Below are 144,179 nucleotides of genomic sequence, written 5' to 3'. Positions count from 1 at the left end.
GTTGTTTATCAATATTTGTGTAATTTTATTTACTCCTAGAATTTCCGCATGTGTTAGAATTATTTATTTGGTTATGGTCTGTAATATTATTATCATGTTGGACCATTAAACGTATAATGATATGCATGTTTGATGGATTGGATGAGGGAGCTGAGCTCCCATTTATTTTTTTATGAGGATATGAGTATGTGGAGGGTGAGCTGAGCTCCCCAATTGAGTATTTATTGTGTTTACAGGTCGGGTGAGTCAAAAACTCCCCGTTGGAAAGTCCATTTTATGGCCGGACTCTGTCCGTTTGTTTTCTTGAATTTGGGCCCAAATGGGCCTTAGAGTTGGGTTAATGAACAGTTAGGCTTACTACGGGCCTCGGGGGCTTTAGGTCGCCTGTGTCCTAGTTAAGTCCGGCCCATAGGTTGGGTTGTGACAAATGTGGTATCAGAGCTTAGGCTCCAGATTCTTAGGGAAAAATTGTCTAAGTGTTGGGAAGAGTCTACTAGGAGTCACATGCGGAAAAAATAGGGTCCATATTCGTCTTGCATTGTCATCTTTGCTTCTAGTTTCTGCTTTATATATTGTGTGTAAACATGAGTCTATAGAGCTATGTAATGCGCAGTTTTGAATTTTGTGGGCTAATGCTGCTGAATTTCAGGAAAATGCGTAGAAGCAGGAGAGCTGCCACTGCACCAGAGCCAGATGTGCCTAACGAGGTGTCAGCACAGGATGATGCGCCTGCCCCGAGGAGGCGGGGTAGGAGGCCTAAAGCTGCTCAAGTAGAGGAGCAGCCACCCCCAGTACAGGATCAGTCCTTTATGGCACAGGGTCCCATGGACCCTATGGCAGCTACTCTAGCTGGTTTGCAGAGGACCATTGATATGATGGCGCAGTATATGGTCCACCCTCCACAGCAGCAGTAGTCCACCGCACCAAGAGAGGAATCTTACAAACAGATCATAAATTTCAAGAAGTTGGTTCCTGGTACTTATGATGTGTCAGACGATGCATATCGGTTTTTGGATTCCTGCAGACAGGCAGGAACAAAATTACAGTTGACTGATAGAAGACTAATAGAGTGTATGCAGCATGTCATGGGGCCTATGCCTAGACAATGGATGAATGACTACATGTTACCCGGGATGGAGGGTTTGACATGGGCTCAGTTTGTGGAACTTTTTATCAATCGGTTTGTGCCAGAAAGCTTCAGAGATCAGAAGCAGTGGGCCTTTGAGGCCTTAAGACAGAATGGCGTGCAGTAGATGAATATGCTACAGAATTTTTGGAATTGAGCAGATATGCCCCTGCAGCAGTAGCTACAGAAACTATGAAGGTGAAGAGATTCTTAAAGGGGCTTGACAGGAGGTATGCGAACCTGGCCATGATGTCTAATCAGTCTTTTGATGTGGTGGTTGATCGAGCCAGACAGATTGAGATTAGCTATGCTGCGGATGACAGCGGAAGAGCAAAGAAAAACAGAGCAGAGGGTTCCTCAGGTGTCCCTTCCATGGGTACTCCGGACAGTGGTGGCCAGAGTAATTACAGAGGAAAAAGTAGGAACAAGAAGAGTGGTTTTAGACACAAACCTCGAGGATTCGCACAGTGCGGATCCAGCGGTGGTCACGATTCAGTCTGCAATTACTGGTGCAGTTCAGGATCCTCCTTGGCACCTTGTGCACAGTGTGGAAGAGGACATTCAGGACCTTGTTTGATGGGTTCAGGAGTATGTTTCAGGTGTGGCCAACCAGGTCACTTTGCTAGGGAATGCCCCGTGTTCAGTGAGCCACAGATGGGGTCACAGGGTTCTGTTGCAAATGTTCCTCGCCAGTTGTATCCGGGTGCTTCCAACATGATGTAGTCGATTCAATGGCCAACAGGCCGAGGACAAGGGGACATGGATTTGGAGGCGGTCAGAGGTAGAAGTCGATCGTGGTTACGCCACTCGGGTAGGGGTCAAGCTCGGGTTTTCACCACGACCCACCGGGATGCTCGAGCTTCCAATGCGATTGTGGCGAGTATTCTTCCAGTCCATTCTTATGAGGCTCGTGTTTTGATAGATCCGGGTGCTACGCACTCATTTGTCTCCCCTGTGTTTGCCATGAGGTTGGGTAGAAACCCTACAACTCTAGAATGCCCTTTGTCAGTAGCTACCCCACTTAGCGACAACATAGATGTAGATATGGTTTTTCCGGGTAGCCCAGTGGTAGTGGATGGAAAGATCCTCCCAGCAGACTTGGTTCCTCTACCGGCAATGGATTTTGATGCAATCTTGGGGATGGATTGGTTGTCAACTCACTATGCCACTTTAGACTGCAGGAACAAAAAGGTGTATTTCCACATACCTGGTGTGGAAGAGTTTAGCTTTGATGGTGACAGGAGCGTGGCTCCATATAATTTGGTGTCAGCAATTAGTGCTAGAAAAATGTTGAGGCGTGGATGCCAAGGGTATTTGGCATTGGTGAGAGATACATCTGTAGAAGGTGTCAGCATGGAAAATGTTCCTGTTGTCAGAGAATTTATGGATGTCTTCCCAGAGGAGCTTCCAGGGTTGCCACCAGGAAGGGAAATAGAGTTTTGTATTGATGTTGTGCAGTACAAACCCCTATCCATGCCACCTTACGGGATGGCACTAGCAGTGAAAGAGCTGAAGGAGCAACTACAGGAGCTTTTGGACAAGGGTTTCATACGTCCGAGCACTTCACCCTGGGGTGCTCCTGTTCTATTTGTTAGAAAGAAGGATGGGTCATTGAGGTTGTGCATTGACTATAGACAACTGAACAAGGTGACTGTGAAGAACAAGTATCCACTTCCTCGGATCGATGACCTGTTTGATCAGCTCCAAGGGGCTAGATTCTTTTCCAAAATAGACCTGCGGTCAGGCTACCATCAATTGAGAATCAGGAATGAGGACGTGTCCAAAACGGCTTTCAGGACAAGATATGGTCATTATGAGTTCATGGTGATGTCTTTTGGACTCACTAATGCACCAGCAGCCTTCATGGACTTGATGAACAGGGTGTTCAAGCCATTTTTGGACCATTTTGTCATCGTATTCATAGATGACATTCTGGTATACTCTCGGACCGAGGAAGAACACGTGTGACACTTGAGGATGGTGTTGCAGACGTTGAGGGAGCACCAGCTATATGCCAAATTTTCAAAATGTGAATTTTGGCTAGAAAGCATCTCATTCTTGGGACACGTGGTTTCTAGTGACGGTATTCAAGTGGATCCCAAGAAAATTGAAGCTGTAACTGATTGGCTTAGGCCTACAACAGTCACTGAGGTGTGAAGTTTTCTGGGTTTAGCTGGCTACTATAGGCGTTTTGTGCAAGATTTCTCCAGGATTGCGGCTCCCCTAACTAAGTTGACTCGGAAGAACGTTCCATTCATTTGGACAGATGACTGTGAGAAGAGTTTCCAGACACTTAAGGAGTGTTTAACCACTGCCCCTGTGTTGACACTACCTGTGAGTGGTGAAGGATACACCGTGTACTGTGACGCCTCCAGAGTTGGCTTAGGGTGTGTTTTGATGTAGAATGGAAAGGTAATGGCTTATGCTTCAAGGCAGCTGAAAAGGCATGAGCAGAACTACCCCACCCATGATTTGGAAATGGCGGCTGTAGTCTTTGAACTTAAAATCTAGAGACACTACCTGTATGGTGATGTGTGCGAGATATACACCGACCACAAGAGTTTGAAGTACATCTTCCAGCAGAGGGATTTAAACTTGAGACAGAGGAGATGGATGGAGCTTCTGAAAGACTATGATTGCACCATCCAGTACCACCCTGGGAAGGCCAATGTTGTAGCAGATGCCTTGAGCAGAAAATCTTCTGGCAGTTTGGCGCACATTTCAGTAGAGAAGAGACCATTGATTCAGGAGGTACATGAGTTGATGGATCAAGGTTTAATCATAGATCTTTCAAATGAGGGGGTATTATTGGCTCACTTTTCAGTGAGGCCAGACTTGAGGGACAGAGTTAGAGTTTCCCAGCACAGAGACCAACAATTGATGAAGATTATAGAAAGAGTACAGCAAGGTGAAGGTGGTGAGTTTGGATTTGCCAATGATGGCACCCTAGTGCAAGGTTCTAGGATATGTGTGCCCGATGTGGACAACCTCAGGAATGAAATCATGCGAGAGGCACACTACACACTGTATAGTGTCCACCCAGGTTCCACCAAGATGTACCACGATGTGAAAGATAGCCATTGGTGGAATGGCATGAAGAGAAACATAGCAGACTTTGTGTCCAAGTGTTTGACTTGTCAGAAGGTGAAGTTTGAACACCAGAGACCGTTAGGGAAGCTGCAAGAGCTCCCTATCCCATAATGGAAGTGGGAAATGATCACTATGGATTTTGTGACTGGGTTGCCTCGTACCACGCGAGGATATGATTCAATATGGGTAATTGTAGACCGTCTAACCAAATCAGCTCACTTCTTGCCTGTAAAGACTACATACTCTGTGGCACAGTATGCCCGGCTCTACATTCGAGAAATAGTCAGATTGCATGGAGTTCCGGCTTCCATAATATCTGACAGAGGGCCCCAGTTCACTTCTCGGTTTTGGAGAAAGTTGCAGGAGGCACTTGGCACACAGTTGAACTTCAGTACGGCTTTCCACCCTCAGACAGACGGACAGTCCGAAAGGACAATCCAAACACTGGAAGACATGCTTCGCATGAGTGTTTTGGATTTTGGAGGTCAATGGGATGAGCAGCTAGCTTTGGTGGAGTTTGCCTACAACAACAGTTATCACTCCAGCATAGGGATGGCACCCTATGAGGCACTATATGGAAGAAAGTGTAGGTCTCCTCTGTGTTGGACAGAAATGGGGGAAGCGAAGGTGCATGATGTAGACCTAGTGCAGTACACTTCAGAGGTAGTTCCTTTAATCGAGAACGAGCGAGGACGGCTTTCGAGATGTAAGAGTTAAGCAGACCCAAGACGGAGGGATGTGGAGTTTGCAGTGGGCGACTATGTATTCCTGAAGGTTTCTCCAATGAAGGGAGTCATGAGATTTGGAAAGAAGGGCAAGTTGGCACCTCGGTATATCGGACCTTTTGAGGTTACTGATAGAGTTGGAGCAGTTGCCTACCGGTTGGAGCTATCACCCAACCTCTCTCACGTTCATCCCGTGTTTCACATCTCCATGCTCAGGAAATACATTCCCGATCCTTCTCATGTACGGCAGCCGGATGTGATAGAGCTAAAGGAGAACTTGACATTTGAGGAGCAGCCTGTAGCCATAGTGGACTACGAAGTGAGACAGCTGAGATCCAAACAGATCCCTATGGTTAAGGTTTTGTGGAGGAGTCAGTCAGTGGAAGAGTGCACTGGAGTCGAGCGGGACATGCGTAGCAAGTACCCTTATCTGTTCAATGTATAATCATGTGCTTTATTCTGCCTTGTGTAAAATTCGAGGACGAATTTTCTGTAAGGGGGAAGAATGTAACACCCCAAAATTTTAAATTTTATGAGCATTTTTGGTATTTTAATTTTATTTAAATTTTAGAAATTTTTTTGAGATTTTTTCCGATTTTAAAAATCGGGTTCGATTTTCCGAAAATATAAACTTTGATGAATTTTAAAAATCAATTTAAAGACCACGTGGCAAAACTAAAAATATATTTGGAGTCTACGTATTTTTCGAAGTTTTGGAATTTTTCAGAATTTTTGGACCTCGTTTTCGGTCCCGAGGCAGAGTAAAAATTTAAAATTTTGTATTCTGAATCGAACCGATCGAATCGAACCGGACCGGATCGGACCGGTCGAAACAGACCGGTCTTCTTCTCTTTTTCTTCTCCCTCCCGTGCGCGTCGACCTTCTCCTCTTCTCTCTCTCTTTTCTCTCTCCTCCCTCCTCCCCTTGCTGCGCCGCCGCCTCCCCTGCGTCCCCACCTCGCCGGCGCCCCACCTTGGCCCTTCCCCACGGCCGGTCGCCGCCTGGAATGCCGGAAAACGGCCTTAGAACGGACGCGCAGCGCGCGCGCGACTGTTGGACTTCCCGGCCAAAATCTGGCCGATCCGGCCACCAATTGGACCAGGTCTTGTGTCTGAAATCATCTACTCGGCGAGAGCTTTCCATAGACACCAAGAACGCCGAAATCCATCGAGCGGTTTGTCCAATTTTTGCTCGGGAAGTTTTTAGCCCATTTCGACTTTTGGGCTAGATTTCTCGAAAACCGTGAATCCCACGAGAAAACCGAGGGTACCAGCACGCTCCACTCGTCGAGAGCTTCGCGGCGATATAATTTCAAATTTTTCCGACACCGTTTTTTGGTGGGTCTCACGGAACTTCGCAGTGTTTTTCCGAGCATTTAATGAGCTTAGAAAATTCTGAAAAATTTATGTACTAACCCCCGTGTTATGGGTTTCGTGTAGGTATCCTCGATTCACTGAAATTCGACAGTTGACCGAGTCTGCGAAATTCCGGCCAGACCGACCCGTTACCGGAAAAGTCTCCGAATTGGATCGAGGTTTTGGCTAGACCCCCATTGTCAGACGTCCCGAGCGCGTTCCCGAAGTCAGAATTGGCAAAGGTAAACCCGAACCTTGCTTTTTCGTAATTTTCTAGTGCTTAAATAGGATTAAAAATCCATAAAATATTCGTGGTAGCTTAGAAAATTATGATTCTTTTTGCAATAGCTTAGTAATATTGCTAAGGACCGCAGGGCAAAGTTTTAGAACTTTTAGAGCTTATTTGGGCAGTTTTTGCAAAAATGGTTAATTATAGGGACTAAATTGAAATTTTACATGTTGTGATGGATGATTGATTTGGTGGGCCCAGGAGGGGCTGTGTGATGTGATTGAGTTGTGGACATATGAATTGTGAATATAGAAGTGTGTTTTGAGCCCTTTTGCAGGTTGGGTAGGTCCTAGGTATAGAGGAGACTCTGCCGGATTTTCGGCACGACTTAGGACGTATTGGTCTTTTACTTTGTTTGTATTGAGTCATTTATATTAAAAATTGTAATGTAATTGTCAGGTGAGCCGGGACAGCCTTCTTCCTCCGCCCAGCCGCCACAGTGACCGTTGTCAAGTCTGTGAGTAAAATATTAATTTTAATTGTAATTTCAATATTATTATATGTTCAGCATGCCCATGCATCACTTATATGCATATATTTATGTAGTTAAACTCTAGGCACGATTTATGATGCATTGATAAGCATAAAGTGCCATGATGTTGTTGTGGTAATTTGGAGCAGTGTGCGTGCGTTGGCGTGCGTGTGATGTGGTGGGGACTATGGATAGGACGGGTAGTCACGGCTTGAGTTCTTCGCTGGGACCCGATCCTTCGAGGGGTTTATTAAGCGAAAGTTCGGCTTGAGTTCTTCGCTGGCACCAGGTTGGATTTAAGAGAGCTGTATAGGGGATCAGCTCCCATATGTTATGATTGATGCTACAGGGTGCGTGAGTGCTCTAAATTACCTTTTTGATGTTATGATGTGAAAATGATGTTGATGTTGCATTTCACTCTACAGGGTGCATTCGTTTTAGATAGTTATAGAGATTATGGTTAAAATTGATATTTTACTCTCTGAGTCGAACGCTCACTCCTGTTCAATATTTTTTTTCAAGCTACAGGAGGATTTTATTTTGGTTAACCTGCTTTTCTCCTTCGCAGGTTGTTTATCAATATTTGTGTAATTTTATTTACTCCTAGAATTTTCGCATGTGTTAGAATTATTTATTTGGTTATGGTTTGTAATATTATTATCATGTTGGACCTGTAAACGTATAATGATATGCATGTTTGATGGATTGGATGAGGGAGCTGAGCTCCCATTTATTTTTTTATGAGGATATGAGTATGTGGAGGGTGAGCTGAGCTCCCCAATTGAGTATTTATTGTGTTTACAGGTCGGGTGAGTCGAAAACTCCCCGTTGGAAAGTCCATTTTATGGCCGGACTCTGTCCGTTTGTTTTCTTGAATTTGGGCCCAAATGGGCCTTAGAGTTGGGTTAATGAACAGTTAGGCTTACTACGGGCCTCGGGGGCTTTAGGCTGGCCCAGGTCCTAGTGCCGGTCCGGCCCATAGGTTGGGTCGTGACATGGGTGATCTCAAAAGATTAGTATTTCATTTTACCTAACTTAAAACTACTCCGAAGCCTAGAATGCTGGCCTATGTCAAAGCCTAGTCTTGTGGCTGAATCAAAAGATGTGTTTGATCAGAAAGCCAGTAATAAATACTGGGCAGATGTACAGCTCAAATGGGGTGAGTATGACTCTCATGATATTGAGCGACGTCATTGTTGATGTCATCGACCAGAACTGAGCTGCAATCGAGACTCTCGAGATGGTAAGGAACCAAGTGGACTTCAAGAGGTGGTCACTAATATTGAAATTGAAATTAGCGGTCCTCTTATCAGAGATCAGCCTACGAGCCATGCCGATGGGCCAATCCGAGATCAGTGTGATAGTTAGTTTCGACCTTGATCGGTTAATTAGTCCAGTTCTCTCACCATCATCGAATGACACCCTCATGAACCTCTGATCACTAGAGTTGCTCATTTTCAGGAAATGAATAAAGTAAGCATTCGAAAAAAGATTAAAGTAGTTATAATGGGAAGGATTCCTGCAGGAAAAGTTAAGATCTGAAGAATGAAACATTGGAGATTCACCGGAGAAAGTTGTGAATATGCAAAGGAAAATCCCTCGACATATATATAGGCCCCCGATATTTATTGCATACAGAACTCGAAGCGGATGCATCAGTAACTTAAGAATTTATTGCTTCGACCAATACAAGTCAGATAGAGAGGAAAGATCAGGAATAAGAGAGATTGAGAAATGAGGAGGGACCCGATGCAAGAGATAGAGATCGGAATAATTACCCTAAAAGGGGTCGGTCATAATGGGAAGATCGGAAAAGCGAGAAACGACCCATTAGATCAGAGAATTAAGGGAGTTGAATAACTTCCGATCATGGCCTTTAATTAACTCCATCCACTGTCAGATCCGAGTTAGTTAAAGCATTGCAGGCATGATCTGATCCTCACCACACATGTAACACCCCTGTTTGCATAGCCTGTATATTTCACTATTCCGGTGACCGGTGTCAGTCCGGACAATTATTGGGATTAGAGCCACACCTAAGACAATTTGAGAAGCCATAAACACAAATAATTAGTAATGTTTAATTAGTTAACTATAAATAAGAAAAACAGAAAATAAGAGGTTAAACGAGCCGAGAGTCACAGCGATGAGTGACCTCCTCGGGAATGACTGCGAAGTCGTTTTAAACTCAAGTTTCGAACCGTAAAAAGTGACGCTGGGGTCCTTAGGACCCTTATAAACACAGTGGAAAAGAGAAAACAACGAAAAAGAACTGTTAAGCTACCAAAAATTAGGTCGAGGAGCGGAAGAAATATTGGATTATTTGCAATTCGTGATGAACTGTCGAGGGGAATTTTGGTCATTTGACCCCGAGAGCTGACTCCTGACCTAACTGTCAAATAAAATCGAAGAAAAGAAAATTTCGGAATCGAGAATAAAATTAAAGAACTAATAGAAAAATAAATAGAAAAAAAAAAGAAAAGGAAAGAGGTTGGAAAAGTCAAAGTTGATGACATCACTAATGATGCCATAAACAAATTTGTTAAATATTTATTAAATTTGATATTTATGGTCTTCCAAAGCAAAAACGTGTAAAGGAAAAACAAAGAAAAAAATTTAGGATTTTCTTCTTCTTCCCTTCTCTCTTTGCCACTCACTTGTTTCCTTAAATTCCCCATGGAAGCTTTCTCTTTAAGCTTACATTAAGCTCAAATTTTCCTTACCCAACCATAATAACTCTCATAAGGACTTCTTTAAAGCTTGTTATTACTACTTAAGAAGGAGATTTCAAGAAGAAAGAAGAGCAAAGGTTAGGGTTTTGAAGCTTTAAGTGAGGTTAGCATATCAAACTCTTTATTTTTCCATTTAAATGCATGTTTAGGTAATTAAGTGAGCTTAGAACTTGATTTAAATGAAACAAATATGGGAGAGGGACCAAACTGAAATTTGGGCAGCTTGATAGGAGTATGAATTACTTGAAATTGATGCATTAGAAGGAGTTTAAAAGCTTTGATTAGTTGAATGGTTAAGGTTAAGTGCACTAGTTATGGTTAAATGCAAGAGTTAGTGAGTTTAGGGTTTCAATGCAAGGGTTTATGAACCAAAAATTGGAGAAATGCATAAATGGCATATTTGACCTATTGTGAAATGAAATAATGATCAATTAGGACCAAATAAATTGTATGGGAATGGTGGAAAATTTAGCTAAATTCGTAGGTCAATGGTCATGCTGCTGGCAGCATGACCAAACCCACTTTGAAGGACCAAAACTCAATTTACAAGTCCAATTGATATGCCACCAATTGGAGATGAAAATAGACATAAAGAGCACAATTTTCATTAAGGAACCATGACCAAAAACTGACCAAAACTTGGTGAAACAATTGACCAAAGTGAATTGATTGCAGGCTGCCCTGCACCAAAACTGACTAAATGAACAGTAACTGTTCATTTGGTCATAACTCGAGCTAGGTAGGTCAAATTGACCTGAAATTTTACCAGCAATTAGATATGATATATACCTAAAACTTTCATGAAGAACACCAACCCAAATTAGGCCATTAACTCATTCAAATCATTGAGCAAAGTTAAATTTACTGTACTGAGATTCTGCAGAATTTTCATTGAGCAGCAATGTTTGGATGGCTATAACTCTCTCTAGAAAACTCGGATTTAGGCGATTCTTGAACCGATGGAAACTTAAGACGTAGTACAACATTTCATATGAAGAAAGTGAGACCAAATTATGAACTTAACTTGATCAAATTATTAACCAAAGTTGGACCAAAAATCTTCCAGCACCAAAATCTCAAGATGAACGATAATGTAAACGAGAAACTTATTTTGGCCATAACTTGAGCTACAAAACTCCGATTGAGGTGATCCAAAAATGAGAATACACTTAAGACAATAAGGAACATTTTCTATGAAGGAAGTTTTGTCAAATTCCAACAGTAGATTGACCAATGGAATAGTGCAACTTTGGAGCACAAAACCGAAAATTGGCAATTTTGCCAAAATGACCTATGCTTTGAAAAAGTGACCAAAACCAACAAGTTTAATGAACAAAATGTGGTATGTGGGTGAAGTTGGAGTTCCCATACCTATTAATCCTTAGAAAGTCAATTATTTGACTTAAATAGTGCAGTGAATAGTAACCCGAAACACAAAATTTCGAGAACGTCGAATTTAACACGTTAGAAATAGGTAAATGCGATGTTAAAATTTATTTTGGGATTTATGTTAAGTTCTAGTATTGAAACATTGTAAAATTTTGTGTTTCAGTTGAAAAGAATATCGGGAAGGAACCCGAGGAAACGAGTCGAGGTTAAGGGACAACTCGCTTTAGGTTTGTGCACAATAAACCCTATTTAAGCATTTTATCTTTGAAAAATTGATTTATTACGCATTATGAATTTATGAACTTTTGTGTTGCCACCTTGTGATCAAATTGTAACTTTGGAAATGGATTTGATTTTTGTATGCAATATTTGAATGAAATGTTTGAAACGAATTTTTTATTCACACTTAGCATGATAGTTACTTATTATTCCTCCTCCATTTATGGAGTTGAGATCGTTTATTTTCCTCTCTCTCTGGCTTGCCAGTTGAGGTTGTAGATCGGATGAGTACTCATTAGCTAGCTAGCCACCTCCCTCATTGGTTTCGATTAATGGGGTTGAGATTGCTTTGTCGTGGTGTACAACACGGCATTGATCGAAAATTTTGTGTCATGGCTTAAGTTGTGTACGACTTTGGCAACACTGTGTTTATGTAATTGTTTGACTAAACTGTTGTTTAATATATTATTTGACCAAATGAGTTGTTATGAGCTTTGATATTTGTGAAATGTGATTGTGAAGTATTCAAATTATGTTTCATCAATAAATGATTTATGTATTGCATTTTAAATCTTTATTGTGCACCACTGAGTATGTTTATACTCAGCGATAGTTTAATTTACTGTCACAGATAAAAGCAAGGAGAAAGCAGCAGAGTGAGCTGCGGGATTGACAAGATCTTTTTGATCCCTTTTTGTACGGGTATTGTTTTATACCCTTATGGTTATTTTGATGTAAATACTGTAATGTCATAAGTATCAATGTAAATTGAGCGTTGTAAATAAACTATAATAATATTATTTTAGTTTTTATTCTGTAAATTTGATATTTGTACATATTGATTTTCTGCATTATGTTTTTTGAATGGAATTATTAAACATACTGAGTTGACAAATTTGACTTGGATTGTGAAACTGTTTTGGAATGGATTTACTTGAGTTGAATTGTGAATTATTGGAGGTTGGGAGTTGTAAAATAGTTTTGGAAGTGCTTTTTACAGGTATTTGAAGAACTTGTTTCTCAAAATACAGAGGAACTCACAAAATTTTTATAAAATTTGCGACAAAATTTGAATGGACAAAAATTTTTACTAGTATTTAAACTTTGAATAAATGGTTTTTAATTCTTACCAAAATGCTCACCACTTCCAAAATGTAAGAAAATTGTTTTAAAATCCCTTGTAGGGTACTTAATGAGTTATCGGTAGGTGAAGTTCGGTAGTTCATTAAGTATTCTACGGGAGCATGTTATGCCTTACGGAGGGGTAAGGTGTGACAACACATCTCATTTGTAAGGACACAATCTTAGCCGCCATATTCCAAACAGTTAAAGTAGCCCAGTACATCTTGATCTACACCGTCGATTGTAATTGTAAGGATGGATTTGGAGCCCTCAGATCAAAAGCAGAATAAAAATTTGGCACCTTTTATTTCCAACCTTTGGATCCATTTCGTAAGGCAAGCCCCTTGAGCGTTTGATCAAGGGGCGAAAGGACAGAAATTTTGAATGAAATCCCAACCCTCAATTTTGATTCTCCTTAATTCCCAGATATCATATTATGTCATTTAGAATCTAGGCCTTCCGTCTCCTCTTGATGTAATCCTAACCCTCCACTTTGAGCACCCATTCCCTATAAATACCTGCATGCAATACCATATAAAAGGGTGGTGATGATCGTGAGAAAACTCTGAACTTTGACATAACCTTATTGCTTGCCTTTCAAAGCTTTCAAAGTTTTTGAGAAACTTCTGAAACCAATTTTCTGGAGTATCTCGCTCAAAAGGAGCTCTAAACCCTGCTGCTCTCATTCTTAGTATTTGTGCATTGTCCTCCGAGCCCAACCCCACTTCACTTCACCTCCATCACCTCAGGTAGGCTCCAGTTTCTTGGCCATCTCAGTCTTTAGCTCCCAAAGATTTATCGATACCGGTGTTGGCTCATCTGTCGTCTCAACTTTCTATAGGTAAGCATCTAACCTATCGTTTGTCGAATATTCTTGGCTCGTTTTCTTAAGTTTTAAGGTATCTAATCACGCCGAATCTTAAGATAGATTTTCTTGAATGATAATTCATATTTTTGTCTCTTTTCATTAGTTCGCAAATTTCATCTTTATCGTCACTTTATTTTATTTTGCTCGAGAATGAATGTTCGAGTCATCAGCGACTCGTAAATATTCTGAAGAGTATAGGTTGGGGTACTGCCCCGATAGCTTTTAGTCCTAACAAATGAAAATAATAAGAGAACGAGTGTGACTCAAGTAATCATAGAAAAGTCACTATAAGTGAGAAAGGTCGGAAGAAAAAAAATAAGTTACGAGATCGGGTCCTGGAGTGAGCCCAGACGAAAAGACAATGGACTGAGAATAGAGACAAAGTTCGGACCTCGGATAGGCGACCCGAAAGAGACGGAGCCAAAAACCAAAGAGTTCAGGTAAAGCAGCCACGCGAAAGATAAGCAAGAAGCTCAGTTCAACGCTCATTGTCTAGTTACAGAATTCCATAGTCCAGGAAAAGCCTTTTAAAGGGGGCTCCGCGCCTTCGATAATTCTTTCCAATACGAAGGGGATCGGGACTGAACCCTTACCCGAATCCCTAGGTTAGAATTTTAATAAAATGCCATTCTTATAAACACTAAGAGATAGGGGAGAGAGTTCTTACCCGAGTTCTCAACTAAAATTCTTAATACACTAAGAAATCGGGAGAGAGTTCTTACCCGAGTTCTCAACTCAAATCCTTAATACACTAAGAAATCGGGGGAGAGTTCTTACCCGAGTTCTCAACTTAAAAGATCGGGGGAGAGTTCTTACCTGAGTTCTCAACTAAAATCCTTAATATGCTAAGAGATCGGGGGAGAGTTCTTATCCGAGTTCTCAACTAAAATCCTTAATACACTAAGAGATCGGGGGAGAGTTCTTACTCGAGTTCTCAACTCAAATCCTTAATACGCTAAGAGATCGGGGGAGAGTTCTTACCCGAGTTCTCAACTCAAATCCTTAATACGCTAAGAGATCGGGGGAGAGTTCTTACCCGAGTTCTCAACTCAAATCCTTAATACGCTAAGAGATCGGGGGAGAGTTTACTCGAGTTCTCAACTCAAATCCTTAATACGCAAAGAGATCGGGGGAGAGTTCTTACCCGAGTTCTCAATTCAAATTCTTAATATGCTAAGAGATCGTGGGAGAGTTCTCAACTTATATCCTTAATACGTTAAGAGATCGGGGGAGAGTTCTTACTCGAGTTCTCAACATAAATCCTTAATTCGCTAAGAGATCGGGGGAGAGTTCTTACTCGAGTTCTCAACTTAAATCTTTAATACGCTAAGAGATCGGGGAAGGATTCTTACCCGAGTTCCCAACTTAAATCTTTAATACGCTAAGAGATCAGGGAAGAATTCTTACCCGAGTTCCCAACTTAAATCTTTAACACACTAAGAGATAAGAATTCTTACCCGAGTTCTCAACTTAAATCTTTAATACACTAAGAGATTGGGGGAGAGTTCTTACCCGAGTCCTCAACTTAAATTCTTAACACTAAGAGATTGGGACAGAGTTCTTACCCGAGTTCTTAACTTAAATTCTTAATACACCAAGGGATCGGCAGGAGAGTTCTTCTAAAGTACCCTGAATATTATGTTAAGGCCCGATAGGGGGTCCTCTTCAAGGCGCTCATACCTGTGAAGCAAAATTCCCATTAAAAACATCATAACTTTAATATTCATATTAATTCTCAAAATACCTATTAAAGAATGCCCATTCACTGAAGGGTCATCTCATGTACTCGTGTTCTTGGGCAACCCATGATAGTGAAATATTAAATATTCCTTTTGTCCATTACAAAGGATTAACATCATCATTCTCCTCCCCCCTAAACTATCAATTTCAATTCATAAAGAACACCTCATTAAATTCGCTTACCTTCGTTGAGGGACAAGGTAGGGTGCCTAACACCTTCCCTACCCATATGCGGACTCCGGACCTAGAATCTCTATTTTTCGAAGTGGTTCTTAATTCATTTTTACAGATGGTTTTCTTTAATTTTCCTGAAAATTACAGTGGTGACTCCTCACTTTTCCTACTTTGATGAGAATCATTTAGCAATCGCAAAGTCCTTGCGACAGCTTGGCGACTCCACTGGGGAGTGGTAATATCAAAGTAACCATGGTTAGAAGTCCAAAGAGCGAACTAAATTTTGTGTTCTTATGAGTCAGCAATTATGGGGGGTAACTTATAAAATCAAAGTTTTTAATATTTGATTATTATTCTCTCTAACCATTTTGTTTGTTTTGATTGTTTTGCAGTAATCTTCGCTTAAATCTCCTTAAATAAGGAAGAGGTAAATATGTCCTTTCACACACAAATCACCTACACAACATCCTCACACACTTTAGTCCTATACCCGGGCTCTTTCACCTTGTAGGAAGTAGGAGGGGGTCATGTAGCGGTGCCCGTGGGTTTTTACCCCGTTAGTATCCATGAAGACTTTTGCTCAGATTGGAACTTATTTCACTTATCATGATAACCGTGGATTTTTTTCGTCATTATCATAATGGTGAAATGGGGCTCTACTGTTTATAATAGGGACAATTTGGAGACCTGTGGCTTTAGAAAATTAGATCTCGAGCTAAACCATTACACTAGTCAGAACCTATGATAAGCCATCCTTAAAGGTAGGACCATCCGACTAGATAGTACCTACCCGATGTCATGGTCACCCTATTTTAGGACAAAAGGGACATACTTGCTTTTACCCCTACTGTGGTTGTATCTTTAAATTTTTCTTAAATAATATGACGGTAATTTTGAATCGTGCTGCCAGGATGAATCTAAACACCTTCCTACTGTTAGTAGTATGCCCTAGAGCATATCATTTAGTATGTATCTTGTACATATTTTATTAATAAAAGGCATTTTCACTTTTCTATTTGCATAATATATTTATGTGTAATAGAAAATGTCCATTGATATTTTATTAGAAACTATATTCTTGAGTTGTTAAGAATATGAGTGACAGTATTTTTAGCACAAAGTATCATAAATTGGTTCACAATCGAGGATACTTCACAATAAGGACATGACTTATTCATAAAAATTGTAATCATGTTTGTTCCCAATATATTTATATGAGATATAAATAAGATGGAATTGTGAGTCTCATGCCATATAACAAACATGATAGGCACTTATACATGATAAGTAGGTCGAACTAGTGACACTTATAACAAGCACATGGAGTTTACTCTTGTCAATGCAGTGTCATAAATCATATCAGTGTATATAATCTTTAGACTTAAGATAGCACAGTTATTTTGTATATAGGTAGTTTGAGTTTGATACTACTTTCATACTTATACTATGTGTGAGTATATGGATATGTGTTGGCTCTTACTAGTTATATATGGAGGTAAGTGTTAATCAAGATGGAATCTGTTACCCTAAGTAAATAGGGATAAAATCCTATGTTCATTTAATTATTCTTTATGTTTCAAGTTCCTGGCCAGGACAGATAGATTTAATCAAAAAAGAGTTTATGATGAGAAAAATCTTTTTAATCAAGAATTGGAATTAAATAGAATATAATATTCATAGCAAATGAAGTTTGACATAAACCATGACTCTAGCTTGAATTGGAATTTGATAACAGAGAGATTCTAGTGCATGGTAACATATGATTAAAGGTTCATTTAAGGTATTCCTTATTACTAATTGGGTGGCCATAGCATGCTATGTTAGGTATTAACTATGGTCTATGAGGTACATAAAATGATTTAGAGAAATCATTTATGGTAAAAAAGAGTTCTGATGATATTAAGAGTTAATATCATATCTCATTGCCAATTAGTGATGAGCCTAGTGAGTCACACACATACACAAGTAATCACCAAGTTAAATGTGATCTAATTAATTAGTTAAAGAGTTTAATTGATTAATTAAATAGGTTTGGTTTGCAATTAGATTGCAAAGGCCCTAGCATGGCTTGAAACCAAATCTAGGTTATTTGATGTATAGTATAAGTTAAATTTATATTTAAAGTGTTTAAATATGAATTTAATTATGAGAAAATTAATTAATAGAGATTAATTAATTAATTTATATTTGATATAAATTGATTAGAAGAGGAGAAATAATTATTTTGGGTTGAGAACTCAAAATTACAATATAAGGGTAATTTGGTCATTTCACATGGTGACATGTGGTACTATGATATGGTGACACAGGGCACCATATAAGATTACCATTTGTTTTTTAATCATATAAGATGATCAAAGTCAAGATTAAATCTAGATTTGACACTTGGCAAAATATGATTGGGTCAATTAAACTAAGAGGCAATCAGAAGATGACATGTGGTAGGGGTTTTAAGTGATGACCTAATTATATAATGTAATGTTATGAAAGAATGAAAAAATCAATCTGATATTCTCTCATATGTGCTGCCACCCAAAGAAGCTCTCTTTTCTCTTCTTCTTCTTCTTTCATCAATTCAAAGAAAATTGCCTATATTCTCTTGAATTAAAATTGCTAGAAATCATTTCTAGTGTCTTGTATACATCTACAACCTCTCTAAAGGCAAATTCCTATTTTCTAATTGGTTGGCAAGGCTTTAGAAGCTGTTCAAGGGGTTTCCATTGGTGATCTTGATGTGGATAATCTAGAGGGACAACATTTGGGGTCCTAAGTGCTTCCCAAAAGTACCAAACACATCTACAGTGCATCAAAAGATTAGTGCACATGTTCTTGAATTAATCTAGGGTTCTAATAAATTAATCTGTTAATTCTAAAATCTTAAATGACAAATATAGACCCAAAAACATATTAGAAGTGTTTTAATATGCTATTGAACATTGAAATCAATTAGTTAAATAATGAATCTTGCATGATGCATGAGACCCTACAAGAAAATTTTTTAATTCAATGTTCTAAACTAATAATTTTCATGCTTCCGCTCCTTCAATTGGTATCAAAGCCACTATATTTGCCATTTTGATTGTTTAATATCTGATTTAATTGTGTGATTTGATCAAAAGTTGATTGATTCATTACTGGTTGCAAAGAAGTGTGTGGCGGCATCATGATTTTGCCCATGGTGGGCATGGTTTTGGCACCACTATGATGCGTAAGGTAGATGGGTATTGAATGTGCAATTGTTGTATGATCTAAGGCCCATTTCATGACTAATTAAAATGTTTAATTAGGATTTTTAATCACACAATTAAATTTTGATTCAAATCTGAATTTTTAAATTTGTTTTAATGTGATTCATATCTGAATTTTTAAATTTGTTTGAATGTGATTCATATCTGAATTTTTAAATTTGTTTGAATGTGATTCATATCTGAATTTTTAAATTTATTTGAATGTGATTCAAATCTGAATTTTTAAATTTGTTTGAATCATATTTAAATCTGAATTTTTAAGTTGAACATGAGATATTCAATTTAATCTTAGTATATATATTTTATTTAATTGTTAAATGGTCATATGCATGATGGGTGATCATGGACAATAAAAGACTAATGTAATTGGATTTATTTTCTTTATGTTTCTTTGGGTTGTAAATTAATTAATTTATTTTAATTTATTTTGGTAGCATGTATTATAAAGGTTGTAATATTTTTGGATTATAATTTCATTTATTTAGTTCTTGTAAATTCGCCTTGGTATACCAAGGATTACTATGTAATTGGATTGCAAGAAGATCAAGGAGGTTAAGAGCAGTGGTGGGACCAGTGGGAGGAATTCAAGATCAAGTGTTGATTATGTACTCCTTCAGCAACTCTTATAATATGAATGAATGAAATGCACCTAGGAATGCCCTGATTCAATTCTTGGTGGCTCAGAATTTAATCCCTTAAAAAGTCCATGATCATACCATATTTATATGTTTATCCATAAATGCATGAGATGTATGGGAATATATGCAAGTATATGATATATGCATGCTAATTAGATAATGTGCAAAGTGAGACCATAATAGTAATTAGGCTGACCACAAAATCTTCCAAATAAATAATTAAGTTGAAAATGGTATAATTAAAGGTAATTATATCATAGGCCCTCCATTGAGGCAATTATTTTAAGAAATTTTAAATACTTACATATGATGCAATTAATTTAAGAGATTTTCTTAAGAATAATTATTAAGCATAAGATGTTGTAAATATTTAAATAGTTTGGTGGCCAATAATGGATGTACATGAGGACATTAAAATTATTTGCATGTTTACTGGCTCAATGGGATCAACTTAACTAATGCAAGATAAGTAAACAATGGATGTGCCTGAGATTTTGAGCATTAGGGGCTAGGTAAAAGGATTGAACCTCACATAAGATGTGATGGGCAAGGAGTTACTCACTTATAGTTTATTGTAATTCCAATAATGGATGTGCCTGAGGATAATCAATAAGATTATAAAAATTCAATCACCCATTAGAAATTCATCCAACTAGGATTTCCGTTTTCTACTTTGGAAGTGTAGGATTCGCTAAGTTAGTGGGAGGACTAATTTGATTAAAAGACCATAATTATTTTGGTTAAATACATGATACATTTACTAATTAATCTGATTATTTTCTACAGTTAATTTTTTGATAATAATGAGCACACCACAACCACCGCCATCCAATATCCTTGCGAGCATACTTGATCAAAATAGGTTGACAGGACCTAATCTTTCTGATTGGCTAAGAAATTTAAAACTTGTCCTGAACCTTGAACATATAGGATATGTTCTAGACTCACAGGTTCCTGGTCCCTTATCTCCAGAGGCCACTCAAAAGGAATATGAAACTTTGAACAAGTAGAAGGAGCATGATATGAGAGCCAAGTGTTACATGCTTGCTTCTATGAGCAATGAGTTACAGAAGTAACATGAGAACATTCAATATGCAAGTGAGATCCTTCTCCACCTACAAGAGTTGTATAGTAAACATAGCAGGAATGCCAAGTATGAGATATCTAGGCAGCTATTTCGCATGAGGATGTCTGAGGGACAAAATGTTGGAGATCATGTCCACATGATGATTCGGCTTATTGAGCAGCTGGAACATCTTGACTTTAACATGGATTTCCAACTGCAGACGAATTTGATTCTTTAGTCCCTTCCTGAGTCATTTGAGAATTTTGTGATAAATTTCCATATGACTAAGTAGGAATACACCTTGGCTGGCTTACTTAACATGCTGGTTATTACCCAAAGAATATGCCGGGCAATAAAGGAAAAGAGGTAACTTTGATTGCATCTTCTTCTGCTGGAAAGTCTAATAAGAAGAAGGGCAATAAGAAAAAGAAACCTCAAATTCTTGGTCCTTCCAAGAAGATAGCCAAACAGAAAGGGAAGACCAAAGCTGATAATAACAAAGAAAAGTGTTTCCACTGTCAGAAGGATGGGTACTGGAATAGAAACTGCCCAGAGTATGGCAAGTAGTAGCAGCTTGCAATAATGAGATATTAGACTCCGGGTTGGCAATGGCTCAACTATTGAAGCTTTAGCCATAGGATCTAAATCTTTATACATGTGTGGACATATTTTGTATTTAAATAAGGTTTTGCATGTACCTGATACTTTTAAGAATATCATTTCTATATTTAGTTTGACTAGAGATAGTTATGAATTTCAATTCATAAATGATGTTTGCAATATTTATTTTGGAAATAAATATGTTGGTTCGGGTTATATGCACGATGGACTTTATTATTTAGATAATAATGTTAAATACAAATGAATGCAAGCAATCTAAAAGAATGCAATGCCATGGTGAAAATCAACTCAAGTTTAAAATATATTTGGCACTTAAGATTAGGTCATGTTGCAGAAGATAGGATTGTAAAACTGGAGAAAATGGGGATTTTATCCTCATTGGGTTCTTAGCCTATTCCAATTTGTGAATCCTGCCTTCAGGGCAAAATGACTAGATCACCCTTTATAGGACAAGAGCTAAGAGCTGAAAATATTTTAGAGCTAATACATAGTGATGTATGTGATCCATTTAAAGAAATGGCTAGAGATGGTTTTCATTACTTTATTACCTTTACTGATGATAAATCAAGGTTTGGGTATTTGTATTTGATGAAATACAAACATGAATCCTTTGAAAAGTTCAAAGAATTTAAATATGAAGTAGAAAATCAAATAGGAAAAGGTATTAAAGATCTTCGATTAGATTGTGGAGGTAAATACTTGAAAGAGCATGACATTGTTTTCCAGCTGACTCCTCCAGGAACACCACAGTTGAATGGTGTATCTGAAATGAGAATCGTACCCTATTGGATATGGTACATAGTATAATGAGCTATACTGATATGCCAATCTCCTTTAGAGGATTTACATTAGAATCAGCTTTGCATATTCTGAATAGGATTCCATCAAAATCAGTATCTTCCACACCTTATGAGATATGGCATGGAAGAAAACCAAGTCTTAAGCATGTTAAGATTTGGGGTTGTCCAGCTTATATCAAAAAGTTGAACACTGATAAATTCGAAACCAAATTAGAAAAGGGTCAATTTGTTGGATATCCAAAAGAGAGTTTTGGATATTATTTTTATTTGCCTACATCACAAAAGGTTGTGGTAAGTAGAGATGCCACATTTCTTGAACAACAGTTTGTTCAAGAAGGAGGCAAAGGAAGGTAAATAGAGTTAAAATTAGAGAATTCTGACCAACCAACAGATCAGATGAATATAGATCCATTTAGCCAACTTACACCTATTGATGAAACATCTACAACTTTTCCTCGCAGATCAACTAGGATATCTCACCCACCAGTGAGATTTGGTTTTCTTCATGAAGAAGAACAAGAGTTGTCTACTCATGAAGAAGTAGATCATGGAGATGATCCACTTATAGACTCTTCAAAATGGATTGATGCTATGAAATCTGAGATTGATTCATGTATAAGAATCAAGTTTGGGATCTTGTTGACCCACCTGAAGGTATTGTATATATAGGGAAAAAATGGGTTTTCAAGAAGAAAATTGGTTCTGATTGAAAGGTAGAGACCTATAAAGCAAGGCTAGTAGCGAAAGGGTTTTGCCAAAGGCAAGGAATCGACTATGAGGAGACTTTCTCGCCTGTTGCCATGCTTAAATCAATTAGGATTCTATTAGCAATAACTGCATACTATGATTATGAGATTTGACAGATGGATGTCAAAACAGCTTTTCTCAATGGATACATTAAAGAAAACATTTTCATGGAATAACCTAGGGGTTTTGAATCCCAAGATGGTTCCAAAGTATGCAAGCTAAAGTGATCCATTTATGGGTTGAAACGAGCTTCGAAGAGTTGGAATATCCATTTTGATGAAGCCATTAAGTTATTTGATTTTATCAAAAATGAGGATGATCCATGTATATATAAGAAGATTAGTGATAGTGCTGTCACTTTCCTTATCTTATATGTGGATGACATTTTGTTGATGGGTAATGACACAGGTATGTTGATAGCTGTAAAGGTATGATTATCAAATACATTCTCCATGAAAGACTTAGGGAAGGCAACCTATATTCTTGGAATTCTCATCTATAGAGATAGAGCAAAAAGAATAATTGGTTTATCCCAAAGTCTATACTTGGAAAAGGTGTTAAAGAGATTTAGCATACTTAATTCCAAGAGAGGATTGTTACCAGTGATACATGGTATCCACCTTTCTAAAGAGATGTCTCCAAAGACACCTGAAGAAAGAGATAAAATAGCCAGGATTCCATATGCTTCTGCTATTGGAAGTTTGATGCATGCAATATTGTGTACTAGGCCGGATATAGCATATGCTGTTAGTTTGACTAGCAGGTATCAATCCAATCCAGGTTTGGAACATTGGATAGCTGTCAAGAATATCCTTAAGTAATTGAGAAGAACTAAGGATTTATTCTTGATATATGGAGGTGGTGACTTGCAATTGGATGGTTATACTGATTATAATTTCCAATCAGATATCGATGATAGAAAGTTTACCTCTAGGTATGTGTTCATTTGTAATGGAGGTGCAGTCAGTTGGAAGAGTTCCAAACATAGTACGACTGCAGATTCCACTACCGAGGCTGAGTATATTGCTGTATCAGATGCTTCAAAAGAAGCTATTTGGATATAAGGAACCCCGGTTTCACCATAAATCCAAACATAGAAAGGCGCTACCACATTATGAGAGAGATAGTTGGATGAGGCGATGTAGCCATGCAAAAAATAGCATCAGCTGAAAATCCAGCTGATCCATCCATTAAGCCTATGTCACAAGCTCAGTTAGACCAAAATCTTGAGAAGATGAGTCTAAGATATTATAATGAATGGCTTTAGTGCTAGTGGGAGATTGTTAGTAGTATGCCCTAGAGCATATCATTTAGTATGTATCTTGTACATGTTTTATTAATAAAAGGCATTTTCACTTTTCTATTTACATAATATATTTATATGTAATAGAAAAGATCCATTGATATTTTGGTAGAAATTCTATTCTTAAGTTGTTAAGAATATGAGTGACACTATTTCTAGCACAAATTATCATAAATTGGTTCACAATCGAGGATACTTCACAATAAGGACATGACTTATCCAGAAAGATTATAATCATGTTTGTTCCCAATGTATTTATATGAGATATAAATAAGATGGAATGGTGAGTCTTATGCTATATAACAAACATGATAGGCACTTATACATGATAAATAGGTCAAACTAGTGACACTTATGATAAGCACATGGAGTTTACTCTTGTAAATGCATTATCATAAATCATATCAGTGCATATAATCTTTAAACCTGAGATAGCATAGTTATCTTGTATATAGGTAGTTTGAGTTTGATACTACTTTCATACTTGTACTATGTATGGGTATATGGGCATGTGTTGGATCCTACTAGTTATATATGGAGGTAGGTGTTGATCAAGATAGAATCTATTACCCTAAGTAAATAGGGATAAAATCCTATGTTCATTTAATTGTTCTTTATGTTTCAAGTTCCTGGCCAGGACAGATAGATTTAATCAGAAAAGAGTTTCTGATGAGAAAAATCTTTTTAATCAAGAATTGGAATTAAAAGAGAACATAATATTCATAGCAAATGGAGTTTGACATAAACCATGACTCCAACTCGAATTGGGATTTTCTAACAGAGAGATTCTAGTGCATGGTAACATATGATTAAATGTTCATTTAAGGTATTCCTTATTACTAATTGGGTGGCCATGGCATGCTATGCTAGGTGTTAACCATGGTTTATAAGGTGCATAAAATGATTTAGAGAAATCATTTATGGTAAGAAAGAGTTTTGATGATATTAAGAGTTAATATCATATCTCATTGTTAATTAATGACGAGCCTAGTGAGTCACACACATATACAAGTAATCACCAAGTTAAATGTGATCTAATTAATTAGTTAAAGAGTTTGATTGATTAATTAAATAGGTTTGGTTTGCAATTAGATTGCAAAGTCCATGGCATGGCTTGAAACTAAATCTAGGTTATTGAATGTATAGTATAAGTAAAATTTATATTTAAAGTGTTTAAATATGAATTTAATTATGAGAAAATTAATTAATAGAGATTAATTAATTAATTTATATTTGATATAAATTGATTAGAAAATGAGAAATAATTATTTTGGGTTGAGAACTCAAAATTACAACACAAGGGTAATTTGGTCATTTCACAGGGTGACATGTGGCACTATAAGATGGTGACACATGGCACCATATAAGCTTGCCATTTGTTTTTTAATCATTTAAGATGATCAAAGTCAAGATTAAATCTATATTTGACACTTGACACAATGTGATTGGGTCAATTAAACTAAGAGGCAATCAAAAGATGACATGTGGCAAGGGTTTTAAGTGATGACCTAATTATATAATGTGATATTATGAAAGAATGAAAAAACCAATCTGATATTCTATCACATGTGCCGCCACCCAAAGAAGCTCTCCTCTCTCTTCTTCTTATTCTCTTTTCATCAATTCAAAGAGAATTGCCTATATTCCCTTGAATTAAAATTGTTAGAAATCGTTTATAGTGTCCTGTATATATCTACAACCTCTCTAAAGGCAAATCCCTATTTTCTAATTGGTTGGCAAGGCTTTAGAAGCTGTTCAAGGGGTTGCCATTAGTGATCTTAGTGTGGACAATCTAGAGGGACAATATTTGGGGTCCCAGTTGCTTCCCAAAGGTACCAAACACATCTACAATGCATCAAAAAGTTAGTGCACATATTCTTGAATTAATCTAGGGTTCTAATAAATTAATCTGTTAATTCTAAAATCTTAAATGGTAAATGTAGATCCAAAAACATATTAAAAGTGTTTTAATATGCTATTAAACATTGAAATCAATTAGGTAAATAATGAATCTTGCATGATGCATGAGACCCTAGAAGAAAATTTTTGAATTCAATGTTCTAAACTAATAATTTTCATGCTTCCGCTCCTTCACCTACTTTGATAGGTGTGTAGATACGGTCACGTAAGTAGCATAATTCAAAATTACCTAAATCTATGCTACTAAACTTTTCTTCTACAGGTATTAAAAGCTGGCGTTTGCCGGGGGTAGGGAAAACTTTAAAATGGCATCTTCGAGTCAGTCAGCCGAAAGGGTTTCAAAACAGAAGTAGGGTGCTCGACAAAGATCCGAACTAGTCCATGGCTCTGGGTCCCTTTCATTGGAAACTAAGGGTTTGACCTGATACTCTGACCAACCCATTATCGAAAAGATAGTCAAATTAGTAATTCAACGGAGGGATGAACTACAATGGTAAGAGCATATTCTGAATTTTAGTAATCACAATTATTGTTGGAGGAAATTGTGGACTACCAGTCAGCACATCTTGATCAGCACGAGGATCATCATTTCATACCGTTGATAGGGCTAATCGGATGCACGAACTACATCCCAGCTATGATAATGAGACAATTCGGCTCGACTCAACTTGTCCCTAATACTGACGAATTCTATCAAACTCACTTCTATCATGAACCATGCAGAGAGGATGAATTGAAGGCTTTACGCGAGTCCTAGGAAGAGGTGACCTTGATGGAACGGTCACCTAAAGGGCCGAGTACAACAGAGGAATATTCCTTATGGAGAAACGAGAGAGGCAAGGAATATCGCATCTTCAAACTAGCAGGGCCTGGGGAAAGTATGTCTCACCAAGAAGTTTGTTTAGAAAGAGGTAATATCGGATCGAATAGCCCTCTTCAAAATTTGATTACTGAGAACCAGCAATTGAAGGAGCATATAAAAAAATTAGAAAGTCAAGAATAAACACAGGAAAGGGAAGCAAAGAGACTTAGAGAGGAGATGATTGTCGCCAAAATGGAATATGAAAAGCAAAAAACCTAGTGGGAGAAGGAGAAGCCTTTCCTCCAAAGCACTATACAGGAGAAGGAAACGCTAAACGACAAATTACAAGAAAAGCTGGAGTATCATGAGATATTGGTGGAAGAGTACCAACAAGAAAACAAAAGGAGGAAGCATGAACTTAAAAATCAGGCACAATTAATCAGTGATATCTCAAAGGAGTGCACCAAAGAAAGAAGGGAAAAAGACAGACAAGCCGCCTTCTACCAAGAATTGCGAGAGAATGTCGACCGGTTAGAAAATATGATAGAACAAGGAAAATAGGAACTGCTGCCTGAATCCGAATATGCTTTGAAGACATTCAACCCGACAAGACAAGAAACGAGATTGTATGAGTATCTCAAAATATGTCATTGTATTTTAATGAGCCTTCCTAAGCCTAGGCAATAGCATGTATGCTTCATAAATAATAAAACGATGTTTCGGGACCTTGAAACTTATGAATGAATAGTGTAATTCTCGTGGGATTTATCCTCGTTAGTGTTATGCGAAAAGACGTATGCACTATGTGAACATGTATCACAATCACGCATTCGCCTCGTCATTCATGGTTGGACTATCTAATGATGTCATTGTAAAGGATAATGTAATCCACCCTCAGCAGACACCATTTCCGGTAATTATTTGCCACAGTATCCTTTGATCAGCCAAAACTTCGGTCACATTAAGTTTTTCTTTTTATAAATAAAACTAATAATGCAACTTTCTACAAGAAACCAATATTGCTCACAAAGCAAATCCGATCCAGCAACCGGTTGTCCCAAGAAAGGTTTACTTGACAAGATCCCGAGCAAATAAGATAATAGAAGAGCAAGAACAAGTGCAGAACCTACAGGGGCAAGTCTCAGAATTAAGGGAATACATCTCATAATTAATGAAGATGATGAGAAAAATGTCCCAGAATAAAGAAACCACCCGGCCAACACCGAAACCAAGTTTACTAGTAATTCCCCCAATAACAGTTGATACTCACGCCCAAAAACTTCATGATCGGCCATCGACTTCTTTTACCTTTCAAACTCTCATCTCTGATCCAACAATCACCTTTAATCCAACATTCCCTATCAGCGAAATTCCTGTCTCTTACCACCAAGCTGTCCCAAATGTGGAGTTTCATCCTTCAACACCAATCCCTTTAGTTTCCCCTACAACCAATTTTCCAACTGGGGGAATGGCTCATGCAGTAGGAGGAAAAAGTAGAGAAAGAGAAAATGAGAAGTTATCTGCTCTGGAAGAAAGGCTAAGAGCTATCGAAGGGTTAAATATGTACGGCTCAGTCGATGTGTCATCACTGAGATTAGTTTCAGCTGTGGTTATCCCACTAAAATTTAAAGTCTCAGAATTTGACATATATAGCAGAAACTCAGACCCACGCATTCACTTAGCCACTTATATAGCTAAGATGTTTGCTCTCAAGGAAGATAACAGGCTCTTGGTGCACTTCTTTCATGAAAGTATCACAGGGGCAGCCTTACGTTGGTGCATCCAATTGGATAGGAGTATATTACGATCCTAGAAAGATTTGGCTGATGCTTTTCTTAAGCAATACAAATTCAATTGTGATGTTGCCCCCACAAGGAGAGGCCTCTAGAACCTGGTGCAAAGGGAAAGGGAAAGCTTTAAGGAGTATGCTCAGAGGTGGAGAGAAAAGGCAGCTGAAGTCTATCCTCCGGTGACAGATAATGAACTTTGCTCTCTGTTTATTGAGACACTGAAGGCCCCATACTTCAACTTAATGATCGGGAATACCTCTAATAGTTTCTCTGATATCATCCAGACTGGAGAAAGGATCGAAGCAAACCTCCGCTTAGGAAGGTTATAAGAAGTGGTCGGGGAGGGTTCCATGAAAAAGCCTAATAGTTTTGGAAAAAGGAAGGAAGGGGATGTCCACTCCATTTCGAGACAAGCTCACCTACCACCAAAAAACAACTTTCGCCCATACACCCCAGCCCAAAATCCATATCCTCCAACCCAAAACCCAATGGTGGCGAATGTTCCTCCCCCATCTTAGAACTATCCTCGCCCCCAATATCCTTTCCAAACCATCTATAATCCCAGGTCATCTGATCAAAATGTTCCTTTCAGACCACCTACTCCTCAACCTAGCCCAAGACCATCAAGGAATTCTGATCCACCATTACCACTCCCCCTCAGTGAAATTTACCGTTATCTGTTGGGTATCAATCAGATAGTGCCCATCTCACTAGACCCTGTCCAACGACCATATCCCAGGTGGTGTGATCCCAATACCAGATGTGAATACCATGGTAGGGCTATAAGGCATTCAACGAATAATTGCGAAGCTCTTCGAGGAAGGGTACAATCCCTAATTAGGAATGGATGGCTAAAGATTGAAGGAAATGGCTCAACTCCTAATGTCACTTTGAACCCATTACCCCACCATGATAACAGTAAAGGAAATGGTGTAAATGTGATAGAATCCAGGATGAAGGTTTGGTTACGGTGTTGGATCTATTAGTCCCTTACTTTGATGAGATTCTCATGACGGCGACGTCGGAAAGGTATTTACATCCTTATAGGCATAAAACTAGAAATGATTTGTCAGGCTCGGGATGCCCTTATCATGGAGAAATTGATCATGAACTGCAGGCCTATGATGAATTTAAGGAAGAAATCCAGAGGATGATATCGCTTAAAATCTTGAGGTGCCAATCAAGATCAAAAGAAGAAGAGGAAGTGAACACTACCATTTATGGTAAAGACACCTCAAGATCTGCTCCAAAAATGTATTTTTCTATTCCTACGCCATCAACATCGCCAACACCACCTCAGACAATCATACGCACCCCACCACAGCTGCCTGTTATCAATACACTTGCTGTGCCTTGGAATTATAATTTCTAAGTTTATACGCAGAGTGCATCCAGTAGTACTTCCGTCCCTACCCTTAATCATGCCTACGCTCAACCCATCCCTCCTCCTAAACCATGTTTCACTCCTCATGCTCACTTCAAAATGACCTATGCAGGTCCCTCCAATGACTTTGCTCCCCAATTCACACCAGAACCTGCCTTAACAAATGACTCTCAAAATCCAAAAGTAGAATTTATTACTAGAAGTGGGAGGTGTTACAGCACTGAGGAAAAGAAAAGTAAAGGAAAAGCAGAAGTAGGAGAGCCAATTGAGACTGAGGAGAAGATGGGAAAAGTAATAGAGAAGGGGGAATCCAGTGGGAGGAAGGAAGAAGATGAACTACAGTTGTAAATCATGAAGTAGAGTGAGTGCGATGTAATTGAATAATTAAAGAAGACACCTACTTGGATCTCCTTGCTGTCATTAATATTGAGCTCAGAAGTGCATCGCCACGCCCTACAGAAGGTTCTGGACCAAGCCTTTGTGACCCCGGACATCACGCCGGGGTAATTTGAAAAGATAGTTGGACAAATTCAGACATCCGATTTCGTCACTTTTTCAGAAGACGAAATAGACCTGGTTGGCTTGAAGCATACTAAGGCTCTGCATGTGACAGTCAAGTGTAAAGGTTGTTTAGTTGCCAAAGTTTTAATTGACAATGGCTCAGCACTTAATGTCTTGCCCAATGTAACCCTGGCAAAGCTCCATGATTGTGAGGGCGTTTGATGGCACCAAGAGAGATGTGTTAGGAGACATTGATTTGCCGCTTCAAATAGGGGCATGTACTTTCAATGTAACATTCCAAGTAATGGATATCGAACTAGCATACACTATGCTGTTGGAAAGGCCCTGGATCCATTAGGCAAATGCAGTGCCTTCAACTCTGCACCAGAGGATCAAATATGTCATGAATGGCAAAATCATTACAGTTAAAGAAGAAGAAGCTATGCTAGTCACCAAGCCACAATCAGTCCCTTATACGGAAACGACTGAACGATCTCTAGAGAGCTCATTCCAAGCCTTAGAGCTACAAGGAACTACAGCCATGGTTGCAAAGGTAATGCTGAAAAATGACTATGAAAAGGGCAAGGGACTGGGTGTCAATGGACACTCAGGATTAGGATATGATGAGGATGCTTTGACTGATGGAAGATTCCGGATAAGAAGCCTACTCAGGGATCAAAGATTCGATAAACCTCTTGAAATGAAGAAAAACATCCCAAAGATCTTAGATGTTGTCACCAGATCGATCATCGAGAACTTAAAAGAAGAGGATGAAGAATCTCCCTCAGAATCATCTATCAATGTCCTGCACCTGGATGCTATGTCCGAAATACTGATTTCACCAGCCACAGAGGAACAAGAGCTTAACAATTGGGAAGCTGAAGATATCCCTTTACTTTATTTCGACCAAAGTATATTTTATTACTAACACTTGATTACGTTGTCCATGGTGTCAAGTGTAATTCTGTAAATGGACCTCTTTTATGATTAAGCAATTAATAAGCAAATAGCGCATTTTCTCAAACTCTGTGTCAATATTTTCTTTTAAACAAAAAGTTCATTGCAAAAATTCAATCTTTAATATAATTCACTTTCACTTCTCCAGAACCATTGACCAACCCTTTCATAATAATCCAATCGACTCCGAAATCCCTTATGTTAACTTTGAGAGTCCCATCATGAAGAAGAGCTTGTGAAAGAGCCAGAAGAGGCAGATGAACCCACTCTAGTACCTTGTAAAAAATGAAATGGATACTGTGAATCTGAGGACAGAAGAAAATAGAAGGGAACTTAGAATCGTGAAATCTGAAGAACTAGAAGACATGATTCAACTGTTAAAGGAATTCATCGACGTATTCACTTGGGGCTATAATGACATGTCGGGACTGGATCCTCAGATAGTCACGCATAAAATTCCCTTGATCCCTGGAACAGTCCCAATTAAACAAAAGTTGAGAAGAATGAACCCCGACACCCTACTCAAAGTTAGGGATGAGGTCAAAAAGCAATATGATGCTGGATTCTTAGAAGTAGTAAAATTCCCAAAATGAGTGGTAACGTTGTCTCCGTAATGAAAAAAGATGGCAGAGTGAGAGTATGCATTAACTATAGGGATCTCAACAAGGTAAGTCTGAAAGATGATTTTCCTCTCCCGCATATAGATGTGCTAGTAGACAATGCTGCAGGATTGGGGAGGTGTTCATGTATTGACAGAGCCTCAGGGTATAACCAGATTTTGATGGACAATGACGACAAAGAAAGACCGCCTTCATTACCCAGTGGGGAGTCTTTTGCTACCGGGTGATGCCATTTGGGCTAAAGAATGCAGAGGCTACGTACCAACACACCATGGTCACGTTGTTTCATGACATGATGCATAAAAAAGTAGAAGTTTATGTGGATGACATGATCATTAAGTCTAGGAGAACTGAAAGCCATGTGCGGGTATTAAGAAAAGTGTTCGAAAGGCTCAGAAAATATCAGCTGAAGTTGAACCCGGATAAATGTGTGTTTGGAGAAAAATCTGGAAAGTTGTTGGGATTTATAGTAAGTGAAAAGGGAATAGAGATAGATCAGGACAAAACTCGAGCCATCCGAGAAATGCCCTCCCCAAAAATGAAAAGATGACATGATCATTAAGTCTAGGAGAACTGAAAGCCATGTGCGGGTATTAAGAAAAGTGTTCGAAAGGCTCAGAAAATATCAGCTGAAGTTGAACCCGGATAAATGTGTGTTTGGAGAAAAATCTGGAAAGTTGTTGGGATTTATAGTAAGTGAAAAGGGAATAGAGATAGATCAGGACAAAACTCGAGCCATCCTAGAAATGCCCTCCCCAAAAATGAAAAGGGATGTGCATAGTTTCTTGGGAAAATTGAACTATATCTCGAGATTCATCTCTAATCTCACCGCCAAGGCTGAACCCATTTTCAAGTTACTTAGAAAGAATAATACGGCCAAATGGGACCAAGTTTGTCAAGAGGCTTTTGAAAGGATTAAGAAATACTTGTCAAATCTGTCGGTGTTGGTTCCTTCAGTGATGGGTAGGCCATTAATTCTATATATGACAGTTCAGCAGAGCTCGATGGGTTGTGTTCTGGGACAGCATGATGATACTGGGAGGAAAGAAAGAGCCATTTACTATTTGAGCAAGAAATTCAACGACTGCGAGTCGAGATACTCATCCCTAGAGAAGACCTATTGTGTGTTGGCTTGGATAGCGAACCGGCTCAAACATTACATGTTGAATCATAAGACATGGCTTATCTCCAGGATGGATCCCATCAAGTATGTATTTGAAAGCCTTTTCATACCTGAAAGAATAGTAAAATGATAGGTCATACTTTCTCAGTACGACATAGTTTATATGACAAGAAAGGCAGTGAAAGGGAGTGTGATAGCTGACCTCCTGGCTGAGAACCCAATCAATGATTATGAAGCTTTGGATTTTGAATTCCCAGACGAATATATTAACACAGTGAGCAATGATGATGAATGCCCAAATGACGTGTGGAAAATGTATTTTGAAGGAGCCGTCAATTTAACTGGTAATGGGATTGGAGCAGTACTTATTGCCTCAGATGGGAGACATTTCCCAATAACCGTTAAACTAAGGTTTGGCTACACAAACAATGTAGCTGAGTATGAAGCCTGTGTGAGCGGTTTACAGGCGGCCATTGAAATGAAGATAAAGAAATTAGAGGTGTATGGGGATTCAACTTTGATCATTTACCAAGTCAAAGGAGAATGGCAGACTAAAGACCCAAAACTAATCCCATATCAGAAATATCTCCTTGAACTAATCAAGGAATTTGAGGAGATCTCATTTACTCACCTGAGTCGGGATAAGAACCAATTTACCGATGCCTTAGCTACCCTAGCAGTGATGACTCAAATGGAGAGGGGCAAGTAATGCAGTTATTGCAAATTAAAGTAAGAAGTGAGCCCGCATACTGCTTTATGATCGAAAAAGAAACAGATGGTAAACCCTGGTATCATGATGTCCAGGTTTACATTAAAAATAGGGAATATCCTCCTGGGGAAAGCAAGAACGAAAAGAGAATGATTAGAAGATTAGCAATAGGATACTTCCCCAGCGGAGAAGTCTTATACAAAAGAAGCTCCAATGGTGAATTGTTGAGGTGTGTGAATGCCAAAGAAGCAAGAAGAACTCTATTCGAAACTCACGAGGGGAACTGTGCTACTCACAGCAATGGGTATATGATGGCAAAGTAGATCTTGAGGCGGGGTTATTTCTAGACCACCTGGAAAAAGGATTGCGTTGAGTACTTTTGAAAGTATCACAAATGCCAAGTTTATGCTAACCAGATAAATATGCCACCTCGTTAGCTTTACAATTTCGCCTCACCATGGCCGTTTGCAATGTGGGGTATCGATGTGATCGATCTGATTATTCTGAAAGCATCCAATGGGCACAGATTCATTTTAGTAGCCATCGACTACATCACTAAATGGGTGGAAGCCACTTCATATGCTCACATCACTCAGAATACCTTTATGAAGTTCTTCAAGAATAATATTATTTGCCGGTATGGTCTTCTGGGGGAGTTTGTCATCGATAATGCCAAAAATTTGAATGGTCCTAAGATTTAGAAGTTGGGCGATCAATACAAGATACGATATCTCAATTCATCACCATATTTACCCCAAATAAATGGAGCTGTGGAAGCAGCCAATAAAAATCTCAAGCGGATAATTGGAAAGATGACAGTCACTTATAAAGATTGGCATTACATACTCCCCATTGCACTTCATGCCTACCGAACTACGATACGAATGTCAACCGGGGCAATTCCATATTCGCTGATCTATGGGATGGAAGCTATTCTGCCAATTGAGGTAGAAATTCCTTCTTTAAGGATTCTAAAAGAGGCAGAACTAGATGAGACAGAATGGGTTCAATCAAGGTTAGACCAACTAAATTTGATGGATGAGAAAAGACTAACGGCAGCATGCCACAGTCAGCTGTACCAAAGGAAGATGGCTAGAGCATTCGATAAGAATGTACGCCCACGTAAATTCCAATTAGGAGATCTAGTCCTAAGAAAAATCCTCCTAAATCAGAGTGATCCCAGGGGTAAATGGTCACCAACTTATGAAGGGCCTTATGTGGTTAAAAAGGCATTTTCCGGTGGTGTACTCATCTTAACTCATATGGATGGGGAAGAATTGCCAAGGCCGGTGAATTCGGATGCCGTGAAAAGATATTATGCATAAAAAAATAATAATAATAAAGGGGGTAAGAGTGAAAACCCGAAATGGCTCTCTTAGCAAAATGAGGGAAAGAAGGCGAAAACATGAAAAAGCGCTTTCTGTAAAATGAGCGAAGGGTGAAAGGACGCACTGAAAAAGGAAGTCAAAAAAAAGGGGGAGGGGGGGGGGGAGGCCATGAGTGAAAACCCGAAAGGGTGCTTCTAGCCAAAGATAACAAATAAGCAAAGAAGATTCTAAGATCTGGGGACAGTAAAATGCACAGCATGCCTTGCAGGAGGTCATTTGAAATGATGGCAATTGTGAGACTTCAAAGTTAACTAAGTGCATTTGTGAGATTTATCCTTGTGTCCTTTTCTATGAAGTTGTACCCTCATACTTTTGACTGTAAAACCACAATATAATTATCTTCTTACACCATGAATAAATTTATGCATGTTTTACCGACTTTGTTAAAAGCTTTTTATATGAAGGATCAAAATACAGGTAACTTTATATACTTTACTCTAAGACTTGCAGGGGGGCAGATAATCATCGGGCAGCTAGTGCGTATAAGAAGCTGAAACCTCCAAAGATGCCACAAAAAAAGGGGATAAGAGTGAAAACCTAAAAGGGCGCTCTTAGCAAAATGAGGAAAAGTAGGCAGAAACCTAAAAAGGCGCTTTCTGCAAAATGAGCGAAGGGTAAAAATCGGAAAGGACACCCTGAAAAAGGGAGTAAAAAAAAAAACTAGGAGTGAAAAACCCAAAAGAGGCACTTTTAGTCAAGAACGGTAAGAAGTAGAAGCCAAAAAGAGATGCTGGAGAAAATCATGGGCCAAGCCTTGTAAATTGTCCTGACCTTTTCCATTAATCGTTTGTCTTCAGGATCTTATTAAGTGAAGTTCATTTGGGATAACACCATGCATCAGATTTGCTTTGCAAGCATTTGAGGTATATACGCAAAATTTATTTATGATAGTTGTTCAAGTTAAAATTTTCAGCATTTATTTTCCTACTATCAATCTCTGGGTTCAATATCCAAGTTAATTTTAACTTTCAGCATTTATTTTCCTGCTATCAACCTCTGGGTTCAATATCCAAGTTGATTTTAACTTTCAGCATTTATTTTCCTGCTATCAACCTCTGGATTCAAGATCCAAGTTGATTTTAACTTTCAGCATTTATTTTTCTGTTATCAACCTCTGGGTTCAAGATCCAAGTTGATTTTATTTTCCTGTTATCAACCTCTGGGTTCAAGATCCAAGTTAATTTTAATTTCCTGTCATCAACCTCTGGGTTCAAGATCCAAGTTAATTTTAATTTCCTGTCATCAACCTCTGGGTTCAAGATCCAAGTTGATTTTATTTTCCTATTATCAACCTCTGGGTTTAAGATCCAAGTTGATTTTAATTTCCTGTCATCAACCTCTGGGTTCAAGATCTAAGTTAATTTTAATTTTCAACATTTATTTTCTTGTTATCAACCTTTGGGTTCAAGATCCAAGTTGATTTTGATTTCCTGTCATCAATCTCTGGATTCAAGATCCAAGTTGATTTTAATTTTTAGCATTTATTTTCCTGTTATCAACCTCTGGGTTCAAGATCCAAGTTGATTTTATTTTCTTGTTATCAACCTCTAGGTTCAAGATTCAAGTTGATTTTAATTTTCTGTCATCAACCTCTGGGTTCAAGATTCAAGTTGATTTTAATTTTCTGTCATCAACCTCTGGGTTCAAGATCCAAGTTGATTTTATTTTTCTGTTGTCAATCTCTAGGTTTAAGATCCAAGTTGATTTTAATTTTCAGCATTTATTTTCCTGTTATCAACCTCTGGGTTCAAGATCCAAGTTGATTTTATTTTCCTAATATCAACCTCTGGGTTCAAGATCCAAGGTGATTTTAATTTTCAGTATTTAATTTTCTATTATGAACCTCTGGGTTCAAAATTCAAGTTAATTTTAATTTTCAGCATTTATTTTTCTGTTATCAACCTCTGGGTTCAAGATCTAAGTTGATTTTAATTTCCTGTTATCAACCTCTGGGTTCAAGATCCAAGTTGATTTTAATTTTCAGCATTTATTTTCCTGTTATCAACCTCTGGGTTCAAGATCCAAGTTGATTTTAATTTCCTGTTATCAACCTCTGGGTTCAAGATCCAAGTTGATTTTAATTTCCTGTTATCAACCTCTGGGTTCAAGATCCAAGTTGATTTTAATTTTCAGCATTTATTTTCCTGTTATCAACCTCTGGGTTCAAGATCCAAGTTGATTTTAATTTTTAGCATTTAATTTCTCGTCATCAACCTCTGGATTCAAGATTCAAGTTAATTTTAATTTTCAGTATTTATTTTCCCGTTATCAACCTCTGGGTTCAAGATTCAAGTTGATTTTAATTTCCTATTATCAACCTCTGGGTTCAAGATCCAAGTTGATTTTAATGTTCAGCATTTATTTTATGATTACCAACCTCTAGGTTCAAGATCCAAGTTGATTTTAATTGTCATCATTTAATTTCTTATCGACCTTTGGTTCTAATATCCCAGCGGCCCAAAATATAGTTTTGAATCTTTACATGATTCCTATACAAGAGAATTTCATTCTCTTTAATAGAAATTATTTAAAGAGGGGCAGCTGTAGACACTATATTTTGGTCGACCTTCGAATACAAGGTTCTTTTAAAATTAAAACTTTATTATCCATTCTTGACCGATGTCCCGATCACAGGTAGCTTTTCCGAACTCATTAATGGCTCGTCTCTGGAATAAATCAATCTCACGCTCAAATTAGATTGTTTTTCGATCCCTTGGTCTTTATCCGATGAGTTTGAGTCAATATTGGATCTCCGGACCATACCAATCTTGCCTGCTGTTATTCTTCGATCTCTCTATGTACAAATACTGTAAAATTCCATTTGACTAATGTTGTGATCGGGTTTCTTGCTTTAATTGCCCAGATATTCCTCAAATGAAGTTAAGGTTTAATCCAGTCTCTAAATAATGGTTTCGACCTTAAAAAGTTCAAGTCATTTTAAAATCTTTGCAATTCTAATATTCTAAAGTTCCATTCGATATTTGGTCATGGCTCCGTCTGATCTCATGTTCACGTGTAATACTTTTCTGATCTCTTGGAGTAGTTTGATATCTTATGATTAATAGTCGCTCTTAGGTTTAATGTTCAACTGCATTCAATCAATTAAGTACTCAGACAATTTGGTTTGGATGCTTTCCTATCTTATCAAGAAATTGAACATGAAAGACTTTAATTCATTTCAAAATACAAATGTACAAGTCATTAGGCAAGAGGGTCTCCCCTAACCTGCTTTCCAGGTACATTATCAATTCTATCATTCTCTCTCTCTCTCTTAGGCTCCTCCTCGCTCTCCTCTTCACCTCTAGGGACAAGATCCACCATCCAGGAGAAGTCTTCTTTAGGATAGCACCTTACAAGCTCGGCCAAAAGATCACCATGAGAATTCACATAAGCACTAGCTTCCCTCACCACGGCCTCTTTTTCTTTCACTTTGATCTCCTTGGTAAGGCGAGTGACATCGATAAACCTGAGCTTCTTCGAGTTCCCCACTCCAGTTCAGCTATCCTATCCTAATAAGATTTCGTTCGACCCTCAATCTCAACGATGTAGTTCTGAGCATACAAAAATTGGGTTTTGGCTGAAGCAACGTCCTGGACCATCTTCAGAATTTCTTGTCTCAAGAGATGAGCATTTTCTCTGATTATATATTGATTCACAAGGCTCTCTATGCTCAAGCTCATCATTTGTGCTAGGCGGTTGTCAATGCTATCCGAAGTCAGTCTATTCCAGTCGTCTTGAAAGCAGATGGTGGCACCCAAGACCTTGGCCAGCCCAGGATTCCCCCGAACCGAGCAATTCTTCTCTAGTGAGTGGATGAGGACCTGGGCACCACGAGAGAGGGCCCTCACAGCAGGTTGGGAAGACCCTCCTTCCACACTTGAAGAAACCGACAGAGGTTGTGGTTCATCTTATCGAGGAGGGGAAGGAGCGATCTCTATCTCTGGGGTCAGTTGTCCTGAAGGGCGGGACGAAGAGCCCAGCACTTCTGCCGAGTTTTGCTCTGGCATTTGGGATACAGCAGTAATATTCATTTCTCGCACTTTCTGAGCGACCTCCCTTTTTCGCTTACGGCTCTCCTTCGCGCTCTCGCCTCCAGCCATACTTGCACAGAAAATAAGTTAGTGAGATCACCTAAGTCAGAAAACTAAAGATTTAGGTTGTACAGATCCCCGGTCTAAGGTCAGAGAGCTACAGCTCATAATCCTCATGGGCAATCATCTGCATTAGCCACCACTTCAGTTCGGCCATAACTGAATCTAAACATGAATACTTGTGAGTAGCCGCCTGATCCTTCAATTCCTTTACCATGGCATCCTCGTCTCTATTTAGGGCGATCTTTCTTGGAACTGAAGGGACTAGGTACGGCCAACTGCACGGGATACCCTCAAAGCCATTTGGGATCTTACTCCTCAATATGAAGAACTGATTCTTCCAATTCTTCAACAAAGAAGGGAGATCGATAAAAAGCCCACAGTGCGGCTTGGCTTGGAAAAACCAATACTTGTCGTCTTTTCGCGAAGCGAGCCTGTGTAACTCAGTGAAAACGTTTGTTGTAGGCTCGAGCTTCTTTGCTCGGCATAAGCCTCTGAAAGCAACCAGAATCCGCCAAGAGTTCGAGTGCACTTGGGCTACACAGACATGATGGAACTTCAGAACGGCTCTAAAGAATTCGTCCAGGGGGAACCAAAGCCTGGCCTTCAATTTTTTTTCATATACCATGATCATTTCATTTTCTTCAAAGAAATGATCAACTCGGAGATTGCCATGACATCTAATGAGCTAGAAGGAATCAGTCCGAAGGTTGTATTCTCGACTAATGGATTGCAGTTCAATTTCCTTGAGGAACGAAGGCAAGTCATCCATCGGTAAGTTTTCTTTCCCTGAAGAAGATGTATGTTTTGACTTAGCCACCCGACCGTGGGGGTAGAAAGAGGTTGTAGAAGGTTTGGGTTGTCCGCTCTGCCTAACCACCTCAACTTCGTCTGATGTCCATGAAATATGAACGGAGGAAGGACTAGCAGCTCTCTGACTGTCGATACCTCTCATTTCCAGAAAATAAAATTGAAAACCAATCGAGAAAAGATCAAAACCCTTACCAGAGTGTGAATCGATGCCTGAAAACTTTAGAAAGTGAGAAGGAGTGTTGAAATCGTTAGGGGAAGGTCTGAAAATGACATAAGGGAACAAATGACTAACCTTTCCCCTATTTATACCCGTCTGAGCATTAAATGCTCATGAAGTCCCAAGTGACGCATCGGTTAGCGGAATCGGGCCACCTCCATGACACGTCACAAGAAGGTTTCAAAAACATAGTAAAAAGGTCGAATAAATGAGATCGGTCAATGGAGGTCATCAAAATGAACAAGTTCCCAAGCCCACAGATCGGCAAACGACGATTCATCCAGCAATCAGATCGAACACATTTATCAGAGATCGGAAAAATAACCAATGCAATAATAAAACAAAAACATTCAAGTAAAATTTAATTTCATTTTCAAAAGATCAGATTACATTATTTGAGCAATATCAAAAGATTAAATTACATCATTTAGGCGATCTCAAAAGATCAGATTATATCATTTGGGCGATCTCAAAAGATCAGCACTACATTCTACCTAACTTAAGATTACTTCGAAGCCCAGAATGTTGGCCTATGTCAAAGCCTAGTCTTGTGGCTGAATCAAAAGATGTATTTGATTAGAAAGCCAGCAATAAATACTGGGCAGATGTACAGCTCAGATGGGGTGACTATGACTCTCATGATATCGAGCGACGTCATTGTTGATGTCATCGATCAGAACCGAGCTGCAATCGGGACTCTCTAGATGGTAAGGAACCAAGTGAACTTCAAGAGGCGGTCATTGATATTAAGATTGAAATTAGCAGCCCTCTTGTCAGAGATCGGCCTACGAGCCATGCCAATGGGCCGACCCGAGATCGGTGCGGTAGTTAGTTTCGACCTTGATCGGTTAATTAGTCTAGTTCCCTCACCATCATCGAATGACACCCTCATGAACCTCTGATCATCGGAGTTGCTCATTTTCAGGAAATAAACAAAGTAAGCATTTGAAAAAAGATTAAAGTGGTTGTCATGGGAAGGATTCTTGTGGGAAAAGCCAAGAACTAAAGAATGAAACATTAAAGATTCATCGGAGAAAGTTGTGAATATGCAAAGGAAAATCCATCGACATATATATAGGGGCCCAACATTTATTGCATACAGAACTCAAAGCAGATGCATCGATAACTGAAGAATTTATTGCTTTGACCAAGACAAGTCAGATAGAGAGGAAAGATCGGGAATAAGAGAGATCGAGAAATAAAGTCGGACCCGATGCAAGAGATAGAGATCGGAATAATGACCCTAAAAGGGATCAGTCATAATAGGAAGATCAGAAAAGCGAGGAATGACCCATAAGATCAGAGAATTCAGGGAGTTGAATAAATTTCGATCATGGCCTTTAATTAGCTCCATCCACTGTCAGATCCGAGTTAGTTAAAGCATTGCAGGCATGATCTGATCCTCACCACACATCTCATTTCTAAGGACACAATCCTAGCTGCCATATTCCAAACAGTTAAAGTAGCCCAGTACATCTTGATCTACACCGTTGATTGTAATTGTAAGGATGGATTTGGAACCCTCGGATCAAAAGCAGACGGCAGATTCGGCGCCTTTTATTCCCAACCTTTGGATCCATTTCGTAAGGCAAGCCCCTTGAGCGTTGGATCAAGAGGCGAAAGGACAGAAATTCTGAATAAAATCCTAACGCTCAATTTTGATTCTCTTTAATTCTCAGACATCAGATTATGTTCTTTTGAATATAGGCCTTCTGTCTCCTCTTGATGTGATCCTGACCCTCCACTTTGAGCACCCATTTCTTATAAATACCTGCATGTAATACTGTAGAAGAGGGTGGTGATGATCGTGAGAAAACTCTGAACTTTGACATAGCCTTATTGCTTGCCTTTCAAAGCTCTCAAAGTTTTTGAGAAACTTTTGAAACTAGTTTTCTCGAGTATCTCGCTCAAAAGGAGCTCTAAACGCTGCTGCTCTCATTCTTAGTATTTGTGCATTGTCTTGTGAGCCCAACCTCACTTCACTTCACCTCCATCACCTCAGGTTGGCTCTAGTTTCTTGGCTATCTCAGTCTTTAGCTCCCAAAGATTTGTCGATATCGGTGTCAGTTCATCCGTCGTCTCAACTTTCTACAGGTAAGCGTCTAACCTATCGTTTGTTGAATATTCTTGGCTCATTTTCTTAAGTTTTAAGGTATCTAATCACGCCAAATCTTAGGATAGATTGTCTTGAATCGTAATTCATATTTTTGTCTCTTTTCATTAGTTCTCAAATTTCATCTTTATCATCACTTTATCGTAATTCATACTTTTGTCTCTTTTCATTAGTTCGCAAATTTCATCTTTATCATCACTTTATTTTATTTCGCTCGAGAATGAATGTTCGAGTCATCAGTGACTCGTAAATATTCTGAAGAGTACAGGTTGGGGTACTGCCCGATAGCTTTTAGTCCTAACAAATGAAAATAATAAGAGAACGAGTTTGACTCAAGTAATCATAGAAAAGTCACTATAATTGAGAAAGGTCGGAAGAAAAAAATAAGTTACGAGATCGGTTCATGGAGTGAGCCCAGATGACAAGACAATGGACCGAGAATCGAGACAAAGTTCGGACCTCGGATAGGCGACCCGAAAGAGACGGAGCCAAAAACCAAAGAGTTTAGGTAAAGCAACCACGCAAAAGATTAGCAAGAAGCTCGGCTCAATGCTCGCTGTCTAGTTTCGAAATTCCATTGTCCAGGAAAAACCTTTTAAAAGGGGCTCCGCACCTTCGGTAATTCTTTCCAATACGAAGGGGGTCGGGACAGAACTCTTACCCGAATCCCTAGGTTAGAATTTTAATAAAATGCCATTCTTATAAATACTAAGAGATCGGGGGGAGAGTTCTTACTTGAGTTCTCAACTAAAATCCTTAATAGCCTAAGAGATCAGGGGAGAGTTCTTACCCAAATTCTCAACTAAAATCTTTAATACGCTAAGAGATCGGGGGAGAGTTCTTACCCGAGTTCTCAACGTAAATCTTTAATACACTAAGAGATCGAGGAAGGATTCTTACCCGAGTTCTCAACTTAAATCTTTAATACAAAATACACTAAGAGATCGGGAGAGAGTTCTTACCCGAGTTCTCAACTTAAATCTTTAATACACAAAGAGATCGAGGAAGAATTCTTATCCGAGTTCTCAACTTAAATCTTTAATACACTAAGAGATCGAGGGAGAGTTCTTACCTGAGTCCTCAACTTAAATTCTTAACACTAATAGATCGGGGAAGAGTTCTTACCCGAGTTTTCAACTTAAATTCTTAATACACCAAGGGATCGGTGGGAGAGTTCTTCCAAAGTACCCTGAATATTATGTTGAGGCCCGATAGGGGGTCCTCTTCAAGGCGCTCATACTTGTGAAGCAAAATTCCCTCTAAAAACATCATAACTTCAATATTCATATTAATTCTCAAAATACCTATTAAACAACGCCCATTCACTGAAGGGTCATCTCATGTATTCGCGTTCTTAGGTAACTCGAGATAGTGAAATATTAAATATTCCTTTTGTCCATTACAAAGGATTAACATCATCATTCTCCTCCCCCTAAACTATCAATTTCAATTCATAAAGAACACCTCATTAAATTTGCTTACTCTCGTTGAGGGACGAGGTAGAGTGCCTAACACCTTCCCTACCCTTATGCAGACTCCGAACCTAGAATCTTTATTTTTCGAAGTGGTTCTTAATTCATTTTTACGGATGGTTTTTTTTTAATTTTCCTCAAAATTAAGGTGGCGACTTCTCACTTTTCCCACTTCGGCGAGAATCGTTCGGCGACCGCAAAGTCTCCTTAGTCTTTGTTGCAAAAATAATATCATGAGATGACACCACAAGAATTGGAATATGGCCTAAGTGAAGGAGCATCAGAGGGCCATCCTTATTAGAAAGTGTTCTGAAATACTTGTAGCGCTGTGTTCTGAAAGACCTGTAGGGCGGTGTACTTATCTGGTGAAGGTTTCCAATTATGGGTAGCTTAGGTGGAGATGATGGTAGATTGAGGTTGCTACTTCTCTTTGGTTTAAATAGAAGAAGATGAAAGAAGAAGATAAGGAAACAGAAGAGGAAGGGATTGAACAGAGTTGTTTTTCCTGGATTTTGCCACCATTCTTAGAGAAAAATGAGGGCATCCATTTTCCCTTTGAGGTACTGATTTTTTTTTTTAGGGGGAACATAGTGTTTTTATATTAATAGCGGAAGGGCTACTGTTATATTGATTTTTTATTTTAGTACAGCATAAAAAAAAAGAGGAAAATATCCTTAAATATCAAGTCAATTTTATTAATAAATATCAAACTTAATTAACAAGCATTGTATGCAGTAATAAGTTCATTGCGCTCCTAAATTAAAAAAAAAAAAAGGGGATTAAATTCAATATTAAAAAAATATTATTAATAAAAACAGCTACGAATTAATATATAATTATTTTAATATCAAGTAAACCCAATAATTTGCCAAATTCATCATACAACACAATTATTTAATGTTTTTTTAAACCACAATAATTTAATGTTATTAATTATAGTAAATTTCAAATAAAACTATTAATTCTAGTAATCATAATTAATAATTATAATTAATTCATTATAAATATAATGAATTTACGCCGCATCAACAATAAAAACTGAGAAGTCAAATCTTCTTCAAGATGAAAACACCAAATGAACTTAATTACCAAACAGCTGATGCTGACTCAAAATATCTAAAATATCAGTTGCAGATGTGCTGAGTTCAAATAAAAATTATTTATTTTTTCACAACTAAAAAAAATTAAGTTTAAAAGAATTTTTAATATTATTTAATTAATATATTTAAAAAATAGTTTTTTAATAATATATTTAATAATAATATCAAACTGATTTAATTATCTATAAACAAAATACTCAAAACTAATTAATTAAACAAATTAAAACATGACACTATAGATAATTTAATTAATTATTAATATATTTTTATAAAAATAAAATTATTTAATTATTCTTTTAATTACTAGATAAATTTTAAATACGGCAAATAAAAAATTAAAGACAAGTAAAAAATTAAAACTAAGATAATTGAAATTAGATTAAAGAGTTCTTTTTAATTCAATTTTAATTTGATTTTGATATTAATTTTAATTTAATTTCATTTTGATTAAATTTAACGTTAATATTTAAAAAAATATTTTTTTTCTGTGGTTAAAATATTTTAGTCTTAAATCTATCAAGTAGTTCAAGTCCGATTTTAGTTAACACAAGTTTAATTAATTTCAATTTCAAATTATATTAATCTAATTCCAGTATTTTCTTTTTTAACCAAACCATGAGCGTCTCCACATGCATTACGTAGGTTCTTCTTTTATTTGTTGAATTTTAATGTGCAATACGCTTAGTTATTTAATACGATTATATTATTAGTAATTTACTATTAAGTATCTCTTATAATATAAAAATAAAAATTTTTAATTTTATAAAAAAAAATAAATCTGATTTAATTTTACTAACAATTTAACTCAATTAAAAAAAATTATCAAAATCTTATATTTAGTATATACACCGATAAAACTCACCCAAAATTAAGTCAAATGTTTCAAAATTTGGTCAAACAGTCAAGCAGATAGAAGGCTTTGCCCAAGAGTCAACATGATGACGGTGAGCGAGTCAAATGGACAAAGGGTACTCAATCCGAGCATCTGATAGTTCCAAAGCTCAGCCACATGAACCAGGCAGTTGCAAACCGAGCATTAACTCTCTCAACAAAAAGGATAAATTTACAAGGAATGGCCATTTGATTAAGAGGGATGCATAGACTCTGATGCATTATAGAGAAAATAAATTAAATTTAATTTTATATTAAATATTAATTTAAGTAGAGAAATTTTGTCAAAATTTTATATTTAATATAAATATTTTATTTTAAATTAATGTGAAATAATAAATTTTAATAACTATTTTTTCATTTAAAAATTTCAAATAATAATTGAAAATATTTTCGAAATCGCATTAAGATTATTTATAGGTCCATTTGAATAGTGTAGATCAATAATTATAAAAAGGAAAATTTAACAATATACTTAAATAGTAAAAAAAGATATTATGTTATAATTTTGACCATTATCGATTGAGCTTTATTAAATTCATTTAGCTTTGAAAAAATTAAAACTAAATCAATATATACTTAATTATAACTCAGATAAATTAAATGATTTATTTTTTTTTATTTAACCAGTTATTAAATCAACTCATTCAGCTTAATTTTAAATAGTTAAAATTAATTTATATTTCATTCATCAATTTCATTCCGGAAAAGAAGCCCGCGGAACCATGGTGGTTGGGGCGAATGAAAATTGAAGAAATGGCCATGAGAATTAGATTAATAGGGATGGGCTTGCAGAGAAATTTGCGTGCGGACGAAGCGAAAATAGCCCAACACTACACGATTCGTGTCCCTAAATCAACGAATAAATTTGCAATTCTTTTTTCAATTTTGATTCTATCCAACCACAGCAAGCACGGCTTGAGCCTACTTTTTCGAGGACAAATATCTCCCTGCCCTTAGCTTAGCCCTCAAGCGAATCATTCTCCCAACTCCAGGGATAATATCGTATTTTCATCATAATTTCACCTCCTTCCCCGCTTATGATACGATACCTATCTCCGTCCATTTCACAATCGCCCCCATAATCATCCAAAATTCCTTTTAGATCCTTGAACAATGGCGACTCTCTCCGCCTACTCTCCTCCATGGCCAAATGCAAACCCTAACGGTACCCTTCTTTCTCCCCAAGATACCGCCGAAGGACTCGACTCACAGTCACAATCCCAATCTTACGACTCGCTTTCTCCAATTATGCCTCAAGATCATCTTACGGATCAGCTATCTCCGGTTAATTCTAACCCCAATTATCATGCTCCTGTGTCTGTGTCTTCACCGCCTGAGTCCACCTTCCCGACCGCGCCAGTTTCTCTACTTCACCTCTCATTCAATCAGGATTTTGGGTGTTTCGCGGCGGGTACGGACCACGGGTTTCGCATCTATAACTGCGACCCATTCCGGGAGATCTTCCGCCGGGACTTTGATCGCGGCGGCGGCGGGATCGGTGTCGTTGAGATGCTTTTCCGTTGTAATATATTAGCTCTTGTTGGCGGTGGTTCTGACCCTCAGTATTCTCCTAACAAGGTTATGATATGGGACGACCATCAGAGCCGCTGCATCGGGGAGCTCTCGTTCAGGTCTGAGGTTCGATCAGTGAAGCTTAGACGAGATAGAATTGTTGTGGTCCTGGAGCAGAAGATTTTTGTGTATAATTTCGCGGATTTGAAGCTGTTGCATCAGATTGAGACGTTTGCAAATCCCAAAGGGCTCTGTGCAGTGTCGCACGGGGCGGCTTCATTGGTGTTGGTTTGTCCAGGTTTGCAGAAGGGCCAGGTTAGGGTGGAGCATTACGCATCGAAACGGACCAAGTTTATTATGGCACATGATTCGAGGATTGCCTGTTTTGCTCTCTCGCAGGATGGGCAGTTGCTGGCCACTGCCAGCACGAAGGGAACCCTGGTTCGGATTTTCAACACGGCTGATGGTACTCTGCTTCAAGAGGTATATGCTTTTTATTTTATTTTATTTCTTCTTCTATCTTGTGTTCATGGATTATACTGTTGAACTTAATGTGAGTGTATTAGCTAGCTGTTTTGAGTATGAACTCTTGCTGGGGCAAAGGTATTGGCCATCAATTGAGCTTGGTAGAAGTGAACAGCTCCGCAGTGTAATGTTCTGTTAAGTGGACCTGCAGACGCTTCTAAGTTTATAATTTGGTATGTTTTGTGGGTTGGTAAGGATTCTCCTTATATCATTAATGACAGAGCTCAATTTTCAGTTTGAAGCTTCTGATCACCAATAGAAACTTTAATAGAATTGAGGGTATAGTTTGAACTAGAGAAGACAGAATTAGATATGAATCCTGCTTTAGGAAAATAGATTTAGCATGTATTTCAGGATCAATAACCATTTCTACATTGTGACCGCAGTAAGATGTGGTTGAGCATTTTATTTGAAAGTTTGTTGTACTTTTTGCACTTCGTTATATGCATAGAGAGTTTTTTGCAGCTGCAAGGTTTCATCCCCTTGTAACATTTAGTTATTTTGGCAATAGCTATGTTAGCTACATTGCACAGCCTTTTAGCATCCATTATGTTGCTTGAGAATTTTACTCCAGTTCCTTCTGAAGCCTTCTGGTGATTATTACTATCTATGATCTGATAAGATACCTAGAATTTTAATTTTAATAGCTCATATTATGGTGATTATTACTTTCTATGATCTGATAAACCTTCTGGTGATATCCTTAGATATTGATTTAGATTGGTGAGATGCTTATTCTTAATAGCTCTAGAAAGTGGGACTGAGATAAAGCATTAATACTGCCAAATTTGGCAGAATACTTGAGGATTTAATTCTTCAAACTGGATCTTGTTCATGATCAATGACAATTAATTTTCAGGATGGTTATGCCAAAGAGGAATATTGTGTCACATCAAAGTAGTTGAAATCTGGGAAACATACTGAACTTTTTTGTAGTGTTTTGTAGTCCGATTTGTATAGGCAAATACTTACTGAACTGCATTCTCTTGTTAATACTTCTTTTAGTTGAGCTTTACTTCATTTAGACATCAATTGATTTGCTGGCTCTATGTTTGGTGTCATTCTATTAAAGCAACATCCAAGCTAAAATAATCCTAACTTTAGGTAGAAAAACATTTATGTTGATTGGTTTGTACATGTTTCTGTCTCTCCACGTCTCTCTCTCTCTCTCTCTCTCTCTCTCTCTCTCTATGTCCTCTTTCATTTTAGTGAAAATAGAATTACATACTGTGTTACAAATTTGAATCCTTGTTTTTGCCTCTGAATAACAGGTTGACCGTCATGAATTCATGAAATCATATTGCCCATTGTTGTTAAACCCTTACCGGACTGGCATGTCGGACTGGGTTAACGGGGAACCGGAGCCTGGTCCGGTTTGGTTTAACACTCAAACCCTGATTTTTACAAACTCTATTTGGACCGTTGTGAACTGGCCGGGTAACAACGGGCCAATTGGCTATTCAACAAAAATATTTTAAGGAAACGCTGCTGCTATGGTTTGAACCTAAGACCTCATGGAGCCTTTTTCACACCAATGACCAAGTGACCTGCAAGACACCTTTGCCTATTACTAACAGTAAATTATAGACATATAGATTAACCAGGTCCAATGTGGAGACAATGCTACTCTTGTATTTATAAGGCTATAAAATAGTTTTAAAATGGTTACAAAGTTATAAGATTACATATATTTATAAAACTATTTCTTTTATTAATTTAAATTATATTATACTAATATAAAATAATTAATAACTATTAACTTATAACAATTGTCAAAAAATTTTTAAAAAAAATCTCAATTTCACTCGCTTCCAACTTTTAATAATTAATTCTTCTCAAAAAGAACTTATATTAATAATTTATTTCATTAGTATGTTGAATTGTGTTATTAAATTATTTTTTTATTTTATTATCTTTTATATAGTAAAAATTTTTTCTATTTATTATATTATAAAATTTTAATTTATTAACATTTATTTTTCATTGATATGAATAAATTTATTATTATAAAAATTTTAATCTTAAGTATTTTTATACTATAAATAATTAAATATTTTTAATTAAAATTTTAAATTATTTTTTAAAAATATTTATTTGTTAAAATTTAACTAAATTTATTTTAATACTTATTTATAAAATGTATATAAAAGTATTAATTTTAATATGACATTATTATTAATAATTTTATAATATTTATTTAATAATGTACCGGTTAAACCTTTGTTCGACCCCGGTAGAGCCTTAAACTCTTAACCCTCTTTCTTTATCGGTTTAGTGACCAGCCTTGATATTACCTCTGTTATTCAAGGTTATAAGCGAGAAAGTTTGTAGTTCCTTTTTGACTTCTTGCTTCAAATGTGCGAAATGTGAATGATTTTGTTGACCCACAAATGCAGTGTTGGAGGGCGAAAATAGAAAAGTAAAGATTGCTTTTCACTAGTTCCTTTTTGTCTTCATGCTTCAGATGTGTGAAATGTGAATGATTTGTTTTATCAGTTCTTCAATGTGTTGACCCACAAATGCAGTGTTGGAAGGGGGAAAATAGAAAAATAAAGATTGCTTTACACTCGCTGCAAAGTGGCCAGTGGATGCTATTTATTATGTGAATAATGTTAATTGGTGACTGCTCGCTAAATCTTTTATTTGACATTGTGAACTGAAATTTGGACTCTTTGGTTAAACAAATAGATCTTGAGGTTTTGGTCTAATGGCAGCTTTTTGACATTTCACATCAACTTTGTGATGTTTTTCTATCTTTATCTTGGCTTGTGCTGCCCTTTCCCTAAAGTGGTTCAGTGGTGGGCCTGGGCTGTCTGCTTGCTGAATGCATAGAAAGTATTTTAGCAGTTATTTTTCATCATATCTCAGTTTTTTAAGGATGATGCTGTCCATGAAATTCCATATCTGTTGAAACTAACCGGGTGTTCAACTGCAGGTAAGGAGGGGTGCAGATAGAGCAGAAATTTATAGTTTGGCATTCTCCTCATCTTCGCAATGGCTGGCAGTCTCAAGCGACAAGGGCACTGTCCATGTTTTTAGCCTTAAGATTAATCCTGGATCCCCAAGGAGTGATAAGTCACGAAATACACCTGATCTTAATTCTGCTGTTATATCTCCCACCTCATCGTTGTCCTTCTTTAAAGGTAAGATCACTGTTTCTCCTTGTCAGCACAAAGAATTTGTAACTAATGATGTTACTTTGAACGTTATTGGTGACTGAGTTCTGTTTGGATTTCTTCCTCAACCCCACAACCACAAAAACACACGCCAAAAGATTAGCATCTGAAGGCTTAGAGATCTACTGGTCTCTGCATAATATTTGCAGGGATATGAAGTGATCATATGCAAAATATTTAAAGGTTATTCATATGGTGAAACCAAGTTTTTCAAATGCCATGAGTAATTAATGGGATTATTTCAATTGCCAAAATAAATTGTTCATTTTATCTGTTACATATAATGTTTTTTCCCATCTGCTGAGGTGAGAATAAACCTGCGTTTGTTGACATTCAAATACAGGTATTCAACTCCATGTTGCAATATATAAAAGATAAAAAGGGATCTATGCTGTATTTTTTTTTTTTTTTGCTGTAGAGTGTGCACTAATAATGACTGATGGTCCTCATTTGGATCTTAAATGGCTTTCCACTTGCAGGTGTTTTGCCGAAGTATTTCAGTTCAGAGTGGTCAGTGGCTCAGTTTCGTCTAGTTGAGGGTTGTCAGTATGTTGTTGCTTTTGGTCACCAAAAGAACACATTGGTAATTCTTGGCTTGGATGGAAGGTATGGAAATTATTGTGTGGGAATACAAAGAGAGAAGGAAAGAGGGGAAGTAGTTCAAACTATAATTGAGATTGTCCAGTGAATTTAGTCTTGCAACTGTTTTATTTTGGTTTTTTGTTTGGTCACTGATATATTCACGAAACCAATCGTGTCTTTTTGCAAGAATCGATTATAGTTGATGAGCTTTAGTTTCTTTCTTTCTTTCTTTTTTTTTTTTCTACCTCTTTGGGACATTATTTTCTCTAGGTGGAAATTTTTGGAGTTGATGGTTGATTTGAATTGGTTGTGATTGCAGCTTCTATCGATGTCAGTTTGACCCAGTGAATGGTGGAGAGATGACCCAACTGGAATATCACAACTTCTTGAAGCCAGAAGCCGCCTTCTGAAAGGACGTTTATGTTTTCAATTTCTTGGAGACATGCATATAACTTGTATTTTTCATCTCTTTTCTTTTCGGCGTTTCCCTCTAATTAACTTAATCTAGAAATGGCTGCATTATGCTGCCTGTAAATATGTAACTATGGATGTGTAAAGCATGTTAAGAAAAAGAAAAGGAGAAAAAATGAAAAGAAAAATGAGAGATGTAAAATGTTATTACATTTCTATTTTAACATGAGATTACGTTATAATTTTCATTCACTATAAATTGAGCTAGAATGTGTTGGAGGCATGAATGTTATTCTTGTTTTTTTGGTTTACCTGGTCTCGCTGTGTTCGTCTGTTTATTTTTATTTTATAGAGAAAATAGATTGGGTTTAACTCTTTCAAAAACTAGCTCAAGGGTAGCGGTTTACTTCGAGTTATATATGTAATTCAAATGTTTTATTCTAAATTAATATGAGATAATACACCTTCTTATGTTGAGATATAAACATTCAGAATGTTAACTTGATATATATATATATATATATATATATATATATATATATATATATATATATATATATATCTCAAATATTTTATTTTAAGTGAGATAACATGGTTCTAACTATTAACAAATTGTGGGGCTTTAAGGTTTGAGCTTTCGCTGTGGAAAATCTGGTGCAAATTTAAAAACAGTTATGGACTTGTATTTTTTGACTAATGGAATTGACATTCATAATAATTTGACGTGTTTCGGCAAAATCTTTACGGTTGTCCAAAATCAAATCGTTTAAATTTTAAAGGGATTATGGTTAATTTTGTTTTGTTTCCGTTAGTATTTTACGTTTAAATTACTCTGCTGCTATTAATTTATTGAGGTGGCAGTCTTCCTTTTTTTTAATATGGTGAAACATACAAATAAATCAGATATAAAAATTAAAACAACAACTTTTTTTTATAAATTATTTACATGCAAATAATGAATAAACCAAAGGAAAAAAACAAAAGCTCATAAATAACTTTAAAATCTCTAAATTTCCCGCATAAACTTGATTATTTTAAAATATTATACTTTCTAAAAAAAGATATTTCATAGATAGAGAAATTTATTTCTTAAAAATATAATATTAATATATATTGATATATAAATTAATTTTTTATAAAATAATTTATTTTTAAATTATAAAAAAATAATAATTTCTATAATATAATTTAAAATATAATAAATAAAAAATAAATATATAAATTACATTATACTTAATTAAGTGTAACATACCTAATCCTACCTAAATTAGTTACTCCTAGGGGTGAGTATTTGGTTCGAACCGAACCGAACCGAATTAAATTATTAAAATCAAATTTTAAATTTTAGAAATCTAATCGAACCGAATTAAAATGGGTGAAAAATTAAATTGAACCGAATCACTCTACTTCGGTTCAGTTCGGTTTAAACCGATCGGTTTTGATTTTTAATTGATTTTTTTAATTTAGACTTGATTTTCAAGTTATTTGGTCTAATTTTGACTTTGGTTTGAACCTAATAACCATTAATCAATGAAATTAAACAATTAATATATATATATAATTAAATATAATTCATAAATTTTCCATAAAAATAAATCAATTCAAAAATTAATTCGGTTTGATTTGATTCGATTTGAATATATAAATTACTATTCGATTTGATTCGATTTAATTGATTTTTTTTCTTTAAAATCGAACCGAACCGAAATAATCGAAATTTTTATAATATAAAATCAAACCAAACCAATTGAATTTTAAAATCGAATCGATTGAATCTAATCAGCTCGATTCGATTCAATTTTTTTATTTGACTCGAATTCTGCTCAGTCTAGTTACTCCCTTTGCCTACTTTCTACAAAGTAGCTAGATAATGGATACCAAACAAGTTTACCCTTTTGTACTGATCAAAAGTTACTTCCTTTAATATACTTACCCCAACCAAACAAGCCTCAATCTTTTTATTTTTTATTTTTTTTCCTCTTGACATCGACAAACACGCGCCCTCTCAATCTCAACCCTCTTGTTTATGCCTGCCGTTTCTGCTCTCTGGCCCTGACATTGGGGGATGCCTTATATCAATATGGGACGAATATTGCACGTAAGCTGTGAGGCACATTGTATTGGACAGCACAGATACATTAAACTGGGCCTTGGCACTCTGAATTCTGAAACAAATTCTGGCTATTTGATCTAAGCTTTGGACTTTGGAGCTTTTTTTTTTTTTTTTTTTTTTGAAAGGACTTTGGAGACTTGAGTCACTTGACTACTCACAAAACTCTCACATTTCTATACCTTGAGAACAAATCTTGAGTTGAAGACTATCGAGGATGAGATGTTATTGACTCAAAACTGCATCGGCGTGGTAATGTATGACATCATATTCAAATCTCTTTATCAACTATATTTAATAAAGTCTACAGAGATGATTGCATTTATGGAAGATTGGGGAGAGTTGATTAATTATATAAAGATATTTATGACTATAAACAAAGGGTTCACTTGAAATTCTGTGACACATATGTGATACAAATCTCAAGGTTTTACCCCTGCCCAACCTTTTTAATATTAGTGCACTGGGAATTGTGGTTTCACTGCAGCAACCACCCCCATATACTATATAGATATAGTTCTTATTTTCTTATTTTTTGGGTTCCATTGCCCATGTGATTTAGACGACAATGGTCAATGATACCTCTCTGTGACCATGTGGTTCACGTCATATTCATGCTATGCTTTCTTTTTCACATAAATCATCTCAATACATATATATATATATATATGAAAGGAAAATAAAGAAACTTAACCCCTAAGAGATGATTTATCATCATCACATGTAATGAAGTGATTCAGAGACACATGAAACTTGGGTCGACTTAGGTAATAATATAGAACAGTACAGAGGGCAGGTGGTACATCGGATTCTTTAATCTCAGTAGGTTGCAATTTGCAACAGAAGCATCGGTTTTGTTACCAAGGATTGATTAGCTAAATAAAACAAATAAACAAATTATTAAAAAAACCAATAAGCTAGATTATAGGGAAGTGATCTCTATCTATATCCATTATAAAAAGGAGCAAAGGGCTTCCCCTCTTTCGCCTGCACAGAAATACAATAATGGCGCTGAAGCTGCATGGATCAGCCATGTCCACAAGCACCTCTCTTGTGATAATTTGTCTCCATGAGAAAGAAGTAGATTTTGAGCTCGTCCCTGTTGATCTTTTCGCCGGCGAACAGAAGCAGCCTCATTTCCTAGCCAAGAATGTGCGTAAATATTGTATTACCATAGATAAATCTTTTCTAAATTCTTGTCGATCTTTTTTTCTTATTGTGCGGTCTTTTGTTTTCTCCTTTATTAGGTTCTTAAAGTTGGTTTTCCTTTTTGTTTTCTTCTGGTTCAGTTTTTATCCCCTTTTATATATATATGCTGCTTCGGATTTCTTTTCTTAGTCCTTTTGCTTATATATATATATATATATATATATATATATATATATAAGGTCTTTTATAAATTTTAAGATCATCTAGATTTAACTACTTTTATGTACTTTTCATGCAGCCCTTTGGTCAGGTTCCAGTACTTGAAGATGGTGATCTCACTTTATTTGGTAAGGTTAAGCAATTTTTATTTTTCTTTCTCGAATCGCTGATTTGGGTTGTTTAGTATAATTGCATGACTTGAATGTAATCCATGTTTTTGCCAGAATCCAGAGCAATCTCAGCATACATAGCTGAAAAATTCAAGGAAACTGGCTATGATCTATTAAGGCACCAAAACCTGCAAGAAGCTGCATTAGTGAAGGTATGGATGGAGGTAGAATCTCAGCAATTCCACCCTGCAATAGCTCCAATTGTCTACCAATTTTACGTGGTCCCTCTTAAAGGTGTTTCCCCTGATCAAGCAATTATCGACGACAACTTAGAGAAGCTAGGGAAGGTGCTGGACATTTATGAAGCTAGGCTGAGTAGCACCAAGTACCTGGCAGGGGATTTCTATAGCTTGGCTGATCTTCACCACCTTCCTTACACTTGTTATCTCATGAAAACCACTGCAGCTTCAGTCATAAATGAACGCCCCCATGTGAAGGCATGGTGGGAGGATATTTCATGCAGGCCAGTTTCCAAGAAAGCTGCAGAGGGTATGACTTTTGGTGAGAAATGTACCTTGAAGATCAAAGCTCTATTATTATAACTATTTCAAGAGCTAGCTAGATAAATTTGTGGTCTTAATGTGTTGGAAATTTGAAACTATGTATCAAATAAAAATTTCTCTTCCCATGGTTAATTTTTTCAATACTTACATGGATCTTTTATTCAAAATTAGATTAATCATGCAACAATTTCTCAATTTTGAATATGGTTTTTCTTTTCCCCCTTGATAATGATTTTGGGCTTCCTAATATGAACAGCTTGACAGAGTTATTAATTAAATGGTAAATACACCTCTCGACCTGATTGAATAAAATTTCAGGTTGCATATATATATATAGGATTATGCAACATATATAAGCGGGCCAGAAAACCTAAAAACAGTCCTCCTGGAGCATCTTTAAATCCATAAGAAAGGAAGGCCAATCGGAGCCCATTAATCTTCAGGTCACGTTGTATGCGTATTTTATATATATATATATATATATATATATATATATATATATATATATATATATATATTGCTAGTGCCAGTGCAACCAAAATGAAGTATACATCCATCATCTTGTGAGGTGTTGACAGGGAATTAACAAATCAACATTACTCGAAAGAGTCGTGGGGGTCCGAAAACTCTACGGCAACCTCAACTCATCACCCACTTGAAATTCTCCCTTGCCTCTTTGAGCATGATCTTAACTTTGTTCCTATCAATCTCGATGCTAGAGAGCCCAAGAAGGAACCATTTCTTTCTACAAACATATATAAATGCTCAAATGAAACCCAGATTAATTCTCTACTATTTACTTGATGATCTTCTCAGTTTATTTTCTTACAAAAGCGATCACTAAAATGGCTAGAAAGCTTCAAACTTTCACGGGAGCTCATTCAGAAGCCCGAAAATGGCTAGAAAGCAGTTGTGGCAGAAGAGGAAGTGAAGCTGGGTAAGGTTCTTTATTCCCCCTTCTTTTAGAATGCTACGCATACGGAATAAAAAGAAAAATGGATTTTGGTTTTTATCTCAAATATTAGCTGACTTGGGCCTCTCTAGGCTAGGATTTGGACCCATAACAAGTTAAAAGAAAACTCAGATCTGAAAGGGCAAGCCCCAATATCCCCTGGATGGGTAGGCAAAGTAATGATTCCGTCCACAACGAAAGATTGAGGCAGAAGAGTGGGCAGAAAAATGGCCTTAGAAAACTCAAAAGCACAAGTTGGGTTGGGTAAAGCTACTTCATTTGGGTTGGGTCCCCTTCATAATAAAAAAGAAAATTAAGATTGTAAAAATGAGAACCCAAGCAAATTCAAAGGAACAAGCTAAAACCCAAAACACAACTTCCTCCACCGAATAATACCCTCATATTTGATGTCTTTTTCTATTGTCAAGTCTCATTTGATAGATGTATTGGAATCTCAATTTCTCAAAATTCAATATAAAAAAAAATAAAAATTTTCTTTTTATCGATTTTTTGTGGGCCATGCAGAAAAAATAAATAAATAAATAAATAAACAATAGACTGTCACGAACCAACCTATGGGCCGGACCGGCACTAGGACCTGGGCTAGCCTAAAGCCCCCGAGGCCCGTAGTAAGCCTAACTATTCACTTAACCCAACTCTAAGGCCCATTTGGGCCCAATTTCAAGAAATTAACCGAACAGAATCCGGCCATAAAATGGACCTACCAACGGGGAGTTTTTTACTTACCCGACCTGTAAACACAGTAAATACTCAATTGGGGAGCTCAACTCACCCTCCACATACTCATATCATCATAAAAACATATGGGAGCTCAGCTCCCTCATCCAGTCCATCAAACATACATATCATTATATGTTTACAGGTCCAACATGATAATAATATTACAGACCAAAATCAAATAAATACTTCTAACACATGCGAAAATTCTAGGAGTTAATATAATTACACAAACATTGATAAACCACCTGCGAGGGAAGAAAGCAGGTTAACCTCAAAAATATCCTCCTGTGGCCTGGAAAAATATTGAACAGGAGTGAGCGTTCGACTCAGAGAGTAAAATATCAATTTTAACCATAATCTCTATAACTATCTAAAACTAATACACCCTGTAGAGTGAAATGCAACATCAACAATATTTTCACATCATAACATCAAAAAGATAATTTGGAGCACTCACACACCCAGTGATATCAATCATAATATATGGGAGCTGATCCCCTATACAGCTCTCTTAAATCCAACCTGGTGCCAGCGAAGAACTCAAGCCGGACTTTCGCTTAATAAACCAAATCGGGGGTCCCAGCGAAGAACTCAAGCCGTGACTAACCCCCGAAGGATCGGGTCCCAGCGAAGAACTCAAGCCGTGACTACCCGTCCTATCCATAGTCCACACCACATCACACGCACGCACACTGCTCCAAATGACCACAACAACATCCATGGCACGTTAACACTTATGAATGCAACATAAATCGTGCCTAGAGTTTAACTACATAAATATATGCATATAAGTGATGCATGGGCATGCTTGAACATATAATAATATCGAAATTACAATTAAAATTAATATTTTACTCACAGACTTGACAACGGTCACTGTGGCGGCTGGGCGGAGGAAGAAGGCTGTCCCGGCTCACATGACAATTACATTACAATTTTTAATATAAATGACTTAATATAATCAAGAAAAGACCAAATACGTCCTAAGTCGTGCCGAAAATCCGGCAGAGTCTCTCCTATACCTAGGACCTACCCAACTTGCAAAATGGCTCAAAACACACTTCTATATTCACAATCCATATATCCACAACTCAATCACATCACACAGCCCCTCTTGGGCACATCAAATCAGTCATCCACCACAATATGTAAAATTTCAATTTAGTCCTTATAATTGATAATTTTTGTAAAAACTACCCAAACAAGCTCTAAAAATTCTAAAACTTTGCCCCGCGGTCCTTAGAAATATTACTAGGCTATTGCAAAAAGAATCATAATTTTCTGAGCTACCACGAATATTTTATGGATTTTTAATCCTATTAAGCACTAGAAAATTACGAAAAAGCAAGGTTCGGGTTTACCTTTGCCGATTCCGACTTCGGGAACGCGCTCGGGATGTCTAACAATGGGGGGGTAGCCAAAACCTCGGTCCAATTCGAAAACTTTTCCGGTAACGGGTCTGTCTGGCCGGAAATTCACAGACCCGGTCAACTATCGAATTTCCGCGAATTGAGGATACCTACATGAAGCCCACAACACGGGGGTTAGTATATAAATTTTTTCAGAATTTTCTAAGCTCATTTAATGCTCGAAAAGACACTGCGAAGTTCCGTGGGACCCACCGAAAAACAGTGTCGAAAAATTTTGAAATTTATATACCCGCGAAGCTCTCGACGAGTGGAGCGCTCTAGTGCTCTCAGTTTTCTCGTGGGGTTCACGGTTTGTGAGAAATCTAGCCCGAAAGTCAAAATGGGCTAAAACTTCCCGGGCAAAAATTGGACAAACCGCTCAATGGATTTCGGTGTTCTTGGTGTCTATGGAAAGCTCTCGACGAGTAGATGATTTTAGACACAAGACCCGGTCCAATTGGTGGCCGGATCGGCCGAATTTTGGCCGGGAAGTCGAAGTATCGCGCACGCGCTGCGCGTCATTTCTGGAGCCGTTTTCCGACGTTCCAGGCGATGGCCGGCCGTGGGGGAGGGCTGAGGTGGCGCGCCGTCGAGGTGGGGAGGTAGGGGAGGTGGCGGGGCTGCAAGGGGAGGAGGGAGGAGAGAGAAAAGAGAGAGAGAAGGGGAGAAGGTTGGACGCGCGTGGGGAAGGGAAGGAAGAAAAAGAAAAGGCCGGTCTGATTCGATCGGTCCGATCCGGTCTGATTCAATTCGGCCGGTTCGATTCAGGATACAAGATTTTGAATTTTTACTCTGGCTCGGGACCAAAAACGAGGTCCAAAAATTCCGAAAAAATTTCAGAAAACTCAGAAAAATTCGTAGACTCCAAATATATTTTTAGTTTTGCCACGTGGTCTTTAAATTAATTTTTAAAAATCATCTAAATTTATATTATACATTGAACAAATAAGGGTACTTGCTACGCATGTCCCGTTCTGACTCCCAAGTGCACTCTTCCACTGACTGGCTCCTCCACAAAACCTTAACCATAGGGATCTGTTTTGATCTTAGCTGTCTCACTTGATAGTCCACTATGGCTACAGGTTGCTCCTCAAATGTCAAATTCTCTTTTAGCTCTATTACATCTAGCTATAGTACATGAGAAGGATCTGGAATGTATTTCCTGACCATGGAGATGTGAAATACGGGATGAACATGAGAAAGGTTGGGTGGTAGCTCCAACCGGTAGGCAACTGCTCCAACTCTATCCGTAACCTCAAAAGGTCCGATATACCGAGGTGCCAACTTGCCCTTCTTTCCAAATCTCATGACTCCCTTCATTGGAGAAACCTTCAGGAATACATAGTCGCCTACTGCAAACTCCACATCCCTCCGTCTGGGGTCTGCATAACTCTTACGCCATCGAAAGTCAAGTTTTCAATCGTTCCCTGATTAAAGGAACTACCTCTGAAGTGTATTGCACTAGGTCTACATCATGCACCTTCGCTTCTCCCATTTCCATCCAACACAGAGGAGACCTACACTTTCTTCCATATAATGCCTCATAGGGTGCCATCCCTATGCTGGAATAGTAACTGTTGTTGTAGGCAAACTCCACCAAAGCTAGCTGATCATCCCATTGACCTCCAAAATCCAAAACACTCATGCGAAGCATGTCTTCCAGTGTTTGGATTGTCCTTTCGGACTGTCTGTCTGTTTGAGGGTGGAAGGCCGCATCAAGTTCAATCAGGTGCCAAGTGCCTCCTGTAACTTCCTCCAAAACCGAGAAGTGAACTGGGGCCCTCTGTCAGATATTATGGAAGCCGGAACTCCATGCAATCTGACTATTTCTTGAATGTAGAGTCGGGCGTACTGTGCCACCGAATACGTAGTCTTCACAGGCAAAAAGTGAGCTGATTTGGTTAGACGGTCCACAATTACCCATATCGAATCATATCCTCACGTGGTACGAGGCAACCCAGTCACAAAATCCATAGTGATCATTTCCCACTTCCATTCTGGAATAGGGAGCTCTTGCAGCTTCCCTAACGGTCTCTGGTGTTCAAACTTCACCTTCTGACAAGTCAAGCACTTGGACACAAAGTCTTCTATGTCTCTCTTCATGCCATTCCACCAGTAGCTATCTTTCACATCATGGTACATCTTGGTGGAACCTGGGTGGACACTGTACAGTATATAGTGTGTCTCTTGCATGATTTCATTTCTGAGATTGTCCACATCGGGCACACATATCCTTAAACCTTGCACTAGGGCGCTATCATTGGCAAATCCAAACTCACCACCTTCACCTTGCTGTAATCTTTCTATGATCTTCATTAATTGTTGGTCTCTGTGCTGGGAAACTCTAACTCTGTCTCGCAAGTCTGGCCTCACTAAAAAATGAGCCAACAATACCCCCTCATCTGAAAGATCTAGGATTAAACCTTGATCCATCAACTCATGTATTTCCTGAATCAACGGTCTTTTCTTTGCTGAAATGTGCGCTAAACTGCCAGAAGATTTTCTGCTCAAAGCATCTGCTACTACATTGGCCTTCCCAGGGTGGTACTGGATGGTGCAATCATAGTCTTTCAGAAGCTCCATCCATCTCCTCTGTCTCAAGTTTAAATCCCTCTGTTGTAAGATGTACTTCAAACTCTTGTGGTCGGTGTATATCTCGCACACTTCACCATACAGGTAGTGTCTCCAGATTTTTAGTGCAAAGATTACAGCCGCCATTTCCAAATCATGGGTGGGGTAGTTCTGCTCATGTCTCTTCAGCTGCCTTGAAGCATAAGCCACTACCTTTCCATTCTGCATCAAAACACACCCTAAGCCAACTCTGGAGGTGTCACAGTACACGGTGTATCCTTCACCACTCATAGGTAGTGTCAACACAGGGGCAGTGGTTAGACACTCCTTAAGCTTCTGGAAGCTCTTCTCACAGTCATCTGTCCAAATGAATGAAACATTCTTCCGAGTTAACTTAGTTAAGGGAGCTGCTATCCTGGAAAAATCTTGCACAAAACGCCTATAGTTGCCAGCTAGGCCCAGAAAACTTCGCACCTCAGTGACTGTTGTAGGCCTAAGCCAATCAGTTACAGCTTCAACTTTCTTGGGATCTATTTGAATGTCGTCACTAGAAACCACGTGTCCCAAGAATGAGATGCTTTCTAGCCAAAATTCACATTTTGAAAATTTGGCATATAGCTGGTGCTCCCTCAAAATCTGTAACACCATTCTTAAGTGCCACACGTGCTCTTCCTCGGTCCGAGAGTATACCAGAATGTCATCTATGAATACGATGACAAAACAGTCCAAAAATGGCTTGAACACCCTGTTCATCAAGTCCATGAAGGCTGCTGGTGCATTAGTGAGTCCAAAAGACATTACCAAGAACTCATAATGACTATATCTTGTCCTGAATGCCGTTTTGGACACGTCCTCATTCCTGATTCTCAACTGATGGTAGCCTGATCGCAGGTCTATCTTGGAAAAGAATCTAGCCCCTTGGAGCTGATCAAACAGGTCATCGATCCGAGGAAGTGGATACTTATTCTTCACAGTCACCTTGTTCAGCTGTCTATAGTCAATACACAACCTCAATGACCCATCCTTCTTTCTCACAAATAGAACAGGAGCACCCCAAGGTGAAGTGCTCGGACGTATGAAACCTTTGTCCAACAGCTCCTGTAGTTGCTCTTTTAACTCTTTCAATTCTGCTGGGGCCATCCTGTAAGGTGGCATTGATATGGGGTTTGTACCCGGAGCAACATCAATGCAGAACTCTATTCCCCTTTCTGGTGGCAACCCTGGAAGCTCTTCAGGAAAGACATCCATGAATTCTCTGACAACAGGAACATTTTCTATGTTGACACCTTCAACAGATGTATCTCTCACCAATGCCAAATACCCTTGGCATCCACACCTCAATATTTTTCTAGCACTAATTGCTTACACTAAGTTATATGGAGCCATGCTCCTGTCACCATCAAAGCTAAACTCTTCCACACCAGGTATGTGGAAATGCACCTTTTTATTCCTGCAGTCTAAAGTGGCATAATGAGTTGCCAACCAATCCATTCCCAGAATTACATCGAAATCTATCACTGGTAGAGGAACTAAGTCTGCTGGGAGGATCTTTCCATCCACTACTACTGGGCTATCCGAAAAAACCATATCTACATCTATGTTGTCACTAAGTGGGGTAGCTACCGACAAAGGACATTCTAAGGTTGTAGGGTTTCTACCCAACCTCATGGCAAACACAGGGGAGACAAAAGAGTGCGTAGCACCCGGATCTATTAAAACACGAGCCTCATAGGAATGTACTGGAAGAATACCGCCACAACCGCATTTGAAGCTTGAGCATCCCGGTGGGTCGTGGTGAAAACCCGAGCTTGACTTCTACCCCGAGTGGCGTAACCACGACATCGACTTCTACCTCCGACCGCCTCCAAATCCACGCCCCTTGTCCTCGCCTGTTGGCCATCGAATCGATCGCCGCCATGCCGAAGCACCCGGATACAACTGACGAGGAACATTCGCAACAGAACCCTGTGACTCCATCTGTGGCTCGCTGAACACGGGGCATTCCCTAGCAAAGTGACCTGGTTGGCCACACCTGAAGCATACTCCTGAACCCATCAAACAAGGTCCTGAATGTCCTCTTCCACACTGTGTACAAGGTGCTAAGGAAGATCTGAACTGCACCAATCTGCTGCACTCGAATCGTGACCACCGCTGGATCCGTATCGTGTCCGAACCTCGAGGTTTGTGTCTAAAACCACTCTTCTTGTTCCTACTTTTTCTTCTCAGAATTACTCTAGCCACCACTATCCGAGTACCCATTTGGGGAACACCGTAGAACCCTCTCGCTTCGCTTTTTCTTTGCTCTTCCATTGTCATCCACAAAGATAACTAATCTCAACTGTCTGCTCGATCAACCACCACATCAAAAGATCGACGACATCATGGCCAGGTTCGCATACCTTCTGTCAAGCCCTTTTAGGAATCTTTTCACCTTCATAGTTTCTGTAGCTACTACTGTAGGGGCATATCTGCTCAATTCCAGAAATTCTGTAGCATATTCATCTACAGACCTGCCATTCTGTCTTAAGGCCTCAAAGGCCCACTGCTTCTGATCTCTGAAGCTTTCTGGCACAAACCGATTGATGAACAGTTCCACAAACTGAGTCCACGATAAACCCTCCATTCGAGGTAATATGTAGTCATTTATCCATTGTCTAGGCATAGGCCCCATGACAAGCTGCATACATTCTATTAGTCTTCTATCGACCAATCGCAATTGCTCCTACCGTCATGCGAGAATCCAAAAACCGATATGCATCGTCTGACACATCATAAGTACCTGGCTTTAACTTCTTGAAATTGATGATCTGGTTGTAAGGTTCTCCTCTTGGTGCGGTGGACTGCTGCTGCTGTTGGGGGTGGACCATATATTGCGCCATCATGTCGATGGTTCTCTGCAATCCAGCTAGAGTAGCTGCCATGGGGTCCATGGGACCCTGGGTCATGAAAGACTGATCTCGAATCATGGCACCGCTTCTACTTGAGCAGCTCTAGGCCTCCTACCCCGCCTCCTTGGGGCAGGCGCCTCATCTTGTGCTGACACCTCGTCAGGCACATCTGGTTCTGGTGCAGTGGCAGCTCTCTTGCTTCTATGCATTTTCCTGAAATTCAGCAGCATTAGCCCACAAAATTCAAAATTACTCATTACACAGCTCTATAGACTCATATTTACACACAATATATGAAGTAGAAACTAGAAGCAAAGATGACAATGCAAGACGAATGTGGACCCTATTTTTCCGCATGTGACTCCTAGTAGACTCTTCCCAACACTTTAGATAAACATTCCCTAAGAATCTGAAGCTAAGCTCTGATACCACATTTGTCACGACCCAACCTATGGGCCGGACCGGCACTAGGACCTGGGCCAGCCTAAAGCCCCCGAGGCCCGTAGTAAGCCTAACTATTCACTTAACCCAACTCTAAGGCCCATTTGGGCCCAATTTCAAGAAATCAACCGGACAGAGTCCGGCCATAAAATGGACCTACCAACGGGGAGTTTTTTACTCACTCGACCAGTAAACACAGTAAATACTCAATTGGGGAGCTCAACTCACCCTCCACATACTCATATCATCATAAAAACATATGGGAGCTCAGCTCCCTCATCCAGTCCATCAAACATACATATCATTATATGTTTACAGGTCCAACATGATAATAATATTACAGACCAAAATCAAATAAATACTTCTAACACATGCGAAAATTCTAGGAGTTAATAAAATTACACAAACATTGACAAACCACCTGCGAGGGAAGAAAGCAGGTTAACCTCAAAAATATCCTCCTGTGGCCTGAAAAAATATTGAACAGGAGTGAGCGTTCGACTCAGAGAGTAAAATATCAATTTTAACCATAATCTCTATAACTATCTAAAACTAATGCACCCTGTAGAGTGAAATGCAACATCAACAATATTTTCACATCATAACATCAAAAAGGTAATTTGGAGCACTCACACACCCAGTGATATCAATCATAATATATGGGAGCTGATCCCCTATACAGCTCTCTTAAATCCAACCTGGTGCCAGCGAAGAACTCAAGCCGGACTTTCGCTTAATAAACCAAATCGGGGGTCCCAGCGAAGAACTCAAGCCGTGACTACCCCCCGAAGGATCGGGTCCCAGCGAAGAACTCAAGCCGTGACTACCCGTCCTATCCATAGTCCACACCACATCACACACACGCACACTGCTCCAAATTACCACAACAACATCCATGGCACGTTAACACTTATGAATGCAACATAAATCGTGCCTAGAGTTTAACTACATAAATATATGCATATAAGTGATGCATGGGCATGCTTGAACATATAATAATATCGAAATTACAATTAAAATTAATATTTTACTCACAGACTTGACAACGGTCACTGTGGCGGCTGGGCGGAGGAAGAAGGCTGTCCTGGCTCACCTGACAATTACATTACAATTTTTAATATAAATTACTTAATATAATCAAGAAAAGACCAAATACGTCCTAAGTCGTGCCAAAAATCCGGCAGAGTCTCCCCTATACCTAGGACCTACCTAACCTGCAAAATGGCTCAAAACACACTTCTATATTCACAATCCATATATCCACAACTCAATCACATCACACAGCCCCTCCTGGGCCCATCAAATCAGTCATCCATCACAATATGTGTCACACCTTACCCCTCCGTAAGGTATAACATGATCCCGTAGAAAACTTAATGAACTACCGAACTTCACCTACCGATAACTCATTAAGTACCCTACAAGGGATTTTAAAACGATTTTCTTACATTTTGGAAGTGGTGAGCATTTTAGTGAGAATTAAAAACTATTTATTCAAAGCTTAAATACTAGTAAAAATTTTGTCCATTTTAAATTTTGCCGCGAATTTTATAAGAGTTCCTTTTGAAAACTAGAGAAAACAGTTCTTCAAATACAAAAAAAAAAAAAAACACTTCCAAAAATATTTCACAACTCCCAACCTTCAATAACTCAATCATCTCAGTTCAATGCACTTCAAAATAATTTCACAATACAAATCAAGATTTCTCATCTCAAAATGTTTAATATCTCCATTCACAAAGTATAAAGCAGGAAATTCATATGTACAAATATTAAATCTACAGAAGAAAATCCAAAATAATATTATTACAATTTATTTACAACTGCTTAACTACATTGATACATACAACATTTTTGTATTTACATCAACATTATCTACAAGGGTATAAAATAATACCCGTACAAAATGATCAGAGTAGTCATCGATTTAACAGCAGCTCACTCTGCTGCTTTCTCCTTGCTCTTATCTGCGACAGCAAAATAAGCTGTCGCTGAGTATAAAAATACTCAGTAGTGCACAATAAAAATTTAAAATACAATAAATAAATCATTCATTGCTAAACACAATTTAAATGTTTCTCAATCACATTTCACAAATATTAAAGTTCATAATAATATCATTTTGTCAAATAATCTATTAAACACAGTTCAGTCAAGCAATTTCATAAACACAGTGTTGCCAAAGACATACACGACTTAAGCCATGACACAAAATTTCCGATCAATGCCGCGTTGTACACCACAACAAAGCAATCTATAACCCCATTAATCGAAATCAATGAGGGTGGTGGCTAGCTAGCTAATGAGTACTCATTTGATCTACAACCTCAACTGGCAAGCCAGAAAGGGAGGAAAATAAACGATCTCAACCCCATAAATAGAGGAGGAATAATAAGTAACTGTCATGCTAAGTGTGAATCAAAAATCCATTTCAAACATTTCATTCAAATATTGCATATAAAAATCAAATCAATTTCCAAAGTTACAATTTGATCACAAGGTGGCAACACAAAAGTTCATAAATTCATAATGCGTACTAAATCAATTTTTCAAGGATAAAATGCTTAAATAGGGTTTATTGTGCACAAACCTCAAGCGAGTCGTCCCTTAGCCTCGACTCAGTTCCTCGGGTTCCTTCCCGATATTCTTTTCAACTGAAACACACAATTTTACAATATTTCAGTACTAGAACTTAACATAAATCCAAAATAAATTTCACTTCATTTTAACTAGCACTATTGCGTTAAATTCGACGTTTTCGAAGTTTTTGTGTTTCGGGTTACTATTCACTATACTATTCAAGTCAAATTGTTGACTTTTTAAGGCTTAATAGGTATGGGAACTCCAACTTCACCCACATACTACATTTTGGTCATTAAACTTGTTGGTTTTGGTCATTTTCTCAAAGCTTAGGTCATTTTGGCAAAATTGCCAATTTTCAGTTTTGGTGCTCCGAAGTTGTACTATTCCATTGGTCAATCTACTGTTGGAATTTGGCAAAACTTCCTTCATAGAAAATGTTCCTTATTGTCTTAAGTGTATTCTCATTTTTGGATCACCCCAATCGGAGTTTTGTAGCTCAAGTTATAGCCAAAATACAGTTACTGTTCACGTGTAGTGTTCATGCTGAGATTTTGGTTCTGGCAGATTTTTGGTCCAATTTTGTTCAGTAATTTGATCAAGTTAAGTTCATAATTTGGTCTAACTTTCTTCATATGAAATGTTCTACTATGTCTTAGGTTTCCATCGGTTTAAGAATCGTCTAAATCGGAGTTTTCTAGAGAGAGTTATAGCCATTGGAACTTTACTACTCAATGGCAATTCTGTAGAATCACAGGTACAGTAACTCCACTTTGATCAATAATTTGACTAGGTTAATGGCATAATTTGGGATGGTGTTCTTCATAAAAGTTTTATGTCTATATCTTATCTAATTGCTGGTAAAATTTCAGGTCAATTTGACCTTCCTAGCTCGAGTTATGACCAAATGAACAGTTACTGTTCATTTGGTCAGTTTGTGCAGTGGCAGCCTGCTCTCATTTCACTTTGGTCAATTGGTTCACTAAGTTTTGGTCAGTTTTTGGCCATAGTTCCTTAATGAAAATTGTGCAATTTTATGTCTATTTTCATCCTCAATTGGTGGCATATCAATTGGACTTGTAAAATTTGAGTTTTGGTCCTTCAAAATAGGTTTGGTCATGCTACCAGCAGCGTGACCATTTACCTCCGAATTTAACTTAATTTCCTATCATTCCCACACAACTTATTTGGTCATAATTGACCATTATTTCACTTCACAATAGGTCAAACATGCCATTTATGCATTTCTCAAAATTTTGGTTCACAAACCCTAACTCCTCCATCTCATGCATTTAATCATAAGTAGTGCACTTAGTCTTAACCATTCAACTAATCAAAGCTTTTAAACTCATTCTAATGCATCCAACCATTCAATTTCATACTCCCCTCAAGCTGGCCAAAAATTCAGTTTGTCCTTCCCCCATATTTGTTTCATTTAATCGATTTTCATGCTCATTTTCACAACTAATTATGCATTTAAATGAATAAAAAAGGGGTTAACATACTAACCTCAACTTAATCTTCAAAACCCTATCTTTTGCTTCTTTTTTTCTTCTTGTAATCTCCTTCTTAAGTAGTAATAACAAGCTTTAGTAGAGTTTTTATAGGATTTATGAAGGTTGAGTAAGGAAAAATTAAGCTTAGTGTAAGCTTAATGGAAGAAAATTCCATGGAGGATATGTGGTGATGGTGAGGCGGCAACCAAGGGAGGAGAAGAAGGGATTTTCTATTTTTCTTTTCTTTTGTTTGCTTTTATTTATTTTGCTATGGAAGACCATTAAAAATCTAATTTAATAAATAATTTAATTAATTTGTTTATGACATCATGCATGATGTCATCACCTTTGACTTTTCCATCTTCTTTCTTTTTTTCTTTTTTTTTCTGTTTATTTTTTTCTATTAGTTCTTTAATTCAATTCTCAATCCCGAAATTTTCTTTTCTCTGATTTTATTTGACAGTTAGGTCAGGAGTCAGCTCTCGGAGTCAATTGACCAAATTGCCCATCGCCGGTTCATCCCTGTTTGCAAATAATTTCATATTTCTTCCGGCTCCCTGACCTAATTATTTGATTGGCTTAACAATTCTTTTTCGTGATTTGCTCTTTTCCACTGTGTTTATAAGGGTCCTAAGGACCGCAGCGTCACTTTTTACGGTTTGAAATTTGAGTTTAAAATGACTTCGCAGTCGTTCCCGAGGAGGTTACTCATCGCTGTGACTCTCGGCTCGTTTAACCTCTTAAGTTCTGTTTTTCTTATTTATAGTTAACTAATTAAACATTACTAATTATTTGTGTTTATGGCTCTCAAGTTGTCTTAAGTGTGGCCCTAATCCCATTAATTGTCCGGACCTACACCGGTCACCGGAACAGTGAAATATACCAGGCTATATCAATAGGGGTGTTACAATTCTCTCCCCCTTAAATAAATTTCGTCTCGAAATTTTACCTGGTATCAATCTCTGAACAGCTGTGGATGTTGTCTCCTCATGTCCTCCTCTCGTTCCCAAGTAGCTTCTTGGCCTGAATGATGGTTCCACAGCCCTTTTACCAATGGTATCTGCTTGTTCCGTAGCTGCTTCACCTCATAAGCCAGAATCTTTATGGGTTCTTCTTCATATGTGAGGTCTGGATTTACTTCAATTTCCTCTTCTGGTAGTACATGAGATGGGTCTGATCGATACCTCCTCAACCTAGACACATGGAAGACATTATGTATCTTTTCCAACTCTGGAGGTAGTGCCAAACGATATGCCAAAGGACCCACTCTTTCCAATACCTCATATGGCCCGATAAAACGAGGATTTAGTTTCCCCTTCCTGCCGAATCTCATAATCCTCTTCCAAGGAGAAACCTTGAGGAAAACTTTCTCACCCACTGCATACTCAATATCCCTTCTTTTCAAATCAACATAGGACTTTTGTGATCGATGCGACTTTAAGTCGACCCCTGATCACCTTGATTTTCTCTTCAGTCTGTTGAACAATTTTGGGTCCAATCATTTTTCTTTCACCCACGTCATCCCAACACAACGGGGTTCTACATTTTCTGCCATACAAAGCTTCATATGGAGGCATCCCAATGCTTGATTGGTAGCTGTTGTTGTAAGCAAACTCAATCAAAGGCAAATGTGTATCCCAACTTCCCTCAAACTCAATCACACAAGCCCGTAGCATGTCCTCCAAAATCTGAATCACCCTCTCGGGTGGCCATGCATGCGTGGGTGGAATGTCGTACTGAAGTTCAATCTAGTTCCTAGGGCTCTCTGAAGACTACCCCAGAATCTAGAAGTGAACCTAGGATCTCTGTCTGATACAATGGATACTGGCACTCCATGAAGTCTCACAATCTCGTCAATGTACAACCTGGCCAATCTGTCTAAACTGTAGTCCATTCGGACTGGCAGAAAATGAGCAGACTTAGTCAGTCTATCAACAATGACCCATACTGCATCATGACCCTTCTGTGTCTTTGGAAGTCCCATCACAAAATCCATTGTTATTCTCTCCCATTTCCATTCTGGCACTGGTAGTGGATGTAACAACCCAGTTGGTACTTGATGCTTTGCCTTTACTTGCTGACAAGTTAGGCATTTGGATACAAACTCTGCCACATCTCTTTTTAAACCCATCCACCAGTAATGCTCCTTTAGCCCTCTATACATTTTTGTACCACCAGGGTGCATAGCAAAAAGAGACTCATGTGCTTCCTTCAAAATGATCTGCCTCAAATCAACATCATTAGGAACACACATTCTGCCTTGGTGTAGCAGTAAACCATCATCTCTGATTGAGAACTCTGGTTTCTTACCCTGCTGGACTTCTTCCATCGACTTCGATACTTCTTATCATTACGGCGACCATTCTAATCTGATCAATCAACACTGGCTGTACATGCCATGCAACTGCTGTCTGCTCCTCATCATTAATCTCTAAACTGGCATGTAATGATCTCAACTCATGTACCAAAGACAAAGGAGTAACCTGTAGACTTGTCATAGTCTTGCGACTTAGGGCGTCAGCCACAACATTAACTTTTCCTGGCTGATAGTCTATCAGATAATCATAGTCTTTTATCAACTCTAACCATCTCCTCTGTCTCAAATTCAACTCTTTTTGGGTGCCCAAATACTTCAAACTCTTATGATCTGTGTAGATGTAGCACTTCTCCCCATACAAATAATGTCTCCAGATCTTAAGAGCAAACACGATAGCTGCAAGCTCCAAATCATGTGTCGAATAATTCCTCTCATGCGGTTTCAGCTGGTGTGATGCATAGGCAATGACATTTCGATCTTGCATCAACACACAACCTAACCCATTATGAGAAGCATCGCTATAAACTGTATATTCTTTACCCGGTGTAGGTAAAGTCAGGACTGGAGCTTCAGTCAAACATCTCTTCAATTCATCAAAACTCTATTGGCATTTGTCCGTCCACTGAAATTTTACATCTTTTCTATGCAGCTTGGTCAATGGAGATGCCAACATGGAGAATCCCTTCACAAATCTACGGTAGTATCTAGCTAAACCCAGAAAACTGCGAATCTCTGTGACATTTAGGTGGCTTCAGTAAGACGACTTCAATTTTGCTAGGATCTACCTTAATACCCTCTTCTGACACTACATGCCCCAAAAAGGATATCTCCTTCAGCCAAAATTCACACTTTGACAATTTGGCATATAGCTGTTTCTCTCTCAAAGTCTGCAGTACAATCCGCAGATGTTTATCATGCTCTTCTGCATTCCTCGAATAGACCAATATATCATCAATAAATACCACAACAAACTGGTCGAGGTATGGTCTGAAGATAGTGTTCATCAGATCCATAAAGCGTAGGAGCATTAGTTAACCCGAATGGCATGACCAAGAACTCATAATGGCCATAGCGGGTTCTGAAAGTAGTTTTAGAAATACTCTGCTCTTGTACTTTCAGCTGATAATAACCTGATCTCAGGTCAATTTTGGAGAACACAGCTGCACCCCTCAACTGATCAAACAAATCATCAATACGGGGCAATGGGTATCTGTTCTTTATTGTCACCTTATTTAACTGCCGATAGTCAATGCATAACCGGAGAGTGCCATCCTTCTTCTTAACAAACAATACTGGCGCTCCCCAAGGTGACAGACTAGGGCGGATGAAGCCCTTATCAAGCAACTCTTACAATTGTACTTTCAATTCTTTTAGTTCTGCAGGTGCCATTCTGTATGGTGTTATGGAGATTGGGTCCACACCAGGTATAACATCAATTTCAAACTGCACTTCTCTTTCTGGAGGTAATCCTGGCAATTCATCAGGAAACACATCCGGAAAGTCACATACAGTAGGAATGTCCTTCAGTGCTGGACTCCCCACTTGGGTGTCTATCACATATGCCAAGTACGCCTCACACCATTTTCTAATCATTTTTCTGGCCAGTGCAGCTGAAATGATGTTTGAAGGCAATAACTGCCTCTCCCCATGTATTACTACATCGCCATACTGAGGAAGTCCAAAAGTGATTGTCTTCAGTCTACAGTCAATCATCGCATGATGCCTGGCTAACCAATCCATGCCCAAGATAATGTCATAATCTTTGAAGGGCATTTCAATTAAATCAGACAAAAAGGTGTGTCCTTGGATCACCAAAGGACAGTCCCTATATAACCTATTTACCCTGACCTCCTGGCCTAATGGACTAGTTACTAGCACATCATAGTCCATTGGTATACACGGAATAGCAGTAGAACACATCACACTAGCACTAACATATGAATGTGTGGAGCCAGGATCAAATAACACATACACATCTTGGTCAATGATGGAGAAAATAACAGCTACAACATCTGATGTTTCAGCCTCTTCCCTCTGACGCATGGTATACACTCTAACTGGTGCGCTACTGGATACTGGCTGGTTAACAGTGCTCTGACTACCAGGAGTGTTACTAGGACCCCTACCTCTACCTCTACCTCTAGCAACTGACGGTGACCCTCTAGGTGCAGAGACTTGGGTTAATCCTTCAGATGTGGCAAAAGATCCAGACCGGCGCGGACTAGTGCAATCATTAGCGAAATGTCCGCTTCCTCCACAGTTAAAACATGCACCAGTAGCCTTGAAACAAACCCCACCATGAGTTCTACCACACGTTTCACACTGCCGGACCGATAGAGATCCTTGAGAAGCTTGTTGGGTCGGCTGACCAGCTGCACCCCTCAACTGATCAAACAAATCATCAATACGGGGCAATGGGTATCTGTTCTTTATTGTCACCTTATTTAACTGCCGATAGTCAATGCATAACCGGAGAGTGCCATCCTTCTTCTTAACAAACAATACTGGCGCTCCCCAAGGTGACACACTAGGGCGGATGAAGCTCTTATCAAGCAACTCTTCCAATTGTACTTTCAATTCTTTTAGTTCTGCAGGTGCCATTCTGTATGGTGTTATGGAGATTGGGTCCACACCAGGCATAACATCAATTTCAAACTGCACTTCTCTTTCTGGAGGTAATCCTGGCAATTCATCAGGAAACACATCCGGAAAGTCACATACAGTAGGAATGTCCTTCAGTGCTGGACTCCCCACTTGGGTGTCTATCACATATGCCAAGTACGCCTCACACCCTTTTCTAATCATTTTTCTGGCCAGTGCAGCTGAAATGATGTTTGAAGGCAATACCTGCCTCTCCCCATGTATTACTACATCGCCATACTGAGGAAGTCCAAAAGTGACTGTCTTTAGTCTACAGTCAATCATCGCATGATGCCTAGCTAATCAATCCATGCCCAAGATAATGTCATAATCTTTGAAGGGCATTTCAATTAAATCAGACAAAAAGGTGTGTCCTTGGATCACCAAAGGACAGTCCCTATATAACCTATTTACCCTAACCTCCTGGCCTAATGGACTAGTTACTAGCACATCATAGTCCATTGGTATACACGGAATAGCAGTAGAATACATCACACTAGCACTAACATATGAATGTGTGGAGCCAGGATCAAATAACACATACACATCTTGGTCAAGGATGGAGAAAATAACAGCTACAACATCTGATGTTTCAGCCTCTTCCCTCTGATGCATGGTATACACTCTAACTGGTGCACCACTGGATACTGGCTGGTTAACAGTGCTCTGACTACCAGGAGTGTTACCAGGACCCCTACCTCTGCCTCTACCTCTAGCAACCGACGGTGACCCTCTAGGTGCAGAGACTTGGGTTGATCCTTCAGATGTGGCAAAAGATCCAGACCAGCGCGGACTAGTGCAATCCTTAGTGAAATGTCCGCTTCCTCCACAGTTAAAACATGCACCAGTAGCCTTAAAACAAACCCCACCATGAGTTCTACCACACGTTTCACACTTCCGGACCGATAGAGATCCTCGAGAAGCTTGTTGGGTCGGCTGACCAGACCGAGGTGGTCTTTGGCCAGAAAATCTGCCTCTGCCTCTTCGAAAGCTAGATCCCCCAAACTGTTTCCTCTTGCCAGAACCACTTTTAGACGTTGTCCAGTAGTCTTTTCAGCCTTCTCTTTCTCTTGTGAACCCTTCTTCACTGCCCCTTCGGATTCTATCCTTTCTAATTCCAAGGCTTGTGAGATCAATTCAGCGAAATTCTGATATCTGAAACCCACAACTTTCATCCTCAGACTTGGCCTTAGCTCAGACTCAAACCTCTTGCATCTGTCTCTGGGGGTGGAGACTAAGCTTCCAGCATAGTGGCTTAGCCTTGAGAAGTCTCTCTCATATTCTGCTACAGTTCGGTTCCCTTGTTTCAAACTCAAGAATTCTTACAACTTCATGTCCACATATGCATCGAGAACCCATTTCTGTCGGAACTCCCTCAAAAAGTCTGTCCATGTCAGCACAGGTGGCTCAACCAGGCTGTGGGGGATGGTCTTCCACCATTCAAATGCATCCCCTTGCAACAAGGAAACAGAATACTCGAACTTCATCTCTTCCGTACACTGCAGTTTTCTGTAAACTCGTTCCATTCTTTCCAACCACTGTTCTGCCTCCAGTGGATCCACAGTGCCTTTAAACTTGGTGGCCCCAAATTTCATCAGTTTTTCATATTGCCGAGCTGAGGGCTGTGGTTGTGCTATAGGTACTGGCATTTGAACTGGGGATGGCACCATCTGCTGGAAGAACGTAGCCATCTGCTGTACAAATTGAGCAGGGAATTGCGGTCTTTGGGCGAGAGGTGGAGTGGTGACCCACTCACGTTACGAGTCTTTGGGGCTTCCTCTTGAACCTCAGCCTCAATAGATTGTTCTTCAGAATGATCTCCTCCTTCCATTCTTTTTTCTCAAATTTTCTACTTCCTGAGATTAAACACAAGGAGGTTGACCTCCGTTAATGCGTATTCATGATGTAAATATGTCATATGTATCAATTAAGGACACTTGAGCAGTTGTAGTTATCAATAAAATGTTCATACACATAGTCAAAATTTATTGAAAAACCATGCTCTGATACCACTAAAACATGTCACACCTTACCCCTCCGTAAGGTATAACATGATCCCGTAGAATACTTAATGAACTACTGAACTTCACCTACCGATAACTCATTAAGTACCCTACAAGGGATTTTAAAACGATTTTCTTACATTTTGGAAGTGGTGAGCATTTTAGTGAGAATTAAAAACCATTTATTCAAAGCTTAAATACTAGTAAAAATTTTGTCCATTTTAAATTTTGCCGCGAATTTTATAAAAATTTTGACAGAGTTCCGTTTGAAAACTGGAGAAAACAGTTCTTCAAATACAAAAAAAAAAAAAAACACTTTCAAAAATATTTCACAACTCCCAACCTTCAATAACTCAATCATCTCAGTTCAATGCACTTCAAAATAATTTCACAATACAAATCAAGATTTCTCATCTCAAAATATTTAATATCTCCATTCACAAAGCATAAAACAGGAAATTCATATGTACAAATATTAAATCTACAGAAGAAAATCCAAAATAATATTATTACAATTTATTTACAACTGCTCAACTACATTGATACATACAACATTTTTATATTTACATCAAGATTATCTACAAGGGTATAAAATAATACCCGTACAAAATGATCAGAGTAGTCCTCGATTTAACAGTAGCTCACTCTGCTGCTTTCTCCTTGCTCTTATCTGCGATAGCAAAATAAGCTATCGCTGAGTATAAAAATACTCAGTGGTGCACAATAAAAATTTAAAATGCAATAAATAAATCATTCATTGCTAAACACAATTTAAATGTTTCTCAATCACATTTCACAAATATTAAAGTTCATAATAACATCATTTTGTTAAATAATCTATTAAACACAGTTTAGTCAAATAATTTCATAAACACAGTGTTGCCAAAAACATACACGACTTAAGCCATGACACAAAATTTTCGATCAATGCCGCGTTGTACACCATGACAAAGCAATCTACAACCCCATTAATCAAAATCAATGAGGGAGGTGGCTAGCTAGCTAATGAGTACTCATTCGATCTACAACCTCAACTGGCAAGCCAGAGAGGGAGGAAAATAAACGATCTCAACCCTATAAATGGAGAAGGAATAATAAGTAACTGTCATGCTAAGTGTGAATCAAAAATCCATTTCAAACATTTCATTCAAATATTGCATACAAAAATCAAATCAATTTCTAAAGTTACAATTTGATCACAAGGTGGCAACACAAAAGTTCATAAATTCATAATGCGTACTAAATCAATTTTTCAAGGATAAAATGCTTAAATAGGGTTTATTGTGCACAAACCTCAAGCGAGTCGTCCCTTAGCCTCGACTCGGTTCCTCGGGTTCCTTCCCAATATTCTTTTCAACTGAAACACACAATTTTACAATGTTTCAGTACTAGAACTTAACATAAATCCAAAATAAATTTCACTTCATTTTAACTAACTCTATTGCGTTAAATTCGACGTTCTCGAAGTTTTTGTGTTTCGGGTTACTATTCACTATACTATTCAAGTCAAATTGTTGACTTTTTAAGGCTTAATAGGTATGGGAACTCCAACTTCACCCACATACCACATTTTGGTCATTAAACTTGTTAGTTTTGGTCATTTTCTCAAAGCTTAGGTCATTTTGGCAAAACTGCCAATTTTCAATTTTGGTGCTCCGAAGTTGCACTGTTCCATTAGTCAATCTACTGTTGGAATTTAGCAAAACTTCCTTCATAGAAAATGTTCCTTATTGTCTTAAGTGTATTCTCATTTTTGGATCACCCCAATCGGAGTTTTTTAGCTCAAGTTATAGCCAAAATACAGTTACTGTTCACGTGTAGTGTACATGCTGAGATTTTGGTTCTAGCAGATTTTTGGTCCAATTTTGTTCAGTAATCTGATCAAGTTAAGTTCATAATTTGGTCTAACTTTTCATATGAAATGTTCTACTATGTCTTAGGTTTCCATTGGTTTAAGAATCTCCTAAATCGGAGTTTTCTAGAGAGAGTTATAGCCATTGGAACTTTACTGCTCAATAGCAATTCTGTAGAATCGCAGGTACAGTAACTCCACTTTGCTCAATAATTTGACTAGGTTAATGGCATAATTTGAGATGGTGTTCTTCATGAAAGTTTTAGGGCTATATCTTATCTAATTGCTGGTAAAATTTCAGGTCAATTTGACCTTCCTAACTCGAGTTATGACCAAATGAACAGTTACTATTCATTTGGTCAGTTTGTGCAGTGGCAGCCTGCTCTCATTTCACTTTGGTCAATTGGTTCACTAAGTTTTGGTCAGTTTTTTGCCATAGTTCCTTAATTAAAATTGTGCTATTTTATGTCTATTTTCATCCCCAATTGGTGGCATATCAATTGGACTTGTAAAATTTGAGTTTTGGTCCTTCAAAGTAGGTTTGGTCATGCTGCCAGCAGCATGACCATTTACCTCCGAATTTAACTTAATTTCCTATCATTCCCACACAACTTATTTGGTCATAATTGACCATTATTTCACTTCACAATAGGTCAAACATGCCATTTATGCATTTCTCCAAATTTTGGTTCACAAACCCTAACCTTCAAACCCTAACTCCTCCATCTCATGCATTTAATCACAAGTAGTGCACTTAGTCTTAACCATTCAACTAATCAAAGCTTTTAAACTCATTCTAATGCATCCAACCATTCAATTTCATACTCCCCTCAAGCTGGCCAAAAATTCAGTTTGTCCTTCCCCCATATTTGTTTCATTTAATCAAGTTCCATGCTCATTTTCACAACTAATTATGCATTTAAATGAATAAAAAAGGGGTTAACATACTGACCTCAACTTAATCTTCAAAACCCTATCTTTTGCTTCTTTTTTTCTTCTTGTAATCTCCTTCTTAAGTAGTAATAACAAGCTTTAGTAGAGTTTTTATAGGATTTATGAAGGTTGAGTAAGGAAAAATTAAGCTTAGTGTAAGCTTAATGGAAGAAAATTTCATGGAGGATATGTGGTGATGGTGAGGCGGCAACCAAGGGAGGAGAAGAAGGGATTTTCTATTTTTCTTTTCTTTTGTTTGCTTTTATTTATTTTGCTATGGAAGACCATTAAAAATCTAATTTAATAAATAATTTAATTAATTTGTTTATGACATCATGCATGATGTCATCACCTTTGACTTTTCCATCTTCTTTCTTTTTTTTTTTCTATTTATTTTTTTCTATTAGTTCTTTAATTTAATTCTCGATTCCGAAATTTTCTTTTCTCCGATTTTATTTGACAGTTAGGTCAGGAGTCAGCTCTCGGAGTCAATTGACCAAATTGCCCCTCGCCGGTTCATCCCGGTTTGCAAATAATTTCATATTTCTTCCGGCTCCCTGACCTAATTATTTGACTGGCTTAATAGTTCTTTTTTCGTGATTTTCTCTTTTCCACTGTGTTCATAAGGGTCCTAAGGACATGACGTCACTTTACGTTTGAAATTTGAGTTTAAAACGACTTCGCGATGCGTTCAGGAGGTTACTCATCGCTGTGACTCTCGGCTCGTTTAACCTCTTATGTTCTGTTTTTCTTATTTATAGTTAACTAATTAAACATTACTAATTATTTGTGTTTATGGCTCTCAAGTTGTCTTAAGTGTGGCCCTAATCCCATTAATTGTCCGGACCGACACCGGTCACTGGAACAGTGAAATATACCAGGCTATACCAATAGGAGTGTTACAATATGTAAAATTTCAATTTAGTCCTTATAATTGATCATTTTTGCAAAAACTACCCAAACAAGCTCTAAAAATTCTAAAACTTTGCCCCGCGGTCCTTAGCAATATTACTAGGCTATTGCAAAAAGAATCATAATTTTCTGAGCTACCACGAATATTTTATGGATTTTTAATTCTATTTAAGCACTCGAAAATTACGAAAAAGCAAGGTTCGGGTTTACCTTTGCCGATTCCGACTTCGGGAACGCGCTTGGGATGTCTGACAATGGGGGGGGGGGGGGTAGCCAAATGCTCGGTCCAATTCGGAAACTTTTCCGGTAACGGGTCTGTCTGGTTGGAAATTCACAGACCCGGTCAACTGTCGAATTTTCACGAATTGAGGATACCTACACGAAGCCCACAACACGGGGGTTAGTACATAAATTTTTTCAGAATTTTCTAAGCTCATTTAATGCTCGGAAAGACACTGCGTAGTTCCGTGGGACCCAGCGAAAAACGGTGTCGGAAAATTTTGAAATTTATATCCCCGCGAAGCTCTCGACAAGTGGAGCGCTCTGGTACTCTCAGTTTTCTCGTGGGGTTCACGGTTTGTGAGAAATCTAGCCCGAAAGTCAAAATGGGCTAAAACTTCCCGGGTAAAAATTGGACAAACCGCTCGATGGATTTCGGTGTTCTTGGTGTCTATGGAAAGCTCTCGACGAGTAGATGATTTTAGACACAAGACCCGGTCTAATTGGTGGCCGGATCGGCCGGATTTCGGCCGAGAAGTCGAGGAGTCGCGCGCGTGCTGCGCGTCGTTTATGGAGCCGTTTTCCGACGTTCCAGGCGAGGTGGGGAGGCAGGGGAGGTGGCGGCGCGGCAAGAGGAGGAGGGAGGAGAGAGAAAAGAGAGAGAGAAGGGGAGAAGGTCGGACGCGAGCGGGGAAGGGAAGGAAGAAAAAGAAAAGGCCGGTCCGATTCGATCGATCCGATCCGGTCCGGTTCGATTCGACCGGTTCGATTCAGGATACAAAATTTTAAATTTTTACTCTGCCTCGGGACGGAAAACGAAGTCCAAAAATTCCGAAAAAATTTTAGAAAATTCAGAAAAATTCGTAGACTCCAAATATATTTTTAGTTTTGCCATGTGGTTTTTAAATTAATTTTTAAAAATTATCTAAATTTATATTTTCGGAAAAATCAGACCCGATTTTTAAAATCTGAAAATCTCAAATAATTTCTTAAAATTTAATAAAATTAAAATATCCATAATACTCATAAAATAATAAAGTTCTAAAATTTTGGGGTGTTACATAGACATTGACTTAGTTATTAAGATAATCACCTTCAAGATAACTTCATCTTGAGATATAATTCGAATTATATCACTTTATGTTATATATGACCATCTATTAAATAGGCCTCCAATCATATTTGTTAATCATTTTAATTTTGTTATGAGTTTTTGTTCATTAAATTTCTAATTTTCTAAGTTCACTATTATAGTGGGTTGCTAGCTAAAACTAGATATATCTATTCTAAGATTTTTCTTTTAATTACATGTGAGTCATTAAACCGATTTTTGAAACTGGCGATTTCGATTTAAGATTTCGAGGGACATTTTAATTTTAATTTTTTAAATAATTAAAACATAATTAATTAAAATATTAAATTTAAGAGCTCGCCGCCTTTATTTGAATTGCTTTGATTAATTTATATTTTTTTTAGATGCAAAACTGTAACAGCTAGCGCAATTATCAAATGGTACACCAACTTGCATACCCTGAAATTATACTTTTCTTCTTCTTTTTCAAATAGTAATTTGGCTTCTGGAAGTTTAGAAGTGAAAAGTTTTTTTTTTTTTGTCAAAGAAAGGTGGGTGACTTTATATAGAGAATATAGATTGACATTGTATATAATTGACTATAATATAATATTAATTTTTATTTGATTATTTTAATTTAATTCATATTTTGTGTCGGTTCAACATTTTTTTTCAAGAAAAAAATTCTTATTTTATTGTATGAATAGAGTGAGAAAAGTAAATTAAAAATTAAAAATAATAAGATTTGTTGATTCAGATCAATAACTCTAATAAAGCAAATTAAAAGAGGATTTAAAAGTAATTAGATAAAAAGAAAATACTTGGTGAAAAGAAAAATATTTAGTGCATATCAAATAATAAAAAGTATTAACTATTTATAGATAGAGAAACAAATAAAATTTAGGTCATATTTAATTAAGGCATTAAATAATTGTTAATTAAAAAAATTTATTGAAACAATTTTAATGTTACTATTTAAAATATTAAAATTCTAAAACGTTAGATATAAACTTTAACGGAATAAGTTAGCAGTTGTTATCAAATCACTGGCCTTAATAGCTATAAGTTTTTTTTTAATAGCTATAAATTATTCCTTGTTTATAATAATAATAATAATAATATAATTTTTAATTTTTTAATGGTTGATAATTATATTTAGTAATTATATACTATAACTGTTTAGCAAATACAAAAAAAAATAATGTTCAAGTTTCTCTTTAAAAAAAATTAAATTAATGTATATATTATCTTTAATAATTAGGCATGTTTAAAAAAAATTAATTATTAATTTTTCACAAAAATTTAAATATCTTCTAATTATTTGATTCTAATTTAAAGTAAATATTTTTAAAAGAAATTAAACTTTTAGTTATGACAATAGCTGCAGAGTCGTGATAACATTTATTAAATTTTAAAATTAAATGTCTTGGGTTAACAAATTATCAATAATTAAACAATAAATTTAATTATAGAAATAACTTTAAAAATATTTTACTAAACGGCTTTGATTTTCTTTTAAAGTAAATCGTATGTATTAATTTTTCTTTAAAAGAAAAATTATTATCAATAAATACACTTTAAAATTATTATTTAATATAAATGTAATAGATTTAAAAACTTATATCACAACACCAATAAAAAATCTACCTACTTTATATATTTATATATATATATATATATATATATATATATATATATATATATATATTCTAAGAATGTGAGATTATAAATTAATTGCTAATTTTTTTTTTAAATTAATGGTCATCAATAATATTTTATTATTATTATTATTATTATTATTATTAAGGGTAACATATGATAAATAATATTTTTTATATAAATGTATTTATAAAAAAATAATATAAATAATTTTAAAATGTTGAATATAATTACAAAAGGTTTTAATTTTTAAAAATTAAATTTTAAAGAAAATAATAATTTAAATCAAAGGTAGTAATATAAATAATATATATAGTTAAAAGAGAAATAAAAAAAGTAAATAATAATTAGTATAAAAAATAGTTATTTATGAAGGTTAATACATGGCAAGCTCTTCAAGAAAATTAATGATAATTATATTTAGTAATTATATATCATATCCTTTTTAGAAATATGTGAAAAAAATTCAATGTTAACTTTTCTCTTTTTGAAAAAAGAAAATTAAAATTAATAGATATATTATCTTTAATAATCAGACATATTTAAGAAAAAAATTCAATAATTAATTTATCATAAAAATTCAAATATCTCATAATATTTGATTCTAATTTGGAGTAAATATTTTAAAGGCGTTAACTGAAAAGTCATGATAATATTTATTGCATTTTGAAATTAAACATCTTATATTGACAAATTATTACAGTTAATAATAAATTTAATTATAATAAATATCCTTAAAAATATTTCATTAAATGATTTTGATTTTTATTTAAATTAAACATGAATTTTAATTTTCTTTAAGAAAATATTACCATCAATAAATATAATTTAAAATTATCACTTATAAATATAATAAATTTAAAAACTTATACAACACTACCAAGGAAAAATCTATATATATATATTAAGAATATTAACTCATAAATTAATAATTAATTTTTTTTTAATTAATAACTATCAATAATAATAATAATTATTATTATTATAATATAGAGAGTAATATGTGACCAATTTTTTAAAAGTAATATCACACGTTAGCTTCTTAAAAAAAATGTCAACTTTTTCAAAGAAGATGCTGAAAAATGACTTTGATTATGAGTTAAGACATTAATGTGTGGAAATTTTACGGTGAGAACGCATTCACTGGTGGGGCTGTCCAACTTGGAAGATGAGGCGGTATTGACTAGGTGCTAGCACAATCCCACCGGCCACCAGTCTCCACGCTCAGATCAAGAAATTCGTGCTTTTTCATAAAGTTTCCGTCTTTATATTTAAACAGGAATCTAACGACTTTTCTGCCCGTTTGAAGGAGAATAGAAAATAACAAAATGGAGTTTACTCTTTTTTTAGTCGGACCTGGCTAACCATATGTTTTTAAAACCAAAGGGTCATCTCGTCCCCGCTTATTAAATCCCTGCCCAAGACTCGGCTTCCCGAATCCCATCCAAGCTTCACAATTCTTTCTTCTTCATCACAATATCTAAGCTCAAGCCTCAGGGCATATCATGGCAGCTATCAAGGTCCATGGAAGCCCTTTATCAACAGCTACACAGCGAGTTCTGGTTTCCCTCCATGAGAAAGAGCTGGAGTTTGTGTTCGTTAACATCAATATGGGAGTAGGCGAGCACAAGAAGGAGCCTTTCATTTCCCTCAATGTAAGTGCTGAGCAAAAAGATGCCTTTCAATTTTCTTAAGTGCAGATCGTATCAGCTCCTTATCTAACATAAAATTTTTGTTTCGATGGTGAAGCCATTTGGTCAAGTTCCGGCTTTGGAACATGGAGATCTCAAGCTCTTTGGTATGGTTTTTCTTTGTTTATGTGTCTGCTTTTATATGGCCCTATTACTAAGACTATGGCTGGTGTTTTTCCATATGTAACTTGAACCTTTGGGTATGCAGAATCAAGGGCAATTACCCAATACATCGCCCACGAGAACCATGAAAAAGGAACCCAGCTTTTGTGCCAAGGAAAGCAGATGGCAATAGTATCAGTGTGGATGGAAGTGGAGGCTCAACAATTTGAACCAGCAGCTTCAAAACTTAACTGGGAAATATTTTTTAAGCCATTATTTGGGCTGACCACGGATGCAGCAGCAGTGGAGGAAAACGAAGCTAAGTTGGCTAAGGTTCTTGATGTCTATGAGTCACGGCTGGCTCAATCAAAGTACTTGGCAGGCGACTCCTTCACCTTGGCAGATATGCACCACCTACCTAACTTACACTTGCTGTTCGTCACACAAAGCAAAAAGTTGATTGAATCACGGCCCCATGTTAGCGCATGGGCAGCTGATATCACCGCAAGGCCAGCTTGGGCTAAGGTCCTTGCTATGCAAAAGAATTGAGAGCTGCTACTCTAGCTACAGGGAGTTTGGTCATTTCTCTTGAATAATTGAATAATTTTTTCCTTTTTTCGTGTGTCTTCTGATGTGTTTTTGGCATCAATCTTCTATGAGAAGAGTGATGTTCTTGTCTATCCTTTCAAATAAGAGCTTGTCCTATATATCATGTATTGTGTTTGTGGCACCTTCTCTTCAACAGTGGAATGAAAATCAAATATAACTGGATAAAGACTAAGATATTTCCAGTTGAAGCTAAAAAGATTCAACATGCTCTATATTGTGCACCGTGCATGAACAAATTTTCAAGAGTATAATCCCTGGTTCTTGTTGGAAAAAAGAAAAAAAAAACCACGGTTCTTGGATGCTGACCAGGTTTTGAACTAACAACTAAAGCAAACTAAGTTTAATTACTAAGATTCTGCCCGAATGGCTGGATTAACTATGTTCTCAACATTTCAGTACAAATATGATTTTATTGCCTTCGCATTTGCTCTATCTGTCCATGGGAAGTCCGTGCCAAGTATTTTTTCATAAAAAGGTGATTTAGCGCACGAAACATTTTAAGTTTGCAGGCTTTGGAAACAGTTGAAGTATATAACTTATGTGCTTGTAAAGAGGCTCTTTTCATGACCCGAATCCATGACCTCCATATCACAAGTGAAGTAAATTCATTATCCAATTGCAGTATGATTTTGCGTAATCCCTATTAAAATAGTAACTCTCGCTGGTTCCTTTCTCATTCTGATTAGCATGCATATTGTTTACACCATACACTACGGAGATCATTTCACCTGTTCAGGAGCCTTAAGGAACTGACAAAGGATAGTGTCCCTAATAGATCTTGATGTGAGCTCTTGAAACTTGCCAGACGAAGATTTCCTGCAGGAACAAACAGGTATATGAATTCTAAAGTATGGTACTTCAGGCATATGCTATTTGCACTGTCCACATAAAACACAGTTGACCAAAATTAGAGTTTATTTCACACATACACCTAAAAGGGGAAAAAAAGTTCTACCCAAATAAATAATAATGTCCACACACGTCAGAATATAGTTGAAGGCACAAAGTCAACAACAACTTCCTCTGGTGCCTCTTAAAACTTGTTTGTTTCAGCCAATTATAGTGAGCTATTAGCGGTCAGTACTCAGTAGCCAAATATTGTTGGTATATGGCCAGCGGTTGAAAAGTCAAAAGCTACAGCTGAAAATTTCAGCTTTTATCCGTACAATTATAATCTTCAATACTCAGAATACTTGAAACATAACTATGTAGGAAAAGGAGAATAATTTACACATCATTAGGATCTTCAGAGTAGTTGTTGGGCCAGCGAGGTAGTGTTAGATAACAAGATCAGTCCCTCATTGCCATATTCACCTGTGACCAGTAACCCTTTAACCAGAGGATCCAGAAATAACGGATTCTATCAATTGTGCAATCCTGGAGTCAGTATGATCACAGTTGATATGGCCCTATCAAACAATACAAACATCCATACCCAGCAAAAGGATTACAATTACTTTGCATTCAAAGACGATGGGACTTATTGGACTAGTAATTCATGATCATATCCCTGGGTTTGGATTCTACAGAACTAGAGCCCAAATACTTCTTAAGTCCCCTTTCCTTCATTAATTCCCTGACTCGTGCAGCATCGGTCCATCTCCCCATCTCTGAGTACAAGTTAGAGAGAACTACATAATAAGCACTATTCCCTGGTTCCAGTTCAACAAGTTTCTTAGCCACAAATTCACTTAATTCCAAGTTTCTCTGAGCCCTACAGACAGCCAGCAATGATCCCCACATAGGTATTGTAGGCTCAAAAGGCATTTCTCTGATGAATTTGAAAGCCTCATCAAGATGCCCAGCTCGTGCAAAGAGGTCAACCATACATGCATAATGCTTAGCATTAGGTGAAAATCCATACTTCCCATTGATCAATGAACTAAATATTCGTTGGCCCATATCAACCATCCCCGCATGGCTGCAAGCACTAAGCACATTCACCAAAGTGACTTCATCTGGGTTTAGTCCTTCTTCCTCCATCCTATTCAAAAACAGAACAGCCTCCTGCCCACATTTAGCAAAAGCTAGTCCTTTAATAACAGCATTCCAAGCAAAAATGTTCCTCTCTTTCATGCTTCTAAACACATCCAAACCTTCATCAATTCTCCCGCATTTCATGTACATATCAATCAAAGAAGTCCCTAAAATCACATCTATCTCCCACCTTTTCCTCCTTATAAAATCATGTATCCAAATACCCATTTCAATGGCCCCAAAACTCGCACAGGCACCTAACACATTCACCATGGTAACATGATTAGGCACTAAACCCGCATATTGCATCTGCTCAAAAGCAATCAACGCATCATCATAGTTCCCAGCACTCCTATACCCCATAATCAAAATAGTCCACGAGACAACATCTTTGTCAGGCATTTCATCAAACAGTTGCCGACACAATCCCATATGGCCACATGAAGCATAGACATTTAGCAAAGAGTTCTGGACATAAATATCATTTAAATGACCAAACTTTACAACATGGGTATGTACGGATCGGGCTTGCTTGAAATCCTTGAAGTCAGACAAGGACTTGAGAAGAAAAGGAAAGGTGTAGTTGTTAGGAAGAATGGAGTTATTATGCATGTAGGAATATATTGAATAAGGAATATAAGGAGCTTGAGAGTGGGAGAAGGCCCTTATAATATTATTGCAAATGAAAACATGAGGTTTAGGGAGGTGCGCGAAGAAGAAGAGAGGGAGAGAGGAGTGCAAGAGGGATAGATTCTGGCAGGCAGTGATGAAATGATGGGCAACAGTGGTGTTAGAGTGGAGTTTATTTAGTATGAGTTGGGCTTGGATTTGGTGGATATGAGTCTGAGAAATGCACATTTGTAGAAGACGAATGATTCTTTCTGCTGTGACGCTGAGCTGAGAGTTAGGCATCATCATTGGATATTTGGATGAGAAAAGGCTTTGTGTTCATAGAAAAGCTGCAAGCCCGCAATTGACATATAGCAAAACTTCTGCAAGCCTGCAATTGACATATCGCAAAACTTTCATCCGTTAAATGGTTCTAATTTTAATTTATTGGGCAGCAAAAAGACAAATAATTGCGCATCCGGAGAATCGGACCCCGGTCAGTACCGTGGGAGGGTACTATGACACCACTACACCAGATGCGCAACAGAGACCATATGTTTGCATAAATTATCTAGAAATAAAATGAACATTTTTCGATACGTTTCGGCAAAATTAACCGAGAAACCAGCCTAGAGGCCATACTGGGCTGTTTACATATTTGAATTACGAAGACGACGGAGGGACACCGCAAATTGAAACTGTGAATCAGAAAGTGAGAAGGAGGACTAGGGATGATAATAGATTGAATTTTTATGGATATTTAATTTTATTAAATTTTAATAAAATGATTTGAGTATTATATAATTGAGTTATGGATAAATTTAAATTTAAAAAATAATATCAGTAATAAATTTTGATCGAATTAAAATTTTATATTTTAAGTATCTGTTATTTAAATTTGTTTATATAAATATTTAATTAAATATAAAATATATATTTTTATAATAATATTTATAAATTTTAATTTTTTTTATTTTATATAAAATAAAATTTAAATATTTTATAAAATTATTAAATTTTTGAATATAAATTATTAATTAAAATAATTTTTATATAAAATATTAATTAAAATATATAAAATTAAATAAATTTAATTTTTTTTAATAATAATAATAATAAAATTTAAAATAAATTTAAACAGTTGATAATAAATTTTAAATGTGGATTCAATTTTGATAATATTAATCGTTCGGGTTCGAAATACGGTGGTTTTCGCGGGTGCCTACCCGTTGCCATCTCAAAGGAGGACAGTAGGATTGACGGGCGGAAGCGTCGGAGAAGAGCACGGCCTCCAATCTTTTGACGCCGATCTCGTTGCTCGTGTGTGCCTTCTTTTCTTCTGCCCTTCTTTATTTACTTTCTCCATGTTTTTAAACCTATATAATTCTGATACAGTCCATTTCAGTTAATACAATCACATGATTCCTTGTTTTTTAGTTGGATATTCTAATTCTGTCCATTCCCGGCAACTTTGATAAAGAATTCGGAAAGCCAACTTCGATTATATAATTTGGGCATTTTGAGTTTCACTGTTCTCATTTTCTTTTTTATGTAATTTGGGTTTAGCCAGGGCTGCTTATGTGATTGCTTTGCATGTCATTTTAAAATGTCACTCAATGCTTTATTTATTCCAATTTCTCACCGCTTTAAATTTGGATTTGAATTCCCTTATGACATGCTGTATCGTGATGAGAGTGTTTTTGTCCATGGTGTTAATGGTAATGATGGTAATTGTGTTGTGGTGACAGTGCAGGTGATAATGGTGCTGGTGTATTCTTGTGGGAGGGGGAGGACGGAATTTGGTTATCCCTTATCGACAATGTTCTGAGTTAATTAATAGTGAGATTATATTATTAGGCCTTTTGACAAAACAATGACTCTAAACTAAATAATGTCTCTGACAAATGACAGTTGTTTGCTGATATCCTGAATTATTGAAAAATGAGACCTGACTAATTATTAACATGACTTACCTACTGAATTTCTTTATTTTTTAATAGATTTTTGGGAATGTCCTTGCATGGTAACTTTACATTGTCATCATGGAATTTGTGTATCGATTCATACTCTGTTTTCTTGCTAAAGCTTTTCCTTCCTCAACATCTATCCTGGAACTTTCTTTATACCATACTAGAACAGTGTGCAGGATGTTCTGAAGAAAGATAGTGGTGGCTATAATAAGATTGTAGCAGCATTTGGAAAAGATATCTTGCAAGCTAATGGAGAAGCTGATAGGGCAAAGCTGGCTAGATTTTATTCTCTGATCCTGCAAAAGATCAACTTCTTTATCAGTATTGATAGTGTGATCGGGTGTTTGATCAACAATAAAAGTTTTATAGTTTATAACCTCTGTATGATAATGAAGGCATGTAGCAATACTTAATTTATTTAGTTCAATAGAGGCGGGAAAGTTTGTTAAATGGTGCAGATTACCAAGCTGAGTTGTCAGCTTATCATTGGAAACCAAGTTAGTTTGTTGTGGTACAGCTCTGTATGTAAAGATGAGACTGAAGATCAATAATATTCATTCTGTTTCTCCCGAATACATTTCTCATTTTTCTTAGTTGCAACATGGTATCAGACGACATCCTGTGTAGCTATGGGTTTTTATTGATCTGTAAACTACTGATAATGAAATTCTCATTTTGGAATCAGTATCTTCGATTGCCTTTCTTCATAATCAGTACTTTTTTTTTTGTTTTTTAAAGAATCAAGAGACTTAAACTTCCAGATTGGGAAATGGCTGAATTCGGAGCAGTTAACAGAGCAGTGGTACCAATTGAGTATAAGTTGGTGGTTTGGTCATGTGAAGCGTAGACATACGGAGGCTCCAGTTGGACAAGTAGAGCACGTTAGGTTAGAGGATAGAAAGAAAAAAAGGGGTGGACCTAAATTGACTTGGAGGAGAGTAGTACAACATGACCTAGAAGCATTACAAATTTCTGAGTATTTAACCCAAAATCGTTTAGAGTAGAGAAAGCGAATCCATATAGCCGACCCCAAATTTTTGGGATAAAATCTTAGTTGAGTTGAGTTGAGTTTTTAATACCTGTCACTTTCTAATTGTCCTGGTTAAATATCAGGTGTACAATCTTAGCATCTCGAATACTATGCTTGTAAAGCATAGTTATTAAAGGCTCAAGGGGCACTAAGGCGCTAAGGGGTCCTGGAGCCTAGGCGCAAGGCGCAAGGCACAACGCAAAGGCGCAAGGCACAACGCAAAGGCGCACGCCTGAGCGAGATGAGGCGCAAAAAAAATAAATAATAAAATAAATATGAATATTCCATCAAACTTCAAATAACATAAAACTAAAAATAATAATAACAAATAAGCATTTAAGTACTAAATTATTAAAACTTTAATAGTCTTTTAATCTTTCATAACTAAAGTTAAGAAATTATAAAGTAACTATATATTCTTTGTCTTTTTCTACACCTTTATCCTCTTAATATTCATCTTCAAAATCAATATCTTCATCATTTCCCTCACTTTTAAGAACTAAAGGAGTACTAACTTTTTTTTTTAAAAAGATAATGAGTGGTAGTGTTGAAAATGAAAATATGAGAGATTTGTAATCCTGAGTATGTTAGTTTGATGAGATTTTAGTGACTAGTTATTATCAACGATACTAATTTTGAAAACTTCTAGATCAATAAATTTCGAATTGGGTGGTAGTGTTTTTTATCAATGGAAGTACTCACCGAATGTAGAAATAAAAAAAGCTCGCCTTTCTAGCCTTGCGCCTGGAACAAGGCACACGCCTAGGCGCATAAGGCGAGGGCCTGGTGAATGTTGCCCGCCTTTCTCCTGTAGAGGCGCTAGGACTGGAGCCTGATGAGCCTGGAGCTTGAGGTGCGCCTTTAATAACTATGTTGTAAAGCATTGTTGGCTTTGCCTAGTGCAGCCAAGTTATTCTTGGTAATGCATTTCAGGACATTTGTGTTGAAACAACTGTCATGGATTTACATAGTACACCAGATTTTAATTTTGCGATTATGTCCTTGCAGGCTAGTAGCTCCTTGCATATCCTCTGGTATCTTTTGTGAAATTTTGAAACTATGGTTGAGGGGTTATAAGGTGATTGTCCTTGATATATCCCTTTGTTGTTTGAGGCCGAGATGGATAAATGGAGCCCATTATTGTTGTATATTTTGATGCTGAACGCCTGAAACACAGCTTCAGTGACTCATGGCAAGAGACAGAATCAGTAAGGATGATACCAGAGATAGGATAAATGCTCAGATGTCTTTGGATCTAAAGCAAACTAAGGCTGACATTGTTATTGATAACAGTGGCTTATTAGAGGAGTTGGAAATACAGTTTTGGAAAGTATTTTTCTAGGTTACTAGGCCCTTGACATGAGCTGAATTCTGGCTTTCAAGACTGGGAGCCTTCACAACTTTGGTTCCATTACAATTGTAGTTGTTGCAGGCAAAAAAGTTTATAGGATATGATTATAGAGAATGCTGAACTTGTATTGCTTGAAACTTTCAAGCATATCTTATTTATTGAAAATAAATTTTTAGAGTATTTTAGTTCAAGTTATTTGTAAATCAAGCCAATATCCATAACTTCAAATTATTTGTGGAAGGTGATATTCACAAATTAAATGCCTTAATTTGTTTAAAGTAACAACTTCACAATCAGATCCAAAGGAATTCATCAAGTTCAGTTTTGTAAGTGAAATGTTTTCCTAGTTAGATGATTCATGATAAAGCTGGAATTGCTTCCTTGAGGGGATGTTGAGAGTGGCTATTTTGGAGTTTCTAAGAATTCTTTTCAAGGTGAACTCTGAATAAAGAATCAGCTGACAGACCTTGCATCGTGCAAAGTTTAGCGAGGATACACTAATCTAATGTCTCGTCGTATAGGATATTGCTGGTGAAACAAAATCTTTTGGAGCTGATAGGATCATTGAAAGATTTTCTGTTTTAGCCTTTTACTTTTGATTCTTTCAGGTTTTCTGTTGCTTTGACTTATGAGGAAGAAATGCATTTTTCTTAATTATTTAGCATTAGTACATCAGTGGATTTACTTTATCATTGAACATCTATTACTTTCTATCGGCTATAATCTGAGATGATTTGCACTGTAGTCATTTTCCATTGAGTTGAAATTCCTGTTCTCTATGTTGTTGAAAATTACAGCCACAACTCCAGCTGCTGTTTCAATTGGTCATGCTGAATATGAGATTTTCACTTTTGGGGTGTGGTATTGGCTATTGAAAAGTGAAAACTCCAGGTGTGGTCTAATCCAAAGTAAGCCAAATCCATTCCATAGAGGTTGTGTACCGCATTAAGGTTCTTATAGACTTTAGATTTTATTGATTTCTTTTATAGATTTGGTTATCCATGATATTTTTAATGATACTCAATATTTTTATACTGGCTTGTATGCAAAGAACATAAAGCAATAGCTATTGTGAGTGCCAAGTGTTGTCACAAGGCACACTATCTCTACTTTGAAAATCATTGGCTTATTCAAAGTGGCAAATGAGCAGAATTGGCTTTATTATTGCATTTGTGTATAGCTTTTAAAAAAAATTCTATCTCCAATGATAAAATAATTTGAAAACGTGAAGTGCCAGTAGTGACAAGTGACAATTATTCTGGAAAGCATAGCGAGTTAGTAGCCAGATATTGCATTCTAAAAGACTGCTTGTCCTGCTTAGGATTAAAGTTGGTAAGTCTGTGATGGCTATAATTTTATATTGTACTTTAAATACATGCTTATCAGTCCACATATTCTTTAATCTATTTAAGGTTAGAAGTGTTTTTTTGTTTTTTTGTTTTTTTTTTTTTTTGCCCTTTTCCTTTTGCTTTTACTTAAACTTTCTAAGTTTGTGCTTAAATGATGAAAGCAGTTAAGAGAACAATGTTGCAAAGTCCGCTTCACAGGTTTGTTTTGTAATCATTCAGTGAACATTGATAGTGCAGATGTTTCTCATTAAATTATTAAGGTAGTCGAGGTTCAGCATCTGATATTAAAGTTGCTTAAAATGGTATTTTGTGACTAAAACTTTGGTTCGTGTTACTGTGAACTCTATACATTGCAAATTCATGTACTGTCACAGTATTAGTATTACTACTAATTTATAGGTCAAGTAGAAATTGTATCCTTTCTGAAAACAAAGATAGCATAATGATGATGATGATTCTGTGCCAAGTAACTTCTAATGGAAAAGACAAAATATTATTGGTCTGGCAAACCCTTTTCAGTGTTGGCTTAAATTCAAGGGATCTACTTTATGTTGTAGCTGGAGCTGAATTGAATTACCTGATTTAGAACAGTTAGATGGGGAAATATGTTGGGTTGTTGGTTCCACATTCGGAGCATTTTACATCAAGTATAGAATCAATCAGATGTACAAGCAAGTGACATTATTTCATAGTCATGCTAATTTTGAGTAGGAATTTGATTATTGGGAAATTAGATTTTGGTTAATTAGGTTGTTTGAGTTTATTAACTTATAAAATTAAGCTCGTGATTGGACTTTAATCTAGTACAATATCTTTGCAAAATACGAAAGAAAGCCAAATGATAGTGTTTCAGGAGAATGGGGCCAGTGGGGGTGTCTTCTTTATGCTCGTCGTTTGTCAAATGTCTTTGATTTTAATTTTTCATGTACTCATTTTTTTGTCTTTTTCTAATCATTTTATGCTTTTGTGCAGTCTTTTTTGTCACAGAATTTATCTCTTAAGTTTTACTCTTCCCCACCCAGAGTGAGATTGGCTGCTAGCTTACAACTTTGCACAGGAAGTTGAAAAGAGAGGAAAAGATGCGCCTAATTAACCTCATGGAAGCTACTATAAAGAACACAAAGTGATCTAATCATTTGGACCAATCTCTTGTGCTAATAGTAACTTTTTTTTTTATTATTATTATTTATGATATCTGGACTAGAAATTTATGATATCTCTATGAATGATAACATAGGATAATTATTTTATTTTATATATAAATTGTATATTTAAATAATTATTTATTTTTATATTAGAAAAAATCGTTTTCTTCAAGTATTTGATTATAAAATCAAACCCTTACAAAGATTAGTTAGGCTAAATTTTTCACCTACCTTTCGCAGCTAGTTTCACCTTCTAAGATTACTTGAACTTAAATTTATGTAAACACATGAACGTATCTTTATCATTAGGCCCTCACCTATCTATTTTATGTAAATGGTGGATTAATTAATATGTAATGAGCAACTTTATTAATTTAATTATGATATTTTTAATTAATGTTTCAGTTAAATTTATTTTTTTGGATAATGATATATATTAAATTTACATGTTCATTATTGGTTGATGGATTGTGGTTTTTGTGCAAATAAGTAGACCACCCACGGGTCGATTCATATCGTGAAATGGATCGAAAGCGAATCAAGTCAACATTTCCAGTTCATAAACAGGTCTGGAACCAAGGTATATCGGAGCGAATTTCGATCCCCTCCTTGAACCTAAACCGAATCTAGCCTAATTTACATTTTTTTTTTTTATATTATGACGTATCCCTTTTGTTTTTTTTACATTACAACCAGGGTGAGATTATGAACCGAATTAAAACTGTAATCATCAACCGAATTAAAACTGTATTTAACGGTTCCCAATCGGAATTGATTTGAACTAAAATTGGTCTGAACCATAAAGTTGGCTGAACCGATGGTTCGGTCTAGAATCGGCCCCTGGCCAAATCTACAAATGAGGCTACACTTTCAAATAATTAACATGAAGCCACATGTATTGAAGGGAGGCTAACATTGATACATTCTTTCAAAAAAGCATGTAAATTCACAGATGACAGAAATTTTAGAATATAATCAATGTATATATAATAATTTTATTTTATTTATTGATTATGATAGATTTTATCACAATCAACTATCAAAATATATAATTGTTGCATGGAATAATTTATTCTAAATTCGATAAGTTTAGTTCTCTTCACATTCCTTTCACTGAGCGCAAAGGAGCAAATAAAATTAAAGGTGAAAAGATTAGGTTAAGCCTTTATCGGTTATAATTGATAAATTAAATCGAATTTATATAATTCGATATTTTAATTTAATTATTAAATTTAAATAATTTAATTATTAAATTTTAAAATCTTAATTAATTTCGGTTGATTTAAAAGAGAAAATAAATAAATAATCGAAATGAATCTATATATTATACTTAAGTGATGTCATTTTGTGTGATTATATATTAAAACCCTGGCAAGTTCTTTTTTTTTACTCAAATAAACATGTTACAGACATTCCTTATCTCTCTTGGGGCTTTCCACTCTCGCTCATGTTTCGACCTCTGTTATTGTGCATGCCGCTGATAAAATTGAACCAAATGACTGTTTTGTCCTTTAAGTTCAAGATTCAATTTAAATTTACATATTTCAAATTTTAATTATATATATATATATATATATATATGAGATAAATTATAATTTAATTTTTAAAATATATATATATATATGAGATAAATTATAATTTAGTTTTTAAAATTTAATTAAATTTATAATTTAATTTTTATAATTATAAAATTAAATTATTTAATTATTAATATTTTAATAATTATATAAATCAGCACATGCTGATAGAATTTCAATTAATTAAGTTTATATTAATTTTAATAAAAATAATTAAAATATTTTTAATTTTATTTTTAATTTAAAAATAATTTAATATATAAAATTTTATTTTATTAATAATTTATTTCATAAGATTTTTTTTATTAATAATTTAATCCTTAGACAGAAAATAGGGGAGGGGAAGAAAATGGGATCAGAGGATTCAAATCTGGACACAAGTTGCGTCTAGATTCATATTTTATTTTTTTTATGTAATAATATAATATATAAAAATATTATAAATTAATATATATATATATAATTATTTATATATTATTAAAATAATATAAAATAAATAAATTTTTACAGAGTTAAAAGGATTTATATATAAATGTTATAATATTTAAGAATCAACAAAATATATAAATGGTTTTATAATTAACAAAAAAATTTAACATTTTTAAGGAAATAATTAATTTATATTTTTTATAATTATAATTTAAATTTAAAAATTTTAATTTATTATAACTCATATTTTAAAAATATAAGTACTAAATTATTAATAAAATAAAATTTAAAGAGTTAAATTATTTTCATCTTAAAAATAGTGTTAAAAATATTTTTATTATTTTTTTAAATTTAATAAGAAATTTACAATTATTTTAATGATAAAGATAAACTTATAGAATTATTAAAATATTAAAAATTAAATTATTTAATTTTAAAATTATAAAAAATAAATTATTAATTTAATCAAACTTCAAGGATGAAAATATAATTTACCCTATACTTTTCCATCTATTAATAGACGTGTACATTCCCACCCAATCAGCTCTCCCACTCTCTCTCTCTCTCTCTCATGGCAGGAAAACCAGCCGAAGGGGCTCCAGAGCAGCTGAAATACCAGGTGATTAATTTTCGAGTCCTTCTCTTAGTTCTCTATGTCTATCCATTGCTTTTCCTCACTCATCATTTCTCCAGTGCTATTGATCTCTTTCTAAGTCCATTTTTCTATTGCTTCATAGACATGGGTCCTGAAAGTCTCAATCCACTGTGAAGGCTGCAGGAAGAAAGTCAGGAAAGTTCTCCAGGGAGTCGATGGTACAATTTTTATGTAAACTCTGCTCTTGCATATATTTTGTTATCATTAGAATCTCTCCATTTAATATGTGTACATTCTTTATTATCCCTTGAGCGTACAGGTGTTTATATGACAGAGATTGACTCTCAGCAGCATAAGGTTACAGTGAGTGGCAACGTCGACGCCGAGACTCTTATCAAGAAATTGGCAAGGTCGGGGAAACACGCAGAACTTTGGCCTGAAAAGCCAGAGAAGAAGAATAAGAAGTCAGGAAAATCCAAGAGCGATGGAAAACAAGACCCTGATCAAGATAGCCAGGAAGTTGGTGCTGGTGATGACGGCGACGATGATGATCAAAACAACATAAAAGAAAAGCCTGACACTGTTGCTAAAAGTGGTGGTGGTGATGACCAACCACTGGATGCCAAGGGCGAGGGGGCTGTTGGAGAAAGCGCTGCTGCAGCTACTGGCGGAGGTGGAAGTGGAGGGAAAAAGAAGAAAAAGAAGAAGGGAGGGCAAAATGGTAATAATGCTAATAATGGTAACAGTGGTGGTGATCATGCCGGTGACACACCAGCAGACGGCAAATCTCCGGCGGTTATTGAAAACCCAGCTCCACCTATGGCATCAATGGACTATATCCCACCACTTCAGCATGTATACCCATATCATCTTCCAGTGTATTATGCCGCTCCTCCAGCTTATGGAGTAAACTACAACACAGCATATCCTAGTACCAGTGCATCATACTATGCTCCTTCCATGCATGCTCATCCGTATTCTCACCCTGAGAGGTACCCTCCACCACCTCCACCATCTGAACCAATCAATAGGATGATTCATGATGATGATTATGATAATGATGGTGGATGCTCAATTATGTAAGAAAATTAGTATACGTAATATCTATTCTAGTGCTAATGGATTGCGGGGAAGGTGGATAGGGGATTATAATTAATTTTGTAATTACAAGTTTAGTGGAATTAAAAAAATGGTTAAACTTTATTAATTTGGTGCTATATATACATATATATAATACATAGCCTTGTAATGTTATTTTGGGGTTTATACGAAAAAAGCTTCTTTAATAGGCAAAGGAGATTTTTGTTCATGATATTCTCTATTCAAGAGACATGGAAAATGATGTATATGGTTGTGGAACTAAGGGTCAGGAGCTCACCGAAAGGGAAATTCTGAATGGGATATTTGATCATCAGTATATGCGTAACCTTCTATTAAAATTCATCAAGATGAGCATTTTTTTTTTTTTTTTTGTTGAGTAATGCTTAAAGTTATCTTTTAGAAAGCAAAGTTTCCCTTTGGTTAAAACATCTTTGTACATGTCTTTTGCTTTCAATATGTGAGGGATATCAATAGAAAAGGTATTTTGTATGTTAGGTTTTTGCTTTTCTTTTTCTTCCCTTCTCCTTTTTAGTATCTATATTGGGACCAATAATATGTCAACATTTCTTTTTAGTTTAAAGGAATATGGTGATGATGCAAAAATATAATTAATTTCGATTTAAAATTTAATTTCAAAATTTTATAATTCTGAAAATAACTCAAATATTAAGTTAGAGGTTGAAAAACAGCTTTCCATACCCACTCCAAATGTATATATTGAGAGAATGCTTCAATAATAATAAAACCAAAACCTTGAATCCCAATCATCTCTTCCCTCTCCTGCCTTTTTTTTGTTATATCCATTCATGGTAGAATATTCAGATATCATAAAGGATTATACTTCCTTCCATTTCGTAGTAAATTTTTTCGTTTTCCCCTTTAATTTCTCCTCTCCTTTTCAGAATCTAGAAAGCTCTATTATCATTATTTTTGGGCTCTCTATACCAGTCAACAAGACCAATCTCATATATATATAATCATCATTATTATTATTGATATGATTAATCTTATTATAATGTTAATTATATATATATATATGTATAATAAAAAATAATTTCCATAAAATATTCTTCTCTCCATCAACTTCCTGTTGCAAAGTTAAGATAGGATGATATTTGATTTTTGGGCCCTCTTGGTAGAGAATATAATCTTGTAGAATATAGAAAACACTTGATTTTGTCTCTACCTACCAAATTTCTTTTTCCTTTTTCTTAATGAAATTTAAATGGCAAAATATTTATTTTCTAGCTTATTGCAAAAGTTTCACTCAAAAGTATATGTACATAATGATGTTAAATTTCCAACTTTAACATCATATTAACATATAAATGAAATAATTAAGGATAATAATTGTTTTAATCATACTTAATTTCTAAATTTTCGTAAATTTACAAGGAAAAATGTTTTTCTCTGTTAACGTTCACTTATTGTTGGCATATGCATGAGTAGATAAAAGTGAACGTACAAAAGAGATTACACATTGATAAGCTTAATCACTATGTAACATACAAAAGAGATAAAACCTCTACGATAAAAATCTTTTGGTGACACCATTTTCCCCATCACAATAATTGCCACACTATGAGATGAATTAAGCCAGATGTGATAAGGTCATTGATTTTTAGTTTAGGTGGTGATAAGACTGAGCAATAATTGATTGTAACAAAAGAAATAATAAAATTGATCAAATTTCATTTTTTCAGTTTATTTTTTAAGAAAATTTGATTTGATTTTAATGAATAAATATTAAAATTTAATTATTTTGTTTCAATTTTAAAAAATAAAATAATTGAATTAAAATTATTTTATAATTTGAGACTCCATTTGTTTTAAAAAAAATATTTTATATATTTTTTAGTATTTTGATATTAAAAAAAAAATAATCAATGAAAAATATTTTTTTATAAAAGAGAAATTAAGTCATCTTAAAAATTATTTTTCATTTTTAAATTTTTTAATTATATTAAAATGTGAAAAATACTTATACATATATAAAATAAAAAAATATCATTAATTTAATATTATAATTAAATAATAAAAAATATTTTTATGAAATTTAAAAAATAATAAAATATTTTTTATGTACAAATTATTTTTCATAAAACAAATAGATTCTTAATATGTGACATTATTTAATATTAGAATTAAATATAAACTCTCTTTTACATTAAGGACTAATTGTACAATACAATCGTTATCCTAATTAGAGTATCAATTGGAATAATAAACTATTAACTAATTTATAAATATTTAATATATATATATATATTTTATACACAGTTCATTTTCTCTCTTTAAAATCACTTACAACTATCAGGAATCAATCCATTTTATCACTTTTTTTTTTATCTAAATGTTAACATTTTATTGATTTGTTATTATAATTAGGAATCCCAATTAGAACATCAGGTGTAGAATATAATTTTTCCCTGTTGTCGTTACAACTCTTATGCTTCCTTCAACTGCATGATTCGCAGTCGTAGCATTGCATAACTCCTCATATCCCTTCATCACATTACAATCATCGAAGACGATGAAATACATCACTGATTTTTTTTTTTTTTAAATAGTAGAATTAAGGTGGAATTCGAGTGACAAAATAAAGCAGTAGTGGGATATTATTTGATGTGAAGGTGATGAAATGAACTAGGACGATAAATGCTGGACTGTTCATGATAAAGAAAAAAGATAGAACAGTTTAAAGAGAATATTATGTGGTGCAAAAGCAATTGCATCTCCTAATTTGTTCAGTCTGTGACCTATAATAAAACAAGACCTTTTCTTTTCCTCATCTTTGCACTGTCAAATCTGGTTTCCCACCATTCAATTTCATCGACCTACGTTTATTTTGTAATGATTATATATACATATATACATACGCACACAAACCACCTTCTTCTCCTCTTGTTAGGCTAAACATATAAAGACATTTTAAATTTTTTTGTTTTATATTCATTACATACTTAAATTTTATTTTATATTATTTAAATGTTTTTTATAAATTTTAATTTATTTTTCAATTCATTTAATTTAAATTTTATATTTAATATCATGCAGTAATTTCTTTTTTTTTTTTTTTTGTCTAAAGATAGAATTTCATTAGATTAAAAACATGAATTTAAAAGTCCACCAACAGAGCTTACAATAAACCTAATCAGTAGGCAAAAATTAAATGAAGATCAAGTTCATACATAAACTCAACCCAAGACTCTAACAAAAGGATCCATGCACCCAGCTCATCAAAGCCACAAACCCAAAAACGAAAACCTTAGTTGGCAGGAAGTCATTCTCACAGCATAGGCGTCGCCGGCCAAGCCAGAGACTTGTTACCAAGGATACTTCATACAAAGGTAAGCGTACAGGTTGCTCAAGACTATGTTGGATTACAGAGACCCTTATATCATCCCCAATGATGCTAGCAAGGTGAAAAGGTCCAAAAACTACTACATGTAGAGCAGAGGACCATTGAGGGAATGCAGAGGAAGTAGACTAGAAGAGCTCTGGCGCACTTTTTCTCCCTTTAAGGGACCGAAAAATCCACTAATGACGCCGAGATGTCTCTGAGAATACCAACCTTAAGGAGATTCTCACTCTCACCTGCAAAACCAACACTAACAACTAGTAGCATAAATAAAAGAAGAAATTCATCACAACACAAACGCAGGTTCCCCCCGTTAAAAATCCTCTCCGTTTAGAAGCCACAAAAGAACTCAACGAAGGGTAATTAATGGAAGGATAAGGGAGGGTAAGAAAGGAGAAGGGTGAAGACAGTTACAAAATCTCATGTTTGGAAAGAGGTGAATTAATAGAAAAATAAAGAAATGTAATGCATATTTTTCATGTTTGAAAAGAGGTGAAAGAAGGATAAATAATTATTAGAAGTATAAAAATATTATTTTTTATTAGATAATTTATTAAATGGTAAATTCATTATGATAAATCTTAAATTTGTAAATAATAATGGTCCACTATAAATAATCATAAAATTAATAGATCAAAATAATAATGTGTAAATCTAATAAAGATTAAATAAAAAATAAATTATTTAAAAAAAAAATAATAATTGAAGTAAATTATTGAAAGAATAAATAAAAAAAATAATAATTAAAGTATAATAATTACAGTAAACTATTTAAAAATAAATGACTAAAAAACAAAGAAATTATGTATGATCACTTAAGAGAGAAGATATTTATTTATAGTGATATGCTATATTTATTTTTAATGAGTATAATTAAATTTTTAATAAAAATTAAGGATATAATAGAAAAAAAAAAAAAAAAAGTTTTTTTTTCTCTCACTCTCCTCTCTGCTTTAAAAAAAAAAAAAAAAAAAATTTTTAGGGGGAGGAGGGTAAGCCCTTACCTTTACTACTCTATCTTTACCTTACTTTTTTCTTAATAAATATAATATAATATTTATTTACTACTTACTTTTTCTTTCTTCTTCTCTCTTTCTTCATCCAAATAATAATTTGTGAGTAGAGGATTAAACTCACAATCCAGGTAAGGAGGAGGAGGAGAGGGCCCCCTAAAAAAAAAAAAAGAAAAGAACACTAACACAAAACAAGACTCCTACGAAAAAAGAATACAGAGAAAAGGTCGCGCTTCTTATTCGAGTTAGGAATTTACTATCAAAGCTCGTCAAAGCATTATGCATCGAAATTCGCCCATAGCATGTTCGGACCGCGCTTATTCGTATTTGCATGAGGCCCAAGGAGACTTACCCTTAAAAGGGTAATTGGGCTTAGCCCATTAAAAAGGATAAAAGGCAACTTCATTTCTCTTTGGCCCATTAAATCTTTCAACTATTTTTCTTTAAATTCCCAAGAGACATAGTTGAATTTTTTTCCTTTTTCATAATTTCAGAAAATTAAAATGTTAAAAAAAGTGACGAAAAGATAAATAATAGTAATAATAACATAATTAATAAATATATTATTTTAAAAACAAAATTAAAAATTAAATAAGAGCAATAAGGGGGATGATTGGAAGGACACGACACATGTTGGTAGCTGATTTTGTCAGGTTCGACTTTTATTCCTTTCAGCTACATTTTGGAATAGTAGGCAACCCAAGTGTCCTTCAAAAACCATATTCTGATTCCAAAGTGGCATGGCATCCTGCCTCATGTCAAAAGGACTAGAGCATAGATTCCAACTTCTTTGTTTTTTTTTTTTTTTTTAAATGATAATTAATATCTTTCTTAATTTTTTAAGCTTAAAAAAAAAGATTTATTTGAGATCAATTCAGTTGATTTCCAATTTTTGAGTAAGATTATTCATTCCTAATTCTAATCTTAATGCAACAATTTATTATTTATTATAATAAAATGACTATAAAAGTCTTATCTTCCACTTGCAATTTGTTCTGTTGTCCAAATGATAGCCAATAAAAATATAAAACCCAAGAATGCAAAAGCCAATAAGAGAAAAAAGAAAAGGGAAAACCATGATGAACAAGAAGAAATAAGAAAGAAAAAATGTTAAAAAGTATAATTAGTAATAGTTGGATGAAAATATCAATCAACATTTTATGGAGCTGAGCTGATCTGTATTCCATGAGAAGATAGGAATCTTTGGCCACATCAGAACAGGACATGATAATTGATAAGACACCATTATTTTTAGCCTGTGTATGCCTTTTCCTTGTATATAAATACTCCCCACAACCCCCCCTTCTTCATATAAACATTACCCAGTTACTTTCCCTAACCAAGATGAAGCCTCACAGTCTCTCAAGCGATCATGCTTCTCTAACCCATGAGTCCAAGAGATCCTTTGGAGTTGTAGAGAAGCTCAAGCTTCAGGCTTGTGATGCTGCCAGAAATAACGGAGTAGTCGGGAAGGGAAATACTACTACAACTACTACATGGTTTTCCAAGGAAAACCAGAGACGGAACTGGAGCTATGTCGCAGAAGACCCCATTAGAACTATGATGTTCTTGGCCTCTTGGGGCCATACTTGAGTTCTATACATCTTCTAATTACTCCAAACAAATTTACACAACACAATTGTGTTCAAAGGAAATCTTTAATTATCCGTAATAAAATTATGGTATACATGTTATGCATCAGGTATAAATTAATATAGTAATTACAAAGTGTAAAAATAATGATATTAAAGAACAAAGTTTATTGTATTAGCTAATTGTGTAGTAAAAAAATAATTTAGCTAGCTTGCCTTTAATTTCTTGATGCTTTGTGATCGCTGGACTACTAGTTTTCTTTTTTTGAGAAAAAATTTGTTGGAGTATTGTTGAAATAATTATGTATACGTTTGTTGGAGTATTGTTGAAATAATTATGTATACGTTAGATGTATTTTTAGACATGAGAAATTTGCTTAATAAATCATAATTTTCGTTGATAATTATGTAATTTAATTTCCGAAACCATTGAAGAGTTCAAAAAATTGCTCTACGTACGTCAAATTTTAAAATACTAAAAAAAAAATTAAAATACGGAGGCTAGGAGTATGATAGAAAGCTTATTCAGTACCACTATACAGTTGGTGGGCGCGGGTAACGCACAATTACCTAACCTGATATCCACGTGTCCAATTATGGTTTGGTGCTGCAGCACTTAACTAAAATCCTATTGTGTTTGTCACAAACAAACCACTTAAGCGACGCCGTCTCCACCCATCTCTACATTACATATGGCGTCACCGTCAGATCACAAGGCCACCATAATCGACGGCACAGCCATCGCCCAGACCATCCGATCCGAAATTGCCGATGACGTCCGTCAACTCTCTGAGAAATACGGCAAGGTATTTTCTAATCACTCTCTCTCTCTCTCTCTCTCTCTCTCAGAGTATCTGAGAGCGTAGTGGCTTCCTTCGGTTCGCTGGTGAGTTCAAGTGCATGTAAATGTTTCCATGAATTGAAAAAGTTGTTTAGATTTTCAGAGGTAGTTGTTGCCGTATCCGCTCCAGAGTTGGAAATGTTAATTTTTCAATTATAGAGAATTTCACTTTCGTCTAATTTACCTTATTTGTTGATTTGTGCCTCAGATTTTTTTGCTGTCTACTTAGATTCCTAGCAATCCTGTGCATAGATTTGTATATTGGAATTTTTTTTTTGTCTAATTAGAGACTATGGAATGAGTTAGATAAAACTTCTGTTGCCCTATATCTGCTAAAAGGATTCTTGCTTCTGAAGTATGATTGCTAAATTTATTAATAACTAGTTGAACCAACTGTTAGTGTGTAAATTCTTTATCTTTTCTTATGAAACATGGATTTTAATGCTTTTCATCCTTCAATCTGTTTAGGTTCCAGGATTGGCTGTTGTCATTTTAGGCAACAGAAAGGATTCTCAAAGCTATGTAAGTATGAAAAGAAAGGCTTGTGCTGAAGTTGGGATAAAGTCATTTGATATAGACCTCCCAGAACAAATATCTGAAGCTGAGCTGATCAGCAAGGTCCATGAGTTAAATGCAAATCCTGATATACATGGTTGGCCTGCTGTTAACTCTATTTACATTTTGGCAATTGATAGCTTATAATTTATATTTTAGTGTTCTGATGATAACGTTAAGCCACATGCTTGCGCTCAAACTGGAGGTAAGGGCAGCCTTCCATTTCAACGTAGTAGTACCTAGCTTCATACATGTGAGAAATAAAGTTTGACACTTACTGCAACTCATGAAGAACCTTGGAATTACTTTAACATCTACTTTTTGATATCTGATGAACTTAGCTATTTGTTTGTTTCAACAATCAATTCTTAATAGGCCAGTTTTGCAAGCAAGCTTGCATTGTTTCTGTTTGTCACAATGTTAATTCATTCTATATTTTTAATTCTTTAAAGCAACTTTTTTGTTCTATGAACAGGAATATTGGTTCAGCTGCCATTGCCAAAGCATATTAATGAAGAGAAAGTCTTGATTGAAATCCATCTTGAAAAGGATGTGGATGGTTTTCATCCTCTTAACATTGGCAAACTTGCTATGAAAGGCAGAGAACCTCTTTTTGTTCCCTGTACCCCCAAGGCAATGTAGTTGTCCTTAAAATGATTTCGATTTATTATCATTTTACTGTGGGATCAATCCTTCTTTTTCTTCTCCCAAAACATATTATCTAATGATATCAAGTTAGAAATTCATATATTTGCTAATAAGCTTCTTGGTCTACAGGGTTGTCTGGAGCTTCTTTCACGAAGTGGTATAACTATTAAGGGAAAAAATGCTGTTGTTGTTGGTCGCAGCAACATAGTTGGATTACCAGTGTCACTGCTGCTTCTGAAAGCAGATGCTACAGTTACCATTGTCCATTCCCGTTCTGATGACCAAGAGAGGATCATTCGTGGAGCTGACATCATTATTGCAGCAGCTGGGCAAGCAATGATGGTAACCACTTATAATTCATACTTGCTTTGTTTTAGTGTCTGTTTGGTATTGCGTTTGGAGGGCCGAAACTGCTTTTTTGAATAAAATTAATATTTTTAGATGCCGTTGAAAAAAAAGCAGTTTAGAAAGAGTTTAGAAAGAGCTGTTTTGTTATTTTAATGTTTTTATGACTAAAATTTATTAAATTTAATTTTAAATTATTTTTTATTACTTTAGATAAGTGATTTTTTTAATGGCAGATTTAACAATAATGTCAAACAGGCCTTTACTGTCATTATGGGTTAAAAGTTTCCTTCTTGTATGCATTCTTTTGCACATAAGTTGTAACCGATTGCCATTGTTTGTTCCAGATAATGGATTGATATCTGTTACACGAGAACATTGTACAACATAATTTCTGCTAGTTTACAGCTCCTTATACGTTTATTTTGTTGGCTTTGATGTTGAGAATTTTTTACATGTGGTTCATTTTCTGAATTTTCAGATCAAGGGCAGCTGGATTAAACCTGGAGCTGCAGTTATTGATGTTGGCACAAATGCTATTGATGATCCAAGTAAGAAGTCGGGTTATAGGCTAGTGGGAGATGTAGATTACAAGGAAGCATGTAAGGTAGCTGGATGGATTACCCCTGTTCCAGGTGGTGTGGGTCCAATGACTGTTGCAATGCTACTTAAGAACACATTGGATAGTGCAAAGCGGGTATTCATGCAGTAATGTTCCATATATTTTTTTTTCTCTTTCAAATATAATTTTTGCCAATAGTCTTCGTAAGCCCTATCCTCTGTTTTCACTTCATGATTAACTCCCGCTTTTATAGGAAATCATGCATATTTAAGTTTATTGGATATCTTTGTTTTGCTATAATATGATAATGATTACATTGCATATTTGATTACGTTATTTGATGTAATGGGATGATAATTATATAATATAATGCTTATTTTTATTTTTTTCCATTTATTGTTAACGTTACTACCACCACTGTTTGACTACCACTATTACAACAATCACGACCATCACTGCCATTACTCTCACCACAACTACCTTGGTACCATCATCCTTGTCACCATCACTATTACCGCCACCATTTGACCACTGCTATCACCGGCCACTACTATTACCTAACTATCTCTTTTATCATCACCACTACCATTTAGTCATTATTATTACTTTACTATCAATTACTACAATCATTATCATTTATTATTAACACTATAACCAAAATTATTATTATATTACAAAACTTATATTTTTTATTTTGCAACGAAATATAATAATATAATCACAATTACATTATATTACAATTTTGATTGCATTGTATAATTGATTATAGTGCAATATATTACACACTATCAAATGTAATTATAGAGTTTTTGCTTTTGTTTCTATTTTATTATTTTTTAATAATTTCGTTCTACTTGTATTTTTTTTCACCCTTGGGTCTAAAATTGTCAAATAGTGTGCTAATATATTTGTGAACCCCAAAGGAAAATCTGGTCCTCTCTTTTAAGAGTGTTGATGTTTTCTACACCTACACCAAATAATTTTTACTAAATCGTGATACTGGCTATTTTGTTTGTGCCTATCTTATAATTATATTGAAGTGAAAGGTGAGAGCAACGAGAACTTACTCGGTTAATGTAATCGTTGTATGTCTAATAGATTTATGAAATCTATAATGATAAAATTTACTTATATATAATACTTGTATGTTAACAAAGTGAAATATTTGTCAAATTGAAAATGGGTATAAACGTTCGTTTATTTGGAAGTTGGAATGGGCAGAGAACGGCTCTGACAAACTTTAGATGATAAATGCTTGCGTTTCTAACTGTAACAAGAAGGCTTTCAATTTGAAAGTTAATGGGATACTTTAAATGACTTAATTCAAAATTAATTTATTTATATTGATTTAATTAATTTAAAATTTAAATTAATAAAATTAATATTTTTAACTATTTTCATATTAAAATAAATTTTTTTATACAAAAATTTGATAAATAATTTAAACTAATTCGAAATTCAAGTAACCTAATTCAAATCCACATTTAAAAAAAAAAAAAAAATCCAATAACCCAAATTCAAATTCGTCCGCGCCGCCCCTAGCTCATATGATGGTACTACTTTGACTACAAACTTGATAAGGTCATGCTTAGTGGTGATCATTGAATTTGAAATTGTACAATTGAATATTATTATGCTATTTAGCAACTGTTTATTGAAAAAGGTTTAAAAAATGTAAGCTCACTATGATTATCTTGAAAATTGAGAGAGATAGAGTTAATTTGAGCATTAATTCCAGAAACTTCAACATTTTGGGTGATTATCTTGGAAAAGCAGAGATTTCTTTTTTATTAATTTTCCCACTGCATTTTCTCTCCTTGCTTTTATATGTTTCCACATAGAGTATTTAGCATATCGAGAAAGAAGTGAATAAATTGAGAAATTCAACTTTACGTATTGAAGAATCTTGATACGACGTCTTTTTCCTGAAAATAAAACGATTTTCAAAATGGTTCATTTGAAGTTATTATCAAATGAATTTATTTTACTTTTCTAGAAATATTAATTATATTTTATTATCTAGTGGCATATGATACAAATTTATCTTTATATTTTCAAAAATTTTGTAATTATATTTTTATTTTTTTTAATATAGATTTGAGAAATAGAAAATCTGCAAAATATGTTCTAGACTATCTATTAAAATGTTATCCTATTAATAACTTGATGATTTTATTTTAAATTCTCTTAATTTATCGTCAATGAAAGTAAATAAATAAAAATAAAACCTTTTTTTATGACCATAAAAACAAAACTTTACTTTAAAAATAAATATCAATATTACCTCCTTCTCTCTCCCCGCTCTCTACCTCTCTGTCATCCTACTCTCCCTCACTCTCTTTGTCTTCGCCGGCATTATCATTGGTCGCTGACCGCAATCGGCAGTGGCATAATCAACCACATCCCCATCTGCGGCTAGGCTAACTAAGCTTACATACATGGACAGTGACGGAGCCAAGCCAGAATTTTAATTTAAATGGTTTAAATAAAATATATAATTTGTTAATAAATTATTTATTTAGGTATTGATTGAATGGGTTAATTAACTAATGATGGTAATTATTCTATAACTATAAAATAAAATTTATATAAAATTACTATTAAATTCACTTAAAATTTTTAAAACTCTTAAGATGCTATAGCCATCAAAAATTAATATAAAAATAGAATTTTTTTTCTTTTTAAAAATTACCATTAAATTCTTAAAAATTTTTAAAATTTTGTACATCGACAACGCGCAAAAAGCTCCATGGTTAACAAACGAAATATTAACTTTCAAAAATATAATTAATAAGTTTTAAAAATACAAGAATTAACTGGTATATATTTCATCAAGTCTTAAGAACAAATTCTTCTTTAGACTTTTTGCTAAAGATCATGCTAATGGTAGAATAAAAGTTCTTTTTGCGGGAAACATGTGGATATATATATATATATATATATTAGCATAATTACAGCAATTAGTATGATTATAGGAGATTTGTATAGCATAATTACAGCAATTAGCATGATTATAGAAGATTTGTATAGCATAATTACATCAATTATTATTATTGTCTAAATTAGCTCATATATAAATAGATGTAGTATCTCTGTAAATAAGACATAGACAAATACACAATCCTTTCCTTCATTACTTGTATTCTTTCTTCTAACATAGTATCAGAGCTGTAAAGCTTTTATTTCTAGTTTCTGGAGTCTCTCTTCTCTCTCTAGAACCTGTTCTAGTTCATTCTTTCATTCCTGTTATTATATCATTTTTTTTTCTCCTTATCTTATTATCAATGGAGAAATCTGATATTTCAAAACCTATTGCGACAGTTCTGACTGGTTCTAACTATAATCTTTGGGTTCAAGGAATGAAAAGTTTTTGATAGGTCACAAGCTTTAGCGTATTGTTACCGGAGATATCACTACGCTGACAAGAGAGAACGATGAAACTAATGCAAAATTTGCTGACCGTCTTGAGGATTGGGAGAGTAAAAATCATCAGATCATCACCTGGTTTCGCAATACCTCTGTCTCGTCCATCCACATCCAATTTGCTAATTATGACTCTGCAAAAGAAATCTGGAATTTTTTAGCTAATCAATATCAGACCACTAGACTTGCCCACTATTATCAGTTGTGGACTACTCTTCATAATCTGAAAGAAGAATCAGGTCAATCTATGAATGATTTTCTTGCCCAGGTCCAACCCATTTGGAATCAAATATCTCAGGCCAAAATCAGTGAAGATCATCTTCATCTCATTCAAGTTCTAATGGTTCTTAGATCAGAATATAAGGCAGTTCGAGCGTCCCTGCTACATCGAAATCCATTCCCATCATTGAATACTGCTATTCAAGAGATTATTTTTGAAGAGACTCATCTCAGTTTGGATAAGACTCCTCAATTTAAAACTGCTCTTGTAACTACTCGATCCTCATATCAGAAATCTGGCAATTAACTCTGTCAGAATTATAATCAAATTGGCAATTAACTAAAATGAACATCACATATACTGGTCATGTGTCTACCTCAAATCTTCATCTCCCTAACACCTATTATATCCCTAATTTGGTACTCAATCTTATTTTTATTGGTCAGTTGTGTGAAAAAGGACTAAATATTATTTTTTCTCCCCATGGTGTCCAGATACAAGATTCACAAACAGGACGGATTCTTGGGGAGGGTCGCAAAGTGGGTCGATTATTTGAGCTTGCATCTTTACATTTTCCTCAGAGATTTGTGTCTGCAGCTACAATCCCTAATTCCTCCATTCACCAATGGCATCTTCGTCTTGGTCATGCTTCTGCCAGTAAAATTCAACCTTTAATTTCTCATGGATTATTAGGATCTACTAAGTTTGAGTCATTTAATTGTTTAAATTGTCAGCTTGCAAAACAACCTGCATTATCTTTTTCTCATAATAATACTACTTCAGACACTCCTTTTGGTTTAATTCATTTTGACATTTGGGATCCTTCTCCTATTTCTTCAATAAATGGTTTTTGTTATTTTGTGATATTTATTGATGATTATTCTCGATTTACTTGGATATATTTTTTGAAACATCGATCTGAGTTATCACAAATTTACATCACATTTGCAAAAATGATTAAAACTCAGTTCTCTTGTGACATTAAAATTCTCCGAACAGACAATGCCATGGAATATCGGGATTCTTCTTTACTTCAGTTTCTTAGTCAATAAGGCACCGTTGTTCAACGTTCTTGTCCTCATACCTCTCAACAGAATGGGCGAGCCAAACGCAAACATCGCCATATTCTTGATTCTGTATGTACTCTTCTTCTTTCTGCCTCATGTCCAGAAAAATTTTAGGGAGAAGCAGCTCTTCATGCTGTTTATATTATTAACCGTCTTCCTACCTTGGTTCTTCATAATTTATCTCCTTTTGAAAAGTTGTTTGGACAACCTCCTGACTATTCCATCCTTAAACCTTTTGGATGTGTTTCTTTTGTTCTTTTACAACCTCATGAACATACCAAATTAGAACCCCGTGCTCGTCTATTTTATTTTCTTGGTTATGGCATTGAACACAAAGGGTATCGTTATTGGGATCCCGTTTCTAATAAGTTACGCATCTCTCGTCTTGTTACCTTTTGGGACAATACTATGTTCTCTTCTCTTTCCAAATTTCATCACTTTGTCAATACTGACTCTCTATTTTTCACTGATTCCTCCAAAGAGCTGTTTCCAAGTTCTGATCTAGGTCAATATTAGCCCAACTACACTTGCCCCTATTGAATCTGCACCAATTGTTAATCCAGTACTTGCGCCTGCATCTCCTCCTTGCACTACTCTTCGTTGTTCTACCCGTATAAGAGAAACTCCTCATTATCTTTCTGATTTTCACTGTTACTCTACTATTGCAACCCTTCATGAGCCTCGTTCTTATCGTGAGGCAAGTACTGACCCTCTTTGGCAGCAAGCTATGACTGATAAACTTCAGGCTTTAGAGAAAACTCATACTTGGGATTTAGTTAATCTTCCATCAAACAAGACACCTATTGGTTGCAAATGGATTTACAAAATCAAGACCCGTTCTGATGGAACTATTGAATGCTACAAAGCTCGCTTAGTAGCCAAAGGGTACACTCAAGAGTATGGTATCGACTATGAAGAAACTTTTGCTCCAGTGGCCCGATTAAAATCTATTCGCAGTCTCTTAGCTATTGCTGCAGTTCGTAAATGGAAACTTTTCCAGATGGATGTCAAGAATGCTTTTCTTCATGGTGATTTAACAGAAGAGGTTTATATGCATCCTCCTCCTGGTTATCATTCTCCTCATAAGGTTTGCAAACTTCGGCGAGCCTTATATGGATTAAAACAAGCTCCCAGGGCCTGATTTGTCAAATTTAGTTCCACTCTTGCTCAACTTAGTTTTATCTCTAGTCTACATGATTCTGCATTATTCACTCTTCGAACTGACAGTGGTATTGTTCTTCTGTTGCTTTATGTTGATGATATGATAATAACAGGAGATGATTCATCTGGTATTTCAGAGTTACAACATTATCTCAATCAGAATTTTGAAACGAAAGACCTGGGTTCTCTTAGTTATTTTTTGGGTCTTGAAGTTTCTCAAAATTCTGATGGCTATTATTTATCTCAAGCAAGTATGCATCCGACTTACTTTCTCGAGCAGGCATCACTGATAGCAAAACAGTATCAACCCCATTGGAGCTCAATTGCAAACTTATACCTCTTGATGGCACTCCTCTTGATGATCCTACTTTATATCGACAGCTTGTCAGGAGTCTTATTTATCTCACAGTTACTCGACCTGATATTTTATATGCTGTTCATCTGGTCAGGCAGTTTATGTCTGCTCCTCGCTCAACTCATTTCTCTACAGTACTTCTAATCCTTCGTTATATCAAAGGCACTCTTTCTCATGGTTTGTACTTTTTCGCTACCTCCTCCCTAGTATTATCTGGCTACTTTGATGCTGATTGGGCTGGTGATCTGACAGATCGTCTCTCTACAACTGGTTATTGTTTCTTCTTGGGTAATTCTCTTATCTTTTGGCGTAGCAAAAAGCAAACTGTTATTACACGTTCTAGCACAGAATCTGAATATCGTGCTTTTGCTAATGCTACATCTGAATTACTTTGGTTACGGTGGTTATTAACTGATTTGGGTGTCACTCATTCTTCTGCTATAATGCTTTATTGCGATAATAGAAGTGCCATACAGATTTCTCATAATGATGTATTTCATGAGCGTACCAAACACATCGAAATTGATTGTCATTTTGTACGTCATCATGTTGCTCATGGCACCATATTTTTTATTCCTGTCTCCTCTATCAGCCAAACCGCTGATATATTCATCAAAATGCATTCTCCCGCTCGCTTTCAGGATCTCTTAAGCAAACTCAAGTTGGCACCTGTGCTACCACCTTGAGTTTGAGGGGAGGTGTTAGCATAATTACAGCAATTAGCATAATTATAGGAGATTTGTGTAGCATAATTACAGCAATTAGCATGATTATAGAAGATTTGTGTAGCATAATTCCAGCAATTATTATTCTTGTCTAAATTAGCTCATATTCTCATATATAAATAGATGTAATATCCATGTAAATAAGACACAGACAAATACACAATCCTTTCCTTCATTACTTGTATTTTTTCTTCTAACAATATATATATTTCTTATCTAAATTTGATTTATTATGAACTTAAAATACAAGATTTATGATAAAATTTACTTATTAAATATATGAGTTTTACGTATTTATGTCTTTAATATTTATGTCTTTAATATATGATAAATCGAGTTTAGACAAAAATTTTTAATGATATAAGTATTAAGAAACACAGTTTTGGTATTACTTAACCCAACAAAGATGCACCAAACTTAACCGAGGGTCAAATAAACTAGTGAAGCCTAATTAATTTATAGCTTGGCTTTTTCGGATGGTGAAGTTGAACAGGTGCACTAGGAAACTTCAATCATGTTTCACTGCACATTTGCATTTGGAATACAAGGAACTGGTTATCTTATTATTTTTTTTTAATATTTTATCTTCATTTTATTTTTTAATATATATGTAATATGAAAATTATTTTTATTATTTAAAGGTTGATTATTAATAAAGTAAAACCTATTATAATAAAATCAAAATAATCACAAAAAATCTCTAAGAGTATTTTATATTATTCCGATATTATATTAACAAAATAATCTTATTGCTTATATATTTAAAAAAAAAAGTAATTTTATATTTTTAACTTAGGACAGTTAAGATATTCAAAGTCAAATTATAGATAGTTTTTCTATAAATATTTATTGTCAACGAGAATTTTTTACCTTTATCAGTTAGCTGTTGTAAGAAAAAAAATTGACTTACGCACAACAACAATCATATGGTATGAAATCTTATCAACGAACATTAATTTTGTAATAAATTCTGATTGGTGAGATTTTAAAATTTAAATTTTAATAAAAATTAAAAATTATAAAGGTGCGTTAAATGCTCACCTAAAATTTTAGACTTTTAGGAATTGTACCTGACGAATATTTATTTTGCAGTAGTTGATGATTAATTATTATCGAGGACCAAACCCCATGTGGATGATAAAGTCGATACGGGCTGAGAGTGATATTCAGATGATAAAGTCGATTAATTCATCGTTAATAAAAGGGTAAACAAGATTTATTAGATGGTTAACTTGTATTTCTTCCGAAGCAGCAAAATTCAGAATTAGCACTTACGTTAGCAACATAACTACATCTGGAGACTATAAGGGAAGAGGTTACTTGTACCAACCGCAACAACCTATCCAATACGTGGACTAATTTCCTTGCATGGCGTGCATGCTTCATTAGTGTAATCCATGCTATTTATCTATTTTTTTCTTGTGACTAAAGGGCCACAAATCCGAATGAGCTCACACGATCTAGAAGGGTAAGAGAAGGGCTGCGCACATGCCATCTATTAGCAGCCAGATTTTTCCGTGTCTCTTTCTGTCTTGTAATTTGCTTATCTTCCCTTAGGTCTATGAATGTGCTGTATGTACATAAACCAGATGATTATATAGCTCCTCCATGCACGTATATACCAGTTATAGCTGAGTCAGTTTTCTCTATTGGTTGAGTGTCCTAGCGAGATGGGTAACAGTTATTCTTTCTTCTTCGCACTCGTTTGTCTTGTTGTTTTGGCTTCTACCCTTGCACTGGCTTCTGCTTACTGTGGACCGATAAAGGCTGACGACAGGGATCGACTTCAGTTCGCTTTGAATTTGGAATTCTTTGAAGCAGAATTCTTCTTGTTTGGTGCACTTGGTCACGGGCTTGATGCTCTTGCTCCTGCTTTAGCCGGTGGAGGTCCTCCTCCGATTGGAGCCCAAAAGGCGAAACTTGATCTTGTTTCTCGTCAGATCATCGAGGAATTTGGTTATGAAGAAATCGGCCATCTCAGGTTGTGAGAGAGAAACTACACGCCTTAGTAACTTTTTTTATTCCAGAAACACAGAAGCTTACAAAATTAATTTTTTTTGTTCATCTAACGGGTGATTTTTCTTCAGGGCTATTATAACAACGGTTGGTGGATTTCCAAGGCCTCAATATGATCTCAGCCCTCAAAATTTTGCAAGAGTGTTTGACAGAGCACTTGGCTACAAATTAGTCCCTCCATTTAACCCTTACCTTAGCACTGTCAACTATCTCTTAGCATCCTACGTTATTCCTTATGTGGGACTGGTGGGATATGTTGGGACCATTCCAGACCTAGCCAACTACCCTACTAAAAAAGTAAGTATATCTACCAGAACCAAAAAAATTGAAAATTATTGCTTCATACATATGTTGTAGCTTACACTTATTTTGTCTTCTTTTTGATCTTTTAGCTTGCCGCATCACTTTTAGGCGTTGAGGCAGGACAAGATGCAGTGATTCGAGCACTGCTCTATGGGAGAGCTTATGAGAAAGTGCATCCTTACAATATTACTGTGGCAGAGTTCACTAACAGTATATCATATCTAAGGAACGAACTTGCCATGTGTGGGATTAAAGATGAAGGTTTAATTGTACCTCTAGAACTTGGAGCTGAGCAAAAGACTGAAACTAACGTCTTATCAGCAGACGCCAATTCCCTTTCCTATGCCCGAACTCCACCTGAAATTTTAAGAATAATTTATGGAACTGGTAGTGAATATGAGCCTGGCGGTTTTCTGCCCAAGGGTGCAAATGGTCGGATTGCAAAGAGTTTTTATAAAGTTTAGGGAGATTGGTGAAAAATTAAATTTGCTATATCAGTTGCTTATTTCCTATGATTAAGTAATTTTGATGTTTGAAATAATTTGTATCAAATTTGTGATAATGAATAACAGCAAGTCTTGAGTGTGCCTATTAGTACGTACTAGCCTTGATATGACTCCATGTAGATTTTAAAAATACTTAATGTATTGCATTAAGTCAATAAATACAGAGATTAATTGATATTAATGAAGAATGTGTTCTCCCTTTATAAATAAAAAAAATTAAAATTTTATATAAGAAAATACCATTTATTATTTATTTTAATACTGAGAGATTGACTTTATGAGAAATTTAATTCACTGACTGGACAGGATATTCTTTTCAATTCAAAGACATTAAAATCAAATAGTTAAAGGAGAATCTATTTAATACAATTATAAATTTATGTTCTAATCATTTCACTATATATATATATATATTAAAAAAATAATTATGTTAATAATTGTTAAATTTTGAAAAAAAATAAAGCCAAATCTAGAAAGGGATATATAATATTTTCATATTAATATCCAGCAAATGAGATATTGACTAATCATTGACATTGACTAATCATTCAGTGAAATCCAATGGATGCACGCTGTAACTAATAATTATGTGGGTCCATGACACTCCTTATTTCATAAAGGACCATTTTTATGACCCTCCTTTTTTCAATAATAATAGTAATAATAATTACAAATGGCAAATCTCAAGTGTGCTCGTTAGCCCCTCTCCTCATAACGTCAATCCATTTACTTTTTCCAAGCATTAGTATTGGTTGAATATTAAAAAAAAAAAATTATACTTATATTTTTATTTAATAAACTTATAATAAAAAAATTTAAACTCAAAATCTCCCTTATCTATACATCAATGACTATTTTAATAAATTAAAGTTATAATTCAATAATTAATTTTTATCTATTACTTATGATAATCTATTACACCAAGAGCGGATCAAACTCAAGTTAGGCTCATATATATGAAATTAAGATTTTCAAATTTTAGCTTAGGTCACATGTCCCAATCTTAATTATATATATATATATATATATATATATATATATATATATATATATATATATATATATATTGTTTGGATCTGAAGGTCTTAATTTATGTTTTAATGATAATAAATAATTAGTATACCATTAATCTACATTGAAAGTATTTGTGTTAAAATTATATGTCACAAATTTAAAATTAAGAAATTACCTTAAATCAAGATTGAAAGAGAGTAAGAAATTACAGTAAAAATCAAAGAGACACTATAATATAAAATTTTCTTTTATCTTGTGAATTTCAATTAGTTGTAATGATCGCTGAAATCTATATTTCTCTAAATTTTTTAGTGTCTCTATTTTTAACTTTTTTTTAATCAAGAGAGATTAAAATGAAATTTTCATTTTTGAGAAATGTAAATTTTTTTTAAAGGTATTTTCATTGAAAAGTTTATCAAATTAGTTTTCCAATGGTTTAAACGGATCGAAATCCGAGTTTGAGTAAAAAAAGTTATGAATTTTTAAAACTTAAGTATTCTTTTATGCCCTTTTGTTCAAAGAGCACTTTGGCTGCCAAAGTGCTCTCTAGACAAAAAAAAATATTTAGACTTTAAAAACTCAAAAACCATCGGCAGCTAAAATTTACTTTTAAATGATGTTTTTTGATGCTCTAACCTGAATTTCTACAACTCGATATAACAAGGTTTTGAGTGGTTGAACAGCTATATTTGCATTTAATGCATCTCTAATGATCATTTTTTTTGCCAAAACTATAAATAGAGACTATTTATGACTAGAGAAAAGTAATAACAACTATTTATTTAATAATTTATTATGTCCAAAAGATTTTCTTCTTCTCTCTTTCTAGAACTTGAGCTATCAAAATTGATTATTGAGAGTTTGATAATTTGAGCTGTAATTTCTTTGTTCTGAGAGTTTATTCAAAGTTGTTGTAAACATTTATTGTAACTTGAGTATAATAGAGCATTAAATTACTCTTGAGTGTAAAGAAATTTATAAAAGAGTAAGGGTTTGCTCTTGTGGTGATTGTAAAGGGTTTATTCTTTATTCAAATAAAAATTTTAGTGGAGTTAACTATTAAGAAGAGCCTTGACGAGAGGACGTAGACTTGGGATAGCCAAATCCTTGTGTTCTTTATTTCCTTCATTTTCTTTGTGTATTTCACTTGAAGTTTTCCACATACCCTTCAAATTTTTTTAATTAACATTCAATTCATTCCCTCTCTCGAGTTGTTACGAGGAATAACATATACATATCTTTACTTAAAATGAGAGATCCATATATATCATTAGGCTATAATCTAATGTATGATATATTGTTTTTTCCAGATAAAAAAAAAATATTGTTTTTTTATGTTTATAAGTGCAGATGAATTGTCATTTTACAGGATTGAACATTACAATTATAGTATTGAATCATCATAATTTCCTTTCCCTGTCATTTATGTTTTCTTGCATTTCTTGAGTTCAATATATAATATATTTTTTCATTGTGATAGTTAAAAATAAATAAATAATTTATTAATTTAGTAAATTGTCATATATTAATACATTGGCTATATTTCAGGGAAAGCCACAGGTGGATTCCAAAGACCTTTAAGGAGTTTCCAGAATTTCGCTCCAATGTTTGATCATCAGCAGGAAATTAATAGGTGGATTCAGAATACTAAATATTTTTACACTCGTAAAAATACGAATCTTTTCAGAAATCTTGAAAAGTGGATCACATATTTATATATTTTAAAAAATCATGTAAATAAATCTGTTATAAGTAAAAAAAAAATACAATTATGTAAAATTTACGTATAAACTAAATAAATGTCATTATATATTTTATATTTTAAATCTAAAAAGTGGACTGAATATAGTTCTTCATTTAATCAGACTACTCAAAGCTCTAAAGAAACGATTAAACCCAAATTTATTAGAAGTATTTCTTTTATGTATTGATAATTTTTGGTGGTGTCCTTGGTTAATTGGCTGGTGGCCTCCCTCCTAGGCGTGGAGGCAGGGCAAGATGCTGTCATATGAGCATTATAGTACTGTACCAGAGAAAATACGAGAGGATATACCATATATATGGGTTTACAGAGCGGCTCTCAGATTTGAAGAACCGGCTGGCCAATGCCATGTGTGGAAACAAAGACGAAGGCTTGATTTGATTGTGCCTCTGCAGCTGAGTGTTGAGAATCGAAAAACCAGTATAATCGTCAGCGGGTGCAAAATTAATTCCCTCCTCTAAGCAAGCACTCCACTAGAGATTTTAAGGTTTTGCTAAACGAATAATACCTTCAACTACTAAATTAAGTCAGAGCTAGACGATTACCCTACAAAATTAAAATCTCTAGATATCCTTAATAAAATTACATGGCATTAACATCAAATGAAAAGAATAAGGGTTTGTTTGTAGCTGCTATTGAAAAAAAAAAAATTTTTAAATATAGTAATTAGAGAGTATTAAAGAATAATTTAAAATTAAATTTAATAAATTTTAATAAGAAAAATACTAAAATGATAAAACAAATTTTTCCAAACAAATTTTTTCAACATATGTAAAATAGATGTTTTCTTTTTTCATAAGAGCAATTCTAGCCCTCCAATTTTAATACAAAATAAACACTAAATCCATATGCTACGTTACATGTTAAATCCCATAATAATAATATCATCAGAAAATTTTAGATGTGCATAATAATAATATCAAAAGCCACAAGAACAACATGTATGATACTATTATTGTCGTATGTTTTCCTAATTATTCCTAATAAATAAACTAACCATACAACTTATTTACATATTCCTGCTGTTTTAAGATTACACCAAATCCTAAAAAGGTAAAAAAGGGTAAGCAACCATATCCTTAAAACTCCACACTGTGTTATTATCTGCCATTTTCACTTTCACTTTTACTTTTATGATGCACAATGACTAATTTTGTATGATTTTATTGTTGATAATCTCTTCCAACCTTTGAAAATTGAATCCATGGGGCCCCAGAAAAAACCTCCTATACATAAGTAGAGGCCTCCTTTAGTCATTTTTTCCAGTTTCATTCACACTATCATTACTTTCTTTTTTTGCCTTTGTGATGATTTTAAGGCTATGAAGAAGAAGATGATGATGATCAATTGGTATATACAATGCATTTGTATAATAAAACAATTGTAATTAATGGTCCATCATCAATGCCTTCTTTCTATGTAACACATCATTTAATTTAAGACAAGTAATTTCATTTTCCATTCAACTTATTAATCTAATACTATCTTTTAAATTTTAAGCAATCCCCAAACACTTCAATTAAGTATATTTATCTTATAATAAATTTTGATTTAATGATACAATAATTAAATTATTTTTAGAATTAATTATGAGAATATTATGAACTGAAATTTCAATGTATATATATTAGATCATGAAATTCTAAAGTAATTAATTAAAAATAAGTAAATCAATCATTTGTTAATTAACTAGCTTATTCGAGGGAATAGAGAAGACAAAGATGAATGAGTGAAGAATGATGATAAAAATGAAACAATAGGATGACTGATATATAAGTAGTGATTAGAAGACGTATTTACTTGAGTAGTTACAAAGTCGCTTTCCCTTTCTCCTTTTTGTTTCCCACGATAATGCTTGAATTCGTATTACCACTCTATGTGGTTGGGAGCAAAGAAAGGAGCCAATTTGGGGACATATGATAATGACATACTATCTCTCTGTTTATTTTTACTTGTTACTTTTTAAAAATATCACCTCCATTTTATTCTCTTAATTAAGTGAGAAAAAGAGTAATTTAGTTAAATCATAGATAATTTTATTATAATTTAATTATTTTTTAATTATCGTGTAAAAATCTTAAACAACACATAAAAATGAACTGAGGTAGTATTAAGATATATAAAAAAAAATCCATCATATTTTTATCATATATTAGGCCCCATGTCTTTGGAGAATCTTTTGCCCTCTCCCTATTTTTATATCTTAGATATTTTAGATTTTATTTTTACATTTTAGTTCCATTTATTTTGTAAAAAATAATTTATATATAAAAAATATTTTTAATAAAAATTATTTTCTAATAAAATATTTTTTATTATTTAGTAAATGTCTAGTATTTTATGTCATTATTTACAAAATATACTAAGTCATATATTATAAAAGTTAGAAAAGTAAAGTTAAGAAAATGACTTCTGATTTTAAAAATAGGAAGTCATTTTCTCCTATTTTGAGATTATTTTTCTTTTAATCAAATTTCTTGAACATTCCTAAACATTTAAAAATAAAACAAACGGATCTTCATATGCAAATTATGAACTTCCATAGATACAAAGTTATGAATACAAATAAATATGTGTAAAGAACTTTAAGGGGAAGAAAAAAAACACATTGAAAAAGAAATGTGCGGAAAATGCATGCGCATGTTGGGCACGATTGAACATGGTGTGGAGAGTGGAGTGAGGAGCGCATCTTTTGGGTTGAATTTGGAGAATGGGTGGGGACAGTTGAAGAAAGCCCGTGGATACCAAGGAAAATGTCTATCCAAACAACAGTCCATTTCTTTCTTGATTGGATTGTCCCAAACAAAAGTCTGCCCATTAAATATCGTTAAATCATAAAAGCTAAAGGTGGCAATTAGGAGATGGAGTATTGGTCTACCCTTTTTTTCTTTTCAAAGTACATAAAAGAATCCAGACGTTTTGCATCTTTACTTAATCTGATTGATAACCTAAAATAAATTAGATACAAAATCCAAAGTATTACACCCAATGGCAATATATAGAGAGGAAAGAAGCAAATAAAATCCAAAGGCATTTAATCCATATGGTTTCTTCCCTGTGTTGACGAGGTGACAACCAAATACGAATCCTAGCTACTGCCTACTGGGATGAGAAATCGAAATGAGAGTCTATGGTGACCAAAATATGCGACCATTTCAGATTCTTTGATTTTGTCTACTACGCTACAATACTCACTTGATATCTCCATGCAACACTGGCACAAGATTAAGTGCATTATCTAATAGTGAAGAAATCCCAACTGGCTGTTTTCAACCTTGATTATCATTACCTTTTAAGAGTCTTTAACTCAGTTAAGTTCCATTTTAATAGTTCTTGTATTCTGCTAAGGTTACACCATAGCGGACAACCACAGTAATATTCAAAGATTCTAGCTTTTCTTAACAGACAGAAATGATGAGTCGTTCACATAGCCATACATGAACCAGGCACCAATAACCCATGGATGTCCTGTAACTAGCACTAGCACAATTTAAGGGATCCAAGTAGGATCTCTAGGACTAAAGAATGATGCCTTCACATGAGAATTAAGCAACACAAGTGCAGCATTAGACTTAATGCACCTTGGCGTTTTGTACTGATTGAGTGACCCCCCTTGGCCAATGAACAAATCCATCAGTGCCTCGAATGTACCAGGCTCCACCACACGTATCTCCAGTGGTCCTATAGACTTGTCATATGCACGACATCGCCGATACACATAATCGAGTTCTTCTTCCACAGCAATGCAACATTCTTGAAGCACCTTGGCATCAAGTGGGATTGGAGTGTCCTTGATGACTGATGCATGATGTAGGATTTCCCAATACAATACATAGTGCCCTGGTACAGATGATGTGTCTGCATAGCTAGTGTATTCCACTAGTAGTGCACCGTAGGGTTCAAGTAATTTCTTTGCTGCTGTGATGCTCTTGTGAAGATCTTCCTCATTGGTTTTGTCATTGTCAATGCTTAGGACCACGTTTCTCCTGCAAATGAATCGAAATTGTGGAGCTTGATTGTAGAATCCAGTCACTTGAAGCACATCACCGATACGGTAACGGTATAGCCCTGAATTATTTATTGAAAGAACAAGCATTTAGGAAGAGTTTTAGCTGCAATATTTTAGTTATCCAAAGGAAAGAGACAGAAGTACATTTTCAGGAAAAGATTTCAATTGGAATGTAAAACCTCACACACATAAAAGATTAAAAAACAAGGCCAATTCAAGGATACATCCTTACCAGCAAATGTAGTGACCACTAACTCATAATAACAGCCACGTCTAACATGCACCAAATCAACAAGCTTATCACTGGGCACCTCCTCTTCCTCACCGACATCCATTAACCATTTCCCATTCTCCCCCAGAGGTATAAACTCAAAGTAACACATGTTAGGCATAAGAGTAAAAACCACGTCTGCAGGATCACACAAGGGCTCCAAGTTGACACCAAAGTAACACTCAGAGGAAGCATACATGGTACACACCAAAGGCAACTTCCCCTCACTATAGTAATCGAGGGCTGGTACATATTGTGCCATAGATCCTGTCACAACTGCTTCAATATACTTTGTCCTAGGCCAAAGGTGATACAATATACCCTTCCATGATGGACGGCTGCAAATTTCCTCAATTTCATCCGCAAGACAAGGATTAGGTGATGATAGTATCATTGACATACTTGAACGGCATTCAGGATCAGTGATCATGGGATCTACTTGACCACTGCGTATATCATTGACTAGGTGAACCCAATTGTGCTCCAGGAATGAAATGGCTCGAAGCAGGGCCGACGCAAATACAGCTCCTATCCTTAGGACTTGGTGACGGTGAACTAGACCAGATAACAACTGGCAATACATGCTCTGGTTGCTATCTTTGCACAAGATAGCTTGATCTGGGCTAGTGAAATCATTGAAGGAATCATGTGCTCGGCACTTAAAGTGCTTACTTTTGTAGTAACTTGTTAGCACTGTTCGAACTGGTAAGCCACCAGGAGTCAACTTTTCTGCCTTGACAAAGTACAGACACATAGCCTTACCTTCATCCAAACCAGAGATATACCTGAAATTATATTGTTATGTTCATCAATACAAATGAATCTTAGACCTCTATAACAAATTGTTTCTCAAGGAGAATAAAATAATGATGGACCCCAGACAAAAGAAATCTATAATCCAAATAATTCCAGCCAGCTTCAGAGCTAGCTCATCAACTTTTTATATATGCCACCAGAAGTTCAATGCATTCTAGAAGAAGTAAGACTCCTATAATAGGCAAAAGTAAAAGTGATGCAACTCATCAGTATATTACCAGCTCGTGCACCAAAAATGTGGCTAATTACTTTGTTCAACTTATCATGAATGGTCTGGAGGATTCCCCACTAAAAAGGTCCTTGAAAGCAAGAAAGGGAATTATTCTAGCAAGTTCTACCCACTAATGCATGGTATTGGATCCTCTTTCTAATCCAGATTAACAAGTCCTTAAGCTCATATGCCGTGTTCTGACCAATAAATGACTGGAAGGTTCTCCCAAATAGAATTATAAATTTTCCCAGAAGATAAATATTAGTGCAATGGGCATAATAATTGTAAAAAAAAAAAAAAAAAGATATAAATTATAACCGCCAATATAACTGCATCCATATGTGATTATAGAATATAAGGAGATGTAACGAACTGGTTCATGATTGGCATGATGAGGTTATATATAAAAGTGCGGCGGTCTAGATCTTCTGCTATTGATGGCACTAACTTAGGTTCTCGAGCAGAAGTCCCTGAACTGGAAATGCAGAAAGACCAGTCACTAATATAAAATGAAAAAAAAGTCCAAATTCAAAGAATAGAAAAAAAGCAAGAGTGGTAACACTTGCATAAGGGAAGAAAGAGAGAAAGAAAGAGACCTGCATAGCATCTCAGTTATAGGATGACCAGCAATAAGAGAGGTGCCTTCTCCATTAGCAATCCTTTGGATATAAGGATAGATATCCTTGTAAGTAGTGACAGGGACATGACACTTAAATTCTTTCACGTCTTGTGATCCCTTAATATACTTGCTCAAATACTCAGTCTGCCCATTCTGCATTAAGATCTCTTTCAATATGCTTTCCTGAAATTTACCAGCCTTCTCTGTAAGCTTCTCTATCTCCTTCAATGCATCATCACCTTTGTAGTTCAACTTCTCTCCATCCATGTTATCAAGGTATTTGCAGGACGTGAAGCAAAGTTCTAGTGTAACCAAAGCCTCTATCCAAGGAGTCTATAGATAATAAGATAGGCTATGTAGATGCTTCTTATACATGTTCTTTTCTTCGTCAACATCATTTCAAGCTGATTATGGAAAATAAAATGGAATAGATTCCATCTATAATGTGGCCCCCATTAGCTTTACACAAACTAGGAACCATGATTTAAACGTACGAAGTACCATGACCGCGACTTTGTATATAAGAATATTGCAGATGAAATACCTTTTAACAGCCTCTTGATACGAGCACCAAATTCTTAAGTCTTTCGCACATTTGTGATGCAGCATCAAGTACCATTTATTTCTTTCTCTTCCTTCATTATCTTGAGGAAAATCTAAGCCATAATTTTCTCTTCCGTTCCATTAAATTCATGAAACGGGAGAATATAAATCTTTGTGAAATTTCCTATATGATAAAATGTCGTTTAATCAGTTTGATTTGTTACACAGTTCCAATAATGTCTCATACCTTGTAAGTCTTCAAGTGCTACCACAACTATTATGAACACCATCTAGAAATGCTATGCTTAAGTACATGCATGCGTTCACACACACATACACAATCATATATAGAGAAAAAGACATTGAACGCTATAGATTATGCATGCCAAATTTCAATGAATTGATTAAAAATGAATTTTCATTTGTGCTACAACAATTTGGCTCTCAATTATAAAATGTTTAGTTGCAAAGTTTATTTAGATGACAGATCTTTAAACATATTATTGACTAGAAATTTAGCTTGCAAATCTAAGTGAATAGAGAAATAAATCCAATGGCAAGTTCGTAAAAAAAGAAAATGAATTGCAGAAAAAGTTATACATACATGCATACATACAAGAATATAAAACATGAACTTAGATATTGGCAATCTATCAGAAATTGGACTCTTCTTTCTACCATTTAATTGTGATTCAATTGGTGTGTATCTTTAAAATTTGATTCGAAGACAACTGCAACTTATTATTTTTCATATTTTATATTCTCGACGAGACAAAGATTTCAGTATTCGGTTCTATTTAATGTCCACACATAGCAATCTTTGCTATATCATCTCAACAAAAGCATGAGAAATCTAAACAAATCAAATCTTTCTTTAAAGAATCTGTTTGTTCTCTCTCACAGATCAGAATATGATGCATAAAACACCCAAACCAAAAACAATTTCAGTCCTTTTAATAGGACTACAGTGGTTAACAAGTGCGCATAAAGATCATATGCAACATTTTAATTTGCAGGTATCTAAGGTCATTCAACAGCCTCCATTAATGTAAAGTTATTCTTACGTACCATTTTAGTGAAAATATATTGGATTAGGGAAATTGTGGCCTCATTTTTGAAGATAGAATTTTATTTTGCCTCGTTGAGAAAAAAGAAGAAACAATCTCAGCCTTTCAACACATTTAAGATGCTTGATCAAGGGGACCGCATGTCAGCAAATATCCTTATCCAAATGGAGATGATGCTGCAGTCTCATGTTCAATAGCTTCAGCACATGTACGACTAAACAAGGGTGATGCTCGCCGCATCTGTTGATGATCTTTCTTTTCTTATTTTTTTTGTTTTTTCTCAAAAGCGTGAATGACACAGTGGATCCCTACTGACACTATTTCCTCTCCACTATGGCAATTCTATCCAGACAATAGTGCAATGCAAAAGAAATATTTTTCCATACCTGGGAAACCAGTGGTAATGCAGGAGAAAGTTAACTTTACCGAGCCTTGTTTTTCCAAGACTAGACGGAGCACATCGCGTGCATCATTCAAATCATGATGTCGTCCACTATCCATTGAAGTATTCTCCATACCAATAATGTTGCAACACTCATCAACTCTCTCACCGTATCATGATCATTTCCGTACGTACAGCAAAAACATTTGTTCATATCTACAGTTAGTATACCCCCTAAAATTTGATCACCTACTAATACTAGCCCATAGATGTGTCATAAAAAAAGTAGAAAAATGGAGGGCAAGATTGAAATAAATGGTAACGAGATATGCAAAGCCTCCCATGTCCAACTTTTCTCTTTCCTTTGATATGACTCATGAACAATTAATTGAACCTGCCAATGAGTAAGAATCAATGAAAAGCAATAGAAATTGTAAGTATATTTATCATCAATGCATAATTTTCTTATCATTAAATCACAACCAAAAAAGCAGGGGGTTGCATTTAAAACTTAGCCATGGACACTGAAAATTTTCACAAAGTACTATGGTCTGACATCCAACAGCTCCCACAGAGCTTTTATGCGGATAGGGATTTACATGAGTTCATCTGGTTAAATGGACCCTGCTTTTATATGATGTAAGCCATGTAGAAAGATTTAGTTGGAATCCAGCACTTAAAACAAAAAAGAGCAAAGGCAAATGCTTCCAATAGAGGATGGCTGGTTGAGCACTCTTCTAGCAACCAGCATAATGGAGGCAGCCTTTTGCACATTGTGAAGTGAAAAAAATGTGCCAAATAAGATGTACAACCACCTTTCACGAAAAAGTAGCTTGCTTTTCCTTTGTAAGTGTGATGTGCTGAAATGTACTATCCCTCGCTAAGCGTATCTCACTGGGCATGATTTGGCCATTTAGGCAATCACTCATTCACAGTCATCCTCAATCAGGTAAAGGGGTAGTGAGATATATTCTGCAAATTCAGTGGCTTTTAATTCGCTTTCCTGGTTCTTTTGGGTTTTAATGGAATACATGATTTATGAGTCTTCTTATACTATCCACGTTTGGACTTGAATGAGGCCAATAATTCTAGTATAGAGGTAACATTTTGATTGAAATAATTTAGGCTTCAATTGATTAACTTGCTAAAGTTGCATTCTTTGCTTTTTGCCATTTTGAACTAAAATAACAAAAAGCTAAAAATGCAACTTCAGCAAACTAACCAGACAGAGCCTAATAATTGTTTGTCAAAAATAATTGCAGTTTGATTAACATTTACAGCGAATCCTACACTTTAGGTTTTCAAAAACCCCCAGAGCAAGTGTGCAATGTTGAAAAATATAATATCTTAGAGGCAACCAGACATGATAATTTGCCAAGTGACTGACTGTAAAGGCTCACATCAATAATCAAGTCATGGTCCACAATTATTTAAAAAAAAAAAAAAAAAAGCAGAAGATTTGGAATAAAATAGTAGACAATGCTTACAATTGAAATCATATTTATGCTGCTACGTGATTTTGAATTTATCTTCTTACATTGACAATTAAGGGCATGATCAGCATCCGCCTGCAATATAAGCACAACTAAAGATATTTTTTAGTTCAGTATTATGAGATTTTCAATGTGAAGTTTAGTCATTTGTATTGTTTTACAAATCGCTGATTGAAGCCAGCACTGCCAAAAGTCTTGCTAATGTTCATGTCCCGTAATGTTGCCTCTAATTGATAGAGATATTTGGAGTTCAGTTCTTATAAGTTAATGATCCCTATTTATGCCAAAATCAACTAATTTGTGAGGACGTGAGGGAGTCATTAATTTTAGTTCAAAAGTCTATTGAACTTGACCAATCAACAGAAGAGGGTGAAGCGCAATATAAGAAACAGACACTGAACATTCTTTAATGATAAGGATAGATCTAAATGATAAACAATAACAGCATGTAATAACATAGAAACATCACAGCACAGGCACATAAAGGGAAGAACAGAATCAGGGAATCAAGTATATGTATAAACTTCTTTCTTCCAAATGCCTAATATTATGACTATGGACAACTGATACTTCCAAACAATTTGAAAATGCGTTTGTGAGTTGCTGAGCTGCAATAAATTTGCTAGAATAACAATTCATTGTTTCATGAGCTTTCTGCAAAGCCATCGCTTTTGCAGGCCAATTCATAGAAGAAAACAGCCTAAAGCAAGGACAACAGAACAGATACACAGTGAGGAGCATTAGAGCAATTTTGGATTCTAACTTCCTACTTTCTATAGCATTGCTCTGCAGAGCCTAAATTCAGAACGATGACGTTTAATACAGCAATCAAAATCAAGGCAAAAAAAATTTTCCATACGGATAAATAAACCCTAATAAAAACCTAATTGCTTATATTCAAAGTCGAATTGAAAGACTAAAAAATAAACAAATGCCATTAGCACTCCATTTCTACATCATCAACCGAAATCAATTAAACTGATGCACATACATACGTGTATATGTACACATATGTGTACATACGCTTAGCTATACGTATATAAATGCGGAGTAAAAAAAAAAAAAAAAGCACCAGCAACAGCAAAGGAGAACTGGAAGATAGACACTAGAACTGAATCGAACATTTTCTTTTGTAGTTTTTTTTTTTTTTTTTAAATTTCTCAGCAGCTACGCATACATTAGACGAAATAATGGGAGAAATGGGAATTTACAATCTCGTCAGGGCTAATTATGCCGAACTGCACCATCCGAACTTTGGCGACCTCCGCCGGCGAGTGTGGAAATCTCATATCCATTGCTACAAATAAAAAATAACAAAGACCCTAATCCTAGGGTTTCAAAGAACATAGGAAACTGAAACTGAAATTCGTCAAAATGTTTCTGTTTCTCGATTACGATCAAAGTTTTTGTCCTTCTTTCTGTTATTTATTTAAATTTTGTACCGTTCTCAAAATATGGAGGGAGATCGGCTGCAAAGAGGTAAAGACCTCTCAGATACATTCCGAAGAGAATACTCTCGCAACTAAACTAGAGAGCCGAAGGCCCTATTTATAGAGAAACTGGCCCTAGCAACCGACATCTAAAACCGCTTGCGTTTTGGGATCAAAACATTACTATAATCCTAAGGTGCATCAAAATATACTCTTATTTTTTAATTTAATTAAATAACCATCTAATTTTATTTGCTCAAAATTACCCCGTCTCTGTATCATCCGCTAGTCATGTAAGCGAATAATGCTCTCTCTGTATCTCTAGTGACCTGATAGTTGATTGCATGGCTATGTAGAAAGAGATCCGTTGCAAAGTAATCCAAATTCTTCCTCTCTGCTATGTTGAATAGTCTGATGGTAATTTAATTTTCAGTAAATTCAATGTAATAAGAAAAAGAGTTTTTGATCTGCAAAGTAAATCACAAAAATAAATTAATTCCTAAATTTTATTAAAAAAAATTCGTGGTACTTTAAACTTTTACAACGTCTTATAACACAGCTTAAATCATGTAAAAAATGAATTAAGATATGATTTAGTTAGCAAACCGCCATGTCAACGTAATTGGAATTCATGTTGTTTAGTTTGAGAGTTTCAATGATATTTTAATTCTACCTTATAAGAGTTGAGGTGTGTCATAAGATATTTTAAAAGTTCAGAGTGTTATAATTTTTTTTTTATATTGTATTCAACCTTTTAAATTTTATATGTAAATATGAGATATACATTTTCCAGCAACTATGTACGGTTGAAAAATAATAAAAATGTAAAAAAATATAACATAATAAACATAGACAACATTAGTAAATAAATATCTCATAGATATATAATTATTTAAAATTAGTGAAAATTACTTAAAAAGTTTACCGATAATGTTATATGCATTGATCATCCAAGTATTTTTTTTTTCTCCTCAATTTTAGGTTAAAGCATATCACAGCATACCACCAACTTCGCTGAAAGATTACAGTGAAATTTATAAATCATCAATTAAAAAAGACAATTGGTATGACTCAAACTCTTAATCTAATAAAATGCTTATTGAGTCTTACCCAAGAGCAAAGTTATAGCTCCTATAGTCTTACCCAAGACGGAAGTATTGTTAGTTTTTATTAAATTTTTTTTTATAAATATGTATTTTTTAAATGTGCCTACTAAATTTTATTAATGCTTCTATTATTTTTTTTTTTCTAAAGTCTTTATAAAATTTGATATGTGAGAGTACTAAATTTTGATTAAGAGTATATTAAAGTTTTATAATTATTTAATTATTTATTAAAGAAATAACCTGAAAATGTTTTAATGAGATTATTATATTAAAAATGGTCTAATTATAGTGTACTAGTTAAAGTAAAAAAAAAAATCATAATTAATAATATATATATATATATAATTTTGTTTATGGACATTTGCTTTTGCTGGTAATCTCATCAAGATTTTTTTCCCCACTTTTAAATGTGTATAAATGTGTATTGATTATTTTTTATTCAACCCTACCTTGAACGTCTGCTATTAAAGAATTGAAAAATTTTCTTTTACCTTTGAATGTTTATCCATACCAACTGCACCTAAAGAAAATATTTCATATATATTTACAACAAAATACATTATATTGAATAAATAAGTGAATATTAAATACAATATTTAAAGTATATATTAATTGTTATTGTTATATAAATTATTATCTGACAATATATTAAAAAATAAAGTCTTAATATAAATTGCCAATGCATCAATATAAAATCTAAATAGCACAATTTTTCATTTAAATAATTTAATGTGCGTCAATATAAAATTTAAATAGCATAATTTTCGTTAAATAATTCAAAATTTTTTAAAAGGGATAATTTTTAAAATATACTTTGTAACTTTGGGTGTTTATATTAAATAGATAATTTTTTTTATCATTAAATTAGTATTTCGAAATTTATTTTGTTAATTAGTGAAAAATTTTCATTAAATATTTTAAAATTAACTTAGGATTTAAATTTTTGATATTTAAAGAAAATGAAAATATTTTTATAATATTAATTGAAAGAAAAAAAAATTTGTTTCCATCTCTATGTTTTATTTTTAAGTAAATTTATAAATTAAAAAATTAAAATTAATAATTTTTTAAGATATATAAATTTATTAAATAAAATTTAATTGAATTGAATTTTTATTGTTTTTAAAAAACACACTTATACTCTTTTTTCATAATTAAAATATATAAATTTTTTTTTTTATAAATTTTAATTTTTTATTCGATTATTTTAATAAAAAATAATAAAAATTGATCTGACTTATTAAATAGGTTAAGGCTTTTTTTTTTTTTTTAATATTACTGTACTAATTATCTAATTCGCTGTGTTATCTTGAACGCAATAAGCCTTTTGTTTAATGCCTAGTTTCACCTCTAAAGCCCACATCGAAATGAAAATCCAGCACTTAATTTAGAAACCTAATCAATATTGGTAAACATTAACCGACTCTTTAACCCGGCATAGCACAGACGGCGAAGCTCCCTCACCGCCTTGTATCATCCTTGGTCTTCGGCCGATGACTATTAAAGTACAGAGAATGCTTCTTCTTTAGTTCACTGTTCCCCCAATTCAAAACGACACTTCTAGTCTTCAGTTCACATTTCTTCGTTCTTCTTCTTCTTATTTTTGCCCTCCCCTCGTCGTCCTCGTCCTCTCAGTTCTGTTTCTCCCTCCGGGCCGGACCTTCCCTGGCTGCTGCAAGTCATTCTTCTTGGTGCATCCCTGAGTGTGATTCTAGCCGCATATTTTTCTCACTGCACCGATTGAAAATACATCATCCCTCAAGATTATCAACTTAAAGATCTATTGATTCTAGTTAAAAGCAAGATTTCTGGTTGAGTTTGGACCAACACGTTTTGGGTTTGGTACTTTGGTTGGGAATTGGTGGGTTTGCTTCATCAATTTCAATTGTGATTCTCTACAATTGGCGATGGAGGAAAGGTCTCCTTCTAAGGGACGCTACCTCCCGTCCCAAGCGGCCTTTTAAGGCGTACACAACCTCCGATCCCATTCACAGCTGTTTTGAATTTTGCAGCCAAGGAATTTAAAGACCCTCCCCAAACCAGCGCTATCATCACCAACGGTATGTGATATTCTTTTTTTGATTCTTGAACGTTCACACATTAATAATGGTCGAATTTGTGATTTTTTTCCCCCGAAATTCTTCTGAAAAGAGATCTCTTAGGACGCTCAAGTCTCAATTGATTTTTTTTAATCCTTTGAGGAAATAAGATCCTAATTTGACATGTTGCGCTAGTATTGCATGAATGCTGAACTGAGTTACCATGCATGATGTGGTATTCGGAGCCTGGAAGATAATGTCATCCTGAAAACTAGCTGCTATTTCACAATCCCGGCCCTGTGTTTCTTTTCCCTCCAAAATTTCTTTAAGGTTTCAGTTTTATCGTTTTGTAGATTGCATATGTTTTCGTTGAGTGCCAATCTTGAGTTTGGAAGAGAATGTCATTCTTCAAACTAGCTGTTTAACAATCTAGTTTCTGTATTCTGATAAAAAAAAATCTAGTTTCCTTTTTTTTTTTCCAAAATTCTTCTTTTTATTTCTTCAGCAAAGTGATAATTTTCATGACTTTAATTTTTGTTTTTATTTTTTTAAAGATTGCATATGGTCTTATGGAACGCCTATCTTGTTCTTGGAAGATAACGTCATTCTGAAATCTGATGTTTCACAATCCAATTCCTGTATGTTTTGTGTTTTCAAAATTCTTCTTGTTTTTTTAGAAAAATTATCATTCTCAAGGTTTTCAGAAGGTTTCATTTTTTTTTTTTCTCATCTTTCAGGAACAAAGGTCCTGATGTTGTGCAAGCAAACAATTGGCCTCTATTAAGTCTTCTTTTGAAGTTGAAAACTTGCTCTACTGATGCATGGGAAAAAAATTTTCTGAAAACTGCCTGGTCCTTCACAATCTAGTCACTTTTTTTCCCCCTAAAATTCTTCTTCTTATTCCCCTAAAAGCGATAATTTTAAGGATTTTCAGAAGGTATCATTTTTATTTTTCTAAAATTGCATATTGTTTCATTGAGTGACAATTTTGAGATTGGAAGATAATGTCCTTTTGAAAACTGCCTGGTGTTCCACAATCCGGTTCCTGTATTTTTATTTTCAAAATTCTTCTGCTTATTTTTTTAGAAAAACGACCATTCTCACAATGCCTTCCTTTCCCCTTGAGTTCATTTGATAAGGCTTATTGCTCAGGATTCCTCATTCCATGGACTGAATATGGTAATTGAACTCTGATCAGTATTTTACTACATACAAGATAAATGATTATTGCAGTATGCTTGAATGTGAATGTAGAAAAGATATTTTGTAGCTAGACAGTCAGGCTTGCCACATCTATTTATAGAGAATCTAATCTCTTAAACTTAATAGGAATATAAAAATATTAATTAGGAAGTTTAACTAATCCTAAATACAATAGGAAGATATAAACTTAATAGGAAAACTTAATCCTGGATAAAAGAGAAAACTAATCTCTACTCCTAATTGAAATAGGAAAATAAAATCAAGTCCTAATTTAAATAGGAAAACACGTAAAATTAATTCTAAAACAAATATTGCTGCTGCTTGCTGGTTGAACAGGTAGTCCAAGTTGATCTAGGACTGCTGGGAGGCGGAAATTCTCAAAAAAACGTGACTGACTCTGGCCCTGGGTTGTGTACTGGTCTGTGCTCAATTTGCTGCCTCTGTTGGACGTCCTAGTTTGGCCCAACAGCACTATGTCTATTATTGATAGCCATCCATTTATTATCACTTGTACTAAAATGATGGAAATACTTTTTTGTTTAGGTGAGGTTGTTCGTCCTTTTTTGTTTGTTGGTTATATGCTGATGTTTCCAGAATTATTTGCATGATTTTTCCTTTAGTTTTGCTTTTCTTTTGATGAAAATACTTTTTTGTCTGATGAGCCTATCTGTCCTTTTCTTTTTTGCTGGTTATATGCTGACGTTTGTAGATTTATTTTCATGTTCTTAATTTATGATTTTCCCTTAAGTTTTGCATTTTCCTTTTCGCCTCTCATTTTAAGGTTTGTGGTAATGGTGATACCTTGCTGTAGAATTTGAGGTAATAAGCATTCTTCTTTGTCAGTGGCCAAGTTCTACTTGGTTTGAGGTTGAAGTGTTTGCTAGCAATAGAATATCGCCTGTTGCAATGCAATTTTTTATTTGCGAACTCTGTTTGATGTGTTCTTTGGTATTTTCTGTGTTGCTTTGGCATGTGTCATCAACATTGTTTTTTGTTGTCATCTTGTGTGTATTTTCTCAATCTTATGTGCTGTTGCAGACCATGTAGCAGTCTCATATTACTTGTTGCTTTTTTTTTTTTAATCCGAATTTTGCATATATGCAATATAATCATGGCCTTGGGGGCTCTTCTTTATAAAAATTTTTCTTACCTTTTGTTGTTGGCTTTATGTGTGAGATGTGCTTGCTAAAACTAAAATCAACAAGGGCTAACGGAATGGTGTCTTTCAAATAAAATAAGAGAGTGAAATGTTGACAATACTATATGAACAATAATGTTTATATAGTTGAAATTGTGGCTCCTTAAAGCTGCCAAATATTCTTCTTCCAAGTTGACGCATGTGTGAGAATGCAAACTGAGGATCTGTTACTAGCATATCTGAAGTTTCTACAGTTTGAATAGCTGAACCAGAGACATTTCCTTGAGCCTAGATTATAAGGTAATACTTGATTCTTCATGGGATGATTGATCCTAGAGACAGTTTCTTTGAGCACTGTTCTTAATTGTTGCTTTCCTATCAGATCACCTAGAAAAACTACTTGGCTTTCTCAATCATTTTGATGACTGACTGAGCTGTTGTATTTATTTACCTCAAACTTTTTGGCCATATGTTCTTCAACTTCTTTCGAGTGCATATGATTTCCTATTCAAATTTATCAAGTTCTACTCGCCATGTGCAGGATAGGGAGGTTCGCTACTTCCTTTTGGTTTTGTTCAAAGTTTTGAGGTTAGGCGTAGGTATATCACTTTTCCCTACATGATGTTCTAATTCTTGTGGCTATGAGGTATGCAGCTTCTGGACAACATATTTTCATTATCCTGGGAGTGTGTCGTTGCTTTTTACATGTTGTGGCTTCATGAATTTGGGTAGCCATTAACCTTCTACTTGTATCTTGAATTTTGGCTGCATGCCAAAACATCACGAAAGATTATGATTATTTTATTCTTTGCTTTTTATTTTTATCTTATTTTCAATTATTTTAGTTCTTCAATTTTTTTTTGAATTTTTATTTTATTTTCTACATTTACTATGTTAAAGTCAAGTGATATTCAATTTTTTTTTCATTAAAATATTACTTTTTTTTTTCAATTTACATTTTATATTTTTTTTTACTTTGTAATATTTATTTTTTAAAATAATTTTCATTCTTCAAGATTTTTTAATTTTTTTTTTTATATTCCTCTTTGCTGAAATTTTATTTTTTTTTATAGTTTCATTTTCATATTTTTATTTATGTATTTGTTTTAAATTATTTTAATTCTTTTAGAGTGAACGAAGATAAGCTATTCCTTTTTTGCAATTTTCATATGGGTTTGGCACACCCCAAATTTCATAATGCATCCCATTTTATTTGTTTTAATTGATTAAATGACAATGTTATTCAGTTTTTATTTTAAATTATAGATATTTTATCATATAATCCAACAAAAAATATAGAGTGGTGTGAATTTATGAAATTTGGACTGTGAACCACACTTTTTTCAATTTTTTATTTTCGCTTCTCTTTTTGCTTTTGTAATTTTTATTTTATTTAAATTATTTTGATTTTCCAACAAATTAATTATAAATATTATTAAAACTACTTTCTTTTTTCAATTTGCATTTTGATATTCCTTTATTTTAATTATGTAATTTTTATTTTATTAATTTTCATTTTTTTTTTGTAATTCTTTTTGATATTCCTGTTTGCTGAGATTTTATTCTCTTTTTTCTACTTTCATTTTCTTATTAATATATTTTTCTAAATTTTAATTCTTCTGTTGTGAAAAAGCATGCTATTCGTTTTTTACAATTTCCATTTGGGTTTAGTCACACCCCTAATTTCGTAGTACACCCCATTTTATTTGTTTTAATTGATTAAATGACAATATTATCCACACTTTAAATGGTTTACTAATGAGAAAGTACAGATATTTTATCATTTAATCAAGCAAAAAACATATAGGTGTGAATTTATGAAATTTGGACTGTGAACCATGCTTTTTTCCAATTTTTGATTTTTTGCTTCTCTTATTCCTTTTGTAATTTTTACTTTATTTAATTATTTTGATTCGTCAACAAATTAATTACAAATATTACTGAAATTAGTTTCTTTTTTTATTTACATTTTGATATTCCTTTTTTTAATTCTGTAATTTTTATTTTTATTTTATATTATATTGATTTTTCAGGAATTTTCATTGAATTCTTTTTTATATTCCTATTTGCTGAGATTTTATTATCTTTTCTCTACTTTCATTTTCATTTTCTTATGTATATATTTTTCTAAATTATTTTCATTTTAATTCTTCTTATTTATATATTTTTCTAAATTATTTTTCATTGCCATTCTTTTTTTTTTTTTTTTTTTTTGCGATTTCCATTTGGGTTTGGTCACACCCTAGCTTCGTGATACACTCCCTTTTATTTGTTTTAATTAATTAAATGACAATATTATCCACACTTTAAATGGTTGAATAACGAGAAAGTGTAGATATTTTGTCATTTAATTTAACAAAAGATGTGGAATGGTGTTCTTCCTTTTTTAATTTTTATTTTATTTAAATTATTTTGATTCTCAAACAAATTTATTATAAATATTACTGAAATTAGTTTCTTTTTTCGATTTACATTTTCATATTCTTTTTTTTTATTCTGTAATTTTTATTTTATATTATATTAATTTTTCATGCTTTGTTTTTTGAATTTTTTTGATATTCCTCTTTGTTGAGACTTTATTCTCTTTTTTCTACTTCCATTTTTCATTAATTTTCTTATTTATATATTTTTATAAATTATTTTAATTCTTTTATAGTGAAAAAAGCCATGCTATTCGTTTTTTTGCAATTTTCATTTGGGCTTGGTCACACCCCAAAATTTGTAGTACACTCCATTTTATTTGTTTTATTTGATTAAAAGACAATATTATCCACATTTTAAATGGTTTACTAACGAGAAAGTGTAGATATTTTGTTATTTAATCAAATAAAAAACATAGAGTGAAGTGAATTTAAGAAATTTAGACCACTGTTTTCATTTTTGATTCGCTTTTCTACCTTCTTCTGTCAATTTTATTTTATTTAAATTATTTTGATTCTCCAACAAATTCATTATAGATATTAATGAAATTACTTTCTTTTTTCAATTTACATTGTGATATTCTGTACTCATGTAATTTTTTTTATTGTAAATTATTTTAACCCTTCAAAAGCTTTTTTGTAATTTTTTTTTGATACTCCTCTTTGTTGAGATTTTATTCATTTTTTTTCCTACTTTCTTATTTTTTTTTTATCTATGTATTTGTTTTAAATTATTTTAATTCTTTTAGAGTGAACAAAAGTATTGCTATTCCCTTTTTTGCAATTTATATTTGGGTTTGGTCAAAGCCCAAGTTTCGTAATACATCTCATTTTATTCGATTAAATGACAATATTATCTACACTTTAAATGGTTTACTAACGAGAAAGTGTAGATATTTTGTCATTTAATCAAATAGAGTGCAATGAATTTATGAAATTTGGACTGTTAGCCACAACTTTTTCAATTTTTGATTGTTGCTTTTCTTTTTTCCTTTTGTAATTTCTATTTTATTTAAATTATTTTGTTTCTCCAACAAATTATTATAAATATTGTTGAAATTAATTTCTTTTTTCAATTTACATTTTGATATTCCTTTTTTTTTAATTCTGTAATTTTTATTTTATTTTATATTATTTTAATTTTTTAATAATTTTTTTGATAATTCTTTTTTATATTTCTGTTTGCTGAGTTTTTATTATCTTTTTTCTGCCTTCATTTTTCATTTTCTTATTTATATATTTTTTAAAATTATTTTAATTCTTCTATAATATTCAAAGCCATACTAGTCTCTTTTTTTTTTGCAATTTTCACATACCCGTAATTTTGTATTATATCCCATTTTATTTGTTTTAATTGATTAAATGACAATATTATCCGCACTTTAAATGGTTTACTAACGAGAAGGTGTAGTGTAGAGATTTTGTCATTTAAATAAACAAAAACATAGAGCTGAGTGAATTTATGAAATTTGGAAGGGAACCATACCTTTTTTAATTTTTGATTTTTGTTTCTCTTCTTCCTTTTGTAATTTTTATTTTATTTAAATTATTTTGATTCTCCAATAAATTAATTATAAATATTACTGAAATTAGTTTCTTTTTTCGATTAGCATTTTGTTGTTCCCATTTTTTATTTTATTTTATATTATATTAATTTTTCAGGAATTTTTTTTGTAGTTCTTTTTGATATTCCTATTTGCTGAGATTGTGTTTTCCTTTTTCTACTTGCATTTTCTTATTTTTATGTTTTTCTAAATTATTTTAATTATTCTATAATGGACAAAGGCATGCTAATTGGTTTTTAGCAATTTACATTTGGGTTGGTCGCATTCCAAATTTCGTAATATGTTCCATTTTATTTGTTTTAATTGATTAAAAGACAATATTATCTACACTTTAAATGGTTTACTAACGAGGAAGTGTAGATATTTTGTCATTTAATCGAATAAAAAACATAGAAGGGAGTGAATGTAAGAAATTTGGACCTTGAACATCAACGCCTTTTTCAATTTTGATTTTCGCTTCTCTTCTTCCTTTTGTAATTTTTTTTATTTAAATTATTTTGATTATCCAACAAATTAATTATAAATATTACTGAAATTACTTTTTTTTTTCAATTTACATTTTGATATTCCTTTTTTTTAATTTGTAATTTTTACTTTACTTATATTATATTAGAATCTTGTTTGCTGAGATTTTGTTTTCATCTTTCTTGTTTCATTTTTATTTTCTTATTTATATGTTTTCCTAAATTATTTTAATTCTTCTATAGTAAACAAAGCCATGCTATTCTTTTTTTTTTTTTTTTTTTTTTTTTGCAATTTGCATATGAGCTTGGTCACACCACAAATTTTGTAATTCACTGCATTTTATTTGTTTTGTTTGATTAAGTGACAATATCTTCCACACTTTAATATGGTTGACTAACATAATTTTTATTGTATATTAAAATAGATAATTTACCATGGAAAATTTCCACTGTTGTTTCAAATGGTGCAATTGAATGGCAATTTTGAAATCTTCATTTGATAGAGGACAATTACGGCATCCCATTCACCATTCCCTTCATACATGCCCTATAAGCAAAATGACGCCGTTTAATTCCAAGAATTGCCGTTTTCACTGTTTGTATAAGACGATTCCTTCCCAAATCTATGCTGCTTCTCTTTTCTTGATGCTCCTGATTCCTTTGTCAAATCGGTATTGGTTCTTTGAGGAGGTGGCAGTTGAATTGAGATCACATGTGCTTCTCTCTTCCTTCCCATACTGCAAGTATTGTTTCCCATTTTTATGATCATCTCTTCCTTTAGCCTTTTTCATGTCCTTTCTCTTTCTATCTCTACCGCCATTATCAAAGATGCTCGAGGAATGGGTGCTTCCTGATGGATCCTCCAATTACAGGGTCTCTGTTGATCGATTGATTCATTTGAAATTTTTTTCTGAAACCATTGATATGGATCTTTCAACTTATAACCTTTTGGTTACTGAGATGGGAGCTGAATGAAAATGGGACTATATTTTCTGCTCTTTTCTAAATTTTTTGTTCGCACTATTAAATTTGAAGGGAAAAGGAAACCAGTTACAAAATAAATCAAACATTTCAGATTAACCTCCGAAAGCATTTAATAGATCGGTGAGTTTTTATATTCACATGTATAGCTTTATTTTCTATGTAAATTTTCCTGTTGCTGATAGATGATGCTTGATAAAATATATCAAAACACTGTCAGTTAGTATTAGATTTCCTTTTTTCCCTTCTTATTTTTGGATTTTGTGTGGTGTGGGTGTCAGGTGGGTAGGTGGGGAATGCCTGTCAGGGGAGCAAGAGGTTGACTTTAATTAGTTTTATCACCTATTGGATTGTCTATGGTATAATAGAATCCGGAGTTTATCATCTTTTCATAGGAAGTTTTTATCCTTTTTTCATGTAAAATTAAATTTATAATTGGTTACAATTGGTGTGGATATGGTAATTGCAAATTCTTCTTTTCTAAATGTTGCTTCCCTCTCTGTTTCTCTTGGTTTTGCAATGCCAATGTGCATGATTTGAGGAGATTTATCATTTGTTAGATAAAACCTAACATCTTAGTTTGCAGGCCCAATGGAACAAATAAAAAATTTCGCTTAAAATCAGCAATTTTTTTTTAAATGATAATTACATATTGTCAGGTTGACTTCCATTGACTGTCAACATGTTTCTTCGAGGAAAGCACTCGCAGAATCTTCAAGAGAATGATGCTGTACAACGAATGCGAAGGTAATAACAAATATGGATGGACATCTTGAATATCTTTCATTTTCCCCGTAATTGTTTGTGGTCGATGTACATTTTACCCAATAACATATTTGATAGCTATTTCAGTTCCCATTTACTATCCATTACAAGTTGCTTACACCTCATGATCAAATGTTGATTTTGTTGCTTCATCCAGCATCATGGTTACAGTAAAAACTGAGTTTCATGGATCATTTTGCCAGAATATTTTGAGAACAAAGTAGAAGAGTTAAACCTTATATCAATTTAATTATTTCATCTGCATTGATATGATGTTTCAATTTCACTTGACCAAGATATAATTAAAGGAATTGAAAGCAGAGCAATATGAATATTACTTGAAAAAAATAAGATAGAAAGAATTCGGTAAGGGCAGTGAATCTGTTTTATTTGCGCGCCCTCCCCCCTACTCTTCCTATGAGCAGGTTAGTGAACTCAAGGAAGCTCTTGGACTTTTGTCTGGACGTAATTTGAAGTATTGTACCGATGACTGCCTGAGGAGATATTTGGAAGCTCAAAATTGGAATGTTGACAAGGCACATAAAATGTTAGAAGAGACACTCCAGTGGAGGGCAATTTATAAGCTTGATGAAATCCACTGGGTATTGGATATGTATCATTTCCTACATGTCTTCTTTACCATGCTGTTCTATATGATATGCATCTGATGTATGCTGTGTGGTTTAGCTTTTTATTACTTTTTCATTCCTGTAGATCAATTAATCCTTCACTTACAATATAGACATGTCATATGTCTAGCATGAAATGTCACATGAAGGTGAGACAGGTAAAGTCTTCAGATCAAACTTCACGTTGGGGCGTCCTCTACTTATGACGAGCTACATCGAAGCCCGGGTGTAGTGAGAAATATGTAAGGGTGTAGGGCGTTCACCGAAAGCGACGTGCCATGCCGGCGCCCGAGTGTAGTGTTAAATAAGCAAGGGTTCCCACATCATGGACGGGTGTAGGTAAAGAAGTTAGTTCATAGGACAGATAGTAGAACAGATAGTGGAACATAACACAAGATAGATATAGAGAACAATAGAAGATATCATAGAAGGAGATCAATTAGGAAGGAACAGGTTAGGAGGAGAATCAGGGTTGGTACTTAGAATGTTGGATCACTTACTGGAAAATTAATGGAGCTTGTGAATACCTTGGAAAGAAGAAGGATGAATATTGCTTGCATTCAGGAGACTAAATGGGTAGGAGAGAAAAGCAAGGAAGTGGGTAATTCAGGGTACAAACTGTGGTTTACCGGAAAGAAGAGGAACAAGAACGAAATGGGCATAATCATAGACAGGACATTAAAAGATGCTATAATAGCTATGAAAAGAGTAGGTGATAGAATTATACTAGTAAAGCTAGTACTAAAAGGAGAAACAATAAATGTAGTTAGTGTTTATGCCCCACAAATAAGACTAGATAGTGAGAGTAAACAAAGGTTTTGGGAAGATATGGATGATCTAATGCAAAGCATACCGAAGGAAGAGAATGTTTTCATCGGTAAAGATTTGAATGAAAATGTAGGAAGTGATAGGCAAGGTTATGAGAATGTTCATGGAGGTTTTGGTTTTGGGAGCCGAAATGAGGAGGGAAAAAGCATCTTGAATTTTATTATGGTATACGACCTAATACTAGCAAATACATACTTTATAAAAAAAAGTCACATTTAATGACTTTTAAAAGTGGGCAACATAGAAGTCAATTTGACTTCTTAACCAGGAAGACAAATAGAGCTCTATGTAAGGATTGCAAGGTCATTCCAGGAGAGACTTTAACAAGTCAACATCGGTTAGTGGTCTTGGATGTCAAGTTTAGGAACAATTCAAGTAAGGTTAGAAGAAATAGTGTAGCTCGAACAAAGTGGTGGGAGTTGAAAGAAGTAAAACAAGTGAAGTTCAAAAATGAGCTTCTCGAGTCTGAAGCATGGAAGCTAGATGTGGAGGCCAATGATATGTGGATACAGATGACATTAAAGATTAAAAAAGTA

At 35.1% G+C, this 144,179-nt stretch overlaps 8 protein-coding genes and 2 long non-coding RNA genes across 14 annotated transcripts; 8 read left to right on the top strand and 2 right to left on the bottom strand.

Annotated features, from left to right (window-relative positions):
• The first annotated feature begins 46,468 nt into the window (after nt 1-46,468).
• LOC110640731 (autophagy-related protein 18a) lies at nt 46,469-52,107 on the top strand. The gene is made up of 4 exons (XM_021792177.2): nt 46,469-47,613; nt 50,591-50,798; nt 51,311-51,437; nt 51,733-52,107. The coding sequence occupies exons 1-4, from the start codon at nt 46,732-46,734 to the stop codon at nt 51,821-51,823; spliced, it is 1,308 nt and encodes a 435-aa protein (XP_021647869.2). The 5' UTR covers nt 46,469-46,731; the 3' UTR covers nt 51,824-52,107.
• A 2,606-nt stretch (nt 52,108-54,713) lies between these two features.
• Nucleotides 54,714-56,107, top strand: LOC110640745 (glutathione S-transferase F13). Its single transcript, XM_021792212.2, has 3 exons — nt 54,714-55,086; nt 55,382-55,430; nt 55,527-56,107. The coding sequence occupies exons 1-3, from the start codon at nt 54,940-54,942 to the stop codon at nt 56,012-56,014; spliced, it is 684 nt and encodes a 227-aa protein (XP_021647904.2). The 5' UTR covers nt 54,714-54,939; the 3' UTR covers nt 56,015-56,107.
• A 27,852-nt stretch (nt 56,108-83,959) lies between these two features.
• Nucleotides 83,960-85,183, top strand: LOC110640746 (glutathione S-transferase PARB). The gene is made up of 3 exons (XM_021792213.2): nt 83,960-84,315; nt 84,410-84,458; nt 84,560-85,183. The coding sequence occupies exons 1-3, from the start codon at nt 84,166-84,168 to the stop codon at nt 85,000-85,002; spliced, it is 642 nt and encodes a 213-aa protein (XP_021647905.2). The 5' UTR covers nt 83,960-84,165; the 3' UTR covers nt 85,003-85,183.
• A 352-nt stretch (nt 85,184-85,535) lies between these two features.
• LOC110640717 (pentatricopeptide repeat-containing protein At5g66520-like) lies at nt 85,536-88,330 on the bottom strand. Of its 2 annotated transcripts, XR_002492178.2 has the most exons (2): nt 86,294-88,330; nt 85,536-85,878 (listed from the first exon to the last, which is right to left on the bottom strand). XR_002492178.2 is itself a non-coding variant. In XM_058152666.1 (1 exon), the coding sequence occupies exon 1, from the start codon at nt 87,955-87,957 to the stop codon at nt 86,551-86,553; it is 1,407 nt and encodes a 468-aa protein (XP_058008649.1). In that variant the 5' UTR covers nt 87,958-88,330; the 3' UTR covers nt 86,070-86,550. The 2 variants fall into 2 exon arrangements, 1 of the variants encoding a protein (XP_058008649.1); XM_058152666.1 differs by lacking the exon at nt 85,536-85,878 and having other exon boundaries at nt 86,070-88,330.
• A 480-nt stretch (nt 88,331-88,810) lies between these two features.
• On the top strand, nt 88,811-90,191 carry LOC131183012 (uncharacterized). The gene is made up of 2 exons (XR_009151137.1): nt 88,811-88,968; nt 89,788-90,191. It is a non-coding gene; the product is annotated as an uncharacterized LOC131183012 (long non-coding RNA).
• A 6,837-nt stretch (nt 90,192-97,028) lies between these two features.
• On the top strand, nt 97,029-98,301 carry LOC110640722 (heavy metal-associated isoprenylated plant protein 36). The gene is made up of 3 exons (XM_021792161.2): nt 97,029-97,118; nt 97,237-97,312; nt 97,414-98,301. Exons 1-3 carry the CDS (start codon nt 97,071-97,073, stop codon nt 98,175-98,177), a joined length of 888 nt encoding a protein of 295 aa, XP_021647853.2. The 5' UTR covers nt 97,029-97,070; the 3' UTR covers nt 98,178-98,301.
• A 5,565-nt stretch (nt 98,302-103,866) lies between these two features.
• Nucleotides 103,867-107,494, top strand: LOC110640733 (bifunctional protein FolD 2). 2 transcript variants are annotated; one of them, XM_021792179.2, is made up of 5 exons: nt 103,867-104,967; nt 105,471-105,654; nt 106,033-106,190; nt 106,335-106,547; nt 107,032-107,494. In XM_021792179.2, the coding sequence occupies exons 1-5, from the start codon at nt 104,854-104,856 to the stop codon at nt 107,260-107,262; spliced, it is 900 nt and encodes a 299-aa protein (XP_021647871.2). In that variant the 5' UTR covers nt 103,867-104,853; the 3' UTR covers nt 107,263-107,494. The 2 variants fall into 2 exon arrangements, with proteins under 2 accessions (XP_021647871.2, XP_058008648.1); XM_058152665.1 differs by having other exon boundaries at nt 104,923-105,047.
• Nucleotides 107,495-115,418: 7,924 nt separating this feature from the next.
• Nucleotides 115,419-116,979, top strand: LOC110640720 (ferritin-like catalase Nec2). The gene is made up of 3 exons (XM_021792160.2): nt 115,419-116,044; nt 116,151-116,376; nt 116,472-116,979. The coding sequence occupies exons 1-3, from the start codon at nt 115,734-115,736 to the stop codon at nt 116,844-116,846; spliced, it is 912 nt and encodes a 303-aa protein (XP_021647852.2). The 5' UTR covers nt 115,419-115,733; the 3' UTR covers nt 116,847-116,979.
• A 6,001-nt stretch (nt 116,980-122,980) lies between these two features.
• Nucleotides 122,981-125,922, bottom strand: LOC110640723 (putative indole-3-acetic acid-amido synthetase GH3.9). Its single transcript, XM_021792162.2, has 4 exons — nt 125,568-125,922; nt 125,345-125,446; nt 123,906-124,729; nt 122,981-123,732 (listed from the first exon to the last, which is right to left on the bottom strand). The coding sequence occupies exons 1-4, from the start codon at nt 125,855-125,857 to the stop codon at nt 123,155-123,157; spliced, it is 1,794 nt and encodes a 597-aa protein (XP_021647854.2). The 5' UTR covers nt 125,858-125,922; the 3' UTR covers nt 122,981-123,154.
• Nucleotides 125,923-132,946: 7,024 nt separating this feature from the next.
• LOC131183011 (uncharacterized) lies at nt 132,947-142,484 on the top strand. 3 transcript variants are annotated; one of them, XR_009151136.1, is made up of 5 exons: nt 132,947-133,671; nt 135,190-135,396; nt 136,246-136,291; nt 136,533-136,637; nt 141,476-142,484. It is a non-coding gene; the product is annotated as an uncharacterized LOC131183011 (long non-coding RNA). The 3 variants fall into 3 exon arrangements; XR_009151135.1 differs by lacking the exon at nt 141,476-142,484 and having other exon boundaries at nt 136,237-136,291; nt 136,533-136,830; XR_009151134.1 differs by lacking the exon at nt 141,476-142,484 and having other exon boundaries at nt 132,948-133,671; nt 136,533-136,830.
• The last annotated feature ends 1,695 nt before the right edge of the window (nt 142,485-144,179 follow it).

Source organism: Hevea brasiliensis, chromosome 9 (assembly GCF_030052815.1).
Source record: "Hevea brasiliensis isolate MT/VB/25A 57/8 chromosome 9, ASM3005281v1, whole genome shotgun sequence".
In the NCBI taxonomy this organism is placed as follows: domain Eukaryota; kingdom Viridiplantae; phylum Streptophyta; class Magnoliopsida; order Malpighiales; family Euphorbiaceae; genus Hevea; species Hevea brasiliensis.
Note: the sequence above shows the minus strand (reverse complement) of the source record. Positions and strands in the feature narration are given on the sequence as shown.

Excerpts from the sequence above, each read along its gene's own strand:
- LOC110640731 (XM_021792177.2), top strand. The coding sequence starts at position 46,732 with ATGGCGACTCTCTCCGCCTACTCTCCTCCATGGCCAAATGCAAACCCT. Across the intron at positions 47,614-50,590 it reads ATGGTACTCTGCTTCAAGAG|GTAAGGAGGGGTGCAGATAG; the intron begins GTATATGCTTTT and ends GTTCAACTGCAG. Across the intron at positions 51,438-51,732 it reads ATTCTTGGCTTGGATGGAAG|CTTCTATCGATGTCAGTTTG; the intron begins GTATGGAAATTA and ends TTGTGATTGCAG.
- LOC110640745 (XM_021792212.2), top strand. The coding sequence starts at position 54,940 with ATGGCGCTGAAGCTGCATGGATCAGCCATGTCCACAAGCACCTCTCTT. Across the intron at positions 55,087-55,381 it reads CTCATTTCCTAGCCAAGAAT|CCCTTTGGTCAGGTTCCAGT; the intron begins GTGCGTAAATAT and ends CTTTTCATGCAG. Across the intron at positions 55,431-55,526 it reads TGGTGATCTCACTTTATTTG|AATCCAGAGCAATCTCAGCA; the intron begins GTAAGGTTAAGC and ends TGTTTTTGCCAG.
- LOC110640746 (XM_021792213.2), top strand. The coding sequence starts at position 84,166 with ATGGCAGCTATCAAGGTCCATGGAAGCCCTTTATCAACAGCTACACAG. Across the intron at positions 84,316-84,409 it reads AGCCTTTCATTTCCCTCAAT|CCATTTGGTCAAGTTCCGGC; the intron begins GTAAGTGCTGAG and ends TCGATGGTGAAG. Across the intron at positions 84,459-84,559 it reads TGGAGATCTCAAGCTCTTTG|AATCAAGGGCAATTACCCAA; the intron begins GTATGGTTTTTC and ends TTGGGTATGCAG.
- LOC110640717 (XM_058152666.1), bottom strand. The coding sequence starts at position 87,957 with ATGATGATGCCTAACTCTCAGCTCAGCGTCACAGCAGAAAGAATCATT.
- LOC110640722 (XM_021792161.2), top strand. The coding sequence starts at position 97,071 with ATGGCAGGAAAACCAGCCGAAGGGGCTCCAGAGCAGCTGAAATACCAG. Across the intron at positions 97,119-97,236 it reads CAGAGCAGCTGAAATACCAG|ACATGGGTCCTGAAAGTCTC; the intron begins GTGATTAATTTT and ends ATTGCTTCATAG. Across the intron at positions 97,313-97,413 it reads AGTTCTCCAGGGAGTCGATG|GTGTTTATATGACAGAGATT; the intron begins GTACAATTTTTA and ends TTGAGCGTACAG.
- LOC110640733 (XM_021792179.2), top strand. The coding sequence starts at position 104,854 with ATGGCGTCACCGTCAGATCACAAGGCCACCATAATCGACGGCACAGCC. Across the intron at positions 105,655-106,032 it reads TGCAAATCCTGATATACATG|GAATATTGGTTCAGCTGCCA; the intron begins GTTGGCCTGCTG and ends TTCTATGAACAG. Across the intron at positions 106,191-106,334 it reads TTGTTCCCTGTACCCCCAAG|GGTTGTCTGGAGCTTCTTTC; the intron begins GCAATGTAGTTG and ends CTTGGTCTACAG.
- LOC110640720 (XM_021792160.2), top strand. The coding sequence starts at position 115,734 with ATGGGTAACAGTTATTCTTTCTTCTTCGCACTCGTTTGTCTTGTTGTT. Across the intron at positions 116,045-116,150 it reads GAAGAAATCGGCCATCTCAG|GGCTATTATAACAACGGTTG; the intron begins GTTGTGAGAGAG and ends ATTTTTCTTCAG. Across the intron at positions 116,377-116,471 it reads CCAACTACCCTACTAAAAAA|CTTGCCGCATCACTTTTAGG; the intron begins GTAAGTATATCT and ends TTGATCTTTTAG.
- LOC110640723 (XM_021792162.2), bottom strand. The coding sequence starts at position 125,857 with ATGGATGGAGAGAAGTTGAACTACAAAGGTGATGATGCATTGAAGGAG. Across the intron at positions 125,447-125,567 it reads ATAACTGAGATGCTATGCAG|TTCAGGGACTTCTGCTCGAG; the intron begins GTCTCTTTCTTT and ends CTGCATTTCCAG. Across the intron at positions 124,730-125,344 it reads ATCATGCCAATCATGAACCA|GTATATCTCTGGTTTGGATG; the intron begins GTTCGTTACATC and ends ATATAATTTCAG.